The sequence below is a fragment of the Amblyomma mixtum genome, chromosome 6 (genome assembly GCF_055824585.1).
Source record: "Amblyomma mixtum isolate Tamu chromosome 6, ASM5582458v1, whole genome shotgun sequence".
In the NCBI taxonomy this organism is placed as follows: domain Eukaryota; kingdom Metazoa; phylum Arthropoda; class Arachnida; order Ixodida; family Ixodidae; genus Amblyomma; species Amblyomma mixtum.
Window position 1 is genome coordinate 16793817 of NC_143017.1, and position 144179 is coordinate 16937995.

The following is a 144179-nucleotide window of genomic DNA, read 5'->3' on the forward strand; positions in this document are numbered from 1 at the left end:
TAAGAAGCTTTTCACAAAATCAGCTGGTAGCGCTCTTCGCTGTTTTACAGCTTGGGAGAAGGAAAAGAACTGCAGTACATCAATGTTAGACCGGTATTTTGTGATATGTATAGTATAGTTGAATCTTGTGGGTCTAGTATTAGACGGGAACAGATACCATATACTGAGTTTCACACTTAGCAGGCTGCGGTGAGAAGCTAGACAACTAGTGCTTGTCTTCGCCGCATATCACTCCGCCTCATATCAGTCGTGCAATTTTGAGATCCCTGGTGAGGGTTTTGGGGAAAACGTTTAGCGGTATAAAACGATCTGCTTAGTTTGCAAAACATGGACGAGGCAGTTAGACGCTCAGATATTAAACCGCTGATTGAAATTTCCACCTTTTGGGAGTGGATGGAGTGAGAATAACTGGGCCGACCATGTCAGTGTTCGTCCTCCAGACTTCTTCAGGGTCTGGACGAAGACACGGTAAGAAGTGAAAGGAAGTTCGAGACATTGCCACTTGCTGAATTTGAGCTTTGTCGTAATGAAATATGCTTGTGGGCACTTTGAATGCATGTTGAACTACTCTTTGTTCGAAGAAGAAGCTAGCGCGAGGAGGAGCGTAAGCGTTGGCAGCGCTGCGACATATGTTTGTTATAACGGAGCGCAGCGGCATGCACTCCAAAAGTATCGCTCAACCAAAGAAAATAAAATCAAGATGCTAGAATTTGTCTCTGTTGCTCATTGTTCGGAGATCAGCTTCATCAGGAGCTTTGGCGGTGAGTCACAACCACTGCTCTAAATGTGAAGAAACATCGACGCCTTTCGTAGAACACTTTCTAATTTAGCATGGCTTTTCTTTTTACAGGGGAACCTTGCAATAATACCGTACTCTAGCTCTAAACGCGCGAGTGCTGTGTATGCAAACAGTTTCATCTGTGAGGAAGTAAACTTGAGGGTGCGTATAGGTGTGAAAAGTGCAGATAATGCCTTAGATGTAATATATATCACGTATTTATGCCCTTTAAGTCGCATGACAGAATCATGCCGAGATATTTGAACTCGTACACGTTTAGTCCGGCATGCAATATCTTATACGGGAAGATGACTGGTTCTTTCCTCCTGGTTAGAGTAATGCAAACAGTTTTTTCAAGGCTCAGCACCATCTCCCATGCTTCGCACTATTATGGTATTTATGTGCGTGCCTTTGCAAGCCCGGTTTGTTCACCATGGCGATTAGACGTGTGAATTGCTTGTGGCACCGGACCAAAATAAAGCCTTAAAACCGACAAAAGCTATGGATACTAAGGCAAAAGCAATACTTTATGCATATTTTCTAGAACATGGCCTTTCTTCGAGATTTTATGTCTCATATATTTCTTTTCGCATTATAATCTTCGGTACTTCGCCTCTGTTGAAAAAAATATTACTTGTATGTATCCCACGATGCCAAAGAAATGTGATGATAGCGATGAGTTTATTTTGAACCAGTGCGAAATGGCTCACAATACTGAGCGAGTCTAGCTGTTTAAGAAACAACGCTACTTTCGCATTATATGCGAGACGTGCTCCTTAACAGGAGCCGTGGACGAGGCGTGCATTTTTTCTGAAACTCAATGTTTCCGGAGAGGTGATTTTGTTTTAGTAAATCTAGAAGTGAGCTGCAAGTACGCTTCTATACCCAGGACAGCACAGAAACAGCGCTTAATATAGGCTGCCCCCATACCCGAAGCCTGATAGTGCCTATTTATTTCCAGGGGTCACTGCGGACGAGACATGTGACCTTAAGCGGGAGAGCTCATTTTCCGAAGTATGATTCACTGATTCTCATATGTATGTACCGTCATTGTCAAAAGTAACCAGGCTGCATGGTTTGCTTCTAGCTTGTATAGTGGAGCCCTTGTGGCTTTCCTAAAGATCAAATGGTGTTGGAAGGTAAGAAGACCCCCTGTCCTTACATTTAACGACCATTTCAGCTTCAGGGAAGCTATAAGGGCTTCACTGTACGAGCTAGAAGCAAACCATGCAGCCTGGTTACTTTTGACAAAGACTGTACAACTGTCACCAACTGTGCTATTCAGCAGACGTGAGGTTATTAGAGAAAGACATCGAACTAGCTAGCTTTGCCACATTTTCATAGTTCTGTATTTCTTTTGGTTTCCCCTAGCTTTCAAAACAATCAGACTTTATTTTTTGGCCCATTTTGTTCAGATTGGACGGCGGACACTTCAGCACGGCTTCATTTTCTACTATTTTGGCTGTTAGTACAACTGCTTTGAAACATTCTGCAGTTTTTGGTATCTCTTTCAACATTCTTGCAGACGGCCTTAGCACTCCACCGTGTTTTTTTAAACGGTGCAAGGCGGGACTTACGATCACTGCATACATATCACAACGGCAGAGTGGACGCTGAAAATATCGTCAGGGTCTCCTGCAGTAGTAGTGCTTCAGAACTACATCAGCACTTCAGTCGTTTCCTTCCTTCCTTCCTTCCTTCCTTCCTTCCTTCCTTCCTTCCTTCCTTCCTTCCTTCCTTCCTTCCTTCCTTCCTTCCTTCCTTCCTTCCTTCCTTCCTTCCTTCCTTGATTTCTGGTCTCTTATTTTAATTTCTCGTTAGGCCCTTAACTTTAATTTCCTCCTTAATTATTCCTTTCTCTTTTTTCCCGCTTTCTATCTGCCTTTGCTTCTTTCTTTCCTTTTCTTTATTTCTCTCTAACTTTGATTTTGATTTTTTGGTCACCTTATTTATTCCTCTTTCCTTTTAGTGCTCTAGCATCCACAGTGGCCATTCCTCGCGTTTAGCCGTTGCGTGTTTGTTTGCAACCGGTTTTGTGGCAGGCTGCTCACCTGCGCAGCGGGTGGTGGGCAACCTCAGCGGGTTGCCCACCATATATATATATATATATATATATATATATATATATATATATATATATATATCACGTAGTGCTGACTGCAATACGGGGAACAGGAAACCAGCGAGAACGTCTTCGAAACGAAAATTTATTTGGGCTGACTTGCGCCCGCAAAGAACTGAATCACTCGGCGGCGGCGTAGCAACAAGCGTGCTCGGCAGTCGTCGAACAGAATGCCCGCCGCTATCGGCCGTGCTCTTTTTAAAGCTGATAGCGAACCTTCGAGATAAAACGTGGAAGTTACTAGAACATTCTGGCACAAACTAGAGTCGGCTCCGCCTGGATGCGATCAATCGAGATAATTCTAGGCGCGTCTTGCGTCACAAACGAAGCGATAAAGCGGCGTGCTGGCAGCCTTGAAGCATGAACAAATAAACACAACAAACAAACGCTACAAAGATTCGCGGCATTACTCCCCTCTCAAAGAAGCATCGACTCGATGCTTTAGAACATAATGCGGCTAACAACAATCAAAAACGGATTGTGCAAAAATAAACAGCGAATGTGGAAACACGGCGTCCTTTAGCGTGCATGATAGGGCTTTAGTTTGGTTTATTGGTTTATTGGGGTTTAACGTCCCAAAGCGACTAAGGCTATGAGAGACGCCGTAGTGAAGGGCTCCGGAAATTTCGACCACCTGGGGTTCTTTAACGTGCACTGACATCGCACAGCACACGGGCCTCTAGAATTTCGCCTTCATCGAAATTCAGCCGCCGCAGCCGGGATCGAACCCGCGTCTTTCGGGTCAGCAGCCGAGCGCCGTAACCACTGAGCCACCGCGGCGGGGTGATAGGGCTTTAGGCGTACGACATGGACTACTTCTGGTCGTACGCGGCGTCGCTGGGATGCAGTCATTTGGTCAGGGACGACTTCATAGTCCAATTCACCTAGCCGACCAAGAACCTTGTACGGGCCGAAATAGCGGCTCAAAAGCTTTTCACTCAAACCTCGGCGACGAATCGGCGTCCAAACCCAGACTCGGTCTCCTGGCTTGTATTCCGCGTGGCGTCTTCGTGGGTTGTAGCGTGTGGCGTCGGTCCGCTGCTGGTCTTTGATCGTTAATCGGGCAAGTCATCGGGCTTCTTCTGCGCGTTGTAGGTAGGCGGCGACGTCGACGTTATCTTCCTCGGTAACGTTCGGCAGTATGGCGTCCAGCGTGGTCGTCGCCTCTCTGCCATGGACGAGCCTAAAAGGCGTCATCTGGGTGGTCTCCTGCACTGCGGTGTTGTAGGCGAAGACTACGTAAGCCAAGATGACGTCCCCGGTTGTGTTCGGCATCGACATACATGGCGAGCATATCGGCTATGGTTTTGTTGAGGCGCTCGGTCAGTCCGTTGGTCTGCGGATGGTATGCAGTTGTTCTCCGGTGGCTGGTAAGGTTCGCGGCAATATATATATATATATATATATATATATATATATATACACACACACACTCTGATGTGCGCCGATCCGCGGCCGAAACGTTGAAACATTGTTGTGTTTAGCACTAAGGAAGCCCTGACCAAGATCTCTGTCTCTTTGCGCAAAGAGACCATAATTTTTCCCTCTCTTCCTTTCTTTTCTTCTTTTTTATATATTTATACCTTTATTTCTGTACTTGTTGCTTATACGCAATCTAAGAGGATGTCTAAGCTGAAGGTGGCAAAGCATTCGACAAGGGCCCAACACCCTTGTCGGATGTGCGTAAAACGAAAGTAGCATTACTAAAAGTTACGCAAAGGAGTCCTTGTAGGCCCATCCTATCGCTTATTCCTTCTATACATTTATCCTTAAATAATTGATTCCTAATTCATATCAATGCACGATAGTATAAGGCTTTGATGCTCGATGAGTCTGAGCCGAGGCGAACAGTTGCTAAAATGCAAAAGGATAAGTGAAGAATCGTTATAAAACCGTGTCTTCTGCACCTGCTCGAGCAGTATTCCCTAAAAATGAGCTAATTGCGCTTCTAACGTAACCTCAAATAATCATCGGAGCCATGGTTCTCACGGAACTAATCTAGTGATCCTGCGAGCTAGAAAGGTAGTTCAAAAGCGTGGCTGTTTGGGCTTGTTGGTGCATGATTACAGCGAGAGAATAGAGCGCAGAGTAGGACAGGACACAAGAAGACACGAACAAGAGCGCTAAGTGTTGTTCGTGTCTCCTTGTGTCCTGTCCTACTCTGCGCTATATTATCTCGCTATGATCTCGCTGCGTGCAACGCTGCGGCTACTGCAACACTGGACTTGATGTTGAAATTTACATATGATATGTATGTTATTCTCTAAACTTTGCGTTTATATACTTTAGTACTGTCTAAAGTAAGATAAGCTTAAGGTGTATTTTGCCTCCATCTGTGCTTTTAGGAGTAACAAGTTGCATTTGAACTGCTCTGGGCTTTTTGTTAAGCTAAATGAGTTGTCAAGAGCTACGTGAAACTGTCTGGCGTAGATTTTAGCCCACGTGTTCAGGAAATTTACTGTGAAGTAACGGTGAACAAGGCAGTTGGTCGACTTATTTACTCAATTATATTTATTGTCTGTAGAGTTCATTTCAATAACATTCACTGAGCTCCACTGTTTGAAATTCAATTTGATACGTTGTAATTGAAAATCGTTTCACTTTTTTTGCGCAAGATTTCAGTTTCCATTTTCAACAGATTTGTACTCTTGTTACTCCTTCCGTCTATGAAACTGACCAGCCTACTGCAGCGTCGCTGAGTAGTGAGGCATACGCGTCGCAATTTAAATAATGAACGCAATTACAGGGCAACTCGTTGCCTTTCACGTAATGCAACAAAAGAGGGGAGCCATACCTTTAGTTTTGTACCATGGCTAACGTAGTTTGAAGTTCTAGGCGCCTGTCTAGGCGCTTCAAAATTCAATGCCATTTCACTCTCAATCTTGAAGGCGTTCTTTTCTGACAGAACAGGCTCCTTCTTGAGTTCTTATGATCAGTGCAAGCTGGGACCAACAGACGTCTTCCTTCCAACGCGCTAGCGAGCTCAAGCAATGCTGTGGATACTTACGTTCTGTGAAACCTTGCTGAATATTGATTGGCGCTGGGCAAAATTCGGAAATGTCAGCAAGAACGTGCGGGAAACAGGCTCCTCAGAACATAAAGGCTTTTAGAAGCCTGTATCTTTGATTAAAACGAAAAGTGAACGAGTTTCAATCATTTCATGTTCGGATGCATGAAAAAACAAGTATGGCGAGCCTAGGAAATTCTTTTGTTGGAGGATTTGTTTTGCTCGAGAGCGCATGTCATTGTTTCAAGGACCAGCGATGCGCGCTCCCAGTTTGTCCGACGTCGTGACAGCATCACCAAATTATCTCATCTAATCTCCTTAGACCGTGTGCCGCTTTCAAACGCCCAGCCATGCTGAAGACGCACACGGAGCCCTTGAGGGTAATGGAATCGCAGTGGCCAACCTTCTTGGCATGGCGCCCAGTGGCCGCAGGCAACTCACGGCGGAGAGCGCAGCATGATCGATCAGCGCAACTTCTGGACACTTGAGAACAAGCTTATGTTCCTGTGAGGTGATTGGCTCAAGAAACTTCCCACGGCGCCTGCTTCGACACCCTTGTCGGATGCTTTGCCACCTTCAGCTTAGACATCCTCTTAGATTGCGTATAAGCAACAAGTACAGAAAGAAAGGTATAAATATATAAAAAAGAAGAAAAGAAAGGAAGAGAGGGAAAAATTATGGTCTCTTTGCGCAAAGAGACAGAGATCTTGGTCAGGGCTTCCTTAGTGCTAAACACAACAATGTTTCACCTTGCGCTTGAAATGTCTGCATTTTTTTGTAGTCTTTCTGCCTCTTTTCCCCCGGAGCGGTGATAAATTTAATGGCTGCCTAAAAGGGGAAGCTGCCGGAGCCAACGTCATAGGCAGGCGGCGGGTATCCACCGGCCGACGCGCACCAATGACTATCTTGTACGGAGGGCACCGCGGTTTTAGAACTTGCAAGCGTGGACAGTTGGGAAGAGAACACGGCTGGCAGTATTCGAGGATGTATTAACAGTAATTATATTGGCGTACGAAAGAGTATGGGAGGGGCTTGTAAAAGCGAAAATGGCGACCGCTGTCTCCAAGTAGCCAGTGAAACGATGGATGCAAGCTGCCTACCGTGCTACGAACCTACATACTACATAGTCGAATCTTAACAAACTTTATAACAAAATTTACTGCGTCAGCGTCGAATATAGCGAACTTTTGGCTGCTTACGCATTCAAACGGTTCATGGAGGATCGCCTAGTAGATGCGACACAAAAGAAAAGAGACGCGACAAGCGTTTGTCGCATCTCTTCTCGTTTCGTTGCGTCTACACTTGTTGCGCTCTCGTTAATAAGGAATATTCACCAACTTTCCCAACTGCCAGCATTAATAAAATTTTTTTATGGACTAATCTGTGGTTCATATTAAGGAAGGTAAATGCACCAGCGCCAGTCCTGTTGATTGTGTCTCTCTTGTGTCCCCGTTTTTTTTTGGGCTGCTTTTACCTTCCTTAAGATGTCAGTATTGATGCGAGTGCCTTCCTAGAGCGGTCGGTGAGAAAGAGACTCAGAGGCTTGCCTGACCTCTCCGCCTGATGCAGCCGAACTGCGTGGCTTCCCGTGGGCACAGTTCGAGAGCAGGATGACGTTGCGGAGAGCTGGCCATGCCCGACCAACCTTCATGGACGTCCTTGGTTGCAGAATGTTGCGCCTCTATAGACGCTTACTTCGGAATAAGTTTCGTGTAAGTATCTATCCCAGCAGAAACGTCTCATCCTAAATCACGCCCAGTGGGAAAGAAATGGGGGGAGGGGGGGACTTTTAACTTGCCGGAATAGTGGCATGCGGCAGCATTGCCAGTACCGTTGGTGCAACATGTTTATGCATGTCTATGTGTCAGTTCCTCCGCTATATACGCAATGTTGTCACTACCGTCGTATGTTTATTGGCACACACAGAGTCATGAACTTAGTGAGTCCGCCAAGAACCTTTTGCAATCTGCCTGTACCACCTTTTCCTGATTGCGGGCTCCTGCCCTGTTTTTAGGTTGAATTTGCGCGTCGTCTTCACGTGACCATCTTACGTCATTGCCCTCTCGACCAATTGGCGACTTGGTGACAAGCAATACCCGAAATCACACGATATGAGGTCTAGTGATGTCGCACTAAAATGTGAAGAACAGCTGGGCTATCTTAGGACAGCATAGTATTGGGCTGCGAACGAAAAGCCAAAATGATGAGGTTTTAAACTGCAGAGAATCTGTACAGTTATTTCCTCTCTCTGCAAAAAGTACAATTCAAGGAAGAAGTAGACCAATTTATTATTCCTTGTAGAGAACAATTCAGAGTATTTGTTCAGCCTATTTCAATTACACATCTGAATTTCTTTCAATTATTTCCTAATTATTATTATTATCATTGTTACCATATTTTTTCCCTCATTTATTTACTTGTTTATCATTCTGAGTACCTATCAGTTGTCGCCTGTGTCTTGGCCAATTCCCCGCCTTGGCAATCACGCGCCATTATTTTGAGGACACCAACAACAACAACAAGAGCTCGTAAGTTTTATCCATGTTGGTCGTTTAATGCACGACCGCACCGGAACTATGATAATGTAGGCTGCCCGCCATGTGAAATGTCGTTATATGCAAGGAGAATAGCAACCTTTACCTCCCGATTCTTGGCCGATCCCCCAGTGTGGTTATGTGCCATCTTTTCAAAGGCTAACAACAACAACAACAACAACAAAAGAACTAGCCATCTTCACCCACATTTATTAAGGCGGAAACTTGGGCTAGTTGGAAAGCATTTGGATTCATATTTGCTAGCGCTTAGTGAACACACGGGACAAGAACACAAATACACAGGACAGACGCTAGTCTTCAACTGCCGTTTATTCGAAAAACAATCAATATATGACATCTCAAAACAGCTGAACTCACACATGCGCAGCAGCAACGCCACGCCTCAGGAACATCATTTCATTTTTCGACAGATTAACAGACGGCGTGCTGACGTATTTGGAACCTGAAGCTGTGTGCATTGATAGTGAAGGTTCCAAATGCGTCAGCACGCCGTCTGTTAATCTGTCGAAAAAGAAATGATGTTCCTGAGGCGTGGCGTTGCTGCTGCGCATGTGTGAGTTCAGCTGTTTTGAGATGTCATATATTGATTGTTTTTCGAATAAACGGCAGTTGAAGACTAGCGTCTGTCCTGTGTATTTGTGTTCTTGTCCCGTGTGTTCACTAAGCGCTAGCAAATATGAATCCAAATGCTTCACCCACATGTGCGGGTGGCGCAAATATCAAATGAAACGCGCAATAGGCGCAGTCAATAAGTATGCTTAAAACATAGTGACTGGCTAGCTGGTTCTGCAGACTGGAACATTGCAGCGCAGCAGTAACAAGGACGAGACGAGAAGGACGCAAACACAGCGCTTGTGTTTGCGTCCTTCTTGTCTCGTCCTTGTTACTGCTGCGCTGCAATTTTCCAGTCAATAAGTATTCTGTAAGTTTTAACTACAAAGGAAGTTCTCTTTTTTAAAATGTTTTCTGTTGCACCAATAACACCAAAAAATACGTCAGATTCTTTCTTTTTAGATGAGGCAATCACAACACTGCTTGTCTTGGGGCAAACTGAATCTCCTTTCCATGCACCTTTGCCCGTACCGCCCCACGGAGTAATATCGCCAAAAATGTTGAGTCCCTCTCGCAATCTGCCTTGGAAAAATTGTTTGCACAGAATAGCTACCGTGGAATGAAAACTACATTCCCCAACAACTCGTCAGTCGTAACCTCTTTTGCCTCCCTAAATTAATTGCGCTTGAAGTCACTAATTGCTCTGTGCAAGCATTGCGTGCAAAGCGGGCGTATACTGGGAAAGGAGTGTTTTTCTCTTAATACTCCGTAAATAGCGTCTGTGAAATTTGCAACCATTCTAATACGCGGTGGGACCGTTTCCATATCCCCTACTCCCAGTTGCGTCGCTGCAGTCGCAAAGGCCTACGCGAGCGCACCGTTTTGACATCCAACAATGTCGCTGTCTTTTCGGCTATTGTCAGCTCTGGCCGCATCTGGTCGCGCTCAGTGGGACCGTTCCTGGCTGGCCGTGGGACCTGCACGTACCGTGGCCGATTTAAAGGTCCAGAGGAGGCCCATTCACGGCCGCTCAATAGGCGCCTTCTGGCCCCGCCATCATTGTCTTGGGCCTCCGGGCCAATCGAACTGATCTTGCCCTAAACCGGACTGTCCGGTGGCCGTACAATGGCGGCTTCAGCCTTTTCTCCGCGGCGTAGGTTTATAGCCAGGAACCGTGGGAGCGACATTGATGACCGTGCCGAATCCGCCGACGACAGAAGCGGTCGGATAAGAGCCACGTCTTTTGTTTTGTGTCCAGTGGGTGCTGGAGACTCCTTTTCCATTCCCGCTTCCGGGAATCGCGACGTGCGCGCGGTTCCTGGCGAGAGACGAAGTCGTGTTTCACTAAGATGGAGCTTCCTCGCAGCAACGACTATTAATATTGAACTCTTTGGAAAAACACGCTTAGATTTTCCATTGTTGAGTGCCAGCTTTACGAAAAATGGGACGTTGCAAAGACTACGAACAGCCGTCTTCGTTAGTTTTTCTGTCAAAGTTAGCCCTGTGCAATACAATAAGAAGTACAAGCTAGTCGCACTGATCGGTCTTTTGTGGCTGAAATTACATGTGTGCAACAATAATGGTGACACAACGGGGGCTTCCAAGGGGCACTATTTCCCGGTATATTACGTACAGTGAGCTACCTGCAGCTTGAACCTACACCTGACGAAAGCAATTGTCACAAGTGTACCGGAAAGCATGAATTTTCAGGAAGCCTTTCTTGTTACACGCTGGGTTTTGTTAAGACAAATCGCTGACCGTTTACTTACACCATGCCGTTTAAAGCATACGCATCACCTTCTGTTTTTCTGCAAGCTCTCTCAGGAAAATGGTGCTTTCGGCAGGTACACACCTGAATGAGTCGCGAAGGATTACATAACAACGCCTCCCGCTTCCTCAGTGGCTGAAGAAAGGTTGTATGGCTGCCAAAGTAGCTCTTCGAGAAGAAAGGGGTGCTCAAAGAACACGGCGGGGGCCAAACCGGAACGCATGGTGAGAGCAGTCATTGTAGCTGCCACGCACAAAGAGATCTTTCTTCCGCACCCGAGGGGCGCTGCTTTGTGGGGTCCCCTTGTATCTGCGGCTGGTTGTCGAGGTGGGCGAACCCCACACTTTTCAGGTTGGCGTCTTGTAGCTGCGATCAGGAAAGCGGCACACCCTGCCCGGTCACGCACCGCTACTTGATCAGGTGGAGCGTACCGTACGCCCAAGAATAGAATAGCTGGGTATTCACCTAGACCTGCCGCCAACTCGACGGCAGCTCCTACGGTTAGTTCTGAAAAGATCAATTCCCATTGATTTGCAATGTTCATATAAACAATTCAGCTGATGCGTGGGCGATCCTAAGTGGCATATTGCATGCACCAAAATTTTGTTATTTACTGCTAGACATTCGTTGTGTTTATTTATAATGCTTTCAAAACATACTCAGGGTTATTACATTAGAGGAAGGTATGGGCAATCGGTACACTCGCAAAGAGCACAGAACACAAAATGTCTGTTCGAGTCAAAAAGAAGAGAAATGGTAAAGTCCATATCCTGTATCTGTACATAGTCTACATTGCCGCCCTACCCCTATCCTTTCCTACTATCGCTCCTCCCTTTCATTCCCTGCCCCTGTCCTCTTCCTGTCCTTTTACTCCCGCTAGCCACAGCTGAGGTGCTTGAGGTTTCTAAGGCAGATGCTGCAGATAGCAACATGCGTTCCTCCCATTTTTATTTTTATCACGAATAAATAGCTACTGACAACAACAACAAACAGTCAAGTTCGAAGGAGCACCGAATTGAAGATATATGTATTCGCTGCTGAAGTCTGTGAAGGGTCATGGTGATTCGGAGCTCTGCAATACTGTCGCCTGTGTAGTTGCTTTATGTGCAATTAATCACCAGATCCTGTAATGCTTCGAGCAGCAAAGCTAAAAAGCCGGATCCGAGTTCCTAAACATAGAGGTATATGAATTAGGCCCTCTATTAAAAGCATTTATGGCTACCACAGCTAAGTATGATTGCGTTTTCTAACGCAGTTCAGACGTTCGATCTAGGAGATCAAATGGTACGAGTCTGATGGCTCATATCCCGAAACATTACAACCATTGCCGGAGAAACACGTGTTTTGCGCTTTTATTTCGCGCAAACGTTTGAAAAATTACGTTAAATGTACAGTTTCAATGAGAAAACAACACTCGATCTAAATGCTACAGCCCAGGAGCTGGCAGGAGCTGGCAGGAGCTGCCATGCATGAAGCATTTAAAAGAATTGGATTGAGACTGTGACCTAGCAACGGGTGCGGGGCAATTTCATTACGTAAAATAATAAAGCAGGAAATCGATTTAACTTCGCTAGTAACTATTCCTTTCACTGCCAATCCGCAGAGAACAGACTCGAAAGAGGCGCTCGTTAAGACATACATGATAGCTGACAACAGTCGCCAAAACCAAGGAACACAGGAAATATATATATTTTTTAATTGGTAGTTTTTATCAATGGCAGATTGATATAAGCAGAAGAAAACATGCCACATTACGCCGGTAGGATCCGAACCCACGATCTCCAAACTTCGCGTCCGGTGCTCTACCTACTCAGCTACGGCCACTGCTGCCCAGTCTTCTGCTTTCGCGGGTATTTATGTGTAGTGTAGTAATAGAACCTTGAGAGTGTTCACTAGAGCCACCCTCGTTCATAGCGGCAGACGTAGTACGCACTGTATTACCGCTAGTGCCACGTAGGAACGTGGCACTAGCGGAAGAGAAAGCTCTGATGCTACCAATGGCATCAAGAGTGCCAGATTCTAGGCCCACGTTAAACTGTTAGGAGACAAAGGTATGAATGACGAGCTCTTTATATCATACATGGTTGTTTTTCTTCTGCTTTTATTATCTTGCATTGATGAAAACCACAAATTAAAAAGACACCCCCTCTGCTCCTTGGTTTCACTGAATATTCACTGCCATCGTGACTTTCATTGCGAAAATTTTGAAAACATATACCTTTATTATCTGGATATAAACTGATTTTCAAACAATTTCTGCGTCTTCTATATGATGTAAAAATTTCTGGTCAATATAAGCGCCTATGCGTAATGAATAATATATATTTGACAAGAGAAATAAAGCACCTGAGGGAGGCACACAAACTTCTCTAAGTAAGTTGCTGGGCGAGTTGGTTCCAGTATTCCATGACTACAGTGCAACGAACGGGACAAGAAGAAGGACACAGGTAGGGACTGTGTCCTTCTTGTCCCGTTCGTTCCGCTGTAGCCATGGAACAAACTTCTCAATATCTTCAACACCTTTAGAACAGGCGCTTGGAGTAATTGTAGGTGGACATGAACCTTTTTCGGCCTATTTATTCAATGCCATGGCTTGATTTTGACTCGATAGCAAGAACACGTTTTAAAGGCCAGTGCCAAGAGATAGGCGTAACCGAACTGGAAGCGCTGCCACAGCTAATAGTGCTCGGCTTTAATTGTGCCGTGCCTCCCGTACGCATGGTGCACCGTTAAAAGCAATACTTATTTCAATCTTCCAAAGCTTCAAAGGAGCAGCATTTCTTGTGGGACACGTTATTTGTGCATTGTCCGCACTTTTGTCGGACCACAGAGACCTGAAACACACATTATCATGATGTGAAGGGGAGGATACTGCACTACATAACTAGTCATTATTCTTTACGATTAGCATGACACCTCTTAATATTTGCAGCTAATTTATGAAACAAATGTTTTTAATGCATTAGAGCAAATCGAACGGTTAAGATTGTTTTGCGCAGCCACATATGTGAATCGCACCGTGAAAAGCCCTTCATATACCCGTTAATGCAAAAAAGAAATTAATAAAAAGGCCACAGATCCAGTACCGTCAAGCGGTTGAGTTACACACAAAAAGATATTTTTCCTCGCATTAAGGTTTGGAAGCGAGATTCGGTCGATGTGGAGGTAGTATATGCTCGGCTACGCTAAATTCAGTGTAGTGTCGTAATCACTGGACCAGTTGGAAACAAGCGCATGTCTGGAGGTATTTGCACGCTGAGAAGAAAACTTTATGATTGCCAGTTCCTTCGTATTTAGAAATGGAAGCTTGCTTTAGAAGCGCGCACAGCTGGAAACGAGGAAAGCAGCACTTGCGGCCACTAATAGGAACTTAGGCCGAGCGCCGGTTCGTCACTACCACACTTTTATTGAACACCACAGACTCGTGCACTGCACTCAAAAAAAAAAAATTCTAATAGGGGAGAACATATACGATGCAAGCATACCCGAATTTAAAGAAAAACACCCGCGCTAGAAAACCAGGTGCGCCTCAAAAACTGAACAAGTCTTCCTCCGAAAGTCATAAGTGGGGGGCTCATGCATGTCTTTTGACTGGCGGAAATGTGGCACGATATCTGGTGAGCAAATGCGCGACCTTTCGCAGCGAAACAAAAAACGCCTGTTTCGAAAAGATTGGATGGCAGCCAAAAGTCCTAGAGCTGGCAGGCAAGCATGATTGGCGATCGCTGGTGAGATTGTGTAGCACGTATTTACACACCTTCCTGTCTGCGCATTGCCGTATGTTACACACCCCCGCAGGAAAGAAGCTTCAGATAGAAAACCGTTTACGAGATCTAGTTCAGCAGTGCGGCTTTGAGGGCTTGATGGTGCATAGTCGATAAACGAAATGCAGCGCAGGAGCAGACGAGGACACAGAAACGAAGAACAGCACGAGAGCTACGTCTAACAAATTTAATTTTTCTCTAGATGCATATTTATACGTCAGTATATGGCGCATTATTAAAATTCCGTGAGTATCAATGCTTTAAATGCGCTAGCTCTTTATAACATGGGAATGTACACGGAGTGCTAACACATGCGCGTCCCGATCTATGCATTTTTTCAGCTCCAATTTATCTCTAGCTGCCCTATGTGATTCTTCCTTTGAGAGAATTTTTCTCAAGGAAAAGCTTAAAATTCGTTGACTCGCATGAAAGAATGTGATCTACAAGCGATCCTTCTCGGCGGTTCCTAACGCGATGAGGATGATCCCTTAGATGTTCTTTCGAATAACTTCCAGTCTGGCCGATGTACTTGTTCCTGCTTGAGCGAGGAGTTAGATATACGACGCGTTGCTCGCAAGCGACCTACGGTTGCTTGTAGCGCTCGTGCTGTTCGTCTCCTTTTCTCTGTCCTCCTGTCCTGCTGCGTTGCAGTTTGTTTATCGTTTTTTTTAGGCAAACAATAACTGTAATGGAAACCTAGCTGCCTGCAGAGTGGAAATAACTTATCTGTTCCGTAATGTTACCGTCACATTATTTTTCTCATTATCGTGGATTTCCTAAAGATCGAAAGGTGTTCGAAGGTAAGAGGATTCCCAGTCCTGACCTTTAACGACCATTTAAGCTTCAGGGAAGCTGTAAGGGCTCCACTGTAAGAGCTAGAAGCTAACCATGCACCCTGGTTTCTTTTGACAAAGACTGTACGTTTTCAGCACACATTTACGTAATTAAAACAGAATTGCAATGGGTTTTTCGGGAAAAAAGCACAAAGCAGAGCACGGCACAAAGCACACAACACATAACGGCGTTCACTGGCAGCCAGTGCTTCTAGCAGCACAACCTGAAGCACGCGCTCGCCGAGAGCAGTTCCGCTACTGCGCAGGCACTTCTACAATGGCCCCCGGGTAGAGAGGAGCCAGCCTGGCGACTCAAGGCGCAGTGCACATCACGGGTTCTTGGTAAGGCGGCTAATGCGAACGGTTTCATGGCCACGACGGCGGTGGTCAGAGGAGTGTATCAACGGTTCCATGACGTAGTTCACCGGGCAACTGAGAGACCACAGGGTAAGAGCCGTGATATTTGGCGAGGGACTTGGACCACAGGCCGGGAGTGCCAGAAGGGACCCAGAGCCAAACAAGGGAGCGGGCAGGTAGGCGGGTAAAGGATTGGCCAGAATCTCGGCGTCTTTTCTCTCGATGTTGATCGTGGCACATGAGGGATCGGGCTAGTTGGTGGCATTCTACGGCATACTGGGCGATTTCAGAAGCAGGCGAGCAGCCACTTGCGCGGCAACCACTGCCTGCTGAGGGATGAGTTGCTCAGCATCCGCAATCAGCAGGGCGTCCGCGACCTGTGCCTGGATGGTCTGCTGAAAGGACGGAGGAAGTGCTGGAGACAGAGCTGGAGCCCCATGCACGAGAGCTAGTTGACGTGCGACTTCTTCATGGATGAACCGTTTTACCCCTGCATGAACTGGGGCTCTCTTGCGACCGCGGCATCCGCGGATAGTACCTCGGCCTGTCGTATGCGGCGACAAGTGAGGACGCGTTGCTTCCGAAGCTCCTCGTAGCTCTGGCACAAGCTGGTGATGTAGGCAATGGTGTCTGGCTCCCTGGTAAGAAGCATTTAAAAGGCGTCCTCGTCGATACCTTTCATAATGTGCATGATCTTACCGTCCGCAGTCATTTGAGAATTGACGTGCTTGCACAGGTCCACCACGTCTTCCACGTAGCTGGCGAACGTCTCACCCGGCTGCTGCACCCGCTCACGCAAGCTCTGTTCAGCGCGTAGCTTGCGCACACCGGGACGGCCAAATGCCTCGGTGATTGGTCTTGAAAGCCGACCAGGCGGTGATGTCCGCTTCATGGTGGCGGAACTAGAGGCTGGCGATGTCAGCGAGGTGGAAGATGACCCTCTCGTAGGACGCCAGCCAGTCCTCGACATCATTGCCGCCGGTGCCGCTGAAGACGGCGGGGTCTCGCTGCTGCGGCATACTGGAACAGATAACCAGCGTAGGCGGCGGCGGGGACGGTGGAGCGGTGTCGCTCGGCGTATGGGATGGTACGGTGCCGCTTCTCACCTCCAGGACGGGATCAGAGTCAACTTCCACCACTTGCAATAGGTTTTTCGGGCACAAAGCACGAAGCACAGCACGACACAAAGCACACAGCACAGAATGGCGTTCACTGGCAGTCAGCGGTTCTAGCAGCACCAACCTGAAACACGCACTCGCCGAGAGCAGACCCGCTGCTGCGCGGGTACTTCTTCGTCGTTATAGAATCAAGTTACCCATGAACAAATCTCTGAAGAATTTATGTGAAAATTTTTAGAATTTAGGGACTGCAGTTGAATTCATCCGGCATTTTTAATGCGAAAAAAATTCTCATGCAATCATAGAAGAAATTACTTTCTTTGTGGATAAAATATTTTGCCTTTAAGGACTCAGTAGTTCACAGGGCTTAAAATTTACTTCGAGAAATTCTGAATCCTGCTGATGGTTGCAATCCGTGACAGCTTGTGGGGCTTTATTTCAAATTTTTGTGAAGGCGTTTGTTGTGTATATACTTCACATTAGTTTTGTTCTTCACTCACAAATGACTGTATTGTGCTGGCAGATAGCCTAGTTGAGTATTTTGTTTAACAATACGGACTTAATATGAATCCCAAATAGTGTAAAGCAAACGTAGGAAATTCGAGCCAGTTTAAGTTCCTGTAAGAGTAAACAGATTTTTACCAGGGTCTGTACCACTGAATGCATCTGACGGATATCCTCGCAAAGGTATCGAACTGAAAAGGCTTTGATGAACACCTAGGCGTTTATTTAGCCTGTGGTCTCAATGAGCACCGTGATTATTACTAGTATATACCGCAATATCAACCATGTTTCGCTTCCCGGCATTTAAGACGAATCACTTTTGGACCGAGGCTTTTACATTAAAACGTTACATCCGTCTCAATAGCACACCTTGCTGTGAGAATCAAGGAACTTAAACTTTATAAATCGGCTTCAAAAGGCTTAGAATGTGGTACTCGAGCTACATGTACCAATTAAATGAGGGACGTAAGTGAATCTAAAGCACAGAACAGTATTGGTTGCTCGTTATTCCAGAAACCGTTGTATGGTTGGTTGGTTGGTTTATGGGGTTTAACGTCCCAAAGCGACTAAGGCTATGAGAGACGCCGTAGTGGAGGGCTCCGGAAATTTCGACCACCTGGGGTTCTTTAACGTGCACTGACATCGCACAGTACACGGGCCTCTAGAATTTCTCCTCGAAAGAAATTCCAGCCGCCGCGGCCGGGATCGAACCCGCGTCTTTTGGGTCAGCAGCCGAGCACCATAGCCACTGAGCCACCGCGGCGGCCGTTGTATAACTTGAGGTTAAAAATATTTTCGACTGTAGGATTCATCATTATTATGCTATGAATCACCCGTTGTACTTCTTCCCTGAGCTATGTTTTATAGCCGCCGGGTCACTGGCACACAGTGAGGAAAATTCATTCAGTTATAGAACTGCAGGTCGTCTTTGCATTTTGATAATCCCGGACTTTTGTTCCCTTCTTTAATTCCGTGGCAATTCCAGGCGCCTTCCTGTTTTTCATTTCTTTTTGCGCTAGTACTACATAAAGCTATGTAGGATATACTGCCGTGCTCTACCGCTTTGGTTCGGTGATCACTGTGAGTGGCGCGTGCGATCGCAGTGGTTTGGATAGTGAAGATACGCGCCAAAAAGTGACAATATTATCCTATTCTACGATGTGCTAACATTAGAAAAGGGTCCGAAGATGAAAGATTTCTGGACTGCCTTTCTCTGAGAAGATTTGAAAGCGCAGGCGCATAAAAATAAATGCTCTATCTAATATTTATGCGTAACGAAGGTCCTCGAGCCTAATATCGACAGGCCAGTCCTTGGAATTACATAGAAACAGACGTTTTTTTGCATGCTAAGGGCTTCGAAAGCCTCCTGTGATGTTGAGGCACCAAATGGAGGCAGACGTTACCGGCGTCTGAATATCGAAGCTGGCTTGAACAACCAATACTGAACCCCAGCAAGGACTTCCTTCTAGTGTATCTCCGGTCGTCATTTTCCACTTCCTAACCTTGAAGCGTGTCTGACATAATACACTTCCCTGCTGCTGTTGCATTGGCACCGCTGGATCTAATTCCTTGGCACTTTCACGGTTTTTGACGCAATCGTAGCAATTAAAAAGTTGTAATTTTGATGAATTTGCTCCCCTTGCGGTAGAAACCCTCGCAGTATACAGGAGCGAATTACGAAAAAATCAATAATCATTTAACGGCGTTTTTTCCAAACTTTGATACAGGTTTCGATGATCGATCAATTGAGGAAAGCTGGCTTATTTTTGAAACTAAAATTATAGAACTTACAGCGAAGTTTATTCCCACCATCACATTTCGTGCCAATCCCAACAAACCATGGTTCACAAAGCATTTGAAAACACTTGAAAACAAAAAGAAGAGATTTTTCCGTGCAGCTAAACGCAACCCGAGTGCATGCGCATGGAACAAATATTACGCAGCCGAGTCAACATACCTGCAGTCCATCCGTGATGCCAAGCGCACATTTTTCCAAACTGACCTCCCCAAGATCCTAACAAATAACGCGAGGAAATTCTGGAAAGTATTAAACCCTGAATAGGCGCCGGTCATCACACTTGCTAACCCACTTGGCGAGATGATCAGTGGTATTGAATGTGCTAATATTTTTAACGCCGCTTTTTCATCCGTTTCCACACATGAAACGGATATGCCACTTTGTACCGTAACTGACAACCTAAGTTCGCATATGCCTTCAAACATCTTTTCTGTACACGGCATTATATCTATCATTGAAAATATCAAGATGTCACCTTCTGCGGGTGCTGATTATATTACCCCCAAGTTCCTAAAAAATACTTGCCATACTTCCGCACTGTATCTGTCAAAACTGTTTGCACAATCACTTTCCACAGGTAGCATACCCAGTGATTGGAAGGTGGGGAAGGTTGTTCCGGTGTTCAAATCAGGTAACAAAGAATCACCCCTTAATTTCCGCTCCATCTCTTTAACAAGTGTGCCATGCACAATCATGGAACATGTCATTTATACTCATGTAATGAACTTTCTTGACTCTATAAATTTTTTTCATCCTGCTCAACACGGTTTCCGTAAGAACCTATCGTGCGATACACAGGTGGCTATTTTCATCCATGACCTGCATGTGAACCTTGACTGTAACCTACAAACTGACGCAATATTCCTGGACTTCGCGAAAGCATTTGACAAAGTACCCCACAAACGCTTACTACTAAAACTGTCCAGGTTAAACCTTCATCCTAACATATTACAGTGGATAAGCGAATTCCTGGCTAACGGCTCCCAGTTTGTTAACGTTAATAATCAAGCCTCTAGCTCTGTTCCGGTAACATCAGGTGTCCCGCAAGGATCAGTCCTTGGTCCGCTATTATTTTCAATATACATTAATGACCTTCCAACGCATGTCTCTTGTAACGTCCGTATTTTTGCCGATGAATGTGTCATCTATCGCACTATCAACAACGCCTCTGATCAGTTCGCCCTCCAGAATGACTTAATCAGCGTACAGGGCTGGTGTAACAACTGGATCATGGAACTAAACCCCAAGAAATGCAAACTCGTGTCATTTCACCGAAAACGTAATCCTGTCCTCTTCTCCTAAAAAATCTCGCACGTCATGGTAGAATTAGCTCAGACTTACAAATACCTCGGAGTAGCATTGTCCAATGATCTAACCTGGAACGCGCATGTCACTAAAATCATATCATCCGCTAACAGAAGCCTTGGATTCTTAAAACAACATCTACGTCATGCGCCACAAAACCTAAAATTACTTGCCTACAAATCACTTGTCCGTTCTAAATTAGAATATGCCTCTGCTATTTAGAGCCCTAACCAAAATTATCTAATAAATTCTCTAGAATCAGTACAAAATCGAGCCACAAGATTCATACATTCGTGCTATTCATATAATTACAGTATATCAGCACTAAAAGCAGAGGCAGGCTTAACATCCCTGGCTTGTAGGCGTCGCATTACTAGTATGTGCTTGTTTCACAAATTTTATTTCAGCTCACTTCGTCGTCCCCCCTACATCAATCCGCCGGCACGCATTTCCCTCCGCATTGGTCATCCCCTTCAAGTAGCCCGGCCATGTACGCGTACAACTACATTTGCATCGTCATTCTTTCCACGCTCAGCCAAGGACTGGAACAGCCTTCCACACGGTATCGCCGCAATCACCTGCCCATCAACATTTGCGAACTGTTTAGCTTCTACCTTTAACAGCGAATAATATTTGTATATTACGTTTTTTCTTTGTTTATTCAATCTGATTTTTCAATGTAACCCACCCCTTATGTAATACCCCCAATCCTGGGGGCCTTTAAGGTAATAAAGTGAAGTGAAGTGAAGTGAAGTATACTTATGATATCAGAGGAAAGAGCGGTGAATCCTTTCTCGCTTGTATTCACAATTGCTACAGTGGCTGACTAGACTGTGAAATACCCTCAAAGCAGGAGCTGAAGTTTGTTTCATGTTCGCCACGGTTACGTTCTTCATGGATGCTCTGTAGTGTGAAAATACGGTTCTTTAAATACTTGACAATGTTTGGCGCCGTTCAGGTTCAGAATAATGGTGAATGACAAAAGAGAATCAGCAGTGCGAAATCTTGCAGAGATTTGGATTTGAAATTGACTGCCGATAAAAAAGGAATCCTTGCGTTCTGCTGCAACTAGAAGGTGTGGTAATAATCTAAATTCAAAGTAAACATAGGTTTATGGTAACCTGTAAAAAAACAAACATTTCAGAAGATTGGAGCCTAGAAATACAATGGTATATTAGCAGAAACATATTTCTGAGGTACTCAGTCATGACGACCTCCCGGATGCGGTAATGCAATGAATTGCAGGTACTTAATTGCTTTGCGACAAGAGCCATTACAAAAATTGTATACACGCACCGCACAGCAGATACATCAAGCAGGACCCCTCATCATGAGCTGCGTGTCACACGCAGTGGAACTGCACATCGCACATCGATCTCCCTGCGTGTGTTTAGTAGGTGCTTTCAGTTTCCAGCTCTATATGTTGCCGCCAAACCACAGGCCTAAGCATACCATCTGCACTCGCACTCGTCGTGCTTGAGCTCTCATTTAACTTCCCCATTTATTTTCTCTTTCCTCCCTTCACTCATGAATTCGAGCTGCCGTTGTGTTCTTCCTTTAGAGCTTAACAGTTAAACTTCATTTCTGCTCATTTTGTTTTCCACATTAGAAGCCATCGCGCTTAAAACGACAGAGTCAGCCAATAAAGCCATGCTGCTGCGACGCAGCTCCGAAGTTTCCATTGCGTGTATGAATTGCTCAATAATATGTGGTATCTCTTCTAGCTAAGAATACTTGGTTTTTGAAAACTTCAACCCGTACACAAAAGCAAGGCATCACAAAAACCTATGCCTCTACTGGCTGATCAGGCATCAAATTTTTATTGTCTGATATTGCTCATGTGCAAATTAAAAAAGAAAAACAAGTGTGCTTCCTTTCAGGTTATCTAAAACGCTGTTGAGCTCAAAATATTGGAGACTCTTACTCCGCATTAATCGTCATTGTGAGGAAGTCAATTTCTTATTCGCTAACCAAGTAACGTGAAAAACGCAGTTGTGTTTTGTCGCTGTACCTCGTTTTTGAAAATATACTTCTATTAACTTAAAGGGATTCCTCTTTCATTTTTGTGGCCATGCTTGTGCAGTACCTTAAATTTATGAGGCTCACGGAGGAAGGTTTACAAACAAAACTTCCATTCGAGCAAACGTTAACCTAAATGGCTTTGCAGACAAAACACATTTACGCATATCTAAGAATTTAGAAATACTGTTTTGTTTTTGTTGTGTGATAAAAAATATCAAGCTTTGGAAGTGGAATTCTCGAAGTGGTATTCTCGTGTGAAGGTTGCATTATTAACATGAAAAGTTTCGTAGCTGTGAAGGCAGAAAATTGGAAATTCTACCTTGACGCTGGCACCAAACTGCGCTATTGAAAAGATGCGTCTTATTTGGTTATGAATATACGCCGTGTACGAGTATATTTTTGATTCTTTGGCTCTCTTTTGGTCCGCACCATGCCCAAACGGCGTGCAACCAGGGAGGGGTGTTTCGCCATACAAGTTGTATGATGCATACAAGTTGCACCGACTCTGAGCAAACAACAGGAGTGAAGGGTGTGAAGGGACAGCAGGTTATGTCCTCCTGCTGTCCAACAGAAGACCTTTTCGGTCATCTGTTGGGCATCGCCCGACAGATGAAAAAGTGTGCATTCGTTCCGTTGTTGGGCATAGCCCGACAAAGCGTTTCTCTTGCTATTTCTGCAGGAAAAATTGCCCGCCATCTGGTCGAAATTATGGTAGCCTGCAAGTTGATTAATTGGCTTTCCTCCCGAGGTTAGCAGCGCCATTGTGACGCAAAAATATTTGTCAATCATGTGGTCTTGAAATTGCAATTGGTGGCAAAAAAAATCGCGTCTTGGCTTCCAATCCAGCAGGCGTGCGTTATGGAGAATTGTCTAATGACTTTGCCGAAATCGAAGACAATTTTAATGACGAAGACAACTATGTGCCCCCTTGGACAAGCATTGCGTGCCATTTGCAGCGAAAGCGATAAAAGGCGGCAGAAGGAAGACATACTTCTTTTGCAAGACATGCGAGAAGAAGCCTTGCTTCCACTCAGAAGAGTGCTTAGAGAGGTGCCACACTCTAAAGAAGTTCCGCTGAAGCTCTAGCGAAGCTGAAAAGCAATTGTATATTAAGTATTAAATACTTATAATCAAATCATGACGAAGCACTCTCTTTCTCTGCAAGAGGCTAGAAGGCCTGGACGAACGCTGGCTTGTGTACCAACCAATAAGGAAAATATACCTGGCCAGAAAGGGTTGATGATATTTAGTGCAGATAGTGTATCTAAGAAAAAAAAAAGCATATCAGTGCGCAGAAGAAGCAAACAAAAATCACTATCAGACATGGTCATCTTGCCCTGAATGTAATTGCAGGAGACAAAGAGTGCTTCGCGTTTTCTGAGTGGTCAGTTCCGAACTGCGAACCAGAACTTCATCATAAAGTTAAGCATTCAGAATGCATCACCAGATCTCTTTGGCATACGGATATCACAGGCTTAATTTGTAAATACTACAAGGACGTGCATTCGTGACGATTCGCTTCTAGCCTGCCGACCAGTTGTTCTGCTAGCAGTTGCCTGTGTGCTTATTTAATGCCAGTGACCCGCAGGAAGAACAACGAAATCCGGAAGGAAGCAACACCACAAGAAGCAAACGTGAACAAAAACAGCAAATCATACATACTTAATCTATTTTGCGTTTGTTATTCTAGCTGAGATTGTAGTTTACCAAAAAGTACGAGTATATTACCCGAATATACCTAGACATGAAGAACGCTAGTAGATCCTAAGAAAGTTCCTATGTTTCTGAACGAACGCTGGCTTTTGAAACTCACAGCTGATTTGATGCAAGGCTGATGCAAATTAGAAAGCTTTCACAACATCACCGCGCATGTAAGCGCCATCCCTGTTTCCTGTTTATTCGTTTGGCGTACTCGCAGAATGAAACTTAGAAAGCATTACTAAGAAACAAAGAAAAACCCATAGATTCTCCCCGCGAGTAAACGAGAGCAGTTGGTCAGCCGCATTCCGAACTACAGCAACGACCGATAGCAATAAAACCTGATATTGTTATCTGAGTAGAATCTTGGCTAGAGCCTGACATAGCGTATTGTAAAATGTTTCCTGCTGAGTACATAGCTTATCGGAAAGACCGTAATCGGCACGGATCAGGCATGTTCCTTCTTGCGCATGACGGAGTTGGAAGTGCGCGCTTGTACTGTGGAGACGATTCTTCAGAATATATTTGTTGCAGAATAATTATTTTTACAGAATAATTATTTTACAGTTTTACAGGCCACCATCCTCAACGAGCGTAGAAGCATTTCGTAGCCTTTCACGATCACGCTGTCTTATTGTAGGACGCTATTACACTTGTGGGTGATTTTAACATGCCCGAAATTGTACGGCAAGACCGCTATCCTTTATCAGCTAGCAGCTCAACATTTTACTAAGCCTTCTGTGAGGTCATACGAAAAATGAACTTGTTTAGTTTGTTAATTTTCCTACGTGTTATGGCTCAGCTGGAGGCAATACGCTAGAATTGTGATTTAGTAATAGCAAAAATTTCGTAGAAGCTTTTCATCAACCCCAGGAATCAGTGATCTTGAAGTCGTAAATGCAACAATAGTATGCAAGAAAGTACCGATTATCAAGAATTCTCCGAGAAAGGTTTTTGCATGTCAACAACGAAATCAAAGTGTCATAAATGAGCACTTAGGGTTAGTCCTGCCAGTATGGTTGGAAAACAGTAGCGAATGCAACGTAGAAAACTTGAGGAAAATGTTCCGAGACGAGCTTCTCTCTTAGGCAGCTAAATATATTTCCACGAAGGTTTCATCAGCAAGACATAAAAAGGATAGAACTTGGATTAAGAAAACACCTCGTTAATCAATAAGAAAGAACGCAGGGGTCTACAAGGCATTCAAAGAAACACTGGATCAGAACACTATCACTAAAAACCTGAAATTGGTATGGAAGATGGCAAAAAGAACACTCATGTCATCCCTAGCTGAAAAAGTGCCATCTAACGAAAAAGAAGTGTGGCGATATATGAAAAGCAACAAAATAGACAGCGTTGGTGCTCCGCCTCTTTGCAAAGATGGTGATACGTTAACTGATGATACCGCAAAAGCTGATTACTTCAATGTACATTTTCACTCTGTATTCACAGCTTGTTGTCGAGTACCGGTACGTTGAATTTTACGAAATGGTACCTGAAATGCACATCATTTTAAATGAAGCTCTAGTAAAGGCGCTCTTGTCTAACCTTAATGTTCACTCTGCTCACGTTCCACATGGGATATATCAAATCACGTCTTGAAGTGCCATACTTGAAATATTGCACCTATTTTAGTGGAATTGTTTACCAAATCATTCAATTCTCCAAAATTAATTAACGACTGGAAAACAGCGAATGTAACTCCAGTTTTTAAAAGCGGCCCTCATGATCTGGTAGGCAGATATATACCGGTTTCGTTGACGTCTTTTTGCTGCAAAGCACTGAAACACGTTATTTTTCTTGTCCAAATAACCATCTTCATGACAATGATTTTGTCATTCCGACCCAGCATATTTTTCGCTTGGGGTTATCCTGTACCACTCAACTTACCTAATTCACAATGTTGCCCACCCAGTCAACAATAGTACCCAAATAGTTGCTCTGCTGATTGATTTCCAAGTTGCTTTTCATGTAGTCTCGCGCCGCCGCGGTGGCTCAGCGGTTATGGTGCTCGGCTGCGGACCCAAAAGACGCGGGTTCGATCCCGGCCGCGGCGGCTAGAATTTCTTTGGAGGAGAAATTCTAGAGGCCCGTGTATTGTGCGATGTCAGTGCACGTTAAAGAACCCCAGGTGGTCGAAATTTCCGGAGCCCTCCACTACGGCGTCTCTCATAGCCTTAGTCGCTTTGGGACGTTAAACCCCATAAACCAAACCAAACCATGTAGTCTCGCATATTTTATCTTTGTACAAACTACCATTTCTTGGTCTTCGCGATTCACTTCGCGGTTAGCTTAAAGGTTATCTCTAAGAACATAGGAAAAAAGTTGTTTTGAAAGGAGTAACGTATTGAATGGTTCAAGTTTTGTCATGCGTACCGCAAGGATCGGTCCTTTGGCCGCTCCTGTTCCTCATTTATATGAGTGATTTAACTGAAGGCATTGATTCGACTGTGGGATTCTACGCGGAAAATTGCGTTGTATATCACCTTCTGTCATGTTCCGGAGATATGAACATGTTACAGCTCGGTCTTGAGAAAATATGGTCTGGGTGTGTCAAATCAAAGATGAATTTGAACGCTGCAAATTCTCATTATATACAATCCACGAACAAAAAGAAAAAAGTCTCTACTTCACTCTTTTTAAAGGCTCTATTGCAGCGTGTTAACGAGGTCAAATAACTAGGCGTCACATTCGCTGGGACATTGAACTGGACATCCCACATCGCGTTAACAAGTGCTGTAGCGTATCGCGTTCTGCACTTTTTCCAGAGAAATTTCTAGTCGGCACCCAAAGGTTTTAAGGAAACTTTGTACCTTACAAATATTAGGCCCGTGTTAGAATACGCTTGGGTAGCGTGGGAACCGTTCACAGATGTTCTAGAAGACAAGCTAGGGGCTTTCAACAAACGGCTTGAAGATTCGTTACAGGCGTCTGCAACTACGCAAATCACAGAACGTCTTGAGTGGAAGCTGGTGTCCGCACACAGAAAGATGTTCAGATTAAAGCTTTTAAATAATGTGAACAGTGATAGCACAGGAATCGAGAAAGACATATATTTAAAACAACCTGATCATGAATCCAAGAGACGAGAGAATGGAAAAAAAGTCAGGCCATATCAAAGTCGCATGAATGTATTTAAGCAAGAATGTAATCTATCAGAGCGAAATCCGCTCCCGGGTGGGATAGCATCGGTACCCAATTTTTCATCTGCCATAGAGAGCATCACATAAATCTGATTTCACACTTCCAGTGTTCTGCATTTTGAATTGTGTAACATCCTTTGTAATTGGATACTTGCGTCCTGTCATATGTGTTGTCCGCTTTTAGTTAATAGTTGTTTGTATTTCTGTTTTATAACTGATTAGTTGCTTTTGGTCGTGATCTTCCTATTGTCTTTGTTTTCGCAAGAAACCCCATACCATAACAACCAGCGGGTGCTCTAGGTATTTTTTATATATAAAATGACAGCAATCATCCGAACTTCCTCTCAAAGAATTAAGACGCCAGTTGATGAGCATAAATTTGAATATTTTTTGCCAATACCTCACAAAGTGAAGAAATTAGACGCAGATTTGAACAAGCAGTGGAAATCACAGCAACAAAATGACTTGCCAAGTGCGACGCCGAAAATCGGTGGTACATGCATCCAACTTGCCTTTATGTCTCGACATGCTGCGGCCAGACAAAGGTCGCCACGCAGGTAGCATATTGAATGACATGCGCTTTAAAAACAAACTTGGGACCTAGTTTCACAAAGTGTTGAATGAAGGTGCATGGCGGTGTTTTCGGGCGCATTCAGACGGATGGAAAACAAGCTACCTAGATGTCGAGAAAAGTCATTTGCGTGGAATCTAGGTAAAGAGAAAACGCACAATGGATATGCCTTTAACACTTCATAAACAAAAAATGTACTGCTAGGAAAACATACAGCCTAATCTCTTCAGTAGTACCTGTAGCTTTGCGTGTTTGCGTATATTCATGAGACACAAAGATGGCAAACTAATCAAGATGGATGATGGAACGGGACGAGCGAGGTGCAGCGCTCATCTCATTCGCTTGCTGAATCCGTCTTTTTACGTTTGCACTCCTCTTTCTTTTCTGGAAAAGCTCTTCGCTTAAACTGCAATTGTTACTAAAAGCAAGAATAAGGGCAGTGTAGATCATGTGTGCACTTACTAACTCTAGCCAGAGAGATGACTCATGCGAAATATATGCGACTAGAAAAGAAAACACAAAAGAGCTCCATGCGTGCGCCGTTAATGTATTTTACAAAACAGCATGTAATGAAGACGTACAAACTATCATGCCAGATTCAAGTAAATTGGTCAAGCAACATTAGAGGAAGATTCACAGAGAATTTTTAAATGGTGTACACGGTTTGTATCGTGGCATGGAGAAAACACGACTCGTATCAGCGGAAGAAAAATATTCATACTTTCTTCCTTAATATCCCTGTTAGATTAGTAGTCGACATGTTCGTCAATATTGCTACGGGTCAATATTGCTACATCGTAATAACGAAACCTTGTAATCTCGCGTGCATGTTATTGGCTATTATGCTCTAAGAAATATCGTTTTTACTCAAGAGAAATTCAATGTCGCCTGTGTTCATGCAAGTTCTTTGCCTACAATGAATGAGTATGCGCCTAGTTTAATACTACGGCGTTGCATGGCACCCGTGAAATAAGTAGCGGACAATGCATCCCGAAAGTCTTTAATACAGAGCCCGTCCGAAATAATTTTAGTAAATAAAGAAACGCAATTTATTCAGCAGCACAGCAACGTCTCCGTCGAATCCCGTACAAAAGTAAGTCTGGTTGCTCTTTTTCTACAACCACCTCACTGAATGCATAAAGTTTAACAGCTGTTTTCATTAGAATGAGCATTTATTAATCTGTCTCTTACCTCAAAACTGAGCAGAATGTTTGCCTTTGCATGTTTTTCAAACAAGCGATGTTGCTGAACAATTGCGGCTCGGATGCGCGTGTTGTCAGCTGTAATCGCGTCGAGCTGAAAGTGTTTGCTTGTTTTTCCCGAGAAGTCATGCATAGTTTCCGTTTCGTGCACATGTACCTTGTGCTTGTAAGCAACGAATTTACTGCTTTTGATTACTGTCGCCTTTTCCTCACTCGAGAGCTCGATGCAGTTTTCAGATTAAAATAAAAAAAAAAGTAGCGATGGGAATGCGGCCCTCTGAAAATAACTGAGAAAGGGGTAACACTAAGCCACACATTTTTTGCTTTTTCTAAGTAGCTTCCCTTGCAAGGAACTGTGTTCATCAGAATTCTGCAGCCTGTATACTAAAGAAGGAAGCTCTTTGTGTCTGTGAGCTTCCCTATTACTTATGCTTCTACTTACTCTGCTGCCACACGAACCTTTACTCTTCGAGGAAATCGGCATGAAAAAAAAACACGACATCAAGAAAAGGATGCACAGGACGAGGCTGGATTTAGTGCACATTTGATCGAGAAAAGTACGAGCGTCGTCCTTGTTTATGAAGATCCGTTGAGAATGAGTACTGTTCTTACTGTGCTTGTTCTTTTTAAAATATGCGCCTTCGGAAATAGCAAGCCACTCTACTTCAGTTCGCAGATTGCGTATATGCAGGCACTTTTAAGGCGCGGATGATGTACTCTTTTTCCGACACGCCCTCGACATGACCAGCGAATGTTGCGTGAAATGGCATATCAGTAATGAAGTTTACCAGGAACAAAAACCTTGCAAAATAAAAGTTCGGTCAGTGGCCATGTAAAAAGCATTGATTAACGTTTCGTTACTGGATCCTCTTTAAGAAGTCCGGTCAACAAGGAAGCCATAAGAGTTCTGAAATGCCAACTAACGTTTTCGACGTGATCAGTGAGCGAAGTTTCATTTTGCTGTTGTAATGCTTCACTGGACGGCCTTCCGTGAAAGGCGCGAAGAAGAATTCACATATCTGAATCTGAATAAGATATCTGAATATAACATATCTGAACAAGATAACAAATTTTTGTAAACACAGCTACTAAAAAGGAATTGTTTACCGATTTTAAAATGAAAACGACGTGAAAGAAGCTGATGCACGAATAAGTGAACAAGGCCTGCTCCACCGGACTCTAGAGAAAGAAACAGGTTGTCAGGACGCACGCGCTCCCATCGGGAGCCCCATACGAAAGTAGAGAATATTTTGTGCATCACCTGCACTCTTCGCTGAAAAATGGAGAACCGGCAGGACATGGGTAAGTTTTGCAAATAAAAAAAATTTGCAGATTCGAGCCCAAGCTCACACTGACAGTTTCCTACCCATCAAAGCCAGGGTTGGTCGCCTCATTGACATTATGTGAATCCCAGTGGGCTCGAATGTTAAGAATTTGGTGCATAGCAGTCCCTAGGTATTGAACGGCTCCGCAGTCTTTGGTTATGCCACGAAAAGGACTAGGCCTCGCACTTGAGTGATCCAACAGAAATTCTTTCGATTTATAGAAATTAAGAGCGTTACCTAATACCTCGCAAAACTGTTCAGCCAACAGTAATGCTTCAAGCACATATCTTTTTTGTCGGAGAAAAAATGGCGACACCATCAGCATACGCTAAAACCATAATTTCCCATTGAGCCAGAGAGGACCACAGGTTGTTGCGCAGTCAAGAATACGAAGGCAAATGGGTTTAATATATAGGGCAGACAACAAATGCTATAATGCGCAACCTTGGCGAATAGATTATTTCAGTCGTGTAGGATTTGTTGGCCATTGACTCCTTATAGCACAGTCTTATGCCCCTGAGCGAAACGAAAGCAATATTTGCATGCTCCAAGACCGCAAACAAGAAACCACTATGAAGTTTATCAGAGGGCTGTCTGAATAATAGCTACATAGCCGGTCACATCTCACACTGTCTCCAATGCCGAATGTGCAATAACAATACGGGTTTAGATACTGCGGAATACCGCAGATACCGCAGAACTGATAGAAACGTATTAAGCCGGCGAGAACTAGCTCTAGACGACCATTAAGAACCTTAGGAAGAGGTTTGTACCATACATTACAAAAAGAACTTAGGCGATATCCTCCAACTGTTTTCAATCAATTAGTATCTTTGCTACATTACAGAAGGAAATTAAGCGATATCCTCCAACTGCTTTCAACCAATTAGTATCTTTGCTTTTCCGAAATATAGAGTATGCCCGGAATACAAAGTGGGAGAAAGAATAGCAATATCATAAGAGGCATGTAAACCTCCATCAAACCAGGCTCAATTCAAGGGGAAAATGGTTTATAGAACTCCGTAGTATTACCGTCTGTGCCAGGAGATTTATGACCTCACAGGTCAGAAATGGCAGATTTATTTCGTCTAAAGCGATAGGCCCCTCCACTACAGCACGTTGCTTATCGTCAAGTGGCCGAAAGGCTTTCAGTAAGAAACTGTTATCAGATGCTATCACCACAGCAGATCACGTCTCGTGCTAAGCTGCAACACTCTCGCGCTGCGCATCGCACGTTATCGTCTTAACAGCTTGCACACCTGCACGTACTATAAAAAAAAAGTTACGAAAGGAAACGAAACGCGGTCTATATCGCGATTTCAGGCAGGTGACATTGGTGTCCACCTGCAAAAACGCGCATTTGCACATTATTTCGTTGTTAGCAATGCTAAAAAACCATCTTTTTTTTCGGAAACGAAGGGTCAAAATTGGGCCGCATATTTTAATTCAATTTCGGGTACAAATCGGGTTATTAAGAAAAAACTTGATAGTTCGGGTTTTTTTCTGATCAATTTTGCAAAGCGAAGAGAGTATAGTACAAACTGTCGTGTTTTTGTGCGGAACACAAAACCCCCTATTTCACAATATTTAACAAACAACATGGAAATAACAAGATGCCTATAGAAAAAGTGTTTCAAGTAGATGTTTCTCATTGAATAAAATTATATCGTCATGAGCGCTGTCCAACTACAACGCAGTACTTCGCGTGAATGTAAGATCTGCCTGCCTTGCTCACTGCGAAAACAGCCATCACGCATAGCAGTGGTTATTCAAAGGGGCAAGAGCCCTGGAGCGCGACATCGTTAGCATACGAGGGGGTACCCAAAAGAAACCGAACTTATTTTTGTTTGAACTTATTTGTTCACATTTTAAGCACAGACCTTCAATCTCCTTCAATGTATTCCCCACTTGCAACGATACGCTTGTCGAATCTTTCATTCCATTTTTCAAAACATTGTTTAAATTCATCTTTTGTGATGTTTGACAGTGCTTCCGTCGTTTTTTTCTTCACCTCAGCAACATAAGCGAAACGATTTCCATTCATCTTTCTTTTCATTCTAGGAAACAAAGAAAGTAGCACGGGGCAAGGCCGGGAGAGTATGAGGGTTGAGGAACAGGGGTCATGCCATTTTTGGTCCAAAATTGTCTTAGAGACAGGGCTGCGTGAGCAGGGGCATTGAGATGGTGGAAAAACTAGTCACCCGACTGCCACAAATCAGGCCGCTTCCACCGCACCCTGTTGCCCAATCTTTTCGAAACATCCAAGTAGAAAGCCAGGTTAACTGTCTGACCCTGCGGAACAAATTCTGAATGGACGACTCCTCTCACGTCGAAAAACAAATCAGCATTGTTTTGAGGTTTGGCTTCACCTGACGAGCTTTCTTGAGGCGAGGTGAATTTGAAGTTTTCCATTGGCATGATTGTTGCTTTGATTCAGGATTTGATTCAGAAACACTTGAGTTGTCCCCATAACATCGTCCTTGTACGTCTTTCTTAATATTTTAAGTTTCCGTTCCACTTTTTCCGAGCAAAAATCAGAATTTCCCCGGCGCACGCTGTTCACGAAAATCAGCCATTGCAAAAACGACATTCACACAAAGCACTCTTCACTCTAAAACTCTGCCCAAACTAGTCTGACCTCCTTCAGCGACGGCACTGGGCTTACTGACTCTGGAATGTTCGTTCTATGCGCTCTTAGTGGCAAAACGCGGTACCACAGAAGCTTTGCCGACCAAAAAAATTAGTTCGGATTCTTTTGGGTACCGTCTCGTAGATGTCACTTGTTACAATGGTGCCGAAGAAATGCTTCGTCAGTACCCGTGTTTTAGCCTGTCGCTTCTTAAAGTTACTTTGCCTACATAGCCTCAAATGAAGCCTCCTCAATAATAACACACGTTCAAAGAGGTTTGAGGTCACCAATTCAGCGAACACTCCTATAGATTAGGCACATGATATCCTCCAATTTTCATGCGAAGTCTTTAGCTTTCTTACAGAAAGCGTACGTTCTCTATGCTCTTTAATTTATATAAGGATATCATAAGATCTCTTTATTCCAATGCGCTTGTGGGCCCTCTAGAAGACAAATTTTCGCAGAGAAATCGGATAACTCGATATTTAAGATTGTTTTTCGGGGTGCAAGAATCCGGTAAAATCGGGATTTTCTCTAATACGAAGGCCTCCATGTATAAACCCCAAATCAATACGAAAGATTTTATCATGAATAAATGAGCAGAATGTAGCATGTTGTCTTAGTTTATTTTCATTGCTTAAGTACTCCCCCTGAATATTATGTTTGTCACTTAGGCTGCTGAGGTTTCGTAAGTACCTGTTTGCTTCAAGTTTTAGCTCTCGTTCATTTTGCACCATGAGTCTAGCAAAAGCTTGAAGGATTTGAAATTTAGGTTCAATACATAATAGATTTCTTTCCCAACACAGAGGCATAAAGCGGAAAAAGATTTCCTGTACGTTAAAAAGTTTTGCCCGTCATTTGGCGGGGCAAATATATAGTTTAATAAGCAGTTATCAAACGCTAGTATGTAAAGACCAATTATATCTTGTTTTTCCCCTCTCAGAATGATATATATAGTGAAGTTAACTCAATTAAAATTTCTATATAAAGTTTGCGAGTGCTGTGTAGAAATAAATCAGCAAAGCAAATAGGGATTCAGTCGAGAACTTATGCATGTAATGCCGCGAAGCTAAAAAAAATGTGGAGTGGAAACGAGACGAATACTAGCTCTCAGTTCTTTACCGCGCCTTAGTGGTTAACGAGTAATGTGTGCGCGGGAAGCATTTCACTGACGCGGCAAGTAGGAATATGTTGCCGCTGGAAGCCAGCACTTTCATTTGTCGAGTTCCCGCTGGCGTACTCTTCGTCTGGAGTCGCGCTAATACGTAAAAGTCACAAGTGAAACCTGCCACTTTTTGGAGCCATATGTTGAAGTAATTGTTAACAAAACTGTAGTCTGTTTGCTTGTTCATAATATCCTAACAGAATGAGGAAATCAAGCGAGTTGTTTTCCTTGCTCGTCTTAGCTATGAAACCACTTAATGAACGAACGATGGAGACTACTAGGCACGCAACCATGCTACAAGTACTGATCACCGAAAGCAGTACATGTCAAGTATACTAGTCTGATATCTCATAACTGGTTTCAGGAAGCAAAAAAGAAATCTTCAGTATTTCTCCAGTAAAGTAGCGGCAAGAACCTGAGCAACGAGGGCATAAAAAAGCCGACTTCTAAGGGCACCAAAGATTCTAGAGTAATGATACGACAGAAAAAAAAAAGAAATACTCAGCACCTCCACCAAACTGTAGAGTGCAACGCCAAAAAGAACACCAGCGCAGAGACGAAAAACCTGCGGCGGTCCCCCAGTGGTTCGAGCGCGCGCGCGAGAGCCAACTAACTTCTTCTTCTAGTGCATGCACTACTTCTGTCTCTTCGAATGCATGTATCACTATGATGAGGAAATCAATTCCCAGGGAAAAAGCGCGTTGAAAATTTAAAGAAATAATTTCGCGGCCTGTGAAGGCGAGAGATCATTTCTGAAGCGCTCCTAGTTTGTGGTCTCTGCGCATTTATTCCTGGCTAGCTCTCTGCCCTAACTGAAACTTTTATAATCAGTCTAACCGGGTACACAGAAGAACAAATACATCTCCCTTATTTCTCCAATGAATCATGTCCTATACCAGTGGCAGCCCCCTTATCTTGGCAAACATCCTCATCTCATCCGCCGAGTCATCTTCTGAAAAAAAAAAAAACGTGCTGCAGTGACCATGTGTTTAAATACAACAAGCCCGAGCAATGCCCATTTGTTCTTCTTGATTTCGGCTAGTAATTCATTAACTTGAATTTGCTCTTCTGACTCATTCTGTTTCCTGCAATTCTCTTAAAATTTCACGTTATGAGTTTGCTAAGCGCGCTCCGCTGCGCTGAGTTTACCTTTCGCCCCAAAGCGACTAAGGCTGTGAGAGACGCCGTAGTGGAGGGCTCCGGAAATTTCGACCACCTGGGGTTCTTTAACGTGCACTGACATCGCTCAGTACACGGGCCTTATATAAAACCCCGTCACCTTTCGCCCTTTGCTTTAGCCTCCAACGGAAACCTTAGTGAAACCTTATACTGGTTTGGTTTGGTTTATGGGGTTTAACGTCCCAAAGCGACCAAGGCTATGAGAGACGCTGTAGTGGAGGGCTCCGGAAATTTCGACCACCTGGGGTTCTTTAACGTGCACTGACATCGCACAGTACACGGGCCTTATATAAAACCCAGTCACTTGTGAGGTTGGCTTTCCACCAGTAAAAATATTCTTAAAGAACTATCTTTGTTTTGGTTTTTATAGTCGAGACCTAGCGTCCGCGCAGGACCCACCTGCGCATTTTTAAGACACACAGAAAGAAACGAACGCAGCGTACTTTATCTCTGTGAGTTCAGCTCGTCCAAAAGCTCGTTTTACTGAAGTGTTTAATCGTTAGATTATTTCGGGGTGCAAGAATCTTTTACCGGCATATAAATGTTTAAAGCCCATACATTCGACATGTGTAGGAAGCAGCGTATGATGGAATAGCCGAGAAAAATGTTTTTTTTTTGCACTCATATTCCGCATACTCTCCAAGTGTATAGTTATCGCCTGAGGGCTGAGCTTATAACTCAAACATGCAGGTTAGAAAAGATATCCATGCTATAAGGGCGTCATTACTCATTCACATCCACCCGAGCGCAGCCATACGGCTACAAAGGAAAGCTATACAGCTTTCTCAGAGACTTCGTAATTTAAGAAAAATTCGTCCTGGTCGGGGCTTCGAACCCGGGACCACCGTTTCACCGGAGCTCTACCAATTCAGCTAACCGGGACGGCAAGCTTATGAGTAATTGCTCGCCTATTACAAATCTACTCCACCTTTGGGGATTCACCTAAAACATTTGACCAATTGTTCATGCTGTCCGGTCTGGCACCCATCATTCAGTGAAGTAAGTATGGTGCTCGCGGCGTTCTCCTTTTTTTCCACTTTTTGGAAAACTTGCTAAAACTGCTCACCTGGCGTGTCTTTACAGGAATAGCAAACTGGTCCTTTTCATTTGTTTGTATTTTCCAGTGGTGAACTTTAGGCGCTTTAAGCGAGAGTTGAATATGTCTCACTAATTATTTTTTGGTTCACTTGTATAAATTTTTCTTTTCGTGCTGTACCTATCAACTTTAAAATGAACGTTGGAGACTCGCCAACCTGCCGTATGACAGAATTATTTTTGGCTACTCTTGCATGAGTAGCACTTCAGACAAAAGCAATATATTCTAACTGAAAAAAAAAAAACCTAAGGAAACTATCATGAATACAAAAGAAAAAGAAAGGTCATAGGACTGCTTCACGAGTCTACAGTCAGTTGGCCCTAGCGCGATCAAAACGCCCGCACCGAAGCCCATACGAGGCATTTAACGTGCCGCGGGAAAGCCTCAACTGCATGCCTAGTAGAACACGCTGTGGGGCAAGCCGGTGCATAGCTGGAAGAAGACAACGCTCCAAAAGGTGGTGCATACGCATGAAATACAGACAAGGCGGCACAGAGGGGAGACACACTGAGTAGTTGCAGACGCTTATAATCTAACAAGACAAATGAATGGAGATGGGTAAGCAATGCATCTCTGATAATACATAGAGATGAATGCGCCTTCTTAGATCTGTTTAAGAGTATATCGATGCCGTATGTGCAACATAGCTCATCTGTACGCAACGCCCTCGCACCTGAGCGTGCCCTTACCCTTCCCTTCTTCATTATAGGTATAAGGACCCATATCGTTTCTGAACATGCAGTTGCGTGTAGCGTATTTCTTCTCGTTTCTTGTCTGCGCGAGCGCTTTTCTTTCTTGCCATACTCCACTACACAGAAGAAATGCGCAAGGTGAAGAGGGGTGGTTTTCGTGTTCCACCAGTCAGCATGCGAACGAGGATGTGGAAGATATCGCGGCCCCTTACCTTGGCAGCGTAGTCGCTGGAGCACTCACATATCGAGTGAGGCGCCCATCGACTCGCACGTGGGGGTTTGCTTTTCGCTGCGGTCGCACCACGCCCCCGTTCACAGCGAACCTCTCTCTTGATCGTCATTCGTCGACAAGGCCCCCTTTTTCACGCACGTTTCGAAAATAGCGGAGCCTCGATCTCCTTTGGGCTCGTATCGTGGGATCGCGATCACCGGAGAGGGCTGCTCGCGAGAGAAAGGGACCGCTTTCACGCCAGCTGCGCAAAATGCAGCGCAAAAACTGGTTTCTCCCTTGGCAGGGTTTACTTCCCTCGACAGTTTCGAGCTGAGGCGAGGTCCTTTGCGGGCAAAGTGCATCGCGTCGTCGATGCAGAACGGTCGCATTGTAGAAAGGCTAGCCGTTCATGGGCGCCTCATTTCATGGAAACAATGGGAGCGCAGCGTTTGCCGTCTGATGAAATGATCAGTCCGCATGGAAGTACGCCGAAATCTAGGAGGAAAATGAGTTGTAAGAGCTGAGTAAAAAAATCTCCTACGTTGGGCCCCCTCAGGTGTAGCATGTGCCGCACCTCCCCTCTCTTTCCTCGAATATATAAGATTGCCAGCTAGCTAGGAGAGGACGGTGCCACGGAACTGCGAGAACTCCGGTGGCAGAAAGCTAAGTGCTGCCACCATAAAAACGTAAAATCAGACCGTAAAGCATACGGTCGACCGTGAAATCTCGGCCGTGGCTACACCTGCTAAAGAGCTATATAATCGTCTGTGATTAGATGGTCGTATCAGCCGCTGCGCGAGCTGCATATCAGTGGACGGTGGTTGAGATCAATGGGGGCGATTAGAGCGATTATTTCGAGACAAGGGAAGCTGCAAGAAAATTTTGATATTTTTCACGCTAATATAAACAATAAAGACAAATGCATTACGCATAGAAAATCAAAAGAAAACAAAAGCCAGTTTGCACACACTAGAACGAGGCATCAAAAACTGATACCAAATCCAGAATCTGCGCTAGATGCAACCAGTGCTCTTGTAATCTGATCTACGATAGCTGCTAGCCTCCCAAGTGCTTTCAAAGGTATGCATGTGTTAAGTTTGGAAGTCGAGTCTTTTATGTGTGTGGGTCATGGTGCTGTGTGGAACTGGCTGGATTGGGAGAATGTGATACGAATAAACTCTGAAGAAACGAACACAGGGAGAGAGAGAGAGAGAGAAAGTAAGTTAGTGAAATGAAAGGAGGAGAGGTCAGCCGGTGATAAGGTGACCCTGGCCTGCTGCTTCAAAGTGGGGGAATGGGAAAGGGAATGTAGAAAGGGAATTGACGCGCTGTTAAAGCTGTGCAATATAAAACAGCCTCAATAATCTGGCAACGTCTATTGCTTTCGTTCACGTTTCTTTATCATGGAGGGCGTTCATGGGACTGTACGCATGCTTTTTGCACATTCGCTTCAGCGTAGGCACTGCAAGCTGGTGAAGAAAAGAATCACCTCTATAGCAATGTCGTCATGCAGCAAATCGACGTACGGCGGCGTGTGACATACAGCTGACACATCTGGAAAATAGGTTATTTATTTTACTTATTTAATACCTGCTGCGCCCGTAGGCATTGTGGCAGGGGGGGGGGGGGGGGGGTTGAGGATACATAACAAAAGACTAGGCCAGGAAAAAGGAAAAAAAGGAAGGAAAAGCAATACAACAAGGCACGACACCGCAAGTACAAAAAGAATGAATATGAAGAAACGACAAGGCACGACAAAAAAGTACAAAAAAAGAAGCCAACTGCGCACCCATACATCTCATAGCAACGCGCGGAAAATAGATTCAGAACGGCACTCAACAATTTCATGGGGCAGGCGATTCCATTCATGAATGGTAGATTGAAAAAATGCGTTTTGATAAGTATTAGTTTCGCATTTAATTTCTTTAATCTTCCATCCATGATCAAGTCTGTTTGGCCTGAAATGCGGTAGAAGCAAATAATTATCTTTATCTATTTTTATGTTTCGGTTAAAGATTTTATACAACATTTCTAACCTAAAGTTCGTACGGCGTTTCCATAACAGCTCGCATCCCAGCGTTAGTCTAATGTTAGTAACACTGCTGTTAAAATCGTAATTACTTGAGACAAACCGAGCGGGAAAGTTCTGAATACGTTCAAGCATCTGAACCATACATGTTCAAGCATAGATGTTATCAAGGGAACGTATGTAGAATAGGATGCTGAAGATAAACCTTGTACAGTACATCGGATTCAGGGACAAAAACAAAAATTGAGAGGAAGGGTTTTACTGCGTAACGTGAGATTCAGAGACAAATGTTTGCGATTGTGAATATAATGCTAATTATTAATCATTTCTTGTTTTCCTTTTTGGAAGCGTGCTGATGATGTTACCATAATTCATCTTCTAAAGCGGGTACTCTGCTAACAAATAAGGAACACAGAAAATGTACCCGCTTTACAAGATGAACTTCGACTACTAGCACAACTTGCCACTCTACTATAGGCGCCACCATGGTGGCTCAGTTGTAATGGCGCTGGGCTGCTGACCCGAAAGGCGCGGCCTCGATCCCGGCAGCGGCGGTAGAATTTCGATGGCGCTAAAATTCTAGAGGCCCGTGTACTGTGCGATGTCAGTGCACGTTAGAGAACCCGAGGTGGTCGGAATTTCCGGAGCCCTTCACTACGACGTCCCTCATAGCCTGAGTAGCTTTGGGACGTTAAACCCAGATAAACCATTAACCATAAACCACTCTATTACATGATGTCACCTTGCAGTGAGTAGTGGCGCCCCTCTTTCGGACTACTCAGCGTGATGCGTTTCTCTAACGGCATGCGTGAGGTCACTGCACGCCAACCAACCGAAGAGCGGAGGAAGGGTGCTCTCAACAGTCATCGCTTGTAGCGCAATTGACGGGAGCGCATTTCCGCAGCTGTTGCATTTGTTTTTACTTTCCAATAAACAAAGGAAAGCGAGTGCGGCTGATGTTCGGCGCAGTATTTGAATAACGTACAAGAAAAAGCCCAGCTATGTGTGAATGAAACTGACAAATTCAGCATGTTGCCTGAAGCAGTTCGACCCTCGGCTTTCGCAGGCAATTTTATTCTATTGCCGCCACGCATCTGGTAAGTTCTAAATTCATGCTCATTGTTGAAACGGCAAAAGTTGGTCGTTTCACGCGGCCGCCAGTCCAACTTCCTTTCTGTCTATTCTAGTGTGCCGCTATGAAAGAACCACTGACATCCGTGATAATGAGAGCATGAGGTTAATGGCTGCAGGCTATTCCAGGCTATTTCTTTTACTAATTGTCGAGTCGAAGTTAACACCAGCCCTATTGGTTTTTCATACTTCTCCGATCATTGGAAATGACACTTAATCGTGAGAAAACCGCGTTATGAGTATCACTAGGACAAAATCTTTCCTTAACAGCTCGTTATTTATGCAATAAGATGTACCAAACCCATGGTTTCCGTTGATTGCCTTAACCATTACTAACTTTAATTAAGCTTGCGATCCCAACAAAATTGTACTGATTCATGGCTGAACAGCACAAAAGGCACTCGTATCCTTCGTAATATGCCTTCCCGCGTGGTTAAACCATAAACAGCACTAACTACTTCAGGTCGCCGACACCCATAGCATTTGTACATCGAAACGTCGCAAGATAAACCACATGAGACAGAGACTTAAGCCACGGAGTCTTATTGCAAAATTATTTTTTATAGACACCAATCAAAGTTCAGCTGGAGTGGACATGAGATTTTTACGATCCGCCTTTTAAGAAATATGTTAAGAAGCTGGATCAAATGCAAAACAAGCAGTTCATTTTATAAGTAACCACTACGTGTGACCAAAGAAAGGGCGACATGTTGCTGTTCACTGCGGCTTCTCTGCGCTCTGGAGGGCTTCGAGCTGTCACTGCGGTGCTTGCACCCACAACGATTAGATATCGGCTAAAGAAGAGCATTAACGCCAACCTAGGCGGGCGTGGCAAGGGCATGACGCTCCGGATGGGAGCTGCCGAGACTATATCGCGGCTGTAAGGCCTACTGGAGCCTAACATGGAGGCGCAATTCTGGGGGCCTGTGTACTGTGCGATGTCTTGTTCCTGATACGGGAAACTTCCCAGACAAAACACGGGCATGTGACCACTGATCTCGTTCAAGATTACATGAGCCGAACAACATTCTTATTTATGCTTGTGACATATATGTCAAGGGATGAGGAGGGGTTAACAGTCACCCTAGTTTGCAGGGTTGTCACATTGCTACATGCCTACTGGTGAACAACGTCTTGAAGTGCGTTGGCGTGTAAGTTACCAGACATTATATATATATCCCCAACAATTATAAACGGCGCACTCAAGAGCTAAACAACAGAGTGGATTTTCAAGAAACGTCATCAATTTAGATAAGCAGCCACGCGGTGGCCTGTACACGGCGCACACAGTGGTATTGCGTACTTGCAGCTATTAGGTTTCAATATTTGGATTCATGCTCTACACGGTGCCCAAATATCTCATGGGTACACAATGAAATGTCTATGGCGCCACAACATTTGTTTTTTGTATTTATACTTTCATATGGAAACAAAGAGGTCCATTTTCCATCGTCAACCAAGTTTCTGTAAGTATTATGACAATAAAGTTTAGGCAAACAAACTGTCCGAACGTTTCAAGTATTGTCCCCTACTTTTAAGACCTCATATTTAAGTTGATTGCTGAAAACCTTCCATAAACTTTCTTTTATTTTTCATTGAATGGATCACATTCATAACCGCTGCATTCGTGTCATATGTCTTCCATCATAGCTGTTCTGAGCCGCCTTCACAATGTTAGTGCTTTTGTCGTTCAATGTGAGCAACGCTCCCGATTTTGTTGTTGGTAGCTTGTTCTTTCTTGTGGGAGAAAATTTTGGTTTGGTATAGGTTTCGTTTAGTGGGGTTTAACGTCCCAAAGCGACTACTCAGGCTATGAGGGACGTCTTAGTGAAGGGCTCCGGAAACTTCGACGAGCTGGGGTTCTTTAACGTGCACAAACATCACGCATTTCAGGGACCTCTAGAATTTCGCCTCTGTTTAAATTCGAACCCGCGTCTTTCCGGTCAGCATCTCAGCGCTTTAACTGCTGCGCTTCCGCGGAGTCCAAAAATATCTTGTCTCAAGTGACCTCAAGACAAACTACACGCCATAGCCATCGTTCAATTGATTAAATCTAAACAGCATCAAGAAAACAAATTCAGTTCTAAATATTTTGGTGGTAGCAGTGAATATAGCATTGTCAGTCTTGTATATTAATGTCCAACACATCATTTGAAACAAGAGCACACGCTATCAAAAATTTGGTGTCAACGATCATTTAGGCCTAACGTAATGAGATTCAAACAGTTCCGGACCTTGCACCAAGGGGTCCAAGAAGACACCGCTTCATATCTGAGCTCAGGTACAGCAGTAACCCATGAAGTCGGGGCGGATAAAGAGGCGGGAAGGAGAGATGATTGCGTACTCGAAGCTATCAACAGGAAGAAAAAAATCTATTGCCGAAACCGGTGCGGCTTTTGCAACGAACTACGTTGAAATCGCCAAGCAGTGGGCCGAGCTGCCACAGCGACTTGACTGACCAGACAGGCCACTCGTGCAGCTCCTTCAAGAAACCCGAACCGGACATACGATTCTTCAATACTTCAATTCTCATACGTCTTCACCCACCGTACAAGTAGCCGGGGAAACGCCATTCACAAGAACCCATTGGATACAAGCCCTGGACGGGAAGCAGGCTTTGTTGGCAAGCGGCTAGCACAAACGCAAGTGAACAAATCTTAACGAAGCTAGAGGAGTACTCGCGCTCGCGAGTTTGTTGTAGGACTGAGTATAACCTTTGTTTTAGTACCTTTTCACCCGCAAATAGAATAGCAAGTGACACAGCTGACGGGTCCAATATTCCTACGTCTATGCATGCCTTGCGACTGGAGTTCCTCAATGAAGGTGAGGCTCCAGCCTGAGAAGTGAGCACCGAAGAGAACTTGACAATGACACAATATCAGTTTTAAAATGGGTGTACACGTAACTCAAGTTATACTAGGTGGTCACCTCAGGCCCAACGGGGGTAGATCATTTTCCATGGCGGTCCCATTTTAAGCTCTGAAATAAAACAGCCTCGCATGACGGTGAAATTTATTAGCTCGAACGCCTTTCTGAGTGCGCTGCAGAACATTAGGAAACCAAATAACTTAAGTCGAATCATTACTTCGGCAATGCCTGCAGCAACAACGAAGCAAGGAACATCCGGTCCAGGCCTTTACTTGCTGAATCTTTTGGCGAAGCAGCTCAAGGCCGCAGGGCGTTGGAATAAAGGCAAGGAAACGTCACTACTGTGCACGCTCCAACCTTGTATCCAACCGATCGGCTTGATTGGTGCTATTGGCACTGCACATTGTTTAATAATAAGACGGGACGATTCATAGCGTGTAGAACTTTCCGTTCCATGCTGCGAACAGGTAAGACCACAACAGCTGTTCAGAATTTAGAGTGAACGCTTCCAAGTGTCATCTCGCAAAGCAAGGCAGCCAACAACTCTTCCCGCAAAGAGCATCTGTGAGACCCACTCAGGCACAGCGTTAGCCACCTCTACCACATGCGTCATTGCCTAATGCTGTGGATAGGGCAAGTTAAGACGACGCTCAGCTCTACCAAGAGTATTAGGGCTCCAAGCTCTGGCGGCGTTACATACTCAGCTTGGTAAAACCTCTTAGAAAACAGCAAGCAAGATCTCTTTGACGGGGTCAACACTATAATGGAGTCGTCGAATAATCGCGATGAGTGGCAACAATCTATAATGCTGTCGATATCGCAGAGAGGCAGGCATCTCCCCGAGATGGCAAAAATTCAATTTTATTTGAAAACGTAAGTTGTTGGGCGAGTTGGTTCCGATATTCAATGACTACAGCGCAACGAACGGGACAAGAAGAAGGTTGTGTCCTTGCCTGTGTCCTTCTTGTCCCGTTCGTTGCGCTGCAGTCATGGAATATCAATTTTGTTAATGTCAAATATCTGCGAACCGAAAAAAGTTGGTTGTGTTTATCTAGTAGAACCTGAAAACAACCAACAAGCTGGGCGCGCTCGAAACAAGGCTTCCGATCACGGCAGCACTCAAGATAGCTCATCTATACTGCACTGCGAGCGTCTCGATCAAGCGCCGAACTCCTGCGCTGCACAAATACTTTGACAACTGACATCAAGAAGGCTTTTGACACTGTTCCCCATGACAAGACCCCGAAAAAGCTCGCAGTTCCCAAAGGGTCTCTCTATCGTCAGCCTTCTTTAATTTGACAATAGCTAACCTTGCACCGTGGTTAGTGAAATCGAAGGCTTGGGTTATACAATCTAAGCTGGCGATATGTCTCTCTGAACGAAAGAATGATTTGTCACACACGAAGAGCAAACGTTACAAGATGATCCTGAACCAGTAACCCTGTATTTGAAGAAACGCACATAAGTCAAAGTCATGAGAAGATGGTTCATGTAGTCGTTGCAAACGGAGAAATCCGAAAAACTAAAGTGAAGAGTTTGTCGACCTCTGCATAAGTCGACTAGAAGAAAACGCCGTTAGCCCTATTCCAGCTCGCATATGGCTGGGAGACCACGTCCACTCCCGGCCCGATGCTGTCGGATCTCACAGAGGGAGACAACTCCGAAGTTGCCGCCTACCTGCAGCGCGGAGAATTCTGGCGACTGGCCTGGCTACGCAGAACAAATTCCATCAGCACACCAATGCGCGACATTATAATCTACTTTAACGCCACAACAGTTTACAAACGGGAGAGTGCGGGTGGTTATGAACGCCCATTCGCCGCCATGCAGTGGGTGAAAAAGTTTTGTGCCGATATTTAAGGCCGTACAAGATCCTTCGTCGACTAGCTGAAGTGGACTATGAAGTCGTTCCTGATGCATCGACAGCATTCCAGTGACGCCGCGCACGACCACAAGTAGCGAACGGCTGCCGCAATATTATGCACGCGAATGGGCGCTTTGCGTCTGATTTCCAGTGCTTATTTTTTCCTACCAGTATTTTGGTCGTAAAGTATCGGATCGATACTTCTCTAAAAGGGCAATAATGCCACATAGCATTGCAATGTTTGTGCACTCTGGAAGGCACGGCACGCGTCTCGATCACTTATTTTTTTGTGATGCGAGTTGCGACGAGATCTATCTTAGATGACTGCAGCCGTGCTCAGCTGGCGCTACGTGCCTTATCTCGAAGATTCTTCGCCAGCATTAAATTGAACGTACCCGAGAGCGAGCGCACTGCTGTCATCGCGCGCCTTCACCGAATCGTGGAGTTCATAGTGGGCGCAAGTGAGGCCGATAAACTGTCTGAATTATATTCCAGTCTTGTACTCATCCTTTCTGTCAAAACAAGAAAATGAAAATATACGATACGTGCTCCTTCTCGTCGCAGGGAATGAGCATGAGATAATTCACTGCTGTGTTGCTCTTCTCGCTTATGGGCGACCTCTGCATTTAGGACTCATTAATTTGCAGATACATGAATGCCTGGTATATATAACGTTCAATGCATGATGACCCCATTGAACATGTCGATTTATACTGCAGCATGCCATTTACCTTCTAGTGTTTTTCTACTTATGCTTGGTGCGTGAAAAATTTGGGAAAAAATATAGCATGAACGCTGACCAAAGGTTGTTTTTATAAAGGTTAAGACGTTTCGGCTTCCATAGAAAAGCCTTGTTCATTCATTTTTGTTTGGCATGAATTTCATTGCGACCAGAATAAGTGCCGTCAAACTCTAGATTTCACCTGGGAAGCTTTTGTTTGGGAATCAAGAAAATAAAAAACTTGCCTGGAGATCTTGTTCTTCATTTCACCAATGTCTGTAGCCTTAAAAGAACGTCACAAACACTTCGCAATAAATGATACCTGATGCCGATCATAACGTTGATGCCATGTTGACATCATTCAATACTAGTAGAAAAAAAAGGTTCACTCAGGTTCTCGGATGTTTCTCACCTGCCTCTCGTATCGACTTGCGGCTGGAAACAGAGACGGCAGTTTCCAGCAGTTGCTTTCATATGTGGATTGCGAGAGAATGCAGTTGACTTACTGATAACTCTGACTTTGCTACCTTCAGAATAATTAGACAAGCAAAAAAAAAGCACAGCAATGCCAAGGCATTCTAATTCGCCGACGCTTCTTGTTCCACAAAACGCGGACAGACCACCGTTGGAAAACAAATTCTATAGACTTTGACAGCAGGTTCTGCATATTCTAGTTCCACGTGTAACGATGAAAATGGCTGTCTAAATTTTTGTTTTTCTTGTCAAGGTCGAAAATGCCCAAGCGTAACGACTAAAACTGCAACGAATATTTTTGACGGTGGGCCAATGTAGCTTTCTTAGGTTCTGAATTCGAGGAGAATAGTTTTCGGATATTGACATTTTTGTACCCGGGAGTTTCTTCGCATTCCTGAGAAGATTAACTTTTTTATTGAAGTCAGAGAATAGCATCATCACAGACCGGGTCTAATTCACTGATTTCCTGCTCGACGAATGCGTTCAATGCTTCCTGCTTTAATTCTCAGGTTTCCTTCGAACACCTCATTCGAAACAGCACTCTATTCGGTGTTTCCTCGTCTTGTTCCTTGACCCTGTAGACAACCAAGTTATTACAAGCACTACAATTCGCTACATCATCAATCTTACTCGATAGCGTCGCAATAACATTCCTGCATCTCCAAGATACAGCTCTTGCAGTCTTCTACCAGTTTCACTGCTCGCTCGAAAGATTCAGTCTTTTGCTCAATAGAAGGCAACCTTTGGTTTGATTCTACGATATGACTGCCTAACCTACCCCGGATACATTTCAAATCAAGGGAGGATACTTTCTGGTTTGCAATAATAAGTACAAGCTGTTCATCCATACTGGTTCCTGGGTTAGTTTTGATGTCCCCACTCAGCATGAGCACAAGAAGGCAGAACGATTCAAAACATGACACAATCGCACAGCCCTTCTAGGGAAGGGAGCACAAAAAAGCACAAGAAATTGCTTTTGAATTCAAAAGTGTGGTGTTTTCTACTGAACTGCACAAAAAAAAAGACGAGCCACTTTAGCCGCGTCTGCATTCTACAGGTGCTCCCTTGCCCACTGACGAAGAACGCCCGGGGGTGGTGTGTGATGAATCCTACGATGTTGATGTCACTCGGTTGTAGCCGGGAAGGGCAGGAAATGGTTTGCAGAAACAGGCGCCAAAGGAATTTCGCACAGGAAATTTGCAGTAGGGAAATTTGGCACACGGGAAATCCAGGGTGAAGACAGCTTCGCCGAACAAAGGACCATCGCATGCAACAAAGGCCTGCACAAAAAAGACGAACCACTTTAGCCGCGTCTGCATCCTACAGGTGCTCCCTTCCCCACAGGAACAGCAGTCACTACCTGCCCTAAGTAGACTTATTCCCTTATCAGTTCCAGCACTTCGCTATCAATTGTGGACTGCTGTTCCCTTGCTAGACTGCTGAAAATTACTTTGGTTTTCTGCATGTTAATTTTCCGACCCACCGTTCTGCTTTGCCAGTCTAATTGATTGATGATGTTTTGCATTGGTATTACTCATTGGCATTTCTTTAATTACGCACGAAGTTTCTGAGGAAGCTGCATAGCTTTCTTTGCAGCCGTATGGCTGCGCTTGGACGGATGCCAATGAGTGGTTTCTCCCTAATTAGAAATATTCTCCCCCATGGAGGATTCAAATAAATATTTGATGTCAGTGCACGTTAAAGAACCCTGGGTGGTCGAAATTACCGGGGCCTTTCAGTACGGCGTCCCTCATAGCCTTTGGGCTTTGGGACGTCAAATCAAATGAACCAAACTTTATATGTCACCATCACTGTTCCCACCTAGAGTTTTTTTATTATTTTGCTGTCTCCCTGCCATAAATTGCCGTCCAGGTTAGCTCGGTTGGTAGAGCGACTGCTTCGATGAAACGGAGGTCCCGAGTTCGAACCCTGGATCAGGACAAATCTTATTTACCTGCGCAGTTTCTGAGAAAGTCATTTAAACCACACAGGTTCGCAGTGAATGAAAACATTCAAGAGAACCTTGTCACTACGGCCATAAAACATACTGGTATCGTGGAAAGCTACGAGTACTTTCTGCTATCGTTTCGCACGACTGCATTGATGTGTAATACTAATGATTTTTCACATCTTAGTACATTTTATTTCGTTGACATAAGAGGACATTGTGGCTTCCATTGCGCCTTTGCCCGCCATAATTTAACGCGTGTCGTTGGCACAGTAACCTGCGCAATTATGTGGCGAGGCGAGGAATGGACGCCCAATGTGTGTCAAGAATATTTAGGCGAAAAATGTGCAGTGCTGCGCTTACACACTGCTTATGTCTTCCGTGTTTGTTTAAATTGAGCTCAATTACTCCATTCAGCTCATTCGTAGGTAGAAAAATAGACAGCGACACGGGCCCTCACGAAAACGATTGCACTTTGTTTAATAATCCAAAACTGAAGTAGCGCTAAAATTATCGTCCTTCTGCGCAAAACCTTGCGCTCTTAGGAGACCGTTTTTCCGGTTTCCATTCCTTCCGCTTGTCATCCGGCCAGAGCCGGTCAGAGGAGCTGTCCTCTTCATGAAAGGGGAACCTGTCTCTCACACCGCAGCCACGGGTCGCCCGAGCGCCAAAGTGGACCGCTGAATAGGGGCAGAGACAATGGGGGCCGGCGCAAAAGTTGCCTCAGAGAAAAGCTAGCGCCCACCTTTTCCCCTTTCAAACCCGGATCCTCTGGATTTGTGCGACGGGTGCTTTTCTCTTGGGATCTTGGCAAAGCTTTCCTGCGATAGCTACCCAAAGATTGGAAAATACGATTCGGTTGGACTCAATAGGTCCGACTCATCCCAGGGTCGCCGTGTGAACAGAAACAGACGTTGAGCGAGACAAGGGTGGCAGTTTTTTTGGGCGATACATTTCTGTGTAGTGGCAGAAAGCACTCACCAGGAGGGAAGAAAAGAGAGCAGGGATTTGACGGAGAGCCGCAGAGCCAAGCGGACTTTTAGGGAAAAAGAGCTATCGTGCGCGACCAGTTGACGCATGGCGCAGAGTGGCGACATGTTGCAACATTGGAAGGAAGCCAGCAACCATCGAAAGTAAGTCAAGTTTGGTCAATATGCTATTTTTCGTTTAGCGTGTTCATGGATGAGAAATTAGTATTGTAAGCATTTTTATTTCAAAGATAATTCATTATTAAGAAGAAGAAAAAGCAGCTGCATGACGCCATCGTGATCTGACATGACGTCCGTAATTCGCGGTACGGTGCTCAATATTGTAAAAACTCCAGAGCTAGCAAACAGGACGAGGAGCCAATTATGAAGTTAGTTTACTTTAAGGCAAAAAATAAAATGCCGCTCGGCTGATGGCCCGAAAGACACGGGTTCGATCCCGACCGCGGCGGTCGAATTTCGATGAAGGCGGAATTCTAGAGGCCCGTGTACTGTGCGATATCAGTGCACGTTAAAGAACCCATGTGGTCGAATTTTCTGGAGCCCTTCACTACGGCGTCCCTCATAGCCTTAGTTGTTTTGGGACGTTAAAGCCCAGTAAACCAAACCAATTGAAGCAGAGTCAGAAGAGCCCTACGAAACGAACTGGCAGCGATGTGATAACAAGCTCGAAATCCAGCTAATTATATTTAGTATTTCATTAGACTTAGTAAGAAGTTTAGAATGCAGTACGGTGTCAAATGCCTTTGAGATGTCAATAAAAAGCGCATCATCCTGTTTACCAAGATCACGGTTAATAATTTGTGATGCCTAAATTCAGCCAACTGCGTTACTGCACTAAAACTACTCCTAAGTCCTTGCAGAATGTTGGGCAATAAAACATTAGATTCTGAGAAAAGCATGATGCGCTTATGAATGATCGTTTCCAGCATTTTGCTTGACTGTGATAGTTACATCGACCTGGTGGGGGTGAAAATATTTTAATGAAATAGTTAAGGAGGTTGTAGGGGTGGTTGGAGCTCTCAGTCCAAAACCCCATTGGCGTAGGCTGCTGTCCGGGGTCTTTCGATGAGTTGTTTTTGACTCGTTTCGTCCAAGCTGGTCAGAGGTGCGTCCTACCCCTTCTGTGTTGGCTGGTTATTAACAGTGATCGCCTGATTTCGTTGGCAGGCCCATATCATATTGTACAGGTCCGCCTTCTCCCGCGAGTCAAATGACTCCGCGTCTATTGCGCGTAGTCTTCGTGAGTCGTTGTAAGTGTTGGTCTATAGATTTTGGAGGTGTTGTTGCTCCCCTTTGTCTAGTGTCTCAGCCGGCGGAGGGTAGACCCGACTGGATAATCTTAAGTCCTGAAGTATGTCGGTGTAAGTTAGTAGTTGGGTAGGAGGTTCCACGGCATCCGCAATGGGTGCCCGGGAGAGAAATACTCGGGCTGAGGCATGTGCGCGCTCGTTCCCTGAGATGACCTGGTGACCTGGTACCCATATTAAGTGTTTTTGTGGGGTTGGTGCATGAAACTGCCTTGGCTGGTGGCTGCTCAAAAGGAGTTGCCGATGAGGTTTGAGACACCCAAGTTGTTCTTTTTTTTTGTGGGGTTGGTAGCCACGGGTGTAGCTGTCTTGCATGATTTTAGCTGCTAGCAGTGCGACCCTGCCCCTGAGGTAATTACGATAAGCTGTCTGTGAATCTGTAAGAATATATTCCGAGCTAGTGTGTGTTGCAGCTAGACTAATCACCACTTCTTCGGCAGCCAATATGTCGTGTCTAGCCAGTACTAGTCCGTCCATTGCTTTATTTTGGTGCACTACCGCGACGGCCGTCATTCCCTGCGCGGGACCCGCAGCATCGACATAGAACACGCCCTCGGGCTTACCGTTAGTGCCTTTTCATGGCTTCGGCTCGTGCTTGTCGTAATGACTGGTAAATATCGGGTTACATATTCCTGGGTAGTGGAGCTGCCTTGAATTGTCCTCTCCATGAGGCTGGGATGTCGGTTTTGGTGTACAGCAGTCGGGGGCTATTGATGTTTAAATCACTGAGGACTTGTCGGCCAGTCCGAGTAGTGGAGAGCCGTACCACCTGGGCCGTGAGGTGTGCCTCTATCAGCTCATCTATCATGTTGTGCACACCCAATCGTAAGAGCCGGCCCGTCGATGTCGCAAGAGGGAGGCCCTGGGCCTTCTTGTCGGCTATTTTGGTCATGACGTCGCGGTTTTCGATGTCATGATTTTTGAGGTGGTGGTAGGGCGCTGCGTAGACGACGCGGTTTACGACGAAACCCTGCACCAGTCGCAGAGTATCTTCTTCTCGCATCTCTAATTTCCGTGTCCTGCAGTTCGACAAATGAAGTTTATCACCATATTTATAAAGAGGATACACTTTGGCTAAATTCCATGAAGAGGGAAGGCAACAGCCAGAGAAACCAAGGAGAGAGAGAGAGAAACTTAATTGTAAGAGGAATTCGGGGCACGCCCCAGGGTCCCCCAAGGATCATAGTGGATGTTTTTGAAGCGAAAGCTTCACTACGGGACCTCGTGCTTCGATCTCCGTGTGCTTAGTTTTCACCTTCAAATGACCTTGAGCTTCCAAAGCAACGGAAAGGCGCAAACAGACCCCCTGAGTCACTGGACATCTTAGTGGCGCTTTAAGCTACAAAACCAATGGAGCGGCAGTTTGGAAAGCAAAGGAAAGTACACATGACTGCTCCTTGGAACAGTGGACACCTCAGTCGTTCTTTAGGCTACGTGGCTGTAGTGACGGATGTGCGCTGCATGCGTTGGCATGACAACGCTGTGCCAGAAACGCGGCGCTGAAGCCATAGGCCGTCGGCGTTCATTGTGTTCATTGGCGTTGGCGTTGACAACATTTACACTTCGATGGTTTTAAGGAAAGGAAGTGCGCATAACTGGCTCGTTGTGGCAGACATGCGGCACTGCTCCAATAGGCCGCAGCGTTCATTGGGTGAGCAAACTCTCGTGGTCAACCATAAACTGCAACCTGCCAGGGTGATTGCGCTGCCTATCGAGTGTCCGGAAACCACTGAATGTTAGAGACGCCAAGCCGCTTTAGTTTCTCGATACGCCATAGCTTTCGCTCTCTAACCATGGTTCAGCAGTAGTGGAACCACAGATAACTTTTTCTTTTTTTTTTCATTGGTGGGATATGAATAGGGTAGTTATTACTTTGATAACAACTGATTAGAATGCAGAATAAAAAACACAATCACATGCCGCTGTGGGATCCGAGCTCACGATCTCCGAATTTCACGTCCGGTGCTCTACCAACTACTGGCTGCGTTGAGGCGACGGGGAACGAGAGTGTGCATCGGTGTCCTTGTGTTTTTATGCGAAGCATATTGCTAGAGCTACCACTCACGCCGTCGTCGTGGGACCCCCACGTGACACCTGACGTCATACCACGTGACATCGGATGAAAGAGCCGGCCTCCACCTCGCGCCGTCGCCGTGGGACCCCTAGCCGTCACGCCACCTGACACCGTGACGTCACACTACGTGACATCGGATGAGAGAGCCGGCCTCCACCTCGCGCCGTCGCCGTGGGACCCCTAGCCGTCACACCCGCGCATTCCCGCGCATTTCGAACGCGCGTTCACACTCGGTGTAGGTGAAACGCTCGCTCCACCGGGCAGGCAGACGCGGCTTCCGTGGCAATCCAGGCGCTCACCCAACGCGCGTCTCGGGGTTAGTCGGCGTTCCGCTGTAGCCATGCCGTTGTCTTCCCCCACGACGAAGGCTTCTAGTGGTTGTATTAAAATGACCAAGTATTCAACCAAGGAAAGCCATGTATTACCAAGCCTAACCACTAATATGCTTCGCATTCCCCAGGCTTAGCTAAGCTGAGCCTCAGCAATTTTTTTTTTCTGATTTGTACGTGACGGCAAAGCCATACTCCTGGAAGCGGAGAATCCAGCGTCCGAGGCACCAGGACAAGTTCTTCTGTGACGACAAGCAGCACATGACAGGATGGTCAGTGAAGGCAGTAAATTGGAGGCCGTTACCCTCCCCCTCATCCATTACTCACGGTGCCGGAGTCTCGCCTTCTTCGGCACATTCAGATGAATGCAGTTATCACCCCGTCCCGCCTCTTCCTCTATCGCTATCGATCGGACCCTTCCTGTCCCAACTGCCCCTGTATCTATGCGGACCTGGCCCATTGCCTATTCTATTGCCCGGCTGCTCAGCAGTCGGGTTCCTTCCCCCCACCCTCTCTATCCATCACCACCTGGCTCGACTGGCTTGGCGCTGAAGGGGAAGAAGAACAGCGGCTTCTGGTCGCCCAGGCGGTCGAAATGCTCGGCCTGTAAATTATGGTCGATTAAAAGTCCTTTACTACTACTACTGGAGGCCGTGCAATTATCGGAGAAATTTCTGAGCGGCCGATACAACAACGAGACACTCTTGTTCAGTGATCGTGCAGTGCTGTTCCGCTGCAATGAGGGTACGACTTGCGTAGACAATCACTTGCTCGCTCGAAGAGTGCTGGCGCTGCAAAAGAACGGCATCAGTGCTTGGCGTTCATGTGCAAAATGGTTGGGGCATTGTCATGAAAATGGGACATTATCGGATCAGATGTTAGAGCCTGCTTTAAAGTCGTAAATGCAGCGTCAGCGGCTTCAGACCAAACGAAAGGCGGTCTGGCGCCAGGAAGTGTATGCAAAGGGGCCGCGATGGAGACGAAACTGCGGATGAAGCAACGAAAGTATGACGTTAGTCCCACAAAACTGCGCAGGTCTTTAACGCGCGTCGGGCGGGGAAATGTAGAAATGCAGCAACATTGTCAGGATAAGGCTTTACACTCGTCTGACTAGTAACGTGGCGGAGGACTTTGATGAAAGTAGAAAAACCGAGATTTCAGCGTGTTTAACTGAACGCCGGCCTAAGAATAGACAACACTTAAGTAGTGCGGCTTCGTGGGGCTTATTGGTTCATAGTCTTCAAAAGCACTGTAGCGCAGCAGAAGGCGGAAAGACAAAGAACAGAAACGAAGACTATGGGCGCTAACTTCCAGTAACTTTTATTTTTCGCGAGCGGCATATTTATGTCAGAAAGAAGACATGTAATCATTTCAGCGAACAATGTTGATTGCTGAGGCATGAAAGTTCTTTATCGCAGAGGAATAAGGAAGGTGGGCTTACAAACGTCCAACCTGAACCATTTATTTTTTCTGCTTGGATGATCTCACCCGTTATCCTTTTTCTGCTCTTTCCGATAGCAACAGAATTTTCAAAAAGAGGCTTGCCATTTTTTGACGAACATGAGAGAATGTGATCGACTAGTATTCCTCCTCTTCCATTTCTCTATGAGGCGCTCATTTAAGCAACTTCCCTTCAGGCCGATATATTTGTTCCCACATGACAAAGGAATCTGATAGATGACAGCTTTCTCATACCTGATGTACGGGTGCTGATGCTTAGCTCTGCATCCAGGCGCTTTACTTCTAGTTTTTCCTATTTGCATAACGTAGCAAGTTTCTTTGGAGCAGAGAACACGACAGTTGTAAAATGGCTAAAAGTTCAAAAATCTTATCACTGTTATACCCGCCCAGTTCTGGAACGCCACACACCAGAATTCATCAATGTACTCCTCTATACAGCACAGAACAGAACGAGTAATAAAGATCTTTGATATCCACTGAAAATCCAGAAATACTTTCGCCAGATTGCGTTCGTATTGCGTTAAAATTTAATTGAGGTGCGCAACTGGTGCAAAAAAATTCAGGGGGCACTTTGGTTGTCTAAAGTGCGTAGAGGCGAAAGCGTTTTCCGAACCACTTTGACTGCTTCTGTGGCACTGGTGGCGTCACATGTATTTGAGTACTAATTACTAAGTGACGACAAATCACTAATTAATGGTTAATTACAGATTTGTGCCTGAATACTAACTAACTGCTAATTAATGACGCTTAAGCTTCGCCTTTAGGATTGGAACGCGACAGCGTGTTGTAGCGCTGCCAGGGAGGCCACGGAACGCCACCGCCCGTTCGGCGCGATGCCTTGCCCTTTCAACGCTTTTTGAGGAAAGGAAATGGCGCAGTGATTCTCCGTCATCTCGGTGGACACCTGAACCGCACCGTAGAGGAAGGGGGGAAGTGGGAGTGGAAGAAGAAAGACAAAGGTGGCCCGTAATGAAGAAAATGAAAATTGTATTTGAGGAAAGGAAATTACGCAGTAACTGTCGCACACATCTCGGTGAACACCCGTCAAAATTCAGGGGGGCACTTTTTTGACCTAAAGTGCGGTCACTGATGTGTGGTTGAGATGTTAAGCTTCGCCTCTAAGAGTGGAACGCGACAGCGTCTTGCAACGCTTCCAGGAGTCCATAGAACGCCATCGCCCATTCGGCTCTATGCCTCGCTCGTCGGTAAATTGGTTTTTGAGGAAAGGAAATGTACCTGTCTCTCATATCTCGGTGGACACCTAAACCTCGCCGGAAGGGAAGGGAGGAGGATGAGAGTGAGCGAAGACACCGTATTCACTAGACGCACCTTTGTTCTTCCCAAACCATCGAGCTGGCATGGCGGAGTGGATAGCATGCTCGTATCACACTCCGAAGACCGGGGTCGATTCCCGAGCTCGACGAATTTCTTACTCGGTTTTATTTATTTATATGGCCTGACTAGAAAAGCTAATTAGGCTTATTGAATAATTAAGCAATTAGCTAAGCTCAGTCCCACTTACTTGGAGCATCACTATACGATCCCTTCAATTGGTTGCCTGGGTACCAGGCAAAGTACAATTGGCCCCGTTTGAAATTCGCGCACTGTGACGTCACGACCGTTTCGACCAACTGAAAAGCGTGACATTTCTGTCGACAACTGCTGCTTACAACGATGAGACATTAAAGGCTTTCGCTTTAAAATTCGAGGAGAAAATGACTAAGTCGGCCACATAGCAGATACAAGTTTAGTATTTCAAGCCACAGAGAACAGTGCCAATCATGCGTTCTAACATCGCGGGAGCATTGCACACGCCGAATGGCATAAAACTGAATTGTATAAGCCAACGACTGTGGCGACAGTGTGTTTCTTTGTCACCCTCATGCATCGGTATTTGCAGTATCCTGATCTTAGGTCGAGACTTAGGGGGCCGGGCTTTGTCAAGCCGCAGTTATGCGGCTTTTACCCGTCACCCCCTTTTCTCCTTGAGAGAGAAATAAAGACGATTTGATTTGATTTGATTTACACTAGAGAAAAAATTCATGGGGGCGCTTTGTTGACCTAAAGCGCGGAGAGGCGAAAGCCTTAAGCGCGGTGTGGCTGCTAGTGTCACTGATGTGTGGTTACGATGTTAAGCTTCGGTTCTGAGTGCGGAACGCGAGAGCGTCTTGCAACGCTGCCAGGGAGTCCGCAGAACGCCATCGCCCGTTCGGCTCTTCGTCTTGCTTGTCGGTAAATTAGTTTTTGAGAAAAGGAAATGTATCTGTCTCACATATGTCAGTGGACACCTGAACCTCGTCTTAAGGGAAGGGAGGAAGATGGGAGTGAACTAAGACGACGCATTCACTAGACGCGCCTTTGTTCATTCCAAACCGTCGAGCTGGCATGGCGGAGCGGTTACCGTGCTCGTCTCGCTCTCCGGAGACCGGGGTGCGATTCCCGAACTCTACAAATTCGTTCTCGGTTTTATTTATTTATCTGGTCTGGCTAGAAAGTTTAATTAGGCTAATTGGTTAATTAAGCAATGAACTAAACTCAGTCCCACTATGTTTGAGCATCACTAAACGATCCCTTTACTTGGTTGCATGGTTAATAGCCAAAGTACAATTTGCCCCGTTTGAAATTCGCGCACTGTGACGTCACGACCATTTCGACCAATTGAAAAGCGTGACATTTCTGTCGACAGCTCCTGCTTACAACGATGAGGCATTAAAGGCTTCCGCCTTAAAATTGAGCACCGTGGAGACAGTCGAGGGCATCTTCAATCTGAGGCAGTGGATAAACATCTTCCGAGTGATCTTATTCGGATCCAGATTGTCGACACAAAAGCATACTGAACCATCCTTCCTTCGAATCAACACAGCAAGCTGAAGACCAAGGACTGGACTGGCTACATAATTTTGTATAATTTTGCGCTCACTAGAAGACACACGACACGGGCGACGGCGAATGATGCTCAAACCTTCTGTGTGGTTGCGATGCGTAGCTGCTGAGGTTTCGCCCACAACTGTTGACTGGGTATCGAAGAAAGCGTCATGCTTGGTCAAGACGGCAAAGAATTATTTTTTCTGAGCCAGTGTGAAATAATCGCTGATTGTAGCTGAAATAGAGGCAGGGAGAGAAGCATAGGTCGAAATCGCGAAGATTGGTGGGGAAGAGGTAAGAAGGTGACAGGTTGAGCGGCAGCCACAGAAACGATTGACGTGGCTTTGCGCAGAAGTTTGGACTCCGACGTAGTGTTGAAGGCAGTGAGAAGTCTCATGTACTATGCGATGCCAGTGCACGTTAAAAAACCCCAGGTGGTCGAAATTTCCAGAGCCCTTCACCACGGCGTCTCTCATAGCCTGAGTCGCTTTGGGGTGTTAAAACCCATAAACCAATCAACCAACATTGGTTAAGGGAAGCAGGTACGCACGAGAAAGATACCCCTATAGAAGAAGGGGGCTTGGTGTGACGAAAATGCCCCAGCGTTGACGTGGGCGGAAGCAACAGAGAGGATATCATCACAGCCAAGATAAAGTACTTGGTGTGTGGTGGTAACCAAGTGATGAGAAGGTAGGAGAGGAACGTCAGAAAGGGTAGAGTAGTAACTTGCAGAGGAGTAGGAAAACATGTAGTTACACCTTGCGCAGTGGGGACGAAATCCCAGCCTATGATGAAGCGGTGAGCTCAGGCGGGAAGCACAACGAACTCGATGTGGTGGAAGATGCCGTCGATAGTGACCCGTGCGGTACATTGACTGGATGGATACATCATTTTTTCATTAGGAGCACAGAGAGAAGGACCGCAAAAAAAGGACTCGCCGCAGATTGCGAAGATAAGAACACAAAGCAGAACTAATGACGGAGATAGCGGTGCCTGTATCAATCAAAGCTTGTACAATAGTGCCTTCAGTATCAGCATGTAACACGTTCGACGGTGGTGGAGGCAGAAATGAAAGGTTGGCTGGTTGTTCTGTTTTGCCTCCGGAAACTGCAGAATTTAGTTCTTAGTGGGGCCAGGGTTCTGCGAGGGCGGACGAACAGGCAATGAGGAGTGGCGGAAAGGTGACAGGGAGCGGCGGCGCGACCACCAGACCTTTGCCGAGCGGTCAGGACTGGTCGACAGTTAGTGCCGTCGTGGCAGAAGCCACCTTATCAGGAGCGACGAGGACCATTGGTGGGAAACGTCGGGCGCTAAGCACATGAGTACGTAGCATCGTGGCGGAAGCCACCATACTATTCACTCTAGTTGGGCTGGCGCCTACGACAAACACGGCCAGCATGGCCACGAGTTCCAGAGTGCTAAAACACCGAACAAGGCAGAGGCGGGCGCCAAATAGGACACACCGTGGGTCTCGGGAATAAGGATGCGAGGCTCTTCTGGACAGGCTGCGGATGGGTAAGGGGATGCGGAGGCTAGTCAAACAATTGGTTTGTGCGTTACGAAGGCTACAAAATATATAGCATGAAAGTGCCAAACAGATGTGCAAAATGTTAACACAAAATAAAAACGGAGAAAATGCTCCCAGCAAAGATTATTTCACCATTATTGCGCGTTACGCGAGCTCACTTTTTGTCAGATCGAACGAGGGACCACTCACGCAACTGTCGCCATGAGAAATCCAGGATATTGCTCAGCAAGAAAAAGCGTGTTGTTCTGTCACATGCTGATTGTTTTTTTGCGTGAGTGTCGCAATATCGCTAATTGGTATGACGTTGGCAAGGTGTTCGGTCTCATGGAAATGCGCAGGTTGTGCCGATTAGTGCGCAAGGAAGCCGATGCTTGAAATGTGCAGACCCCTGTAACATTACCAGGCAGACCTCACCTGTATTGAGTACAGTCTCTCTCCTCCTCCTCCTCCCCTGTAGCATTACTAACAATGTAGGTTTGTTCTAGGCAGGACAAACCTGCCTAGAACAAGGCACAAACCTGCCTAGAACAAGACACCACATTCTTGTGAAAATATTGTGTCAGCAAGGCTGGCTGTTGCATCAATGTCCATTTCTTTGAAGACAGAAATTCTTTGTCGCCCACGGTGCTTTATCGTTTACGTAAACACTTTGCAAAATGCAAATGTCCTCCGTTTTTTCGTGAAATGGTCACGCTCGGCAAGGAGCGTGACCAGTGCACAACACAATTTATGGAAGCTTACTTCGTAAACAAAGGTGGTCACTGGAATTCGTTTTTAGCGGAGAAAGACGCCACAGGGAGGAACGAAGTTAACAGGACAGAGCGCTCTGTCCTGAGGAGTATTTGCTTTCTCTGGTGCCTTTCTGCAGCAACTAGCCTGCAAGAACATTCTCGAAAGGTGGTCAGCTGCGTCGGCGACCACCCCTCTATCCCAATTTTATTTATTTTATTTAGCAAATACTGCCGGCCTGTGTTACAGGCCTTAGGCAGGTGTGGGGTACAAACAAATTGATAAAAATGACAAGTACATTGCAAAAGAAGCAGATAGCGAACAGAGCAAAAACCAGAACATACAACATAAAATCGATTACAAAGGCAGAGAACATGTGATGACATCGAACCTGGCAGCAAACGAAGGCATCGGAGTTGACCATAAAAGACTTGACCACAAAAGACTTGACGGACATGACCATTGAATACTTGACCACAAAAGAGCTTTCTTACCTCGAACACCGGGAAAATAACCTATCGCGGAAGCATGGTTGAGCGTTCTTGCTTTTGTTATAATCTTTTTACATGTATTTTGCGCTCACTTTTCCTTTTAATGTTTCTAATGTACTTTTACGGTATATATTTTGTGCGTTCTCAGCTAACTATCCAGTTGTGCGAAAGCGCTCGTGTGCACTTCTTTTTTCTCGTTTTCGTCTGTTCATGCTGCTGAATTCCAAGTGTGAAGTCATTTACGACAGTAGATGCGTAGGCCAGTTGGTGAGACATGTATAGCCATGTATAGACATGTTGGTAGAAACATGTATAGATACATGCGGTGAATAGCCTCCTGTGAAGTCATGTTTCTTGCCGAGCTTCCTGGTTGCGTTTTGTTTATTGCTTGCATGTAAGGCGCAGATGAAACAACGCTGTCCTTGTAGCACCTTTCTTGTGCTTGGCAACGGACGCCGGTGGTAGGCAGTCACTGAGATGTGTAGCTTATCTTTTTACCACGGTAGGGTTGGAACGAACGTTCGGAGGACAAGCAGAGCGTGTTATCAGGCTAGTTCAGGTTCGGTCGAGAAGTTTGTGACGTCGCACGTTGAGCTGTTGAATGAAAATGAGTAAAACATAATTTAACTTGTAAAGATGAGATTGTAGATCATTATGACACATAATCATGTAAAGTAAATTAGTTTATTTGGAAAGAAAATTGGGGTAAATAGTTGGGAATGAAAGCACGATCCTTGGGTGACCAGTCAGACACGTCACTCTTGAGCCGCTGAGATTGACTAAAGGAAACACTTTCATGTCGTATGGGGCATCACGGGGTCTAGTCTTCCTGCTGATGTGGGCTAATTAATGCGTGTGATTAAAAAAGGGTTGTATTACGAAATAAAGAACCAAATAACCATTAACATTGTCCCGCATGCCCTTAGGCGCAGCATTCGTGTAGCCCTAAACTATGTTTTTAATTTAATTGAGACTTGCCTTCAAGGCGTCTTGAGGTTTTTTTGAAGAAAGGATTCACAGCCACCAGCCACCACGTTTCGTGGGCATTTAGTTTGACGGATGAAATTCACCTACATATGAAAGCTGCTTCAAAGCTCAAGCTCGCAGGTGTTTCCCCAAAAGGGTTCCCATATGAGGTTCCCTACGGCTTCCACTCTGGCAAGCATCTCATCGCTCTTATCACTAGGGGATAGCTCTTAAGAAGAGCTAGCGTCGCATGTTTCAGCGGCCATTATGCCGGTTGTTCGCGTGCATATCTTCCGTCTATCTTGCGCTGCTTCACTCCGCTACCTACATATAGCCCACAAGCCGAGTTCGAATCTTTCTTTATTTAACGTTAGCGCTTTTATCCATGGTTTCGACGCTAGCTGTCATTGTAAAAGCCATGTAGGTTACCCAGCTATCAATAACCGCTAACCAGGGTTTTCATCAAATGACAACACCTGTAATGGAAGCCATCTCTGTCATGTTCTGACCACTGCCCCGAGAGAGCAGAGTAAATTAATATCAAGGTTCTTCAACTCTACTGATTTAATCTTAACTGCGATCTATAATCTTTTACACTTGCTTCCGCGGTTTTCTGATTGAATTCGGAGACGACGATCGTTACAAACTTGTCACTTTGCGCGGCTTCATCTAAAGCAGTGTTACTGGTCGTCTTCTGAAAGAAACTGCCACCAGTCTGGGCATGCCGCACCATCCAGTGCTATATCATAGCACATACGATGGCTGTTGTCCTGAAGAGCCCAGACAGCATTTTAAGCACAAGAGCGGCACTGTAAACCTACGTTGTGACAAATGTCTTAGACACAATACTTTTGTAATAGTCATCGTTCGGCCTTTGTTTTAATTGCATTTGTTTTGCAAAACAGAGTTGTTATAGCAGCGCTTGCCTCACCACGGTAAATACTTCAAATATATTGTTTCTCATACAAACTTAAATAAAAACACAAAATGCAATGTTGACCCATGAAGTAGAAATTGGACTTTGTACATAGTGATGGGGTTTACCGTTGTTGGAAACTTTACCAGAACCGCCGGTTCCACTGCGTTGAAGGTAAAGGAAGCATAACAATTTTTTAATGGTCCTCTTTTGACAAATATGTATCACCTCCGGTGCCTCTAGCAGAGGGTCTGCTTATGACATGTAATTTCTGGGTTGAGCTACAAACGCCCGTGTCGCGACTGCTGTTTCAATCAGGGGCGCACCGGTCGATTACGCTTCTGAGAGGAAGGCTATCTTTTTAGTTACGCCGCGGTGGATATCAGTAGCGGGAGCTCGAGAAGGCGTATGTTTGGTCTGGTCTAGAATAAGTATTCTGGGGAGAACGGAGCAGGAAAAAAATTCGCGGCACAAAAAGTTTCAACAGGTGCTTGATATAATGAACGCTGCTGGTGCTGAGATGCAGTGTGGCAACAACTCTCATCGGATTCCAGGATGTTTCATACTCCGAGTTCTGGCTAAAGCGGCGTTGTTGAGCTATCTGCCTTTCTTGTGTGCTATAGAAAGCAAGGCTCCGATAGGAAGACAGAGTAGATAAAAGCAAACGAAATTGAAGAATGATGAGATTGTTTTACATGTTTCTCTTTGTGTGGGACGATGATATTAATAAACGGTTTGGTGCAGTACCCTGAGAGAAGCTTTACTGCTTTCTGGGCAAAGGCCTACCTCTTTTGTATTTAAATGGAATGGCTATAAGTGCAGCTGAAACACTCCATTTTGATACACTCTATAAGAAGGCATGCGGCAGCCAGTCAATCTGAAAAGCGCGGGAAATTGTATTTTTCCTTTTTCGCTGCAACCGCTCTCGTAGGATCGGCGCACGCTGTTGCTGTGTCAAGCGTCTGTTCCTCTCCCCCATTCGTTCCATGTTAATTTCCGTCTGCTGTTAATTTTGCACGTGGCAGTGACAGTGGCCTACATGGTGTCAGTAAACAGGCTCGTTCACTGTTCTCGTCTACTCTCATACAGCCACTAGCACCACTCAGAAGTGCAGAAAGCGGCGAAGGAATGAGTGAAAACAAAATAGGCAAGTATTTCCGTGCTGTGGTGACCAAAAATGCCCTTTTGCATTGAAATAACAGCTACGACCTCCCTCAGGTTTTCGTTCGAAGTGCTCAGTAACATCCACCATTTAAGCGTGGCCTACAGCCACGTTTATACAGATGCACCCGCATGTGGGACCTGTTTGTCGTAGAATCATTTCTCCGGTTTCGTCTTCACGTGCAGTGACCGGCTGGAGTCACTTGAATATCGAAGGCAAAAATCCAGAATAAAGCTTTTCTTTCAAATAATTCAAGGGCACTTTAAGATAAAAACAGATATATATATGTTCAGTCCACGGGAAGACAAAGCGCGAGAACAAACCACACTAGATCAGTCAAGCCTTACAACTCGCGTGTTGATGTTTTTCGTTACTCTTTTTTTTTCCTTATGTGATCCAAAATTTGGAATGCTTTGCCTGTTGAAGTTGTCGAGCAATCGGACGTGCAAAAGTTCGAACGTTCACTCGATATTTTGTGTCGAGGGCGTCCAACTTGACGTTATGAGATATGAATTTTGTCTGTTGTACACTGCATTGTATACCCTCTCTGTAACGGCCCTCAAGTGAGGGCCAACAGTATCAATAAATAAAATAGATAAATAAATACCAGAAGGGGAACAGGAGTGTTCCGGACTGCCCAGCGTCAGTGTATATGGCACCCAAGTCAATGCGTTCTTGTCAGCTGTCAACGGTTAGCGTCTGCCAGCTTGTCTTCTGATGCCTAGTGATTGCTTATCTCTGGTCGGCGCTTCCTTCTTTTCAGCTTACGTTATCTCAGAAGGGGGAGGGGCGGAACAAAAAGACGGACAGGTACCTGCTTAAAGGAATAAAATGCACAATGAAAAAAAAAAGAAAGCATTCAACCAGGAATTCTTAATGTAGGCGATGAAACGGTGTTGCCTGAATATGGATTCAACTACCAACGCCAGTTGCAGACGTCGCCTTTTCATTTCGGTTTCGGTGCAGGGCCTCTCTCTGTGGTTGTTATACACTTGCGGGAATGAATGTTATTTTCGAGCAGAGCTTACATCGGTGCCTCTGAGCCAAGCGCTGAATATAGTCCATACTTAAAGGCGCTGCGTGCAGCATGGCTGACGCCAAGAGTGGGCAAAAGCGCTTCAAGCGGCATCAAAAAGGTCGAATTCTTGGCAGGGGTTCCTGATGATCCGCAAACTCTCCTACTTGGAAGGCACCGGAGCACAAGGAAAAGGCACGGGCGATCTGAAACAAAGAATAGAATATGCGATCCTTGGCAGGCATCATGATCATTGTGCGCCGTCAAAGACAACCTTGTGGAGACTGACAAAGTAAGAACTCGCGGAAAAGCGGTTTTAGTGCAGCATCAACTACAAAGCTGATTGCATTGGCACCAGAAGATAGCTAAAGGGAAGAACTACCACGAAAATTAAATGACTGATAATAACAAGGATATTTTTTTGGAATCTATCGCTTGTTAAGACCTTTTAATAGACATGTTGGTAAACTTAAGTTATGCATTCTTTTCAGTTTTTTTTTCTTGCACAAAAATTGCATGCATGCACTTGTACTGTAATACATTGTTTTTCTTTTCTTTGCTTTTTTTCTCACTTGTTTTGAAAAGGTCATGTCCGATACCCAACTACTTCGCAATAAGATGTGTAGCCGGACTCTTTTCCCAGGTGCGGAAGTATCCGCGCGAAAGGCCGTAGGCTCCTGGGAGAGGGACGGGAACCAGAAGAAGACAAAATGGCGGGTTGGGAGGAAAGAAAACCAGCAGAGAATGATCACTACACGAATATGAATTTCAGCAGAGGTGTCGCTGCTGCAGTTCCTGCGGTTCGGCAACGCAGGGCTAGCTCCCCAAGCCACGCAATCTCATTGCTCTGGAGTGTTCTCGTGCTATGCGCGCAAAGGTTTATGAATACAGCTGCAGGTGCGAACACAAGGCCAGCTTCACTGTGAGCATCGGCTGGCCCTGTCACAAAACCCGGCTTAAATGTTTTACCTCTGCGAGGTCAAAGCTTTCTCCGATTCTTAACATGCGAGAGTTTCAGCAGAGAAGGAAGAAGCCTCTGCAGAGGCTGCACAAAGAAGGCTTCAGCTCAGATACGCGCATATATCTTCGCGTGTTAGGTGCTTCTTACGCCTTCAGAAGTCTTACCTGGCAAATAGACACAAAACAAGCATGCGTCGTTGGAGATAGTGTAGTTTTGGTATTGTGAAGCGAATTCGGTTTAAATCATTTTGCATGTCTTCTGCCTTTTTTTTTCTGGAAAGACGGAATGCAGTGGTACAAATGTGTATATTCGGTACTTCAAAAATAGAGCGAACTGAATGTGGCGCGGAGTTAAAGCCTGTAGTAAAGAAAGTTCATAAGCAGTACTGATTGTTAGGTTTCCTTCGTATTTTATAATTGGAGTGGTGGGTTCGTGGAAAAACTGCTATGTCTAGATGTATATTCGCTATATTCGCGTGTTTTACGGCAGAACGTTACTGTCGAGACGCATAGCAACTATCGCAGCAGGGCTGGCACAAGAAACCAGTGCGCCCTCGGGAGTGAACGTGAACGGGCGTTGCCCCGAACTGGCCTAACCCAACCGGTCATTCTTTACAGAGATGACCGGGAAGCACGTCACAAAGCCTTTCCATCTCTTCTACTGTTCGAAGCGCTCACAGGAGCATGTTTTTTTAAATGCAACTTTTAGGACCATTCATTGCGGGCAAACGATATCTGGCAGCTCCTTTCCTCCATTTTTGGTCGCTGTTTATAGGCGGCGCATGAAATTAGAATGGAAAAGTGCACATCCGAGCTGTGCGTGCAGTAAAGACGCGGGGTCTCGAAAAAGAGGCTTCGCCAGCACACGGAGTGCGCCCGCTTCGTTGAAAGGGGGAAGGGAAAGCGTGTGCGCTTCCGCGCCCGATTCCTACTCAGTTGCCAGGGGAAACCGGAAACAGAGCTGCCATTGGTCAAGCGGACTCATTCTCGGAAACTCCACCCCCTGTATTTTCGCGGCGCTTGTACACATCCAAGCTGGCCAATCAGATCACAGGTGACGGAAGCTAGGGTGACCTTAATTTTTTCCAGTTCTTCTAGGTTCCGAGAGGCAACGCCCCTTTCTTCAGGACAGCTGTCTGCGGTGGATGTAGGCGCACGCACATTACAGCGGGATCCTCGCTCACAGTTGATCTCGAGGTACCCAGCAAACGTGCTCCACATCGGAAGCCCTCCTGCGCGAATGCCGAACTCGCTTGTTCCAGGCACGAACTATCGAGGTCTTCGACGTCTGCGCGGCGGAGCAGTGAGTGAGCCCGCTGCCTGACGGGCACTTTCCGCAGCATTGACGTCGCGTGCGTTCAACTCGAATAATAAACCGAAGCACATTGAACGCAGCCGCTTTTGTGCCTTCGGCAAAATGCGAATGCTCCTGTTTACGCTAGGCACTGAGTAATCCAGAGGATACCACTCGATATGGGACTGACGCTGAGGACGCAGAAGCGTGAATATGAAACAACGGGCTTGTGACCAAGCTCACTCATGCTTATTATCATGTCAATGAAATAAAAGCTATCCAGGTAACTGGAATGTCAACTTGAAGAGGCGGTGCATTACACGGTTGCTGAAACTACTGAACTGGCCGATCGCTTCGAGGTGCACACCACGTCGTGATAAAGGTAACCGCGAATGTTTATGCATGTTGTCACATGTCCCGCAGCTGCACGTCTAGAATGAGAGCCACCGTTGAGAAGATGCCCTGATCAATTTCGAACTCGAGGAGAGTTTGAACACGCATGAGCACACTGGCGTTTCTCGCATTTTTCTTCCATAGAAATACGGCGTACATTTTCAGGATTCTAACCCATGAGATCATGCTCTGTAGCCGAACACCGCAGAAAATCAGAGACTGCGGCGGCTGCCCTAGACGTATTTTTGCTTTCATTTCCAGCTTGGCGCTTTGTTACGAATGCAGTTGTCAGATGCACTGAGGCGCCAAATTGTCAGACGATTCCATGTTTGGTCCTGGTGTGTGACGAGTAAAGGGTAGCGCACTGGTGCGCTTCTTAGAAGTATGAATAGTAAGGAAAGACATATACACCTCACCACATTCGACCACAATCATGAATGAATGTTAGTCGCGATGGTCGCCTCAAGAACAGAAATCCGTACGTCACATGGGTTATTCCCGAATGGCGTGACTTACAAAAAAAGAAATAAAAACGAAGAGAAAAGTAATTTTCCAGTTTTAGAATAACATACAGGGTAGGAAAAGCGTAAAGCTTCGAAGCCATGAGTTCGGAAAACTGGCCCGCAAGCATTGAACACGTTTTGTCGGACACGCTCGCAGAACTACGGTGTCGCCGATCATCGCCAAGAGCTCCATTTGTTTTTAGATTTGTGAAAGCAAAGAGGCACCGACGAAGCCGCCTTGCAGTGCAGTCTTCCTCCGGAACGTTCGAATACTTTGGCGTTCTAGCCGTTCCTCACAGCGTGGCCGAACTGAATAACTTTGAAAAGCAATATCCACACTGCGAGGACGGGGTACGTTGCGTGGTCTGCAGGCTTAACGAACACAGTTTGTCTACTTTAGGAGCTGTTTGGTAGAGCGGCACTACCTATTCCCCAAGGGGGGCGAATACCAGGCGCCAACTAAAGGAGATGTTTACAAGTTTAATCACCAGAAGCATTGCGAAGAAATATGCGCTTTCTTTCACCCATGAGAAATTCATTTTTTCATGAAGCTCTAGAGCTCGATCTTCCCGAAGACCTAAGAAGAAAAAGAGCAGGATGCGCGCTGTCTCGCAACTGGCTTATTGAAAATGGAATCGAAAATTTGTTACGAACTTCGACAACAGCAAAAACGACATAAGTGACAACACAACGTATGGAACTGATGATGGCAGTGTTCATTCTCAGAAAGAAAAAAAAATGTTGGCTGCAAGGTAATTGAGGGTGTGTGTTGTCACTAGGGTTGCTTTCGTTGTTTTCGCAAGGGTATAAATTTTTCTGTATCTTTCGTAATGTACAAGTTGCGAGACATGGCACGTGCTGTCTCTGCTTTTCTTCTTTTTTGAAGTTTCGGTCTTACACTAATAACAGGAACAACTTTCAACTCGCCCAGCTTGCTGTTTTGCAGTGAATTCTTTTCCTAACACTTATAAGCTTAAATGGGGCATTAAAAATGGCACTCACTCGTATCCTTTGACTTTTGTTCCTCGGCCTGGGCGAGATGCGATATAAAGACTAGCAGCCAAGCGAGCAGATACTGATCCTTATTTTTTCTTCTTTCAAGCGTCTTGATCCACATCAGATCCAAGATGCAATTTTCAGCCACAGACTTGAGAGTGAGTGAACAAGATAATGTTTAATGCATAGCGGAAACTGCAGTTTATCTAGGTGGGGGCTCGCAGGCATGGGAGCATGAAAAATTTCAGTGCTGCTTCATGGAAGATAGCACTGCGCCCCCGCAAGAGCTTCAGCGTACTTAAAGACAGAGGGCAGGATGCATTTCCTACCAGGGGTTGTATAGAACCGCCCGGTAACGCGGTGGGTAATACCTCACGACATCGAGCTTGCCGAAACCATGAAAAAGTAATAAATGATATTATTGCACCAGAAAGAGCCTTCAAAGATTTTGCAAAATTATAGCCCCACGAGATTGGCCGTTGGTCACAATGTAATTGCTAATGCAATCACAAATGCAATAAACCCGATCTTAGACTTCGTTGAGCCGATGAAGTAAGCTGGATAACACAAAGGGTATTTCAGAACAGTTCATGTCAATACTGTAAACTGGGTCGTAGAGAAATGCGCTTAATATATCCGGAGCTTCGAGATAAAAAGGCATGAGTTGATGGAAGTCTGAAAACTTATACAAGATATAGAAGAACTTTCACAGCTAGTCAGTAAGCGTGGCGTTGCAGCTCAGGAGGGGGGGGGGGGGCGTTGCGTAAAGAAAAATGATGATGTATCTGTGGCCAAAGAACGCCATTTCACAAAGGTTTTTCGATACGGTTGTTTTTATTACTGAAGGTTGGGTCAAGGACCCATCTTCTAAGCATTTCACCCAAGATAAGCTGAGCAACAGACCAGGAGAAAGCTTGTACTTGTATAACTTGTGGGTACCCCGTGGCACTTGGGATCGAACAGCGCATCTTCCGCATTCGAGGCAGATGCTGAAGCACTTAGCCGCCGCTGCGGTGGTAAAGCAAAATGATTGCGTGAGGTAAGGAGAAAGGACGATAGCACCGTGGTTAGGATTTGGAGAAAAAGTATGTTACATGTGACAGATAAGTTCAGGACAAGTAATGTGAAGTAGGCCAGACATGTAATGGAAATGAACAATGACCCTTTAGGGCAGCGGAGCCGAATCCTAGACAGCGTAGACGTGACAGGAAGCTGTAGAAAATCAAGGAGGGAATGAAATTACTAAGTGAGAGTAGATACGGTGGGCCCAGCTTTGCAAGTTGTGATTGAACGCACGAAAATGTGTGTCACTACGTGCCATTAAGCAGAATTTTCCTTCAGGCATTCCTTATCTTCCTAGTAATACCATCCCATGTGTGTGCGTTGGCAACACGCAAGGATAGCCGAATCATCTGGTACGTACGCTGTCAAGAATACAGTCCAGGAGCCCTTGAAACTCCAGTGTGCGCTATCATTATAACGCCGCCGCGGTGGCCCAGTGGTTATGGTGCTCAGCTGCTGACCCGAAAGACGCGGGTCCGATCCCGGCCGCGGCGGCTAGAATTTCTTTGGAGGAGAAATTCTAGAGGCCCGTGTACTGTGCGATGTCAGTGCACGTTAAAGAACCCCAGGTGGTCGAAATTACCGGAGCCCTCTGCTACGGCGTCTCTCATAGCCTTAGTCGCTTTGGGACGTTAAACCCCATAAACCAAGCCAAACCAAAGCTATCATTATTGAATGAATCTGTAGTTTTATGACACGATTAGTGATTCAGCTATATATGCGACAGAAATTCGCAGTGAAGAATAAATCGTGTGAATTTTGTCTTATGATCCCTTGCCAGCTGGCATACGCCTTGTTTGTTATTGCGAAGTTTGTTCTGTAATTTAAATATGAGCAGTAAAGACTGCTGAAAATCGGTACCGAACGCGCTCTTGTGAGCACCGCCTGCCTAACTGAAGGATATTTCCAGGCATATGGTTAGTAAAGCGTAAACCCTCATATAGAGGACTGTGCCACATAAGTCATACTAGCTTGAGAACAAGATCTACTAAATTCAATATCTCACTCATTTCGTTTTAACAACGTCATTCTGATTTCTATTCTGGAAGTGTGCTTGAGCATAGCTAATACCCGTCAGAATGGTCTTTTCTTGGGCTAGTTGGTTTTTCATGCTCTAGGTGTCAGCAGGGCACACGAAACAAGGACGGACAGAAAAGGGAACGAAACACAGCGCTGTGTTTCGTTCCCTTTTCTGCCCGCCCTTGTTTCGTGTGCCCTGCTAGCACCTACAGCATAGCTAATAATAGGTCTGTTGTGATCATTTTCGTTTCATAAAAGTGCCGCCTCCGATGTATCAGGCTGTATGCCTGTAGCGCCTCTATGTTGAGGCGTGTATAAGTTGTTGTAGAGGTAGGTAGTCGAAAGAGCAATGTCTCGCAGGAGAGGCCGCACTAGCGTATATTGCCGCATATTGTGACTGATATATTTCATAATATACGAGGATAACATATGTTCAAGCAGCTTCAAAAGAACAGCAGATCAAAATGAACATCGACATTTTACACTTCATTCGAGTCGTGTGCTTTAAATATAAGCACAAGGTTCCAGTACGGTATTGTACAATTGAGGAATCGCTGAAAGAAGACGCCCAACAAGAACCATGAATGCTGCTCAGTGGTTTTTAGCTTTAAGCCTGAACGTTGAGGACCAAGGCTCGAATATGACGGTAGGACTTTGATTGCACCCGTGACGCTGCCGATGTATTTACCTATAACAGGCGCCTAATCCATGAGACGGTTCGCTTTCACGGCGGCAGTCGCACGCTATTGCGCGCAATTGGTCGCGTGTCGTCACCGTCGGCGTGACGACATCTCGCAGAGGTGGACACCTCGGGTTTTGTACACGCCACATGAGCTGTCAATAAAGTGAAAGCGAACCAGTGAGCCGGCCGTCCATGGAACCGGCACTCTGGCGTTCGCTTCAATATAGACATGGTGGTTCCTCCTTTGCCTCCTTGACGTGCACGCCGTTGAGCGATCGCTATCGGCGGCCGAACGTAAGTGAGGATCTCTTCGACATGCCGCATAATGCTTTTAGGCGTTTCGAAGGGATAAGTACGCTGGCCGTCCGCCAAACTACAGGACCAACTGGGATCGTGATGACGAGAGAGAAATGTCATTTGCGCGCTTCGTTTCTTTGCGACCCTAGGCTTCCGAGTGGACATTAGCAATGGGACATTGGGTACTGCTCGGTGTGAGCCTACTGACGGCCGCCTTCTTGTGATACGAGCAGAAAATGGCGAAGAAGGCGCTGTTGAGAATTTGCCGGTGCCCCTCCGAGTGTCGCCACGCGTGCTTGATGAGAGAAGAACAGATAAGAAAGCGCTGTCATTAAGCTTTGTATCATCACGAATGCCTCGTCGTGGCACATGTTATAGGTTTTCTTCTTCAAGAAATTTCGCTGTTTCGCTGCGGTGGTCGCAGAAGAGTCCACAGCATTCCACATATAGGTGGTCTCTTGCCTGAGCTGCACCTCCTTGGTCAGCGAAATCAAGCCTTTACCATGTACCGCTGCCGCTTTTCACTGAGCTATACACCCTTCCATTGCAAGTTAACCACGAGACAAGGTAGACGCGCCGCGTTTGCGCGGTTGTAAACGAGGTGCTTCGTAAACGAGGTGCGCGGTTTTAAACGAGGTCTCGTTTTCGTGCAGTAAACTTTAGCTGGGTGAGTTTTGTTCACATTCGTCTCAGGAGTGTGTAAAAAAAGAGATGCCGCACGCTTCCGAATAAACCTAGCATTTTGCCCTACCATAAGGATAAGTTTTACTCGCGAGCTTATGGCATACACCATGAGAGAAAGCCGCAAGAGATGCTTGGTTTCTTTATGGTATTTAACATCCCAAAAAGACTCAGGCTATGAGGGACGTAGTAGTGGAGGGGTCCGGATAATTTTGACCACCTGGGGTTCTTTAACGGGCACTGATATCGCAAAGTATGCGGGTCTCTATCATTTCGCCTCCATGAGAATGCAAACGCCGCGGCCTGGATCGAACCCGCGTATTTCTTAGCAGCGGTGGGTTAGTGGCGGATGTGGCAGCCAGCCATAAGTAGTGGACAGCAAGGTGCGATTCGTGGATGCTAAATGCACTGTAACGGCTCGTTACATGAGTGCTCTCTACAGCTCGTCTGTTTTCTTTTTTTTCATTAGGCGCAGTGTAAACATTCTGGGATATGATTATTTAGTCCACGCGCGGCTTCGCCCGCATCTGTATACGAGCACAGTTTTTTTCTGCATTGCATGTTCACCAACTAGTCCTACAAATGGGAGGCCACACTTAGGCAGCGAGTTGTGCGCAAAAAGACGGAAGGAAATGCATGCTGGCACTGCCGCCCATCACAAAAAAGCGACAGCACCGAAAGTTCTGCTAAGCGATAAGCTTCCCGTGGAAGTTCTAAAATGAGCGGTGACCTCTCGCGAACGCAAAAAGAAAGTTCGCATATACGCTGATTGGCTGCTGTCCCCCCTTGTCCGGCCGCAGGATTCGCCCCGCCCATGTATACGTCAAAATGACGTGACGGCAAAGTCAACTGGTTCTAAAGCTAACTTTTTCGTAGATTCCGCCCAGGCCCTAGTCGCCGCAGGGATTCTGATATTTTGATATTATTAAGTAAGTGCGGCTTGGCTAGAGTGGTATGGCTTGAGGTGTTTTTTAATTGATACTAACTGGTATGTAGCTTTATCACATGTGGCCTGTACGTAATTATTTCTTTGCTTTCGAACTTCGTCCTGAAGAGCCGTTTGCATTATCCTGATAACTGTTAAATGCAAAAAAAATACATTTGCAAATGCACTCCCTGAGCGCCCGATAAGTGGTCTTTTATGAAGCGTTCAGAAATAATATATCTCTTACAAGGAAATCAAACTCAATCTTTTGACTATGTCGTAAAGGGGCGTGTAATTTTTTGCTTGCTATGTCGGTCTATCATCCCATCATTCTAACGGAAAGTCTATCATTCCATCTAGAACATCGCGGTGAATGCGAGTTGTGCAAAATATACGACAGATGTGAATGCGAGAACTATCCTACGCTTACATACAGCTACTTCTTTGAATATGTCGCGTTGTTCAGTTGCACACTTGCGTATTTTTGGCCTTAATGTGTGCAGTTCGTTCTATTTTTTGTGTGTTCCATTCCAATTGTTAATATCTGGTTTGTGGTCATGGCCGGAGCCTTATGCACATCAATACAGCCCCGCTGGACAGCTCGGAAAGCGATTATATGATATATCGCTATATCATATTTCGGATATATTATATATGACCTGTTTTCCAACATACTGTAATTTTCATTGATGAAGTGCGCAAGCATAAAGCATATCAGAAGAGGCTTAATGAGACGCGCGTTGAGAGTACAGGAATGTTACCGCGCTTAGGGCGCTTCTGTAAATGAGAGCGGTTGGCATCTTGTTCTCTATTGCTATCTCTCGCAAACATAACGCTGCAATGTTGTGCACAAAATACGGTTGTGTATGTTCAGGGTTTTTTTTTTGCAGATAACTGGGAACTCTAAGCCGCACTTGAGACTGAAGAACACTTGCGGGCCTCAGTGTAAAACTCGGTGCGCTGATCCTTTGGCTCCAAATGCAAGAATTGTTGTTTTATGGTTGAGTCTCAATGACTCCATGAAAGAGTAGGAACAGTGGAAAAAATTTTTGAGTATGTGCGCTTTCAGTTGTTGCATTCTAAAACTAATTTTATAGCCATTTGAAATTATCAGCCTAAAAACTTTGCAATGCTTTCTGCAAACGTTTCTCATTACCCTGAAACCATCCAGAATTCATTTCACAAAAGAGCTAGCGCCGTTCATCCCACTGGTTTTATTCTTTTCTAGTGACTCTTGATGAAGTGCACCTGCCTCTTAATTCATAACTATAAGCACAGGTTTCCACGGTATTTGTTTGCGCCAGAACAAGTTAGCTGCCGACATCGAACTCGATACTATTAACTTTCCAAAGTAAGCTGACATTTACAGCTAATATTTTCCCTGGCATTTGTAAACAGGTAAGATCACTGCTGTCCTTATAAAGGCCTATAAATAACTTCAGCAGTAGCAGGGGGCTGCTCCAAATGTTCGAACTGCAACTGCATTTCGCTGATTTTTAAGGATTTTCGACGATTGTTCTTACCCGCTTCACAACCTCCGGGACGCTATAAAGATTTCCGGAGTACCACGGAGCTTCTAGTCGGCTGATGTGTTGACGTATGGTCATAGTATAACAAGAACGTGGGGGGCGATATCGGCCTTCGCACGCAGCAGAAGCACCAGCGGATGGTTCTCAGTTCAGTAACTGCAATAGCGTATCGTGAATTTTGAAGTTTGGCAACCTTGAAGTTAAATCTTCGCTAACTTCGCTATTTTCGCGGCTCCTCTTATTGCACTCACTTATTTTCAATCAGGACCAAAAGTTTGTCATGCCTTGAAGCGATACCTAGTGTTTATGTCCATTACAGGTGCGGCGTGCGATGCTTTTATTTTATTCGTGAATTTCCTGGAACAAGTTCCACAAAGTATTACAATAAATAAGGCTCGGGAAAGAAAATCTGCAACTGTAAGAGATGTAACACCCCCAAGAAAAAGAGCGACTTCATATCAAAGGTGTTGGTGAGTACTAGCCTTCAATCCAAACTCACTGACATAAACGAGATACTTTCGTTCCTTCTTGAAGTGGTGGAAAATGGTGAGGCCTTTTCAGGACAGATAACAAATATATAGTGAATTTAAGCCGCAATCGAACTTGTTTCTGAGAAGTACAAAAATGCTAAAGACCTAGCAATCAGAACAGGAATATTGCCGCCTGCCTTCGCGCCTGTGCCTCTCACATATGACGAAGCTGTCGCATGACCATCACGGCCGCAGGCCTGTGCATGCGTTCCGACTGCGGCGCTTGCGCCTGTTGCTTCCGTACTCCGCTCTTCACCGGCTTCATACCACCCTTGGCGCACAGCTGACAAACGGCTGATTTACTACACTTGCGGTCCTCCAGACGTCACCGTACCCTGCCTGCGTCTGTGCTCTCTTTACCGGAGTACTCCGATCCGTGCCGCCCCTTTCGTCCACCTGTGGTGTAGCGCGTGTGGTGTCTTCTAACCTATCGTCCCCGTTTTTTAGCGCTACTACTATGTCCTCTCAATACAAACACCAACTAGCCCAGCTTTCTTCCTTAAGTACACCTTCAGGGCCACCTCGAGAGACTCTCCTGACCGCGCATTTGGCTGCCAGCCGTTTTCCTTTCATCGCGTCACCTTCTCTTCGCTGCCGCTCGGTGACTCCCATGCAGCGTCGCAGCGTCCCCGTAGATTCAGAAAACTGGCAGCCGCAGTTCGTGGGGAACGAAGTGCGCACACTTCGTACACCTCAAGTCCTTGCCTTTCTTCGCCAAATGGCGTCGAAGTCTTTGTCGACGGCGCTTAAGCAGTTGCGCGAGTAAATACTAGTACTACCGTCCACCGTTTGTCATTAACGAAAACTGCCGTCCGCTCCGTAAAGCTACCACCCACCTTCTGGACAACCCCTTCGTACTACTAGCGCCGAGCCCGTTCATCGTTCTGCCGCTTGCACAGTACTAGTCGTGATAGCGGACGATTTATACGTTATGGATTTTTAGTGACCCGTTCAAACATCATTTGTCCTTGGGTGAGATTTTTTATCCTACCGCAGTGCCACCACTGACTGCGCCCGTGCTCGCGCCAATCGACGACCCAACGTTTCGCCGTGATGCCAAGCTTGTTGCCGCCGAGGACACTGACATTCCCTCGACAGTGCTGGGCTAGTCTGTGTGCGTCGCCTTTCGTTTTGACGCCGTCGAACTTCTCTCGCTTTCTAATGCATTTGCCTGTCCCTTTTCTTGTGCGTTCGCCTTGCTTCCTGAAGAGTGCTTAGCACATTCTAAAACAGTTTCTCTGAAGATGAAGTGGCTTCCTATGGTGCCTAAGTCGCCGCACTCAGTTTCGGGCCTTCTACTCGAATCATTCAATCTTCTCGGAAAGTGTACAGCACTCCGTTGACCATGACCTCGACCCGCTCATTGCGCGCAGTTCCTTCGTGCTCAACTAGTTTCCTCTTCATTTGATCAACGCAGAAATTCCTTGGGCCGTGTGACCACTGTCGTACACGCATCGAAAGCGTTACCCTTGGTCCTCTTCACTAGCACCCCAACCGTATGTCGCCTCCATAGCGCTGCGTCATCACTGATCAAGATGACGACATGCTACAACGGTGCATTATTTGAACCACCTGCTAGTCCGTGGTTCTCTCCAGTCATGTTGGTGAAAAAGCAGAATGGCTCAATTCGACTTCGCGTGGACTAACGTCGGCTTAACCAAATTAAGTGCAAGGACTCTGCCCGGTACAAAGCATCGACGGCACCCTTGACTGCTTAAAAGGCAGTGAGTTCTTTCTTTTCCTCTCTAGATCTGCGTTCCAGCTATTGGCAAGTCCCGACAGCCGAATCCGACCGCCATATAACTAGTTGAATCCTCTCTGCCGGCTTCTATGAATTCAACGTGGTGCCATTCGACCTCTGCATCGCTCCCGCCACGTTTAACGAATGATGGACGTCTAGCGCGATTTCAGGTGGAACTTTTGTCGGTGCTATTTAGATGATGTTTTTGTGTTTTCGTCCCATTTTGAGCTAGATATTGAACTGCCTCACACGTGCTGGCCTTCAGCTTAATCTCAAGAAATACCGCTTTGGCGCCCGGAAGCTGACAATATTCGGCCATCTCGTCTCCAAAGACGGCTTTATACGAGATGCTGACAAACGTCATGCTCTGCCTGACTTCTTTGCGCAGCCTTCTTCAAAAGAGCTGCGCCACTTTGTGCGTCTGAGGTCATACTTTCGCCCCTTTGTCCGCAATTTCGCCTCTATCTTCGCACCACTTGCAAAACTTCTGAATGGTCCTACCGTCCCGTCTGTGTGAGACTCGGCTGCGAAGGCGCTTTTGCTACGCTCTGTCATCTTCTAACCTCACCGCCCGTACTTCGTCATTACGACCCAAGTGCCGCTATTGATGTGCACACGACGCACAGCGCAAGCCCGGGTTTTCTGGATACGTAGTTGCGTGGGCCAGCCGCGCTCTCACCATGACGGAAAAACTACAGAGAATGTTTACTACATTCGAATCAGTGCGAAAGCAGAGATTTGTGCTAAGTAGAAGACGACCATGAGTGGGCAGTGCCGCGGGCCGGAGCACTCGTCGCAATCTTCAGCCTTCACCATTTAGTCCTGCGTTACAGCGTTCCTCAGAAGCTTGTGGCAGATTTCGGACTTCTTATCTGAAGTTGTTCACTAGTTCCTGGATACGTGCCACACATTTCGCCGCACTACTACCTCTTCTTCATCATCATCATCATCAGCCTGACTACGCCCACTGCAGGGCAAAGGCCTCTCCCATGTGTCTCCAATTAACCCGGTCCTGCGCCAGTTGCGGCCTCCATATTCCAGCAAACTACTTAATCTCATCCACCAACCTAACTTTCTTCCCGTGTCATTGTTTTTCCCCGAAAAACAATGACACGAAGGACATCAAAGATAAGAAGGCAGCATGCAAGCCATTATTCAGCGAAACAACCACAGTAAAAAAATTGAAAGACAAGAAAGCAAGAGAAATAATCGAAGCCTTCGCGGTGGTGAGAATAAAAGAAAAAAATGTGAGCAGTGCGTCCGTCAAACTCGCCAGAAAAAATACGCCTATGTGGCATCAAAACAATCATGACTGTGAGTGACAACTCCCCCCCCCCCTTTCCTTTTAAAGCCTTTCCCGTCTTTATAATCAAACATTTGAAAGTTTAGCGCTCGCTCTCTTCGTCGTCTCTCTTTCCTTGTCCCAAGTGATTTCATCAAAGTTAGCGCTACCCACTGCAATAAATGTTATACCAACTAGCCCCGGCCGTCCGTTTACTGTCGGTGATTTCAAGTACATCAGGCTTTTACTTTCCTAACCTTCCCCCTCTTCAAAAGCTGTTCCTTTATCAATACTATTGCAGAAGAAAGGTTCCAGACCCAAGCCCTTACTTACGCGCTAAATCAGAGTCTGCCGTCACCAATCCTCACAGCCAAGCTAAGAAAGATGACGCCGTCAGAGAAGAGATCCAGACATCTCTGAAAAATTTTTAGATCTGAAAGATGGCATGAAGTTGGGCTGTGCCAAAGACACATTAAAGCCATCTGCGGAACCAACTGCGACAGGGACTCTTCGCGGATGATGACAAGGTATGTCTTCAAAGTTGCGGAGACTCTTAGTGCGGAATTATGGAGAAGGAATTTCGCGTTCCTTCCGCGAAAGACAAGGAACACAGGCAGACTCAAGGGATGATCAACCTAAAACCGGAAAGTATCCCTCGAAATGTAACAAAAACCTTGAATCAAGACACCGAATTCGCGTCCCAAGGAAGCTGCAACCCGTTGAAATACTAAGACTGATTCACAAGATTCGAGACAGACTGGCAGAAAGTGAAAAGTATGCTTGCATTTCTGGGGCTGTAGATGCGGCCAAAGGTTACTCGGAACCACAACGAAGATAATGAGCTAACGGCATAACCGTTAAATGTGTGAGGGGAAATAGCCTTGTCTTGATAAGTTGGGCTAAAACCGAAATTTTCGGGATTCTAGACCTTCACCAGTACCTAGAGAAAGCCATAGAAGCTTTGGACAAATCCTTCGCACCAGCCAAGCCAAACAAAAGGATGCTGAACGGACTTAGAACCCACGCTGCAAAGGTATGCAAGGACTTCTGTAACGAGAGGCTGAAAAAAGCAGTGGCAGATTCCAAACGACTTAAGCTCAGGTCATTCTTTACCATCAAGACCCACAAAGAGTCAACGCTATTCAGTGTGATAGTAGAGTTTAAGGAAACGTGGCAGGGACGCCTTGCCAAATTTCTGCAAAAACACCTCACAGCCCTATCATTACTGGATCGGTTCCTAAACATTGGGATCAGAAAGCATCACTGTATTCCTCAAAATAACGTCGCCCGTGAGATGCCTCTCAATACACATATGTAAAAGACCTATTACAGCATCCCGCAAAGTTCTGCGCTGCAGTATGTTGAAGAGTGCGTTGAACAGTACGGCAAGATACAGTTCCGGAACCTTTGCAGCATTAATGCCTCGGGGTTTCTCAGCCTGCTTGCTTCATACCTTAAATCTTTCTACATTGAATATGAAGGAGAAGTATACCTCCTGAAAGAAGGCGTCAGCATTGGGTCCTGTCTTGCTCCGGTTCTGTCCGATTTGTTCATGGACAGGGGCAATCGAAAACTTGCACGAATGCAAAAGGCCTAAACCTTAAGGCTTGCTTCGCATACATCGATGACTATCTCATCATTCTGCCTCTAGAGAAACGACGAAGCTTCAGCAATGACAATACCTTGGAAATATGGCGCAATGCTTTCCAAGGTCTAGAATTCACCTGCGAAGTACCCGACAACTCTTGCCTGTAAATTCTTGATATCTGGATAGAGATAAATGAGACATATACATGTTGGATGCACAAGGCAAGAAGTGAAAAAAGACGTTATGAAGTTTCATTCCGGGCGCTCCAAGGTTATTAAAAGAGGTGTCGCAATGTCTTGCCTGAAACAGTGAGTGAAGAAATCCTGTCCGCACCAAGTTGTACAAAGAGCCGCCGCGGTGGCTCAGTGGCTATGGTGCTCGGCTGGTGGCCCGAAAGACGCGGGTTCGATCCCGGCCGCGGCGGCTGAATTTCTTTGGAGGAGAAATTGTAGAGGCCCGTGTACTGTGCGATGTCAGTGCACGTTAAAGAACCCCAGGTGGTCGGAATTTCCGGAGCCCTCCACTACGGCGTCTCTCAAAGCCTGAGTCGCTTTGGGACGTTAAACTCCATAAACCAATCAACCAAGTTGTACAAAGCCTCAAAATTGAAGCACAAAGATCACAAAGCAGCGGATATACAGCCCAGTTCATCTCAGGAGTAGCAGAAAGCCTTCTCAAAGAAATTAGAGCAGGAAACAGCAGCTACAACAAGAAAAGGGAAGAAAAACGACAATGCCCGTCCAGTTGTGGTGCCGTACGTGCACAATCTTTCGCATGGAATGAAAAAGATTGGGGAGGAGCCCAAAATTCCTTTTGGGCTGTCGGCACCCATCAAGATGAAAGGGCTGTGCAAGATTGTGAATTCACGTGACGACTTGAACGAAAAGAAAAGCACGTGCGGCGTCAAGCACAAGAACCCATATGTTGAATGCGTGCAAGGCGTTATGTACAATATTCTTCTTACTTGCAAGAAAGTATACGTGGGAAAGACGGGCTGATGCCTGAATAAGAACCTGAATGAGCATAAGCGAGAATGCAACGCCGTGATGCATCCAGGCAAGCTGGCAACGCACATCCCAAATCGCCCCCGAAAAATAAACAGACGAAGGAAATCAAAGATAAGAAGGAAGTATGCAAACTGTTATTCAGCGAAAGAAACACAACAGAAAAATCGAAACACAAGAAAGTGTGAGAAATAATCGAATCATTCACGATGATGAGAATGAAAGAAGACTATGTGAGCAGCCCGTCCGTCAAACTCGCTAGAAAAATTGGTTTAGGTTTACGGGGGTTTAACGTCCCAAAGCGACTCAGGCTATGAGGGACGCCGTAGTGAAGGGCTACGGATATTTCGACCGTCTGGGGTTCTTTACGTGCACTGACATTGCACAGTACACGGGCCTCTAGAATTTCGCCTCCATCGAAATTCAGCCGCCGCGGCCGGCATCGAACCTGCGTCTTTCGGGCCAGCAGCCGAGCACCGTAACCACTGAGCCACCGCGGCGGGGTTCGCCAGGAAAGAATACGCCTATGTGGCATCAAAACAACCATGACTGTGTGTGACAACCCCTCCTCATTTCCTCTTAAAGCCTTTTCCGTCTGAACCATAAAAACAGTTGAAAGTTTAGGGCGCGTTCTGTTTCTCGTCTCTCTGTCCCTGTCCCAAGTCGTTCGTCAAAGTTAGCGCTATCCAAAGCAAACAATGTTATACCAGCTGGCCCAAGTAGTCGGTTTACTGTCGATTAACCCATCAGGTGTTTGCTGCAGGAATTGTATTTGATAAAGTGAAGGTAGCAGAAGTCTCTGTTTAATACAAAAAGGGTGCTGTGAACGATGTAATTATAGACCAATATGAATCTTAGCCTTGTTTTGAAAAATGCAACTGGAGGACACGAACAAAAGATTAAGTAATTACATAAAAAATAAACGTTTGTATCTGTCAACCAATCTGGGCTTTAAAAATGCAAGTAGAATAAGTTAGCATCGCTATAAGGCAAATTACCAAAACTATGCACTATTGGTTGCTTGTAATCCGTCATGAAGCATTTTAATCTATAAAACATGATATAATATTCGCCAGAGTACCTTAAAATGTAATAAGAAGCCTTGGCCTGAAAGTGTTATGGAGTTATTTATGGCGTCGTCAGCAGTATTTCGCACCTAATACCACGGTCTGAAAACACAATCTAAGTTTTTGCGCCCCACAAGGGTACGTTCTTGGTCCCAAAAAATTCTTGTATATACAAACCACATTATAACATTCTCAATAACACAACACATTGTACTCTACGCTGATGACCTGAATGTTTTCTTCGAACGACTCACTACACCTATTTGTACGGAAAATTTAATGCTCCAAAATGCAGGCACGTGCTTTATCGCTAATTAAAGAGGTTTAAACGCTTATGGAACAATATATATTGCATATACTTGAACCAGGTAACCTTGCGTGCACAATTCTATTTAAGATACCGACTTTTGGCAGAGCAACCGGCCATTAGTTGTTAGGATTCAACATTCACGAATAACTTTGATGGAAATAACCTTCAACACCCAGTCACGTATCTGTGTGAAAGTAATCATCATCATCATCAGCCTAACTATGTACACCGCTGGGCAAACGCCTTTCTCATGTCTCTCAAATCGACCCTGGTCTTTGCCATCCCCGCAAACTTCTTAATCTCATCAGCCCACCTAACTTTCTGTCGCCCCTGCTACTCCCGCCTTCCCTTGGAATCTACACCGTTACCCTTAAGGACCAGTAGTTATTTACAATTTACATTTCTTGTTTGAACGTAAATAGCCACACCCCCACCGTGTTTATTAGATCGATTCAAAAAGAAGTTATCGTAAACAGGAAGGTGTAGCCAACTGCTTGTATTGTGATACCAAGTTTCTGTTAGCATAAGAACATTAAATTTAAAAGAGAACTGGTTTTAAATGTAACTTACGACATCATCCTTGTTTATTTATTTTATTTATTCAATACTGCCAGCCGCCTTTTGGTGGCCAAGACAGGAGTGGGGATACAATTGCACAGTGCTTTGCCAAGAGCAAACAACCAAAAAAAAAGGGGAAAAAAGAAGGCCTGCAAGTAGGCAACAAAATTTCTGCCGAACAACTCAGATAACAGATGAGTAACACTTCACATTAAAATACAAAACAATGCGCGACAAGGGCAACACTCCAGAATCGAACCAGATACCCTAACTTGACCGGCTGGGTTTGACTGCAGATAAAAATGTTTCGGCTGACGATAAGGTGACCAGTTCGCGAGGTAATGCATTCCAATCAGCTATCGTTCTTGGAAAGAACGACAGCTTGTATGCAGTGGTTCTCCATTTGGGAACTACAAATGTTTTATCGTCTTTGTGCTGAGCTTGTCGTGTTTTGTTATACTGCATATAAGTGTGAAAGTCTTTTGTGGTGTGATTATTGACGATGTCGAATAACATTTTCAAGCAATGCATTTTGAGACCAGATTCCAATGTGGGCAAACCGGAACGGCCAAGAAGATCAGATATTGATACATGTCTTCCGTAGGCGTTGAAAATGAAGCGTAGTGCTCTTCTTTGGACACGCTCTAAACCTTTGGCATCCGTTTTCGTATGCGGGTCCCGTACTACGTCAGCATATTGGAGTAGTGGACGCACTAGGGAAGTATACGCCACAAGCTTTGTTTTAGTGGAAGCATGTTTTAGCCGGTATCTTATTAGCCATAGTCTTTTAGATGCCACTAAGGTTATATTATTAATGTGCGGGCTCCAACTTAGATTCGAACTGATTGCTACGCCAAGGTACTTAAATTCATCTACCCGTTCAAGAGGGACGCTGTTAATTTTGTAAGAGTACAGCAATGGAACTTTTTTCCTGGTTATGGTTATTTGTTTGCACTTACTAACATTTAACGCATTTTGCAGTTGATGCACCAATTATTAGCAGCAACTAAATAGTTATCTATAATTAGCTGTAGCTATAGATCGCTTTCGGATAGAATTGTGTGGTAAATTACGCAGTCGTCGGCCAAAAAAACGAGCCTGCACGGGAGAATCGAACTTGAGGTCACTTAAATATATAAGAAAAAGAAGTGGCCCGAGGACAGAGCCCTGCGGCACTCCTGAAAACACTGGAGTGATCGACGAACTTTAACCAGAGATCTGCACGTACTGCTGCCGGTGGGTTAGGTATGAATCAAGCCATTGTAGAATTTGTTTATTTTGTAAGATCTGCCTAAGTTTAAGTAAAAGTTTGCAGTGGATTGCTCGGTCGAACGCTTTTTCAAAATCCAGAAAAATGGCATCAATTTGTCCTGCTGTATGAAGAGTTGAGAGGAAATCGTTGGTAGAGTGTAATAACTGTGTCGTAGTCGATAACGCACGGCGAAAACCATGTTGAGACTCAGATAATAAGTTGTTTTCCTTCGAGAACTTTGGGATGTGTTTAGAAATGAAGTGTTCCATTACTTTACGTTTAGTGGACAGCAAGCTTATTGGCCTGTAATTTGTGACGCGGAGCCTATTACCAGATTTGTGGACTGCGACAACTTTAGCTAGTTTCTAGTCACTGGGGACCTCACCTTTACGCAGACTAGCGTTGAAAATAATAAAAAGGTATTTCGCGCACCATTCCGTGTACCTGTAAAGAAACGTATTGGGAATATCATCTGGCCCAGATTATTTCTTTATATTTAGGTGAAGAAGAGTGGATAAAATGACTGCTTCACTTATAACAAGGTCGGGAATATGAAGATTGCTTGACCTAAATCAGTTATCCGGTCACCACCCACCAGAAACACGGAAGAGAAATAGTCATTAAATGTTGTCGCTATTTTTTGGTTATCAGTAACGTCGACATCATTTATTGTCAATTTGTTAACGGCGTCTTTTTTTTCTGTAAGATGAGTCCAGAATTTTCGCGGATCGTTAACGAGAAATTTGTGTAGTTTAACATTAAAGTATTGAAATTTTGATACTTTTATTTTGTTTCTTAAGCCTCTGCGAAGTGATGCCAGAGTACTGTGTCCAACTTTCGGCATATTGTGAGAAAGGCGTTTTATACGGCGACTGAAACGAAGTATTTCAAGTTTAATCCAAGGACTCTGGCTCTATGGACTTTTTTATTCCTCAGCTGGACGTACCGATGCATACACCTGTGCACTGCATTTTTAAAACACAACCACAAGTCATTCGGACTCATGTCGCTGTCAATTATTACCCGCAGCACATCACTAGATATCTTCACTCAGTCAGTAGAAAATTATCTTCACTCGTAAACACACTTGAATTCTGAACCTTTGTTGACAACTTCCTTTTTGCCTTGCTATTTTTCTTACCAGTGCTTGTTCGTTTCTAATGTCATATATATCCCATGTGTTGATTATGTTATCTTGTCTTGAACTAACTGTACAATCCGATGATCCTATTGCTGTACCCGTGACTTTTATGTATTGAACCTTAATTAAGTGCGACACTGTAGTCGTTTATATTGCCCTTCAATCCTTCTTCTTGTTCACTCTTTGTGTCCATTATTCATGACGTTGTTGTAGTTTTTACTTTGATGTGCCTTGTTCCAGCGCCCTTCCTGTTAAAATCCCCAGTGGATTGACAGTATCTTTAAATAAATAAATAAATAATGTAAGTAGCAGAAAATTTGTCGTAGTCTTGTTCAAGAAGATCTAAAATACTTTCATCCTCAGTGTTATTGAAGTCATAAAATTATTTCATTGTTCTGCGTGTTATTAGACGTGCCAGTTTGGTTTTGAAGAGCACTAGACCGTGGTCGGATATACCAGGCATAATATCTACCGTAAACCCTAGCCGTAAACTACAGCCTGGCTGCCAACGGTAGACCGTCCGACCCCCGTACCGCTGCATCGCATCCGTCCTCCTGACTACATGCCAGCAGCAAAGCCCCGTCAGTGCCCGGCAACACCCGTTCAAGAACAAGCTCCGAGATGATCGCTGCCACTGTAAGCATCAGCGATAGCTAACCACCGGAAATCAACCTCCTCGCCGCATCACCCCTTTATAAGCCCAGCATCACCCCGCGTCGCCTTCAATGGGCTTGGCAGCACCGCAGCTATGTCGACTACAACTCACCTGCGACGTTTGTTCGTCCTGCAGGTAAACACTTCATGTTCCCTATTTGCACGCCGCACCCGCTATGCGGCTTTAGTGGTGCTTCCAAGCCCAATGTGTTGTATTGGTATTGCCTGTGAATGCTATCATGTTATCATGCGCTTTCTAATTTTATCAGGCGACGTAGAACTCAACCCTGGTCCCACCACTCGCCACGGCGATAGTCAGCCACCTAACGATATACTTCAGGCCCTGAATGAAATCCAATCCAGTCAAGCCACGCTCCTAACCGAAATGAAATCCATCCGCCTTAAGCTCTCCGAAAATGACCAAACGTTTGCAGAAATCACGAATCGACTTACAAAAATTGAAACCGACTGCTCATCACTATTAGCAATAAAAGAACAGGTAGACGACATCCAGGCGCTGTCTGAGCAAAAAGCGAATGACATTGCCACTATCATAGCTAGACTTGATATCTCAGAAAATCGGTCCCGAAGGTCAAACATACTTTTCTTTGGCCACGAAGATAACGAGCAGGAAACATGGGCCCAGTCAGAGGTCACTATTATCGAACACTGCAGCTCAAAATTAAAGACGACTATTAATCCTGTGGACATTGAAAGAGCCCACAGATTAGGAAAGTTTAGGGCGAACAGGAATAGGCCGATCATTGTTAAATTTGCACATTTTAAAGTGAAGGAAAAGGTTCTTTCATGCACCAGAATGTTGAAAGGTATAGAGTTTAGCATATCTGAGGACTACTGCCCAAACACCGTCAAGGCCAGGAAGCATCTTGTTAAATTCTGCAAAGCACAAGACGAAAAAAAATTCAAACTTCGACAAGACAAGCTAATCACCGGGAAGAAAACATACACGTTTGATCACAGTACTCAGAAGGTAGTGCCACACGCTTTAAACTCGTAGAAGCCAATCGTCCCCGCTCTAGCCCTTCCAACACTTCCTTTTTATACACTAATGTTAGAAGCCTCCAGCCTAAACTTGATGCTCTTCGTAATCTGATTCACACCACAGAGTCTAACCTCATTATTCTTACAGAAACATGGTTAAACTCTTCAATTGCCGACTCGGATATCCTTTCTCTCTCTTCCGATTTAAATGGTTTTCGCCGTGACAGAACTAACAAAAGGGGAGGTGGCGTTCTAACTGCTGCCCAGAGAAGCCTTCAATGCATCGAAATTAAAACTTCATCCGCACTGGAAATAATATTCGTTCTCAGCAACTCCTGTTATCCCCCCTTAGTAATCGGCGCTTGTTATCGTCCCCCAGACGCAAGTAGTTCTTTTGTCGCTGAATTTCACGAGGTGCTTTTTTCTGTTACCGCAACCTATAATCAATAGCCCATTATGATTTTCGGTGACTTTAACTTCCCTTCCATTAACTGGTCAAACACCGCCTCAACCCTATCCAAAAACAATGCTGAAAGCGACTTCTTAAACACATGCGTTAACTTTGGACTAACACAAGTAGTTTCACAGCCGACGCGGTCTGGCATAAATTCATCCAATACGTTAGACCTGATACTTACAACTCAATCTGACAAGCTTTCCCCAATCACATACTTGCCTGGTCTTAGCGATCATTCTGTTGTTCATGGTTCCTTATACTTTAATTTACTGCATCCATCGAAAATAACAAAAACAATAACACTTTAAGAGAAAGGCAATTATTCTGCAATTAACAAAGCACTCGAAGAATTTTCCATCTGGCTTCTTCGTGACTTTTCGATACGCTCCGTAGAAACTAACTGGTTGCTGTTCAAGAATAAAATACGTGACCTGGTACTAACATACATACCCAGTATCACTGTAACAGAAAAACAGCCATCACCATGGTTCAAGCATGCGCTCAAACTCCTCAATAATCAAAAGAAAAGACTTTTTCGCTCTGCTAAACGAACTAACACGCAGTGCACCTAGCAAAAGTATTACGCTGCAGAAAAGGATTTCGAATGACAAGCTAGCAAAACAAAGCGCCATTTTTATTCTGAAATTCTTCTGAACATGATAAAAACTAATCCTAAAAAATTCTGGAATGCGATTAACCCAAAGCGCTCTCAGCCATTAAAACTGTACGACAGCCAGAATTGTCCGATTCCAGACAGTCAAGCAGCCGAAGAACTTAACACCGCATTTTGCTCTGTTTTCACAATAGAACGTGATCATAATTTGCCAGATTTTCCCGAGTGCCACCATTCATTCATGTCCGACATAACTTTTAATGCCTCCGGTATAGCCAAATTAATTGAATCACTAAAGGTAACATCCTCATCCGGAGTTGATGGTATCAACACTAAAGTACTAAAAAACACAAAAACTGTTGTAAGTCTGATCCTATGCAATGTTTTTCAGCAGTCATTGCCATCACGAGTGGTGCCGGAAGACTGGAACGTGGGCAAAATAGTTCTAGTCCCGAAAAAAGGTCCTTCACATTTATGTTCCAGTTATCGTCCCATTTCACTAACAAGTGTTTGTTCCAAGGTAATGGAACACGTCCTCTACTCTCACATAGTAAAATTTTTAATATCTGCTAATTTTTTCAATCCTAGACAACATGGCTTTCGCAAGGGCCTCTCATGTGATACACAGTTAGCTTCATTCATAAATGACATAAACTCTAACCTAGACCTGAACAATATACCTGTAAACGCGCTGTTCTTAGATTTCGAAAAGGCCTTCGATAAAGTTCCCCATCAGAGACTACTACTTAAACTCTCAAGATTGTGCATTAATCCCTTGTATTAGATTGGATTTCTAATTTCCTTACGAACCGAAAGCAATTTGTGTACGCTAACAACCGCTCCTCGTCTTTTTCTCCAGTCCTCACCGGAGTCTCCCAAGGTACAGTACCCGGAACATTGCTGTTTCTAATTTATATTAATGACCTGCCCAGTAACATATCCTCTAACATCCGCCTTTTTGCAGACGACTGCGTACTTTATCGCCCCGTCCACACCACCTCTGACTGCAGAATTTTACAGGATGACCTTAAACGAATTGAAACTTGGTGCGACAAATGTTTAATGTGCCTAAACACTAAGAAAACGTCTTTGCTTTCCTTTCACGGTCGGAAAGACTATCAGGCATCAAGTTACACCATTTGTGGCTCGGTAATCTCATCTGTCCACTCTTACAAATACCTTGGCGTCACCCTTTCAGATACACTAACCTGGTCAGAGAATATAATGAACATTACTAACGAAGCCAATCGCACTCTTGGTTGCCTCCGTCGAAACTTGCGCCTAGCCTCTGCATCCGTGAAAACACTTACTTATCTTACATTTATCAGGCCTAAAATAGAATACGCATGCTCAGTCTGGGATCCCCATCAAGCTAATCTTTCTAACACCCTCGAAGCTCTACAAAATCGCGCTGCAAGGTTTATTTTCTCAGACTACTCCTATCATTCGAGTGTCACTGCACTCAAATCACGGGCTAATCTTACTAATCTTGAAAAGCGACGCTGCATCTTCAGGCTGTGCCTTTTTCACAAGTTCTACCATACGCCACTGAATGTTTCAGCAATCTTACCACTTCATCGACAGTCAAGCCGCACCAGCCATCCTAAAACCGTCTATCCACCCCCAGCACAGACCACAGCCCATCTTCGTTCGTTTTTTGTTCAGACCGCTCGGGAGTGGAACAAACTGCCTGTCGACGCTGTGCACCACTCCGACCCACATTCCTTCAAGACTGCCATCGAACCACTCTTCACTTGAACATTATGCCCATCCCTCATGTAATACCCCACACCATGGGGCATTTGAGGTACTAATAATAAAATAATAAATAAATAAATAAAAACAGCAGATACAAACACAAGGTCTAAAAGAGAACTCATGGTCGCAGTCACCCGCGATGGTTCAACCACAACCTGCTTCAAATTAAATGAAAAAAAATGACTGTGGCTTAGCCTGGTTAAGCCCGGTAATTGCGAAAGCAATATCCGTAGCTACGCCATGGTTCAGCTGGCAGTGTAGCTGGTGGTGGTGCTTGTGGTTAGACTTGTGATGATGCATCCGTCATACAATCCAATCCAATCTTATCTAATCCAATCCAATGCAATCCAATCCGCGCCGCGCGCGGCGGGCGCAGGAGTTAGGCAGCAGCCACCACGCGCGGCCTCGTCTCGCGACGGCACAAGTTGGAGCCCTGCTCTTGCAGCTGTGACGTCACACCGCTAGGCACGCCGCGCGCGGCGAGCGCAGGAGTTAGGCAGCAGCCACCACGCGCGGCCACGCCTCGCGACGGCACAAGTTGGAGCCCTGTTCTTGCAGCTGTGACGTCACACCGCTAGGCGCGCCGCTCAAGGTCTATGGTAGCTACCGTGGACTCGCCACGCAAGGAGCTGAAAGTGAAAGTAGTATTACTTCGCAACAAAAGCAATATCAAGTAGCAAATCAGAATGCCGGCATGCAGACGAAACACTCAACGATTCCCAGTTTAACTTTGGCAAGTTAAAATCAGCGCACAAAATGTTATGGGCGTATCGCTTTTTGTGTTCATGCAGAAAATCATACAGTGTCTCAAGTGCACTCAAATTTGAATTTGGTGGCCTGTAAGCGGCGCCAATAAGAATGCTGTGTTTGGAAGTATGAAACAGAATCCAGACCCTTTCTGCGCTAGTGTCATGTGGTAGAAGCGTATAATCTGTTGATTTCTTTATCACAATGGCTACGCCATACCCTCTGGAGCTGCGGTCGTGGCGGACAATTTCACGCCAATCAGGTACCACGTCTTTACAGGTTTCAGTGAGCACTGCAACGTCCGGCTCATACGCTAAAAGAACACTTTCTAGTTCCTCAGTTTTATTCAGAATATGGCGAGCATTCATATTCAGAACACGAAATTACTGTTTAACTGCCTCTGTGCGGCTTGGTTCTCGATTTACACGACCGTCTTTCCTTTTGATGTTGTATTGAGGCTGTCGTCTTGAACCAAGTGGAACTAATTTATCTTGCGCTTCATCCCACCGGAACAGCTTACCATTTATTTTAATTTTATCGAACGATAGCATGACTTTGTCTCCTTGGTTCTGTTTTTAGCAGTAGCAGCCCAGAGTTTTTTTCGGATTGACTGTACCCGCTGGGAGAAGTCCTCCAATATACTATATTCTGTGCCCTTCAGCTTCTTGTAATTCATGAGAATGTAAGCCTTGTTTCTGCCTTCCACAAGTTTAAAAATGACAGGTCGGCACTTCTCTTCAGCCGGACGACCGATTCTATGAATACGCTCAATAGCCACATTTGGAAACTTCAGTGTGTCGGCCAGAATGGTTTCGCAAACGATCTTCTCAAGGCTCTGATGGTTTTCTTCTATCTCTTATTTTATGCCATACACAATCAGCTTGTTTCTTCTACTCCTATTCTCGAAGTCATCTACCTTCAAAGCAAGTTTCTCGACAGTTGACTGAAGTTCATCTACTTTACTTGTGTAATCAGTTACCGTGGTCGAAATCTCATCAATCTTTTGATTAATTGAAGACAGCTTATAACACGCATCGATCAGTTTGCTGTTAGTGCCTTTCAAATTTTGTTTGAGTTCCCGAACATCCTCAATTAGAGTTGAAAGCATCTCCTCAGTACACGGTCCCGGATTCATCTCTACATCACCGCAAGAAGGCAGCAGGTTCACAAAGCAATGGTAAATCATCGTAAGCACATCACTCAAAGACCGTGGGCACGGCAGAAGCAAAAGGCAGGCATTCTTACTGCGATAGGCGTACGCAAGACGATCATCTTTAACCTGGACGAAAAATAGGAAAGGATTCGTGAGCGTTATTGTCGCTATCCCTACGCCGCGCCCACTGGCCGGGATCCGTGAAGTGGTCGCTCTTTCACGCTGCCAGAACGGTGACGTAACCGACGACGGCAAAGAAAGTCTAGCAGGTGGTGACGCCGAAGTGCGCATGCTCAGGAACATGTCACTGATGTCGCATCTTTGAGGACTGGTAGGCTTGACCATGCAGTAATCCCTCTCCGCTGTCGCAGAAAAGCTGCAGCGTACCTCGGCGGTTGAGGGTATCGAGCAGGTGAAAAGCACGGCCTGGACGAAAAACAGGAAAGGATTCGTGAGTGGCATTGTCGCTATGCCTCCGCCGTGCCCACTGCCGATCTTGCATTAATGTGCAGAACTGGCGTCTTTGATTGTTCGCTAAGGTTTGTACAGTGCGGGAGAGCCTTTGCCATTATTCGGAAGTCGGTGAGACAGTGGAGGTGGTCTTGGGAAGGTCCCTTTCGCTGCGAATAAATACAACTTCACAGTTATCAGACTGCCTAGCACAGATTTCGCCATTGCTTGCCCACACAGATTTCCATTTATGTTCGTGTTTCCATGTCACTGCAATTCCGAGAAGTTTCCTCAAATCTGGACAAAGCTAATCATCGATGTAGATTAGAGTCGTATCTTCAAAACGTACATCCTTGTTTGTGAGCCTTATTTTCCTGGCTTTGCTCAATGTGGCACCGCGTTTACCTCTTGATTTAAACTGGAGAACCATGCTGATCTCCTAAGTGTTTCGAGTGAGTGCACGGTGACAGGTCTCTATGTCGCTTTAATAAACAACGCACTCATCCGCAACCGCAGCGATGCGCTGGTCGCTGGACTGACAGACTTCCTCAACAAACATTGGGAAGCTGAAACTGTCCCCGAGGAGTGAAAACATGCCGAAGTGGTGATGATACCCAAACCAGGCAAGAAACTGCAGATACCAAACCTCAGGCCGATCTCGCTTACGTCATGCCTGGGAAAACTATACGAGCGAGTGGTAACGCAGAGACTTCAAAACTACATGGAAGACAACGAACTGATCTCTCACAGCATGTTCGGCTTTAGAGCAAAATTATCAGCCCAAGATGTACTCCTCCAATTATATGAAGGTGTACTTCGGAACGTTCCTAGGGACGGAGAAAACGCGATAATGGCCCTAGACATCAAAGGGGCTTTTGACAATGTGCGCCACGAAGCAATCCTTACGGGCCTGGACAACCTGAACTGCGGGCGCAGGACTCACAGCTTCGTCAAAGCATTTCTATCAAACAGAACTGCAACCATCCGTACAGGAGAACTTCGGTCCGAGAAGTTTCGAACGCCTAATAAGGGAACACCTCAAGGGTCGGTCATTTCACCCACGTTATTCAACGTGGCCATGATCGGACTGGCGAAGCAACTAAAAGAAATCGACGACATCCACCATGCCATTTATGCCGACGACATCACAATATGGACTAACAATGGCTCACTCGGCGAGAAAGAGGATAGGCTACAAGAAGCGGCCACCTGCGTTGAAAACTACGCCAAAGCAAGAGGGCTAGCATGCTCGACCGAAAAATCTGAGCTGTTACGGGTTTGGAGAGAAAAAAAGAGCCGAACAGACCCTACCAGTAAAGAACTTCGACTACAAGTTTACCTCGGAGGAAAACCAATACCAGAGAAGACACTCATACGGGTACTAGGGATGTGGATACAGTCAAATCAACGCTGTACTCATACCCTTGCGCTATTAAAGGCATCTACACTCCAAGTGGCCCGCATGATTACGCGCATCTCACATAGACGTCATGGCATGCGAGAAGAAGACACACTCAAGCTGGTCAGGAGCCTAGTGGTCAGCCGGGCGACATACAGTCTCCCGTACTAGAATCATATCAAAAGTAAAAAAACAACAGGTGGACGCGATTTTACGCAAAGCGTATAAAACCGCGCTTCGACTACCCCATAACACCTCAACTGAAAAGCTCTTAGCCTTGGGACTGCACAACACGTTCGTGGAATTACGGGAAGCGCAGCATGTTGCCCAAATGCGCAGACTACAGCAGACCTCCACAGGCAGAGTTCCTTTAAAGAAACTGGGCTACACCGTACAAATTCGAGAAATATTGAGAACTGAAACGATTCCCCGTTGAGTACCGCCGCACGCTCAGGGTGGCACCAATACCAAGAAACATGGACCCTAACCTCCACAAAGACCGAAGAGAGGCAAGGGCCGATCGCTTAGAGAAAACACACGCATCCCAGGATACAACAGTGTATGTGGACGCTGCCACATCTGCCATGACAAGGGGACAAGGCACCAACAACGCAGTGGCAACTGTAGTCAACTCGGAATTACACGAGATTACCAGCGCCTCACTGCAAGATTGCACGATAGCTGAGGCTGAAGAAGCGGCCGTCGCTCTAGGGGCAGCGGAGGGCTATCGGACTGGGCGGCCACTGGCAATTCTTACTGATTCACAAGCAGCCTGCCGCAACTATCTTTGCGGCAGAGTCGGTCACAGAGCGCTCCGCATACTCCGCTCTGTAGACTGCAAGACGCTACCAACACATACAAAAAAACACAAGCCTATCAAACATAAGATCATCTGGGTACCGGGGCACACGGGGGTGGCAGGAAACCAAGAGGCGGACAGGATAGCTCGAGTATATACTAACTACCGAGCATCCAACGTCAACGACCTTTAGGAATCCTTGCCAGTACCTCAGGACTACACGGCCATACTCAACAACTACAAAGGCAGCAGGATGCGGTACCCACCACCGCACAAATATTTAAACAAAGAAGAGGCTGTCACATGGAGACAACTTCAAACGGGGTCATATCCAAATCTAAACACACTAAGTAAAATTCACTCCACACTTTAAGCACACAATTGTCCGTGGTGCCATGAAAAACCTACACTGTATCACATCACATGGGCATGTCAAAAAGTCGACATCGTCCTAGTTATACAGAATAGAGCTGTGCACGGGCCGCAAATTTCAGCCCGCGCCCGGCCCGAGCCCTACACTACTGACGGAGGCCCGGCCCGACCTGCAAAACTGAAATTGAAGTGAGGATGAAACAGAAAGAGATAATTTAAGGAAAATCAGTTTATTTCAATGTTTTTAAAATGCTCGGCTCTCATGGTCTAGATGAAAATTAGTGAGTATATGCAAATACGGCGCATGTAGAGAGTTATCACTCAAAGTTATTATGTAAAAACAACAAATCGTCCATTGATGACGGCTTGAGGCAAGTGCGGCGCTCCTGCATAATGAACCCGGCAGCGCTGAAATTTCTCTCGCTGCTTGAACTGGTAGCCGGAATGGCTAACACTTTCTTGGCAAGAAGAGAAAGCTTTGGGTACGTCGCTGCCTTGCTTCTCCAAAACTGTGATAGCTCAAACTCTGAGCAAGGGGTCGACTCTGTGGCCAAGTACTCGCTCAGCTCGTCTCTTTCGGCACTCTGATTGCTGATTTCGTCGCTCCACTCGCTGAACAAATCTATGCACGGTGTTTTCGCAGGAGGTTGTTCTTGCATAGTTTCCGGCAACTCCTGTGGTGTCGACGCGACGAGCTCTCGTATGCGCCCGTACACTTCATCGCGCTCCTCGGCGGAAAGCATCCTAAGGTGCCGAAATTTTGGGCAGAACATCGTTGCTATCTTGTGCTCCATGGTCAGGATAACCTTTTTCTTCAGGAAATGTTGGGTGCGTTGTTGAATTTTCGCCATTCCTGTGGCATTTGATAGATGGATTTGGTCATGAAGAATTCTTTCAAGTTTGGCAAAGTGCAGTAAGGCCAAAGGCAACGTTGGTGTTTTTTCCGCCTCCAGGGCTCTTGTTGCTTCTGAAAACAGCTCCAGAAATGCGATTAGTTCCTTGAGAACCGTCTTGTCCAAGTTGTCCATGATGGAAGAGTTCCTCACTGCAAGAAGAGCTTCAATTTCTGCAATTTGGCCGAATATAGATTTCAGCATAGAAAGTTTAGAATTCCACCTTGTCGGAACTTCCTGGCGAACGGTTTGATTGAGTTGGCTGGCTAGGCCACTTTGTTTAAGAAATTTCACAACTGATTTGACATTTTCCAGTGTCTCACTAACACATGGGGCTTCAGCTTGAATGAAATCTTCAGAGAATGTGTTCCGAAGAACGGTATTGAGAAGATGCGAGCTGCAGTTCATTCTGTTGTAGGACTGGAGAGCACACATGATGTTCGCACCCTGGTCAGTCACGAACGTAGCCTTCTGCAGAGCATCCCTGTCAATCCCCAGTTTAGAAAAACAGCGTTGCAACTCTTTCCGAATGTTTTCCCCAGTCTTGCGTTCCTCAGAAAAATTACAAGTAAAAAGAACGTGGGCGTGCAGACACCACTCGCTGTCAATGTAATGTGCCGTAGCCGTCGTGTACGCCACTTTGCGAAAATCGTCTGTCCACATGTCCGTAGTGATCGCACAGCGACCCTCGATCATAGCTGTGGCAACATTCGGCATTAAGTTGCCTCGAATTTGCGTTGATAGGTCGGCTACTTTTCTGGAGACAGTAGTGTGATGAGGAAGGACATCACGGACATCGACATTGCCATGGCGAGGACCAATGCTGATTAACTCTTGTGCTACTTTTGCAAAGCCACTGCCACTGACCACGTCAAATGGACGCATATATTTAGCACAGAAGTGTGCTAAAGCTGCAGTCAACTTTTCCTTCGCCGATGCTGGAAGCTGTGAGCTTGACGGTTTCAGAAACGAAGTTATTGTACTTGCGTTGGCTGAGCTGTTTTTACACCGGTGCCTCTGCAGACGCGATGTTCCAGTTTTAGAAGACTCGTAGGCGAAGAACGTTTTGCACATCTTGCACTGTACATGACCCACGGGAGAATTCGTTGCACACTCACTGACGACGAGAAACTTGTCCCATACAGCGCTCTTAGCATCTGGTTTGGGATTAAGCTTAAAGCGTCCGCTGGAAATTCCGCTTCTAAGGTATTCGGCGCTGAACTTCTCCATGGTACACGCCTGAATGCTTCAAGCTCATAACGTGTACGAAATGAACGAACTGTTCTTAAGTACGAAACGGAATGACAGAGGCGTGGTCTCGTAAGCCTTAGATGCCGTGCCGCGACTGGCCGCTGTTTGTGTTGTCAAAGGATAAGCCAGCCAATAATTAAGCTGCAGCATGGCTTTTTCCTGGAAACGGCGACGTTGCGGCTATGTTCTTGCTTCTGCTGTTCACAGGAAGGAAGGGGCTGTGTTTACTTCGCTGGCAAGCAAATACGGGGAAACACCACAACCAAGCCTCTGTCGGAAGTAGAAGAGAGAATGCAATCCCTGCCGCGGTGCTTTAGGTGCGTTTCGAATCGTCTTCCCGAGAAAAGCGCGAAACGTCCCAGGTCTTCCCGAGAATTGGACAAAACGTCCCATCTTTCCCTTCGCTTGATACCGACAACGGCGAGTCAAAGAAGTCAATCCTTTCCCCGGACGCTGCTGCTGCAAAAAAAAGGACCTCTCTTGCGCTGGCAGTGACGTTCCGTTTGACAACCTCCCGTCAACAGCCAGTGCCGCAGTTCATTAGAAAATCTTCCCTTGCCACCAATGCTTGGCTAAACTGTATGCGTTGCAAGGGCGACCCCACGTGCGCCGTACGCAGCCTCACCTTCGCTTCATACTACCCTTCATACTGCAAGGCTCCTAGAACTAGTGGCTTCCAGCATTGGTACCTGCTAGAAACGAAAATGCGTTTCGAGCCCCACCTAGCTTTTGTTTGCTTTTTGTTAGCATTTGTACTTTCTACCCTCCTAGTACATTCCTTACTTGATGGTGCTAACACAAAGCACTTCCTGCTGTGCCTGCAAAGCCCCAGCGCACCGTGGCTAAATTCACACTTTTCGCAGAAGGTAGTAGGAACAGCTTTTGTCCAAAGTTTAGAGCCTAGGGGGTTTGGTTCTGAGTCACACGGTGTGGCTCGTGATGCATTCCTAGAGTTCCAAGCCTGGAGGTCAAATTCCTAGTTCTGCCCCCTTAAGTGAATATGACTTCCATGAATACTACAGGAACCTTACTACCCGGAAACCCGCAGAGCTCTACACTTTTGACTAAAGGCTAATTCACTCTGGAGACTCGCGGAGCCACTCGCATCGTCACGGAGGGGGCGACCCCAATGAGTCGCCAGCGACATGTTTGGTGCCCGATTTCGCTGTCCTCCGTGACTAATCGAGTCGCGCGACCTCCGTGCATTCACGTGACGACAACTAAACTTTGCGCCTACGCAGGTAGCCATGGCGAGCAAGAAGATAATGGTCACAACACGTCGTTGTTGCCGCACGAGCGAGAATCCTGTTGTCCCGTACATGTGATAATGACCCCCCCCCCCACCCCTCCCACCCTGCCCCCCCCACCCCTCCCACCCTGCCCCCGTCAACGCGTGGCGGAGGGTACTTTTGCGAGTGCCTTCGGTTCGACACACAACACCTTCCTTTGTGCAGTGTCATTTGGGCTCGTGAGACCACTCATGTGGAGATTAGTTTCGAACCTTGCAACAGTAGGGCGGCTGGAGCCACGCGGGACCAATCGCGATCGCGAAGCCCGGCCGGCCCGTCCGAGACAAATATACCGTGGCCCGAGCCCGGCCCGGGCCCGGGTGAATAGACTTCCGCAAGGCCCGAGCCCGGCCCGCGGGCCGGGCCGGGTACGGGCTTTCGGGCCGGCCCGAGCCCGTGCACAGCTCTAATACAGAACCCAAGTGTGGAGCAATGGGAGGGTCTGCTCTCCAGCGACTGCCGCGATGACCAGATGGGTTTGATACGGCGAGCTAAGCTGACGGCAGCATCCATCGGAGCCCTGGAATAAAGGCAACCGACCGTTGCGGATGAACTCATCTAACCACATAAAAAACACTTGTGCTAGAGCCAAATAAAGTTATCCTATCCTATCCTATCCTATCCTATCCGCAATCGGTTCTTTGATAGGCTCTCCGAGCGAAGACATTAAGCCAGCCACACTTTCGCCCTCTTCTTTGACGACACATGGAATTTCTAAATTTGTATTTCGTGAGGACTGCTGTGGAAGAACTAGCCGCTATTCCAAGTTTACATTTTTGGTTTCTGGCTCTACGGACATAGCCTGGAGCAGGGCATTTTCTTTTTTTTTTTTTTGGTGACCATTCACGGACTCTACAGCTTAAAGTTTTTGTTTAGATCCCCAATGGATACCAGAGAAAATGCGATACTTTGGATCGTAGCATGCTGCTCATTCTTTAACTCAGAGGTCTCATTCCGCAGGTCTTGTTCTATCGCATGTCTAAAAGCTGTCATCTCCACCTTGAACTCGGCCCTCAGCTCTTCCTTTAGCTTTGCAATCTCCTTGGACATAGCCAACAGCGAGCAGGTTTTTTTATAAAAAAAGATTTAGATTCTAGGAATGAAAGAGAACAGATACAACGCGACAGGTCAATGCAGAAAGAAATGCCGTAGGGAAGTGACATAAGAATACCGCTGCTTGGCAGAAGCGACGACAGCACACAACTATTTGAAGTGAAGCAGGCGGACAGGTAACCTGCAGTAGGAAAACAGCACCGCTTAACCAATGCCGATAAAGCGTCGTCGCCATTGGCAAGTGAGGTGGTCGGCTGATGCTGTCCTCCTTTATACCTTCCCAGGCGTCCCGTGATTCCTCAGGATCGCGGATGGCAGTTGGGCCTCTGACCTGGAGCACCTCTGAACGGCGCTGGCCTAGGATGGTTGATCACTGATTTGCGTGGACTCGGCGGCGAAAACCGGCCTTCGCAGACACCTGCTTGATACCAGCTGACTACGAAGTACAGCCGCACGATAGACGGCGATCTGCATTAGGAAAACAGCAGCGTTTAACCGATGTCTATGAGGCGTTGTCGCCCCTACCGAGTTCTACGTGGATAAAACGAAAAATCATATGGATAACCAACCGCGGCAGTAAAGGCAACGTTAAAAAGTTTGTTTTAAATTATGAGTAATAAACGCTTTTCACAGCTTTGTGCAGCTGCCTCGACTTCTGTATGCGGGTAATCTGGACTATAATGCTCTCTTAGACCCGAATTAAAGTGGTTTGCAATACTTATTCGTCAAACAACTTTTAAGTGGAAAAAAGAAAACGATATAGCTAACCCAGCGCCGCAGTAGAGGTAACCTTTAAAATATTGGCTTAAGTTAGGATGTAGACATGTTAGGCACTGAAAAGTCTTTTTTGGGATGTAGACAAGTGGCGGCAGTGGCTATACTCAGATAATTGAGACCTAAATTAACGATGTTCACTACATAACTTTATCCTCTGTTCATTGGTTCTAATTGGAAAGAAACAAAAACGATGTGGTTTAAAGGCTGCTTCCTCTGCCGCGGAAGGCTTACCCTTCGCGGCAGAGGAGACAACTTTTAAAATTTTGATTTAAATCAGAACCTAGACATGTCATGAACCTCTCTGAACGTTTAAAAAGTGCCGGTGGCGGCTATATTGAAATAATTTGAGAATATTTGCTGGTCTCTTTGGACCCCAATTAACAGAGGAGGTTTACGGTGCTTATTTTATTAATTGCTTACTCGTTCTATGTGAATGAAAAGGAAAATGATATCGCTAACGCACAGCGGCAGAAGAGGGAACTTTTAAAATTTTGTTTTAAATAAGGAGCTATATGCGTTGTGAGCTAGAAAGATTTTTCGGAAACTTTGCAGAAGTGCCATGGGCGGCTATTCTCGGATAATTCGAGAATTTTTGGTGCTGTTTACAGACCCGAAATAACGCGGTTTACTGTGGTTAATTCATCCTACGTATACTAGATTTAAGTGCATAAAATGAAAAGCTGTATGACTAACCCACAGGGACAGTAGAGGAAGTCTCAAAAATTTTTGATTTAATTTAGGAGCTAGAGTTGTCATGATATAGAAAGACTTTTGCTGAGTATTGAGCTGTGGCGGCGGCGGCTCTATTCGGATCACTCGGCCAATTTTGCTGCTGTCTTCAGACCTGCTTAACGAGGTTTACTGCGCTGTACTGTAATGATTTCATAATGTGTTTATGAGTTCTGACTGGATAAAATGAAAAGCGAGGTAGCTAATTCACCTGCGGCAGTGAAGGCAACCTCTGACAGTTTGGTTGAAAATAGGAGCTCTGTATGTCATGAGCCAGAGAGACTTTTCACGTCATTGCACACGTTGCTGCGACTTCTATATCCGGATAATCTGGGCTCAAAAGAAAAATAATATTGCTAAACCAGCGCCGCAGTACAGGCAACGTTGAAAAGTTTTGCTTCACTTAGGGGCTAGACATGCTAAAGACATTACTGAGTTTTGAATCAGTGGCGGCTGCGGTTACATTCCGATGATTCGCGCATATTTACTGCTCTTTTCAGACACAAATCGCAAGGTTAACTGTGCTTACTTCATCCTGTGTTTAATAGTTATAATGGATAAAAAGAAAAACGATGCTGCAGCATGGAATATTCGACGTGGCGGCCACCTGTGGGCAGCCACCGCTGTCGGGAGCTCCTTGCTGCGCCCCTGGCTAGCCTTGCGGCTGGTCAGAGGCTATGCTTCTGGCCTCCAGCAAGCCCTTGAGCAACCCCTCTTCCTAAGTTAAGGCTCTTGCTGCGGTTGACCTGCTGCCTGCTGATCGCAGAAAACCAGCTCCCTCCCACAAGTCCTTGATTACGAGAAGCGTAGTGACGACTTGCCCTGCCTCTGGACCCCAAGAGTAATCCCACGAATTGGGCAACAAACCGCGTCCAGTGTCCCTCCGCAAATTATCCCATAGGTTATACCAGCCCTTTTTTGGAACAGCGCGAGCCCCCACCCCGCTAGGCGCTATTTTTTCTTGGTGATTTTACCTATACTAACCTTCTCTAGCCTTTTTCTATTCGCACCTAGCTGCACGCAGCGCTGCGTATCCTCCCTTCCTCTCCGAAAAAACCAATGTGCCTATTCCCTTGTCTCCTCATCTCCCCGACACTTGCTCAGCTGGTATGGCACAGCGCCGAATAGCCACACAACCAGAACGCCGAGGAAGCATGCACGCTCAAGCTGACGCCTTTCGCAGTCGGCGCATGCGAAAATCCAAACATGATACGTTTTGAGAGCTATGACGTAATTCAGCAGCCTGGCTTGCATGATTCTCTTTGACAATGCCTTCGGAAAAAGTGCATTCGGAAATGCATATGGTTCTTGGAGTAATTGCTGCTTTGACTAAGCGCCGGCCTTTTTTTTTTCTCAGGTAGGAAAGGGAAAAGCGACAAACCACTGGGACCACTTCTGTGCGCCAACTCTCATTGCAAAATATCTAGTTTGGACTGACTCACTTTATTTTTCGTCTTTGACTGGCCGCGGCAATCGTCGGGGATGAAGGTCTCCATGGCGCTACTGGGCTTCTGCGTATTTGTGGCCTGCACGATAGGCGGTGACTTCAACGACCGCCGACTTTTCATAGTCACAAATTTTCTGGTACTCTCCTTTCTATTTCATTTTTTTATTCCTTCACCCTTTTTACCACGTGTAGGGTAGCATACCGATTATTCTTCCGGTTAGGCGTAGAGCTTCGGGCTCTCTGTGCCTACGTGGGAGCTGCCCTCCACACCCTGCGCCTAGCCGAGTGTCCTTCAGGGCCCCTACTATGGGAAATAAAGTTTTACCACCACCACCAAGCTGCCTGCCTTTCCCCTTATTAAGGCGAAAGCCTCATACTGTCGTTAGCAGCCGTATCGGCAGCCGTGTCGACACATGAGTCCGCGTTTTGACGGGTGTCCACCGAGATATGCGAGACAGTTACGGCTTAAGTTCCTTTCCTCAAATACAATTTTCAGTTTCTTCATTACAGGCCACTCTTTCTCTTTCTCCTTTCACTCCCACTTCCTGCCTTCCTGTACGGTGCGGTTCGGGTTTCCACCGAGATGACAGAGAATTAGTGCTCCATTTCCTTTCCTCAAAAAGCGTTGCGTTGAAAGGGCAAGGCGTCGCGCCGTACAAGTGGTGGCGTTCCTTCTTCCTGTTCAGTGTGGTTCGGGTGTCTAACGAGATGACAGATAATTACTGCTCCATTTCCTTTCTTCAAAAAGCGTTGCTTTCAAAGGGCAAGGCATCGCGCCGAACGGGTGGTGGCGTTCCTCCCTTCCTGTACGGTGCGGTTCGGGTGTCCACCGAGAGGACAGAAAATTACTGCGCCATTTCCTTTCCTCAAAAAGCGTTGCGTTCAAAGAGCAAGGCATCACGCCGAACGGATGGCGTTCCTTCCTTACTGTACGGTGCGGTTCGGGTGTCCACCGAGATGACAGAGAATTACTGCTCCATTACTTTTCCTCAAAAAGCGTTGCCTTCAAAGGGCAAGGCATCGCGCCGAACGGGTGTTGTCGTTCCTCCCTTCCTGTATGGTGCGGTTCGGGTGTCCACCGAGATGACAGAGAATTACTGCGCCAATTCCTCTCCTCAAAAAGCGTTGCGTTCAAAGGACACGGCCTGCCAGCGCTACAACACGCGGTCGCGTTCTCTAAACGCATACGCCCGACACTGTGGACTTGCATGCTCCCCTTAAAAATCCGAGGTGATCAGAGTCTACAGACAAGGGTATGATCTACAAAACTCATAGGGGATAAGAAGGTTCCGGAAGTATTGAAAGTTAGGATCCTCGGCATGTGGATCCAAAGCAACCGTCGTATTGATCACATGATCAGACAGCTAGCAAATACCACAGCACAGACCACCAGGATGATTGCAAGAATTTCCAACAGAAGAAAAGGTATGAAGGAGGAAGCCACATGTAGGCTAGTGCAGGCCCTCGTGGTAAGTAGGATCTTATACGGCGTCCCCTACCAAACAGCGCTAGAGCAAGAAAAGGAGCAGTTAGAGGCAATTCTTAGAAAAGCATAAAAATGCGCTCTCGGAGTGCCGGTCAACACTTCGACGGAAAAATTCCTTAAACAAGGGTCGGTCATTTCACCCACGCTATTCAACGTGGCCATGATCGGACTGGCGAAGCAACTAAAAGAAATTGACGACATCCACCATGCCATTTATGCCGACGACATCACAATATGGACTAACACTGGCTCACTCGGCGAGAAAGAGGATAGGCTACAAGAAGCGGCCACCTGCGTTGAAAACTATGTCAAAGCAAGAGGGCTAGCATGCTCGACCGAAAAATCTGCAGCTCGTACGGGTTTGGAGAGGAAAATGGAACCGAACAGTCCCTACCAGTAAAGAACTTCGACTACAAGTTTACCTCGAAGGAGAACCAATACCCGAGAAGACACTCATACGGGTACTAGGGATGTGGATACAGTCAAATCAACGCTGTACTCACACCCTTGCGCTATTAAAGGCATCTACACTCCAAGTGGCCCGCATGATTACGCGCATCTCACATAGACGTCATGGCATGCGAGAAGAAGACACACTGAAGCTGGTCAGGAGCCTAGTGGTCAGCCGGGCGACATACAGTCTCCCGTACTACAATCATATCAAAAGTGAAATACAACAGGCGGACGCGATTTTACGCAAAGCGTATAAAACCGCGCTTCGACTACCCCATAACACCTCAACTGAAAAGCTCTTAGCCTTGGGACTGCACAACACGTTCGAGGAATTACGGGAAGCGCAGCATGTTGCCCAAATGCGCAGACTACAGCAGACCCCCATAGGCAGAGCTCTTTTAAAGAAACTGGGCTACACCGAACAAATTCGAGAAATATTGAGAACTAAAACGATCCTCGATGAGTACCGCAGCACGCTCAGGGTGGCACCAATACCAAGAAATATGGACCCGAACCTCCACAAGGACCGAAGAGAGGCAAGGGCCGACCGCTTACAGAAAACACACGCATCCCAGGATACAACAGTGTATGTCGACGCTGCCACATATGTCATGACTAGGGGACAAGACATCAACAACGCAGTGGCAGCTGTAGTCAACTCGGAATTACACGAGATTACCAGCGCCTCCCTGCAAGACTGCACGATAGCTGAGGCTGAAGAAGCGGCCGTCGCTCTAGGGGCAGCGGAGGGCTGTCGGACTGGGCGGCCACTGGCAATTCTTACTGATTCACAAGCAGCCTGCCGCAACTATCTTTGCGGCAGAGTCGGTCACAGAGCGCTCCGCATACTCCGCTCTGTAGACTGCAAGACGCAACAAACACATGCAAAACCACACAAGCCGATGAAACATAAGATCATCCGGGTACCGGGGCACACGGGGGTGGCAGGAAACCAAGAGGCAGACAGGATAGCTCGAGGATATACTAACTACCGAGCATCCAACGTCAACGACCTTGAGGAATCCCTGCCAGTACCTAAGGAATACTCGGCCATACTCAACAACTACAAAGGCAGCAGGATGCGGTACGCACCACCGCACAAATCTTTAAACAAAGAAGAGCCTGTCACATGGAAACAACTTCTAACGGGGTCATATCCAAATCTAAACACACTAATTAAAATTCACCCCAAACTTTACGCACACAATTGTCCGTGGTGCCATGAAAACCTACACTGTATCACATCACATGGGCATGTCAAAAAGTCGACATCGTCCCAGTTATACAAAACCCAAGTGTGGAGCAATGGGAGGGTCTGCTCTCCAGCGACTGCCGCGATGACCAGATCGGTTTGATACGGCGAGCTCAGCTGACGGCAGCATCCAGCGGAGCCCTGGAATAGGGGCAACCGACCGTTGCGGATGGACTCATCTGACCACATAAAAAAACCTTGGGCTAGAGCCGAATAAAGTTATCCTACCTACCTAAACTGGGCATAAATAACACAGTACAAGAACATATCGAGGCCCACCTTCTCGCGCAGAAAACAACACTGATGCTGTCCGCAACAGGCAGAAACACGCTGCGGTTGCTGGAACTAATTATTAATTTGTCATTACTTCGTCATCAATTATGTGTGACGTCATCCAGTGGTGACAGTCACCAGTGTCACATAGGCAAAGTAGAGCGGAAAACGCTTTCTTCTCTACGCACTTTAGACAGTCAAAGTACCCTCTGAGTTTTTCCTCCTCCTCCTTGGTGAAATATATTTCCTGAACGTTTCCCCCGTTTCAGACAGCGTGGTGATGTGTCGTGTGACCGAACTCACGCGGCGTTCAAGAAGACAGAGCTTGTCTATCTTTTGCGTAAGCCGATAATCCGAAGCGCTCTTTCTTCCACTGCAGAAGGCCTGTCAGGGTTTGAGATATTCCCGTACTGTTTCACTTTGGCTTGGCCACTTGCAGGCGTACCTGAAAATGCGGAATTCATGGCTCCAGAGCATTTTACCGCAGGTTGTTCTGAGTTATTAACCTACTGACTATCAGAAGAGTGCTTCCGTATGGTTGTCAAGTCAGAGTTTTATCTCCTATGATGAAACTCTTCATAGGTATTTAATCATCGCAAACTCCTTTTTTTTTCAAAACAAGGACGGCCTTAGTTTCCTGCGCTCAGCGTATTTCGCAAAGCTGTGCGAGCTGTCTTTGCATGGAATATTCTATTCCACATAGAAAAACCAATTTTCAAAGTTGTATTGACGTCTATGGGGAGGAGATGCTAGCACCTGGGCCATATCTGTGCTTGATTAAAAAGGTAAGAAACCACCCCGAAATTTAAAGCGTATTTGCGGTATTAAATCTAAAAATACCATCGCTTGTATTAAATTCTATATTTATTTCCTTTCGTGACTTTAACCAATCTTGCCAAGATATCAGGAATACTGTGGAGGTTTCGATATATTTTACCACTGAAGTTTAAGTTATTAATATGTTACGCGTTGTTGTATGCCCAACTAAATTACTGCGGACTTGTATGGGCCACAACATCAAAAGAAAGCATAAATAAGATTTTTTCTCTGCAGAATAAAGCCCTTCGTCACGTAGCCAACGTTACAAATGAAAGCCCATTACACAATACCCTTTCCAACATTATAAGACTGTAATCTGTCGATGCGATATAAACATACATGTAGCTTAAAAACTAATAACAATGCGTTTTGTCCTTATGTAGTTTAAAAAGCCTTAATGATAGGAGGTATGTATTTAGGAATAAAGGTACATGGCACGTGCCATTCACCAGGCTAACACACGGGCTAGATGGCGCCGAAAATCGCCTTCCAAGATTATAGAACAAATTATTAATACAGCAAATCGACATGCGGACAGCCACTAAAAGTAATATCAAACTTCATTTCATCAACCAGTTTCATGGCGTTTAAAAGCGTCAGTTATCTTCAGAATCAAAACCAGAGCTTTTGTAATACCTCATTTCATCCCAGAGTACAGTAGTTGCGTCCATTTGTCTTTGCTATTTATTTTCCCCACAAATTGAGGCGAGTTTGTTTATTACCGTTGTCATTTTTCAGGTCCGTGATAATGCTGTCACGCGAGTGTTTGTTGCATTTTGTTGTATTTTTCATATTGTAACAAGATTGTATTTGCAGCATTATTCACCTCCTGCGCAAAAATGGCATGTTCTGTAGGTTGTTCACTTTTACACATTCCACATTTCATGCATAACTGCTGCACAAACTGCCATGCAAAGGGGGTGGGAACCCAGTCAAGCTTGCCTCAGAGCAGCTTTTTGTCCCCAATCCCTGCATTTTGATCTGTGTTAAAAATGCAAACTAAAGATTGATTGGTTGATTTCAGGTTGTGACATAGCAAATAAAGATTACAACTAACTAAGCGATTACAAATAAGGCAAATTTGATAAATTCGAGTTCATATTTTGCAATAAAGTGCCCGATGTTAATAAGCATTATTTAAAAGATATTCAGAAAAACTGTTTTGCATCTTGCCGCACACTGTAGGCCAGAAATTTCGCTTAGTTATTGGTGTGATTCAATATTTTTTATCCCTTTTCTGCGATGGTCGTGCTTACGCTGGTGATGACATCCTGCGTCTCTTTGCAGCTTCGACGTACAGTGAGTTCATAGTGGAAAAAGGTTGGCGAGGAATCTGTTTGAAAGCTGTACCATAGTTCTGTTACAATAGGAATGCATTGATTAGTGCCGATGTAACTCATCAGTTTAGTGGCTCCAGGCGCCGTCAATCTTGCGAAGTATTGGCCGCGTAGATGCAATAAATCTTGTACCTTGGATCCTTTATTTCCTTCTCTTTTGCAAGTCCCCTGGCTGCTCATATGTAAATGGTTTTTCCATAATTTTCCTTCCTTGCCTGCCCATGGTGTACAACCGTATCCGCACTTAGGCTTCTTCTGATCTTTCGTTCAGACCTGTGGCATATCAGTAGTCGTCGAACTCCTGAACCCGTTCTGGTCACTCCGATGTCTGAAGTTGAACTTCCCCGGCGCAGGAATTGCCAGCGTGGTGGCCGGACCACCCGGTGTTGACGTTGGCGTGTCCACTGCAGAATTCGATGTCAGTCAAGCGCCGCGGCACCGACACTACAAACTCGACCACACTTCTGACACCACGTCGTGTCAAGGGAACGGCGCGGCTCAGGAGCACACACACAAGCCAGTTTACAGATGAGGGGCTAAGAACCCTCGGCTTTATTTCCCGCTCCTTCTATAACGGCACGCGATGACAAGCATTCAACGTGCTCCGCCTTATCAGGGTTGTGCATGGCCATTTGCGCACAAGTCAGGGTGACACCACACACTTGGTTTCTACAACAGTTTAGAACCAATCATAAACTGCAATCCTTCGCTCGTAATCTACTTTTTTTTCTGAACAATATAAAGAGACTACTGGATACACTCCAAAGCAGTTGAGAAGTTACTCTGCGGAAATTTAATATGTATCTCTTGATCTGTAATTACGTAGAAGCCCTCTCGTGCCTCAGCCACTGAATGTAAGTTAAAAATGGCTGAGGCTTAGCTAAGGCATTCTGGTCACGAAACTCCCGCCTCAGTTTCATATAGGGTCGGCGCTGGCCGCTAGAGGCGCCGCTGGGCACTGGAGGGCACCGAGCAGCGGCGCAGCCGCCTGCCCGCCCCAGCCGGCTTTGCATCACGCGAGGTATTTTCACCCGATTACTCGAAAATTTCAGCGACAGTCGGTTTAGCTTTCCTTCCAATCTAGTCTAACGAGAATATGACGAACTTTAATCAGGGAGGAAATGGGAAATGGGAAGGAAATGATGACGTAGCGACATACAGATACTTCTCTGAAGCAGACGATTTGTGTAGAAATGCGCAGCTACTTGTTTATTCTCAAAATGGCCCTGTTACATTTTTGAACGTGATGCAGCACACTAACGCCCTGTAGACGCGATAAAAAGCTAACGATATTGCCAGAAGAAAGCGATACGCGCTACAAAGACAGTTGCTTGTCTCCTGCCTTCGCATCGCTGTTTTCGATCTCAAATCTTGCAGCGCGTAACCGCTAGCTTGCAGTTGGCGAAATACGAGCAGAAACATGACCGCAGTCCCCATTGAACACCTCCCAACTCTGGTCTGACAGCTCAAGCGTGAGTCCGCTTTCAAGACGCGTATACATAGCCGGTGCTTTTGAATTTATAAGGCAGCTTTCTTGTGAGAACTGGGGCCGCGCGATGCCCGTCCGGGCTCGAAAGTAAGCATATGATGGCTTGCTCAACGGGCTTCTTATTTTGCCCCTTTTTGTCGCAGTTTTAAGAGTAGCAAGCATGGCCGTGATGGCTTGATCAACGAAAGACCCCGTGCTCACGGCTGCATATATGTGACACATAAGGAAGGCTTGATCAACGAAAGACCCCGTGCTCACGGCTGCATATATGTGACACATAAGGAACGCGCGCTAAGTTTCATCGTGTGATTTTTGCTTTAATTCAGCTTACGCGTATGAAAGGGCTCTGTCATTTTTGGCTGTCGTGTATCTCAATCACTAAATCAGCATTCGTGGTCGTTGCAAACATGCGAGCCAATGAGTTTCAGCGCATTTGTTTCTTAATTCACGACAATTTTTTTTAACTTAATTCTTCTTGAACCGATTACAGCTGACACTGTTGTCAGCTTGTCATTAGGAGCCTTGTTATTAGGAGAAACATGAGAACTGCAGCCTTAAAAATATATGCTCCTGTCACTAAATTCGGGACCCCCGCGGTATCCCCTCTGTTTTTCTGGCGCCGGTCGTCGGAATGGGTAGACGGCCTCACCGCGTCCTTCAGCGCTTGCGTCTCCTAAATGCCAAGGACGCAGTCACGCGGGGAATGACCGAATGCGGCTTATAAGGCGGTGTGAAAGTAATTTTGTGGACGGTGCACGTGAGGGTAAAAGATACGGCGGCAGTGTAAGCGCAGGGCCGGACAGAGCATTTGGGCTAGTCGATGCGTGCAGACGGGAGCGTGCATCAGGCAAGGACGTGATCGGCTAGCGATCGGGACTACGATCAGAACCTACCACGTCAACCCTCGTTACCCCGAGGCCCCATGATAAGCCAACATCAGGCTCTGGTCCTCCAACGTCCTCGCCACTGAATCAGCCCCGCAACGACCTACCCTCCTTCGAATAGGAGATTGCCATCCCTGCAGATAAGCACTCGTTTCCCCTCTATATTAACCTCTCCTTTTTTCCCCTCCCTACATACCTCACTTTCAATTGTTTTACGAGCTAACGTCTTCAAGTCCTTATTGTAGTTGTCACTAGTTCTGTAGGCATTATTCTGATGTCTTATACTTCGAACCCTTACGTTTAACTCGTCTGTATTAAGCATGAAATGCTTTTAGCCCCCGTTGTCGGCAGTGTGGTGACGTCACGCTGAGACCTAGAGCCATCATCCGGGCACTGAAACCCACTCATCCGGGCACTGAAATCCACTCATCCGGGCACTGAATTCCCGTCATCCGGGCACTGAATTCCCGTCATCCGGGCACTGAATTCCCGTCATCCGGGCACTGAATTCCACTCATCCGGGCACTGAAATCCACTCATCCGGGCACTGAATTCCAGTCATCCGGGCTCTGAAACGAGAACATCCGGGCACCGTACGAGACTTAACGAGATTTAACGAGACTCTCTAAGCCCTCCTACGCGACCGGCATGCAAGCACCGGTTGGTCTCCAAACGAGACAAAAAATAACTGCTGCCAGTGCCTTCTCAATGTTTATCAAGATATCAGTGGAGCTGTGGGTTTGATAATGCACGGAATTATAATTTCCGATTTCTAATAAGGCGTGCAAAAAGCACATAAATGCCACGTTACACTTCGTTGTCATACGTGATCCGGGGGAGAAGCGCTGCGTTCAAAGGGCAAGGCATCGCGCCGAACGGGTGGTGGCGTTCCTCCCTTCCATTACGGCGCGGTTCGGGTGTCCACCGAGATGGCAGAGAATTACTGCGCCATTTCCTTTCCTCAAAAAGCGTTGCGTTCAAAGGGCAAGGCATCGCGCCGAACGGGTGGTGGCGTTCTGTGGACTCTCTGGCAGCGCTACAACGCGCTGTCGCGTTCCACTCCTAAAGCCGAAGCTTGAGCGTCATTAATTAGCAGTTAATTAGTGTTCAGACATTAATCAGTAATTAACAATTAATTAGTGATTTGCCATCACTTAGTAATTATATGTGATGCCACCAGTGCCACAGAAACAGCGAAGGTGGTGCGGAAAACGCTTCCGCCTCTACCCACTTTAGAGAGTCAAAGTGCCCCCTGAACTTTTTAACAGAGTGCATGTATGTTCTGATGACATTCTCTGTTATGGTCTTTAATGAACGTAGTTATCAATACGAAAGATGGCGTTTTACACTGAAAGAAGATACATTTCCCTAGCTCGACTGAAATCTTACAGGTCGCAGATTAATAGATTACAGATTACGCATATTATTCCTCCTATGACCAAATAGTAATACAGTCTAGTAAAAAGCAGGAGACTCCCTCGGTATTTAACGCGCAATGCACATTTGACACTTACCGCACAGCTCTCGCAGACTTTGCGTTTGCCTTCATCACGCTCTGATGAAATACCAGCCTTCCGCGCTCCGAGAGCTTGCCAACGTTCTGGTGAAGCGTCTGGAGCTTTTTAGCCTCAACTTTCAACGTCGCCACCTTTTTCTGGCTGTGCTCAAGCTGCTGCTTTGCGGCACGAAGCTGGCGCTTCAATGACTGCACTTCAACGCAAGTTATACAGCCGACGACCTGATCCGTTTGGCAGGCCGCGTCCGTGGTCCGGTCCCGACCGCTGTCGCTCGTCGAAAGTGCTAGCGCTGCAAAAAGATTAAAATACTGCTTAAAACTAATCCTCCCGAACTCGTGCCAGGAAGCCACTGATTTTTAGAAACAATAAGCGAAAAAAAAACAAGGCTAAGAAGCAATGCTTACCGTCAATGCAGTCAACCGCGGGTGCAGGATCAGTCACAGACGAGGCTTCGGCGGCATCTTGAGACGGCAGGCTGGAACACGATAGCTCGCGACGTCGTTTCACCTGTTTCCGAGCTACTGGCGACCGCCTACGTCGTTTACAGTTTGTAAAATAGCCTGGAAGGCCTTCAAAAATACTTGGGATAGCGTCAGGGCGGAGCGCCGGCCTCCCTCGCTGCAAAGATACCGCGTCGCCATTCACAGCGAATTCCTCTACACGAATGATGTCCGCAGCGTGAAAGTGCTTTTCGCAAACACGCACATATTTCGAATCAAAACTGAAGTCACCAGTCTCTTCCCGAGGAATAGCACGCTTCCACTTTTCCGACAGCCCCTTGTCAGCAGGGAAGCGAAACAACGAGAGCTTCTCTGTCACGCCTTTGTAGCCGGACCGGCACCCTGGTGCGCAACAAGTGTTCGGCATGGTGTCACGCACACGACTTACATTATGTCAACACACAACACAGCAGCAGGCGGTGAAATTCGCACTCTGATAACGAGCGGCGACGCTTTCTGACCGGTCGCGACAGCGCTGAGCTCGCCGAATGATGCCCTTCAGTGCCCCGTGGCGCCGCGCCGCGGCAGGCGCGGGCGGTATATGAACCTCTCCCATAGAGTTACGGAGGAGAAGGACTATGGCTAAGGTTAAGCCTAGTCAGATGTGAAGCATATTGATGGCTAGGCTTGGTAATACATGGCTTTCCTTGGTTGACGTTCATCCCGCTCTTCATCGGTCTCTGTGGCACGCTGAAGCTTTCGCTTCTCGTTCAAATCAGCCCTGCTTCTAGGCGGCATCCCAACACCTGGCCGCCTCGTAAGTGCCCGGAGAGCGAGGCAAGCTCAGCTCTATACCGCTGATGTAGCGTCACGTGGTCAGCTGCAGCGCCTCTGATGTGGAGCCTCCACCGCCGCGGCCGACCGCGCGAGCCGGCAGCCCATCTCTCCTCTGCTGTGACGTCATGTTGTCACGTGGTGTCACGTGGTCACGCTAAAGGTCAATGGTAGCTCCACCGCCGCGCTCGACGGGCTGCAGTGTAGCTCTAGTAATATGCTTCGCATAAAAATTCAGGGGGACGCTTTGTTGATCTAATGTGCGTTGAGGCGAAAGCCTTAAACGCAGTGTTGCTCCTTGTGTCACTGGTGTGTGGTTAAGATGTTAAGTTTCGCCTCCAAGAGTGGAACGTGACAGCGTCTTGTAACGCTGCCAGGGAGTCCACAGAACGCCATCGCTCATTCGGCTCTAGGCCTTGCTCGATGGTAAATTGGTTTTTTAGGAAAGGAAATGTATCCCTCTCGCATATCCCGCTGGACACCAAAACCTCGTCGTAAGGGAAGGGAGGTGGTGGTGGTGTAAAACATTTATTTATACTATATACAGAGGTATTGCTTGGACCGTGCCTGAAGGGCCCGGCCCTCACAATCACTAGGAGGGATCCCTAGTCCGGGACCCCTGTGGCCTCCGCGGTGGCCCGGGCTCTTGTCACCAGGGCTCGTTGGTCCTGGAGAGTTGAGCAGCCGAGCAGGGCAGCCTCCCAGTCCTCTCGGGTGGGGTGGGGGTGGGGTGGGAAAGCAGGATTGGCAGGGCATGCCCACACCATGTGATACGTGTCCGCAAACACTTCCCCACAGTGTGGACACTCGCCCGAAAAGGCCGAATTGAAATGTTTGAGCACTGCCGGGCACAGTACCGTGTAGGTGTAGAGGCTAAGTAGCCAACGCTCCTTCTTGAGGCCTTTACAGGGGGGTGGGTATCGGCCGTGAGCGTTTTGATACAGGAGAGAAATCTCCCGAAAAGTAATAGCCGGTTTAAAATCCGTAGCCGGATCAGGCGGCGAGAGAGGCGATGCCCGGCGGTTAAGCGCGCGGGCGGTAGTGTCCGCTACCTTATTTCCCTCTATCCCCGCATGTGCTGGGGCCTAAATGATGGTGCGCCGGTTTGGTAAATCCCGGTACTCACATCTGCGTAAAGTTTGCAAAGCACGACCTGGAATTTGGCCCTGTTCAAAATTTCGGCAAGCTTCCCTTGAGTCGGTGATAATGACTCGGGACTCTGGATCCGCAGCTGCAAGTACTATAGCAACTTCCTCCGCGATTGTAATGTTGGGGGCACGGAAGGTGAGGCCCTGAACTGGGTTGTTTTGATGGACAACGGCAGCCGTGTACCAAACCCCATGGTGTGGACCTGCCGCGTCCGTGTAAAATACCCCTGGTCGAGCACCATACTGCTTGGAAATGGCCTCCGCTCGCGCGAGGCGGCGGCCATCATGGGCATCTTCTGTCATGTTATTGGGGAGGGGGCGAACCTTTAGTGCGAAGCGCCAGGCCTCGGGCATGGATACCCGCTTCTCCTCTTGGGTTGTGTAATTGATGTGGAGGCGGGTCAGTAGGCGGCTACCCACACGTGTTTTCCTTAACCGCAAGTATTGATTGCTGAGATGAGCCTCGCGCAGCTCCCCAAAGGTGTTCGTCATCCCCAGGCCGAGGAGACGTTGGTTGGATGTTGCAACTGGGAGGTCGAGAGTTCTCTTATAGATTTTTCGGAGAATTACTTCGAAAGCGTTCTCATCGCACTTGCGTAGGTGGAGGTACGGTGCCGAGCACTGGATTCGACTGGTTACGAATGCATTGGACAGGCGCTGGGCGTCTTTGCATCGCAACCCCCCTCGTTTGTTTGATACCCGGCGGACCATACGGCCCACCTGATCCCTCACCTTGCGGAGTTTCATCAGCGTGGTGTCAATCTTGCGGTTCTTTTGTATGTAGAGTCCCAATACTCTGATTTCATCGTGTTCAGGTATCGGGCCACTAAGCAGGGAGAGGGCAATTTTGGTTGTGCACCTTGGATTGGGACGTATGTGCACGAATTCCGATTCGCTCGGGGAGCACTCAAGGCCGCAGCGGTGTGCATAATCGTCCACAATAGCCGCCGCTTGCTGCAGGTTGGCCTCGATTTCTCCAACCGAACCGTGTGTTGCCCAGAGGGTGATGTCGTCCGCGTAGAGGGCATGCTGCACACCCGGGACCTCACCCGGCAGGGTAGGGAGCTTCATCATGGCCAGATTGAAGAGAAGAGGCGAGAGGACTGCTTCCTGTGGAGTTCGTCGCGTACCAAGTTGGTACGGGCCATGTTCACAGTCTTGGAGTCGGATATATGACTGCCGATTTGTGAGGAATTGCTTAATGTATTGGAATGTGTTGTACCCACAGCTCACTTGGGACAGGTGGGAGAGGATGCTATCATGCGTAACATTGTCGAAAGCCCCCCGCAAGTCCAATGCGAGGACCACCTTGTCATCGCTAGGGTGCTGGACGGGACCAAGAATCTCTCTATGAAGTTGCAGCAGCACATCTTGTGCGGACCGGTGTGGGTGGAACCCGTACATGGTGTCTGCAAAGGAGTTGTGCGTTTCTAGGTAGGTGGATAGTCTGTCACGGACCATGGTCTCCATCAACTTCCCCACACAAGAAGTGAGAGATATGGGCCGGAGGTTGTCAGTGTTGAGAGGTTTGCCTGGTTTGGGTATGAATGTGACAAGAGCCGTCTTCCAATCCACTGGGAGAGACGTACCTCCCGTCCAGATGGCATTGAAGTATTCAAGCAGCCGTTCGTAGGCCGGTACGGGTAGGATAGCGAGAAATTTCACAGTTACCTTGTCCCTGCCCGGGGCTGTCCGTCGTTTCATTTTGGCCAGGGCCGCTTTGAGGTCGTGAAGCTGGAACGTTCGATCCACTCTGCGTTCTCAGAACCTGCATACGAGTACGGCGGACCACACGAATCCTAGTATGTGTACAGATATTTGTCTCAGAGCACGTCAGCCAGTTTGGCTGTGTCTCCGTTGAAGGTGTAAATTGCTCGTTGAAGATGTTTTTGTGTTTCGGTGCGGGTTTGGGTCGGATCAATGAGGGCGCGGAAAAGGCGCCACGTGCTCCGGCTCGACATTTGCCGAGCAGCGGTGTTGCATCGGTCTACCCAGTTCGAGTCGGCGAGTTGGGCCGCATACTCTGCCGCTTGTTGGGTGAGTTCCGCGATGTGGATTTTGAGTTGCCGATTGTGCTTCTGCCGGCGCCATCGGCAGACGAGGCTGTGCCGGGCCTCCCAGAGGTGAATGAGGTGGTTGTCCACCGCCGGGTTCGCCTCTGAAAGCTGGACGTGGTGTTAGGCATCTTTGAGTTGGCAGATGAGGTGTTGTGACCAGGTAGTGTAACCTTGATCCGCTATAGGGGTAGGGTTAGTGTAGTTGGATCTGAATTTGGTCCAGTCTGGAAGGGTTGCTTAGTGTGAGGTCTTTTAAGGGGTTTGGTGCTGATTGTGGTCGCAAGAATGCAGTGGTTGGTACCCAGGGTTTCCTCGGTGTTGTGCCATTCTGCTTATCTAATATTTTTGGTAAAGGTGAGATCTGGGCACGTGTCGCGTTCCACGGAGTTCCCATTGCGAGTGGGTGGGAGTGAACGAGGCCGCCGTATTAGCTAGACGCGCCTTTGTTCGTTCCAAACCGTCGAGCTGGCATGGCGGAGTGGTTAGCGTGCTCATCTCGCACTCCGGAGACCCTGGTGCGATTCCCCAACTCGACCAATTTCCTACTCGGTGTTATTTATTTTTATCGTCTGACCAGAAAAAACTAATTAGGCTAATTGGCTTTCGCCATTGTCCTAATGCCATGCATCATGTCCTGTCACTCACCTGTCAAGTGATGGAACTCTCTGGAATGTTCGACACAATGTCTATGAAACGTCTAGAAAAGTCTAAGTAGTAATGATGGCTAATGATAGTTAAGCATGGCTCGAACATTTCGTGATACTAGTTAATGTATGGTTAGCGATAGTTAACGTGAGCTTAACTAGTACACGGATTAATTAGTGTTAGTTAAGGTACAGGCGCAGTGCACATTCGCACTTGCCACTTCTTAACTACTACTAATATTGCACAGTACACGGGCCTCTAGAATTTCGCCTTCATCGAAATTCGGCCGCCGTGTTCGATCCCGGCCGCGGCGGCCGAATTTCGATGAAGTGAAATTCTAGAGGCCCGTGTACTGTGCGATGTCAGTGCACGTTAAAGAACCCCAGGTGGTCGAAATTTCCGGAGCCCTTCACTACGGCGTCCCTCCCCATTTAAAAATTCCACCAGGCCGTATGTGGTGTTAGCACCATGGTGGAAATTCAGACACGGTTCTGGTGTTTCCGGGCTGGTGCTTTTGGGGCTCAGAAACCCACCAGGTTGTGCCTGGTGTTAGCACCAGAAGACACGGTTTGGTGTCTCCAGGCTGGTGTTTCCGAGCTGATGTTTATGGGCATAAAAATTCACCAGGCCGTGTCTGATCTTAACACCAGACGACGCTTCCATGCATGCCGGCATACAGGCTCGTACCACGAGCCTGGCATGTGCCCTGCTGCCTCTATGCTGTTGCCAGATGCATTCGGTATGTATTGTGAGACGTAATGGTGCATTATGTGGAGAAAGTTGCATAGGAAAAAATCTCATGCCACTTCTCGGATAAAAAACATGCAATTTTTTAAGCTCACGCAAGATGCTATTTATTTTGGGGGCCTCTGTCGCCGCAGCTCACACGCTTTTTGCGACAGCCACATACGAATATTCTTTGAGGCGTTCACGACGTCCTCCTCTGTGCATTCCTTTTGCGATGCATAGTGCGTGAAAAACACTGCGTAGAAAAGAAAATGCACCATGAGTGTTAGAATGACGCACATGTGGATCTCCGCACTAGTTAATTTAGCTGCGCTACATTAGAATGCAGCTGTAAACAAAGAAAAAAAATGAGCGGGCATTTAAGCTCTGCGGCTTACAGTTTTCTTTATTTAACAGCCGCCTCTCGCAACCAATCATTAACTGCCGCCTGCCGTGATGGCCAGTTTGCTTACAATCCAGTGAGCACATTGTGATGATGCCACAGCATGTGGTCCTTTGTTCCACTAGCCGTAAAATTATCTGCTATCAAAATTCCTCAATTGCTTTCCCACCGTGAACAATAAACCTTTCAGGCAATATTTTCTTTTAAAAACACTTAAATATTTAATTTCATGGCTGAAGGTGGAAGCACAATATCAGTCACACAGAACGTGTAACACCAACAGCCATCAATTTTTGCAGACAAAGAGCGCATTGAGTGAAAAATTTAGACTGCTTACTAATAAATTTGTGAGTTGAACTGCAGTTAAATCACAGAACAGAGAACAAGATGACTGTGTTGAAGATTTGCGGGGTCGCAGCGGACCACCAGAGCATGATGACCAGTGTGGCAGGCTTCTAGTTCCGAACAGCCCATGCCAGGCGTGCGCTCCGAGCACGCGCTGTACATCTTTATTTTCCTCTAGCGCGCGCTGGTACCGCCGATCTCAGCGCCTGCGCTTTATAGCGTCGCCGGGCGCTATAGGGCCCCGCGCCTAGACGGAACGTCGAAATGTACGCGCCGACGGGGCAGAGATGGAGTAGCCACGGCAGGCAAGCAGGCAGCTAGAGGAACAGTGTCCCCACGGGGTCGCTACAAGGTCCGGTAAGTTCATGTCAGGGGCCGGGAAGAGCTGTCGGGTGGAGTGCGCGGGCTCAGGTGGACGAGCCTGGCTGCTGCGCAACGGGCGAATGATGCAGGGTGCCGAGCTGACAATGGACATGAGGGCAGGGGAGGCCATGGTCGGGCCTACACTGACTGTAGTGCTGCCCGCGGACACAAGTGTCGTCAGTGTTGGAACATTGCAGCTGATGTCGATGGGGATCTGCGCACCGTGTACGCGGTCACAAACACAGGAGCGGATGAAACGGCTCCATGAACTGACAGCAGATGTGGTGGGACCGTCGACACAACGGTGACAGCTGTGGCGATGCTAGAGCAAGTTGCTGGGCTCAATCCCAGGTTCTTGGGTGAAACGGGAGTGACAGTCCGGAGCACCTCGCCAGTGTCGATGCTCGTGTGGGCATGGTCGGCTGTGGGTGTCTGCAAGAAGTTGTGGCAGTGACAGGCCGTGTAGTTGAGACTGCTACATCAGACGGCTGGCGGACAGCAAGAGACACAGCTGGTGGATGGAGAGTTGCCACACTACTCGGTGGGTGTAGCTCTACTATTCGTTGCCGAAGGTGGCTCAAGTCAGGCACCAAAGACGCTTGCTGCGGCAGTGTCGAGCTACCAGGGTCAGACTCTGAGAAGTGGTTGACAGTACTAAGGGCTTGGGGTGGGGCTTCTTGGGCAGGTGATGCGGCCGCCAGGGTAGTGGGGCTGGTATGTGGCATATACTGTGCTGTGGTGGCGGCAATCTCACTTCGCCTTTAGCACGATCGCTCAGGTCAGTGACTCACGGCTTTAGCGGAATGAGCGATGAGGCGGCAGGTGAGCGTTCGGCTGGCAGCGATGCTACGCAGTAGGGTACAGATGTTGGCGGAATGGGGCACTGCTCGTGGAAGAGCTCGACGGACGGCGGCACTATTGCAGATGAGAGACGTTGCTCACCGGGCTGCGCCGTAGACGCTGTATCGTCCTTATGGGAGGCAGTATGGCCGGAGGCGCTGAACACGGTGGCGCGAGGCGCATCTGTCGCTGAGTTCACTGACGTGGCAAAACGTGTTGAGCCAGGCACCTCACCGAGCTGCAGAGGGAGTGAGTGAGTGAAGAAACTTTATTTCCGCCAGAAGAAGACCCGTGCCCCTCCGGGTCCGCACGCAGGCGTCCGGGGAGGGGCAGCGTCGCAGCTGGAAGACTAGCAACGGTATAGTCGCGCAGCTTCTGCTGCCAAGCGGGTAGCGTATCGTTGTATGCTAAGGTCGGCACTTCTGAGTATGGTCTCCCATTCCTCTGCATTATTGATTCTGCCATATCCTGGGGCACTGGGGCATCTCCATAGTATGTGTTCGAGTGTAGCGGTATGCCCGCAGAACTCGCACACCTCCGCATCCTCCCTCGTGTCACCTCCTGTCCAGCTCCTCCAGAGCGGGGATGCGAAGTTTCTAGCTTGCAGTCTTCTCCAGTCATAGGCCTCAGCCGAGCTAAGCGATCTATCCGGAGGAGGATAGATCCTTTTGTTCTTTTTCTGAATGTCTGTGATGCTATGAAAGGTATTGGTTTCCTCTTTAGTGCTGAATTCGTATGAGGTGTCCACGGCTCCCCGGGGTAAAGAGGAGCGGGCGAGCCTGTGGGCGGCCTAGTTTCCAACCAGACCCGAGTGGGCTGGGGTCCAGATATTTAGAATATGGTGGGCTGGGATAAAGTCTTTTAGATATTTCGCCGCCATTTCGTGGATTTTGCGTCCATTTTTGCGTCCCTTGCTGTAATTTCTAATTGCGGCTTTGCAGTCGCTTCCTACGAATGACTGCGGACTTGGGGCCGTGGAGTCGTCGCACAGTGTTGTTAGCGTAACCGGGGTAGCAGGATGCGATGCGGTAGCGTCTGGTGCGGTCGGTGCTAAAGAAGCCGGGCCGGAGACGCTGGACTGGAGTGGCGGCGAGGCGGCGAGGGGCTGCTGAGGCGGGCCGGGTTCTGATGAAGGCTGCGTGGGCGCGAGCGAGGCCGGTGCAGGGCCAGAGGCTGGCGGCGGCGAAAACGGGTCCGCTGCGTCGTAGAGCGGCGGTGGAGCATAGCAGGTGCCAAAGGCAGCCACGACGGCCGCACGCATCTCATTGTATGGCCGGCAGCCGAAGGCAGAGTTGGTGAGCCGACGCAGGAGGTCGGGCGGGAGGATGTCGCAAAGGACTGCGTGTTTAAACGGCTGGATGGTAATACCGTTTAGGTACATCGCAGCCTCCAGTTGGGCGAACCACCCGCCGACGCCTGCAGGCCGGAACGCTGGGAGCGGCGGGTCGAAACTTGGGTACTGCCAGTACGCCATGCTAGGACGCCGCTGGGATAGAAGGCACGGTTCGCCTGGTCACCACTGTTGAAGATTTGCGGGTGTGGTGGTGGAAGGAGGAGGAGGATAAACTTTATTTCCGTCGACAAATGTATCTGACGGTGTGGGGTTACAGCCCCATCAAGTGGCCATGAGCCCGTGGCGTTCGGCGAATTCTAGGGCTCTTGTCACAACCCGGATCTGTGTGTCCGAGTCGGTACTGAGCAATGCGGCCTCCCACTGGTCTGGATTCGAGAGCTGCAAGCCTCGAGGGGGGAGTCCCGAGGGCAAGCCCAGAGTATGTGAAATAGAGTGGCATGTTGGCCACACAGTTGACAGGAAGGGGAGCGAATGCCCGCGGGGTTGGGGAAGGTATTCGTTTGGAGTTGCCTCCACGCAACTTCTTGGGGTTTGGTGAGAGAACTATGCGCGGGTGGATATAGAAGTCTACCTAAGCGGTAGTGCATGGTTATGTCATTAAATGTAACCATACGATTCCTCGCCGTCCGCAGGACGGGCGACACCACATCCCGGTCGACGAATCCTCGGGCATAATTGTGGGCCGCCTCGTTCCCTGGATGCGATGAGTGCGCAGGGACCCAGATCAATTGGATCGGGCGGAGTTGAAGTTTGGTGGAGTGGAGGAGAGAGAGGGTAACAGGGGAGACCCGGCCTTTGGCGAAATTACGAATCGCATATTTAGAGTCGCTGAAGATGGTCTCTGCAGAGGTGGAGACCATCGCCAAGGCTATGGCCGCCTCCTCGGCCTCCTCAGGCGATCTGACGGGAATGGAGCACGCAACTAGCGGCCGTCCGCAGTGGTTTACAACCGCGAGCGAAAAAGCTTCGCGGTCGGGGTATTCGGCGGCGTCGACATAGACTGCTGTCCGATCTGTTAAATACTTTTTGTGAAGAGACTTAGCCCTGTGCTTGCGGCGAGCGACATGATACTCTGGGTGCATATTTTTAGGAAGAGGGGTAACGATAAGGTTACTGCGGATATGGTGTGGAAGCTGGACCCTGTCGGGTGCGGTTGTTTCGAAGCGTATTCCAAGCTTGTCGAGTATGTGACGTCCCGTGGAGGTGTGAGTGAGACGCTCGTACTGAGGAGTGAGATGAGCTTCCGAGAGCTCCGCCACAGTGTTGTAGACCCCTAATGCCAGTAGTTTATACGTGGGGGTCCGGTGGGGGAGATGAAGAGCCGCCTTGTGTGCCTGTCGAATAAGGCAGTCAACGCGGTCCTGTTCCTGGCAGCTAAGGTAGAGGTAAGGGAGGGTATATGTGAGGCGACTGATAACAAACGCCTGAACAAGACGTCGGAGGTCAGCCTCTCGCATACCTCTATGTTTATTAGCAGTGCGACGAATTAGACGAATGGTCTGCGATACAGAGACTGTAAGTTTAGCTAGAGTGTCGGTGTTTTTCCGATTGCTCTGGATGAGGAGCCCCAATACCCTAATGGTGGATACTTCGCGTATGGGCTGACCACTAGCAGTAATGCAGATGGGAGGATGGCCGTGGAGGCCGGGTTGACCTCGGATGAGCAGCAGCTCGGACTTCTGAGGGGAGCACGAGAGGTCGGCTGCGGCTACATGGCGCTCTATGACATCGACCGCTTGTTGAAGTGTGGATTCAACCTCAGCATCGTTGCCTGTTGAAACCCAGAGGGTAATGTCGTCTGCGTATAAGGTATGGGATAGCCGGGTTATAGCGTCTAATTTAGAAGGTAACGTGAGCAAGGCGACATTGAAAAGAAAGGGGGAGAGCGGATCCCTGGGGGGTGCCATTGCTACCGAGGTTTATAGGGTCTGAGAAAAGAGAGCCAAAGCTAAGTTCAGCTGTACGACCAGAGAGGAAAGTACGTATATACTGGTAGGTACGGTGACCAGGATTTAGTAGGGAGAGGTTAGTGAGAATAGCTCCGTGCGAGACGCTGTCAAATGCTTTAGTTAAATCAAGCCCTAGAATAGCCTTTGTGCCCGCTCTGGCTGAGGGGCACAGTATCTCTCGTGAGAGCTGGAGCATAATGTCTTGCGTAGAGAGATTTGAGCGGAAGCCAATCATGGTGCGAGGTAGGAGATGGTTATCTTCAACGTAATTATTGAGACGGTTGAGAAGGACGTGCTCCATCAATTTCCCAGCACAGGAAGTGAGGGAGATGGGGCGGAGGTTTTCGAGAGCTAGTTGTTTGCCTGGCTTCGGTATGAAAGTCACGCGTGCATGTTTCCATGCTGTGGCGATTTTACCCTCTCTCCAGCAATCATTCATAAAGGCAGTCAGGGCCTCAATGGACGGGTCATCTAAATTACGGAGAGTTTTGTTGGATATGCCGTCCGGTCCCGGGGCAGAGTTAGTACGGAGCTGAGTGAGAGCGAATCTTACCTCAGCATCCGAAATCTCCTGATCGAGGGCAGGGTTGGCACCGCCCATGTAGGGGGGGAGAGGGTCCGGGGAAGTAGTATTGAGATAGCGTACACGAAGTTCATCGAGAAGATCCTGGTCTGAGCCGGGGTGTTGATGGACTATGCGGGAAATGCTGTCTCGTTGGGATGTTTTGTATCCGTCTGGGTCTAAAAGGTAACGGATAAGGTGCCAGGTGCGAGTTAGCCCGAGCTGTCCACGCATGTTGTCACAAGCTTGACCCAATTGCTGGGTAGTCAGTGCGATAGTGTGAGCCTCAATCTGTTTGTCTATCTGAGCTACTCTACGCCGAAGCGTTCTATTGTGGCGCTGTTTTTTCCAACGGTGTTGCAGGCTTTCGCGGGCCTGCCATAGGTGGAGGAGACGGCTGTCTGTATTGGATTCATCAGCCATGATAGGTGATTCTTGAGTAGTAGCAGAGACATCTGCCTGCAGTTTAGAGATCCACTCGTCCAGGTTATTAATCCGGGTATGGCGTTCTGACCACGTAAGGAACGAAACTTGTCCCAATCCGTGATTAGGGTCGGGCGACCCTCCGGTGGAACGGGGACATGCTGAGGGTGGTCGCGAGGAGATAGTGGTCGCTGCCGAGGGTATTCCCAGTGTTGAGCCACTGATCGAACCGTACGTTTTTGCAGAATGTCAGATCAGGTGAAGTGTCAACAGACACGCTGTTTCCTACGCGGGTGGGAGTGTGAGGGTCAGTAACCAGAGTGAAGCCCAGTTCCTGTGCTTGCAACGACAGAGTGTTACCCTTTCGGTTGGCGGTGCGGTAACCCCAAGCGGGGTGGTGGGCATTGAAATCTCCTACAATGAGGAGACCGGAATGGTGCGAGAGCCTGTTGAGCCGGGAAAGAAGGGTGGTGAAGTCGCGTCTTCTGTCTTTTGGATAGCTATAAAGGTTAAGAATGAAGAGGCTTTGGTCGCCCCTTTTACGAGGGAGGAGTTCGAGCAAGACGCCGTCTACGCCAACGTCGTCTAAGGAGTGTTGGACGGCCGTCAGGTTGCGTTGAACCAAAATAGCGGTGTCGGGAGTGGTGACATCTAGGGTGGAGTATGGTTTATAGCCAGGTAGTTTCACTGGGGCCATGAGTTTCCTGAAGGGCGATGATATCAGGGGGGAGTCGGAATTTTGGACATACAGCTGCAGGTTGCCTCGCTTGCGGCGAAACCCCCTGCAGTTCCATTGCCACACATTAAGTAGGTGGCGGGGCGCCATGGTGAAGTGTGTGTGAAGCTAAGATGGGTTGGGTGGCGGGAGCGTGCGGCAAGCGACCGTAGGGTTTAACGCACGTCGTGTGGAGGGCGGCCGCTGCGTCTCCCCTAGCTTCAAGGCCTTTGATGCGTGTTTGGATATGTTGCATGAGGGTGTTAAGTTGTTGTTGGATTTGCTGCTGCATTTGTTGTTGGAACTGGAGCATTTGCTGTTGGATTTGTTGGGAGAACTCAGCAAATTTCGCTTCGAGCTTAGCATCAATTTTAGCCTGTAATTTTTCCTCTAGGCGAGCCTCAAATTCCTCTAGGTCGGCAAAATTAACGTAGCGTTCTGAGCGGGAGGTAGCTTTCCGCTTAGAGGGAGGACTAGAGGTAGTATCTTTGGGTTGCGGGGGAGTAGATGATGGCGCCTGTGGTGAGATGGTAGGAACAGGTTGAAGTGGTAGAGTGGCATTTGTTTGAGGTGGTCGATCGGGTGCCAAGGATGGACGCTTTAAAGAAGCGTTTTCTTGTTGGAGTCTATGATTGCTAGCTTTAAGGGCTGTTATCTCGTCGCGCAGGGCTTGCAGCTCTGAATCACGAGACTGAGATTGCTGAGAGTGAGAAACCAGCTCACCTGGTTTTTCGTGGAGGGCTCTCGGTGAGGAGACGACTTGGAGTCCAGGGGTGGGAAGGACCGGGAGCGATTCCGGCTGGAGCGCCGGTAAGAGGAGGAGGAGCGGTTGGAGTCCATTTTGGTCGAGGTGTTCTCAGCCCCTTGGCGACGGGTCCGGGATCGGGAACGATGGGAGGTGGAAGCACTGTCTGAGTCAGCTTGTAGCTGGCGTTTCAGTACAGCAGCAGGCATTTTGTAGCGGCGTTTACACTTGGAGGAACCAGTCTGGTGAGGACCAGAACAAACTACACAAGTGAGGGTGCATTCATGGGCCTCGTCAGGGTCGCAAACTCCGCAGTGAGGACACTTGGAGAGCTTGGAAGACGGGCAAACGTCCTCTCGGTGTCCCGTTTTGCGACAGTTAAGGCAGGCTTCCACTTTGTTCTTCAAGATGTAGCAGCGCACTGCACTGCCTGCGTAGGAGACTTGGCGGGGGACCTTTGTCCCTGCGAAAGTGATGACAATAGATTGGGTCTTGCCTAAACGGCGGGCGTAGAGAATGCACTGTTCTGGATTCTGGGGTATCAAGTACTCCATGATTTCCTCCTGGGTCTCATCCACGTATTGGTGGTGAATGATACCTCGGACGTATGCGCCTGGTGGGGCCAAACAGGTGGCAACTGGGTGGCTTGTCGGACCCAGCATGATTTCCTGTAGCTTCGTGTAAGTGATGGCGTGGTCCCGGTTCGGGGTGCTAAAGGTGAGGGTGTTGTGAACGAAATTCACCCGAAGGCGGTCCTCTGCGGTATCGGAGTAAGTCAAACGAAGGCTTGAGGTGATTGCTCTGCGAAGAGCGTTCTCGCCCCAGGCACGCAGATTGAGGCCCCCGCGAGTACGAATGATGACTTTAAAGTCTTCAAGAGGGAGACGTGGCAGCGACGGAGCATGTCGAGGTAGCTTACGTGACGTGGAGGGAGGTAGCTGCTGGGACGCGGTATGCTGGGCGGACGCGGAAGAGGACTCCGTCAGCGGTAGCTTGGGAGTGCGTTTCGACGCAGAAGCGGTGGAGCCGCGTTCGTAGCAGCGGGCTACGTAGGTCCAGTCCGTGGGTACATAATCTTGAGGGGCTAGATCCTCCCTCTCCACGGTGACGACATCCATGCTTGGCGAAGCACTGGGCACGGCTGCGAAGCAGAGCCTATCGCCAGAGGCGGTAGGCTTAGCGAGGCTGGCGCTGGGCTCGGTGGAAACAAGTGTCCATGCAGGTCACAAAAACGGAGTGCCGGTCCCGAAATTGGGCTGGGCAGGTGCCGCGCACCTTCTTGAACTTCGGGAGACACAATAAAATTCGGCGGAAGGTCAAAAGTCGGTCAAAACAGGAGAAATGGCCGGAGCCCATACGCACACGCGCCTGCACACCAGGTCAGGAACGCCGACTCCTGGTGGTGGAAAACATTTATTTACACATGCACTACTGGAGGTATTGCATGAGCTGACCCAGAGGGGGCCAGCCCTTACAAGTACTAGGTGGAGGTCCCTAGTTCGGGACTCCAGTGGTGTCGGCCGCCGCCCGGGCTCGCGCGACCAGGGCCCGTTGAGCCTGCAGGTCAGAGCAGCCGGACAGGGTCGCCTCCCAGTCCTCCCGGGTTGGGTTGGGGTGAGGGGGGATAGCAGGGTTGGAGGGGCTGGCCCACACCATGTTGTAAATGTCAGAAGACTTCTCCGCACAGTGCGGACAGCTGCCCTAGAAAGAAGGGTCGAAGTGTTTGAGAGCTGCCGGGCACAGCAAAGGGTTGGTATGCAGGCGAAGCAGAAGCCGCTCCTCCGCCTTTCAGAGACCTTTACACGGGCGGGGATAAAGACCATGGCCAGATTGATAATGTAGAACAATGTCTTTAAAGGAGTAAGCGGGAGTGAATTCGAGTTCCTGTTCGTCGGGGTCGGAGGGGAATGTCCGGTGAGAGAGCGCGCGGGCGGTGGCGTCAGCTGCCTCATTTCCCTCAAGGCCCATGTGAGCAGGAGCCCAAACGATACGCCGGTGCGCGGGGTCCCCGGTGTAGACGCTGTTCTGGAGTATGCGGTAGGCTAGATATGGTACCCAGCCCTGCTCGACGTTCCGACATGCCCCTCGCGAGTCGGAAATAATTGTTTTTGAATTGGAATCAAATGCAGCCAACGCAATGGCGACCTCCTCCGCGTGTGTTATGTCACGGGCTCGGAAAGTAAGGCGGTTCACTGTTGTGGATTGGTGGACGACTGGTCGCAGCGGAGCACCAGAGCAAGATGACCAGCGTGGCAGGCTTCTAGTTCCGAACAGCCCGTGCCGGGCGTGCGCTCCGAGCACGCGCCGCTTACCATCTTTATTATTGCGAAAGCAATATTGCTAGCACTTTTCTGCCGTCGGCGGAGGTCGTTCCTTCGCTGTCACGTGGCACGACCACGTGACAGCGTGACGTCGAGACCAGAGGAGAGCAGGGGCCCGGCCTTCGCCAATCTAGTGCCCGATTGTGTTTTTGAGCTATCAGGGTCCAGGAGATGTCGCAGCAGGTCTCACGTCTTGAAAAGGCTCATATTGCCTTCCATTTCATCACATCTACTACACCAGTTTTGCACAGAAAGTTTTTCGAACTCTGTGTGCTGAGACGCTTTTCCATGCCTCGTTTAGCTTCCCACATGTGCAAGAGTTTGCTGTCGGCGGTCGCTGGTGCGTCTTCCTCCTGTAGGGTCGTGGTAGCGGCCTTAACTTGGCGCATGAGGGCTTCCACCCATTCGTCGGTATGCTGGATGTTCTGCTCTACGTCGGAGCTTTCTCTGAGTTGTCTGAATTTATCCCATTGAGTTACACTGGGTTTTCTGCTGCTTCTTACTTTGGCTCAGGGGACGGACGCGGAGCTCATGGCAAAATTAGTGAACACCTACATCGGCGACACAGAATCCCTCCCACTTCCGCAGTACAAGGGCCCTCCTAACGAGACTCTCGATGCGCCCATAACAGAGGCGGAGGTTAGGGCCGAAATCTTGACTTTAAAGACGCGATCGGTCCCCGGCCCAGACGGGATTACGAACAAATTATTAAGGAATCTGGACAACATGTCCATAAGGGCGCTCACGAAATACATGCAGGAGGTATGGAGTGGCGGCCGTCTCCCTCCGCATTGGAAAACTGCAAACGTGGTGCTAATCCCTAAGCCGGGTAAACCGCCCGGATTAGAAAATCTGAGACCAATTTCCCTAACTGCGTGCGTAGGAAATCCTATGGAACGCGTCATCCAGACTAGACTGACACGCTTCATGGAGCAGAACGACCTGTGGCCGCACGAGATGGTCGGATTCCGGCCGGGCTTGTGTACGCAGGACGTGATGCTTCGCTTGCAACATGACATCATAAATTCGAGATCCAAAGACGCGAAGGTGATTTTAGGTTTAGATCTAACCAAAGCCTTCGACAATGTTACGCATGCGGCCATCCTTGCGGGGCTTCAGGATATAGGTGTCGGCGAAAGGACGTATAAATACATCAAGGATTTCCTGTCACACAGAACGCTAAAACTAAAATTTCAGGACTAAGAATCCCCCAAGGTTTACCTGGGAAGTAAGGGAACGCCGCAGGGATCGGTGCCCTCCCCCTTCCTTTTTAACGTGGCAATGAGGGGCCTTCCCGCCGCACTCAGGAATATAGATGGCATAAAATTTAGCTTGTACGCAGATGACATCAACATATGGTTGAACAGTGGTAGTGACGGTAGCATAGAAGAGCGGCTGCAGGCAGCGGCAGACACTGTAGTGTCCTACGCGGCCGAAAGGGGCCTTGTATGTTCGGCGCAGAAATCGGAACTTTTTGTTTACAATCCGAAAGCGCTCCGGTGCAAGCGCGACTGGAATTTTGAAATTAAGGTAGAGGGCAAAGCTGTACCGAAAGTTAATCACATCAGGATCCTCGGACTTTTTATCCAAGAGGACGGTTATAATGAAGGAACTATCAAGAAGCTAAGCAACTACGCTGCGCAAGTAACAGGGATCTTCAGGAGGGTCGCGCTGAAGGGCAGGGGCCTCAAAGAAAGTAGCCTCTTGAAACTGACGCAGGCTTATATTTCAACAGAATGGAAAGCTGGGCTAGTTGTAGGTTGTTCATGATGAAAATTTCTGGGCGCGAACAAACAAAGGACAGCGAAGAAACCACAGGACGAGCGCCTTTATCACAACCTCTCGTCACAAGGCGCTCGTCCTGTGGTTTCTTCGCTGTCCTTTGTTTGTTCGCGCCCAGAAATTTTCATCATGAGCAGGCTTATATGGTTATCCGAATATGCTATGCGACGCCATTCCTCGATATAAGGGTGAACGAGAAAGAGAAGATCGACGCAATTATTCGTCGTTGCGTCAAAAGGGCGCTGGGCCTACCTATCTCCACCTCTACAGACCGCCTGTTGGAAATGGGGGTGCATAATACTTGGATTGAACTCGCCGAGGCGGTGCGAATCGCCCAGCTCGAAAGACTGAGTACAACGAATACGGGCCGGACCATCTTAGAGTGGGTCGGCCGAAATGTAGATAGGGGCATATGTGACAAGGTCGCCCTACCGCCACAATGTCGCGAGAATATCATCGTTCCTCCCCTCCCCCGCAACATGCACCCAGAACATCACAGGGAAAGACGGGAGAAGAGGGCGGAGGCGTTGGTTAAAAGGGCCGGGAATTTCAGGGCATATGAGGTTGCCTACGTGGACGCAGCGAGTGGCAGGTCGGGGGCGGCGGTCGTCTCAGTGGTCGACGGCCGAGGTGCACCAGTCGCCGCAGCCTCCATTAGGAGTAGAAACAGATACGGCCGAGGAGGTCGCAATAGCGCTTGCTTGCGCCGGAACCAAGGCTAGTTTTATTCTTAGTGACAGCAAAACAGCAATCTGCAACATCTGAAAGAGCAGGGTCTCGCCAGAAACGGCTTGAAATCTGTCCGCAGCCAAAATTGATCGCAATATCACCTTAATTTGGGTCCCAGCACACACATCCGTCCCCGGTAACGAGGCGGCCCACGTGTTAGCCCGAGATCTGTACTTCCGGGTAAATGTAGAGCCACCCGACCCCCAGGGGATGGACGAACGTTTGCAAACGTACGCGGAAATCGCCGTGCACTACAGGTTAGGCAGGCGTCTAATGCCACCACCAGATCCAAACTTAACCAATACAGAGGCCATCGCCTGGCGACGATTACAGGCCGGAAATTTCGTTAACCCCGTCTGGTTATTTCAAACCACGTTGACGATAAAAAATATGACAAATGTAAGACCTGCGGAGCGAGGGGGACCCTTGATCATATAATTTGGCAATGCCCCGGATCCCCGGGTGCTGCGGACAATGTTAAGAGCAGAGAAGCCTGGGACGCCCTTCTGCGAAGCGAGGTCCCCGCCGACCAGAAACGGGCTGTCCGCCTGGCGGCTGAAGCCGCGAAGAGGCAATGTATCTTCGCCAGTCTTTAGTCGCGGAGGTCCCGTCCCCCGTCCCCTAGGTCTGCGTGCCATTGACGGGGAGTAGGGGGCCTCCTACATCGGTAAAATAAAAGTTGTTATCATCATCATCATCAGAGCAGGGGCCCCAATTCGTCTTTTCGGCCGTAGTCGTTCCTTCGCTCGGCGCGGCGGCTACCACGTGAAGGCCTCCTCGGCCCGCCGCGTGAGGCCGCTCGCTAGGAGAGGATACACGGGGCGCCGCAGGCGCGCTCCGCTTAGTCATGTCTGAGGAGTTGTACAAGGCGTCGCTGAAGCGACGTGCTGCGCGCAAACGCCAGCACCGTGCCTAGGAGACAGATGCAGAAAGAGAAAGGCAAGAGCGGTTGGTTAAGCAACGCGCCTAGCCGCAGAATGGCGAGCCCGGCGGCGTTCTACAAGTTCTCTTTCTTTCAGTCTCAACAACAAGGCATCGCGCCGAACAGGTGGTGGCGTTCCTCCCTTCCTTTACGGTGCGGTTAGGGTGTCCACCGAGGTGACAGAGAATTACTGCGCCATTTCCTTTCCTCAAAAAGCCGGTAGCCACGCGTGACCTGTAGACCCGGCGCACTGCGTTCCTTCAGTTGGAGGCGCTGCGCGCTTTCGCAACCTGCCAGGTTTAACCAAAGCTAAGCCCCCGCCAATTTTTTCTTCTATCGCGGGAACGCCGATCTCAGCGCCTGCGCTTTATAGCGTCGCCGGGCGCTATAACGGCATTCACCTTTCAGTGCATCAACTTTATGGGGTGTGAGGGGCTGTTGAGGCGGCTTCTCTCCGCCTTGGGCCACAAAGCGGTTGGACAATGTGCCGGTCGTACTTCGCTTGGTGAGCACTTCCGTCGACCAGATGGCAGTGGCGGCTCGCTTCACGAAGTGAGAGTCCTTCGGGACTGCCAGCAACTGGTCGGAGACCCCTTTGGCCAAATAGACCCCATTGGCAAGGTGAACCTGCATGAAATCAAACCAAACTACTTTGAACACCACTTCATAATGTGAAAATAACTGCATGGAACTCTTCGAATAAAAAGTGCCATGAGCCACTCAGTAAAGAAAAAAAGCCATACAGCCCATACAAACAGCTGCTGCAACGCAATCTGTGTTCAGTGCAGGTTGGAATATAGCAGTTAATGCAGCACAAAAAAAGGTTACGTCACTTTCGTATCTGCCCTCAGCTCATGACAATATTGCTGCCCCTGGCCAAGTAATAAAATAACAAAACAAAAAGGTAGGCACTTCCAAGCAATTACAGTTATAAAAATTGGCCATGTTACGTCCACTGCAACACAAATGCCTCTCCCACTGATTTTAAATAACAAACCCGAGGAATTCACAGCCCCAAATATATTCAGAATGTGTCCTCTCACAAGCTGTTGAAGCTTTCACACTCGCAGACAACCAGCTATATATCACATATCTTGCCTAAATCAATACCCAGGTCCCATGCGAGTCTATTGTGAAGCTCGAATATTCCGAAAGAAGAGTTGTTCTTCATTCCACACTGCTCTTGTCGCACCCGAGTGCGCCTGACCACCATCTGGGTGGATTTTTGTTTGACTTCAGTGGTTTCCGGCCTCTTTCAAAGAATGCCCTCCCACAAAAGTTTTCTATATTGACCAATTAGTATTGGAGATATAGCTATCACAATCAAGAAACTTCGTTGCCTTCTGTTTTGGTTCCAGGAACTGAAAAGTGCAGTATTATCAAAGCACGCACACATACACTGCAGTGCATGAGAAGATGAAAGTACAGGTGTGTTTTTTTGCATTCCTACACTATCATTTAGAGGAACACACAATATAAATTTGAGTTGGCATGTATCACGTTATATTCTCAGAGACCACTCTCATTCCAAATGTGAGCTTTTATCAGCTAGTAAACACCAAAAAACGATGTACAGACGTTGCCACTAGCAGCCCAATTTATCCAGAGTACTTGTTTGTTTGTAATCTCTGAACATGGTCAGGTGACGTTTAATGTTATCTCTGTCACTGAAGGAATGAAGCTGCCTAAATAGTAATTGCCCGGCACATTTCTTGCTTATGAATGTACTCTGCTTCTGCCACCTTGCCAGTGCCTGTGGCCCAAGACAAGAGTTTCATTGTCTTGCCTTAGCTATTATGTGAAACAACTAAGTATTAACGTTACTAATAATATTAAATATTATTAAGCTGAATCTTTAAACATACCCTCCCATCCTCTGCTAATGTGCACACTTGTGTGCTTTCCCTGGTGGGGCCTTCCTCCTGGCTGCCCAAACCACACTCTGCGATGTCCACACGAGCCAGGGCTCCAGAAATGCGGCTTGGTGGAGGCTCAGAGGTGGCTGCAGGCGGATAGGAGGGAGCTGAGAACACCTCGGCCAAAGGGGCATCTATTGCAGGTGCTCATGTAGCAGCTGCGGATGTAGCAGCCATCGATGAAGTTGCTGATGCCGCAGGTGCCGGTGCCGCAGGTGCCAATGCCGCAGGTGCCAATCCCGCAGATGCAACAGAAGCAGATGCCGCAGGTGCAGATGCAGCACGGGCAGATGCAGCCCTGGCAGATGCAGCCGCCACGGCCGCGGAAGGTGTAGACGCAGCAGGCAGGCAGTGCAAAGGGTGGCGCAGATGTAGGCCAATGAAAAAAAAACTTCACCAACGATCATGGTTTTTTGTAATGTGAAATTTGAGCACAGCTTAATTTTTTTCTATATTGAGGCAGAAAACGGACAATACTTAAGCTACCCTCAAGAGTACAATGTGAAGCACTCCCGCTTTATCCAGTGCAAGGACTCTAAACTACCACACTGAAAGAGCGCTCCTCAGCGGTCCAGAGTGGAGGAGTACAACCCTTGCCTGGCTGCAGCGTCCTCTCTTGTGTTTACTGCTCTTTGGAAGAATGCATTGCAAGTTGGTCGCCTCGGTGCTTCAAAAAGAACTGTTGAAGCTACTGAGGACGAGTCTGTTAGAAGTGGGCCGCGAGGCACATGTCCCGTATATTCATAATATTGTGTGCCTGTTCCCATAGTAAACGCCTCGCACTCCATAGACAGCCCTCATACACGGTCATGCATGTGCTGGTTTACAGTTCAACTGCAGATTCATGCCCGACTCAGCCGAGATGCAGTTTTGTGGTAGATGCTACACTGATTCCAACATAATCAGCCATGCACCTGTGCGAAAAGTGCCTGCAAAATAAGCTCCACTACAAACCCCATAAACCAAACCAAACCAAACCAACCTTATCCCCCGTTATTCCTTCCCATAGCTGGGAATTTTTTGCGGCATGGCTCACTGCTGTGCCAAAAAATCTATCAGTTCATGTCCCACAAGAAACTGCATGTTTAGACGGCTTTGTCAGGAACTGATTATTTTTCTTTCCAACACCTGAACTAATGAATTTTAAGATCTGACATTAATGGAAAGCTTGGTCTTATTGAACAAGCCAGCATGACTGAGGGAACTACCAGCGTGTTGACTTTGTGAACAAATAAAGAATTGTGATTTACGGCTTAGCCACAATTTACAATTAATCCATGTCCCAAAGCGACACAGGCTATGAGGGACACCGCAGTAGAGGGCTTCGGAATAACTTGGACCACATGGGGTTTTTAATATGCGGACGTTGCACAGTACGCATACCCTTTTTTGTCTTCTGCCTCCTTCAAAACGCCGCCACCACGGCCAGGATTGAACACAGGTTTTCTGGCTAAGCAGCCGAGTGCCCTGGCCCCTCAGCCACCGAAGCAGGTACAACAATTATTCGTATAGTGTTTTAAATCAAGGGAAGCGAGTAAAAGAGTAACACAAAAAGATTTGTCGGCAGTCATGTAGTAGTAGTATAGTAGTAGTATGTTTATTTGGCCATATTATATACAATATGCCCTCGAGGTGAGGCTAAAGGAGGTAGACCAAGCATGCCTCCTGACAAGGCCTACACCCCGATCACACATCATGGAAACGGGGGCCGAATGGACAAAAGATAAAAAAATGAGCAAACATGATCACAATAGAAAATAGTTAATGATAGACAATAATAAATATCAATTAACAATAAACAAAACATTTCGTAATATGCACATTAAAAAAAGCAGAACACAAACACACATTCAAAAAAAAACTAAGTATACAGAATTAGCTAAATTAACCGGGGGGGGGGAGGGAAAGAATCGTCAGTTTTTTCTTGAATACAGACACACTATAACTTTCTAAAGCAATCTGAATAAGAAACTGGTAGGCATTACACAATGTTATAATTTGATAATCGGTTGTTTGTTTATTATAATTTGTTCTGGGTCTTGCAGTAGATAGGGCAACGGAACGTAGACCATACACGTTTCTTGAATTATAAGTATTAGAAAAAGAGCTAAAGTCATGCTTGACTTTATAAAAAATGTGAAGAGCCAAACTAAAATTGTATGAATGAAAGAAATTGCGAACATGAAATGTTTCGAAAAGATTGCTTCAACAGATGAACTTGAAAGCTCTTTTCTGGAGCTTTTTAGGTTAAATCCTTCAAAGTGAGAGCAAGTTGCTCTTCAGTCCGCAGATTCCAATATGCACCGTAAGCTATTCCCCCCTTCCCACCCCAACACACACACACTTCCTTCTTAAACCACCCAAATTTTTTTCACAGGTTATGTGACCTGAGAACATTTAATCAATAAGCTTGCACTGCAGGAAATATAGAAAAACAAACTCATTATAAAGAGTGTACCATTACCTGAGAGGAAGCGCGAGAGCTGTTGCTGCAGCTTCATGTTAAGCTGGCGCAGCTCCTCGTTTTCTTTCTTTCTCAGCTGCGGTTTCCGTGCCACTGGCCATAAGGTCGTCCGTTGCGGCCTGTCGTGTGAGCATCCGTCACTTTTTGATGTTTCGAACCTGCAGTAGTTAACACAGTGTCAAAACACATATTCACCCATGTTGTCTTTTACATGATAAAAAAAAATTTATTTCTTTGGATGCAAACTGCAGAAATGCTTGCATGTGACACAACGTTACTGAAAACCTATTAAACATCACATTTAATTACAAGGTTGGGGTTTCAATTGCGCATACATACTTTATCCCATGCCAGGCCTGTTGGACGTTTTGGGAGGCGCACGACTACTCCACGATGTCTGTGGTGGTGGTGAAAATATTTTAATGAAATGGTTTAGGAGGTTGTAGCGGCGGTTGGAGCTCCCAGTCCGGAACCCCATTGGCGTAGGCTGCTGTCCGGGCTCTTTCGATGAGTTGATTTTGACTCTTTTCGTCCGAGCTGGACAGAGCTGCCTCCCACCCCTCCTGCGTTGGATGGTTATTAACAGTGATCGCCTGATTTCATTGGCAGGCCCATACCATATGGTACAGGTCCGCCTTCTCCCCGCAGAATTTGCATTGTGAGTCAAATGACCCCGGGTCTATGGCATGTAGTCTTCGTGGGTTGTTGTGAGTGTTGGTCTCTAGCTTTCGGAGGTGTTCTTCCTAGGGTAGACCCGACGGGGTAATCTTAGGTGCTTAAGTATTTCATTGTAAGTTAGTACTGGGGTAGGAGGTTCCACGGCATCCGCACTGTGTGCCCGAGGGAGAAGTGTTCGGGCTGAGGCATGTGCGCTCTCGTTCCCTGGGGTGCCCTGGTGACCTGGTACCCATATTAAGTGTTTGTGTGTGGGTTGGTAGCCACGGATGTAGCTATCTTGCAGGATTTTAGCCCGCGATGTCTGTGACCTGAGATATATTCATCCATTTCATCTTCAGATTCTGGGAAGAAAAGAAATCTCTTTTAGGAGTGTGTTCGCACAATTTTCCATACATTGATTTTAATGATAAAATGCAAGATAATGTTTTCTGCACCAAGCCCTTTGCAGCAGCTTCTATTCCAAATTATTTAATTGACAGTGCCGATTTGGCCATCAGCCAGAATTCCCCCAACACTCACCAGAGACTGGCTGCTCAAATGAGTAATCTGTCCTCTTTTTTTCTTTTTTTTAGAATAAATCATTTTCGCAACTGTTCAGCAGTAGTAACAAACATTGCTATATGAAACTGCAGCCCCAGGTTTTTGGTTTGTGTGGGTTCAACGTCCCAAATGGACTCAGGCTATGAGGAATACCGTAGTGAAGGGCTCCAGAAATTTCGACCTCCTGGGGTTCTTTATTGTGCACTGACCACACAGTACACGAGGCCTCTAGAATTTCGCATTCATGTCAAGTTTTCAAGAAACAATGCAGACTCGACACTTCCTACCTGGTGTGGCGTGAGAACCTCTTCCACATTTGGCAGCTTTCTCAGCTACAGAGGCCTTCACAGTTTAATATTCAATACACGTATCTAGGACATGATCATCAACTGAGCTGTAACCGAGAGCAGTGAAGTATACATTTTACGCTTCCGAACTAGTCCCAAGTGATACACACAACACCCCCACCCCAAAAGCAACGGCTTTACCCTGGGAAGACCAGCCACTCAACACTTGTACATAAGAAAGTTCATTTCTACAACTGAAGGGTGCCTAGAGGGGAGCCAGTGGAAAAAAGAAAAGAAAAACGTATTCACGGGGCCCAGTTGATGGAGGTGCCGGGAGAGTTTCAGCCGGGCGACTCTACCACCTACCGGACACTGCCAGATTAACTTCGTTACATCCATCAACATACAACATGCTGCAAAGAGGACGGAATTCACAAGCCTGCAAGTTGAACGTGAGAACTGCAAAACAGCGGTGCGCGTTACGAAAGGCAGAAATGCTCAAGAACACATTCCTATAGCCCTGACAAGAAAATTCGGGTGCTGCACCGCCGTCAGCACGCTTAAAGGGCCCCTGCCCACCCCATGGTCCCAAACACTCTCTACCTCACTTTGAGCGAGCCTCCTCTCCTTCCATTCCCTCCTCGAAATTTTAGAGCGCAGCTCTTTGGCGTCCGTTCCTGGGTTTCGCGTCGTCGTCGGCGTCGGCCTCGTAACCAGCTCCGCCCCCCTTTCATCCCCCCAGCGCTATCGGCGTCAGCGGCATCAGTCAGTCGCTGCTATCTCTTCTCTCCTCCCTTTATCGTGTTGTCCGCTTGCTGCGCGCGCTTCTGCCCCCATCGTTTGCCGCTGGGTGTACACGCCGCCCCCCTCCCCCCTCTTCCTGCGAGTCTCCGGTTGTCAAAGCGCCGGCTCGAACTTAATTCCTTTCTTCGCTCCTCCTCCAATGCAACCCCTGTGCGGTGGCAATCAGAAAGCCAGATCGGTGGCGGCGGATCTGTATATGTGCACCGCCCGAGCCGAAATTGCAAATACGTGTGAAAAATAAAAAAAAAAATTCTGTGATAGCGCATACATGTGTTGCTCGATTTCTTTGCCTCAATCTATCGAAAAGGTGAAACAGCTTATTTGCTGCGCTCAAATTTCGCATTAGGAAGTAACGTAATCGTCGGTAATTTTTCTCTCCCGCTCCTCGTCGAGTAGGCTCGGCAAGGCAAAATCACCCCTTCCTTCTCCGGTGTAAGCCGGAGGCGTGGTGTCTGTGGAGTGCGTCACAGAGCGACGTCATGGCCCCGCCTTCAATAGAATTCTTTTCTTGGTTTTTGCATTTTCTCCGCACACTGAACGATTGAGAGGCGCGATCGGCTCGACCACCTAGACTTGTTAGCGAGCGCATCCTTTCATACATCTGTTTGTCATTCCCAGTTAACGAGCCACCTTTTCATTTTCTTTTAGGCCTCCCCACCGTTTCACGAGCGGAGGGGCGGAAGTCGGTTGTGTTCGAAACACACGGCGAAGCGCGGACCCGGCAACCGCCCGTTTGCTTTTCTCCATGCGTGTTTGTGTTCTGTGTGTTTGTGTCATTTCTCCGCTCCAAAGCATATGTCATTCATTGGAGTCAAGGCGTACGCAAGATGCACGAAAGATAAGCGGTGTGTATGCGGAGCGGTCAAGTGGGCAAGCGAGGGAAAGGCTCTGCTGCACTAGTAATTAAAACCTTGTTTTGGGGGGCTTGCATAGAAGAAAAAAATCTGAGAAGGGAGCGCGTACGCAGAGCGTCTCGTGAGGTGATCACGGCGGGGGGAGAGGGGGGGGGGCGAACCAACTCCCTCAGTTTTACTATTTTTTACTTTTTATGGCAAGGGTTCAAGGCTGTCGCCGCACGCTCCCTCCGCAGTTTTTTTTTTTTTGTTCCTTCATACGGGTTTGTAGGCATGAGCCAGAACAGAAGGCGCTGCGGAAAGCGTTGTGCAGACGACGCGACGCCAAGGCTACGCCCAATCTTCTCCCGTCAGTCAGAACGATGCACCAATGGAGTGCCTTCAGCGAAAGTAACCCCCCATGACGTCAACGGGGATCAGAGTAGTGGGCCGGGCCCGTTTTTGTTGAAGGAAAGAACGAGTGGGCTTTGATTTGAATTTTCGCAGCTTTTCGGGGCGCGCGTGGCTCTAGTATTTTGCAGAGGTTATCTTCGATGCCTCATCTATGCAGTGGGCTTCTTTTTCAAAAATGTCCGGACCCTTGGCAGTGGCCCTTTAACAGGAACGCGTCCTGCACTGAAATTATAGCCTCTGAGCGCTGGGCGCAGAGTCCAAGACCATGCTGCTCGGTATGTTTGTGGACGTTGGAGACAGCTCGTGCCCTGCTTCCACTTTAATTTTGTCTCAGATACAGCGGCCGACGCCCAGCGGCACTAACGTCAGTGAAAGACAATCGCTCGAGCGTTCGTGTCAAGCGTGCTCACGGCGGTACATACATAGAGGCTGAATGATGTTTCAATATCAATCAACACCCTACGTGTACGTTAAAGGCACTGGAAAAACACGGGTAGGTATAGCTGCCGCAAAGTTGAAATTACAGAAGTACTCAGACAGTAATAGAGATGTTCTTACCTGTCATCTGAAGGATTTCTGCGTCGCAATACACGCCCTTTGTTTTTTCGTCCTCCTCCCAATACACATGGTAGATATGTCCCTCCGCAAAATCATTCGTGCTCTCTGGGTGAAAACCTTTTACGAGAACAGACGAAGTCACTTTTTTGACGTTGTCCAGCAGAAACTTTACGTAAACGTGAAAAACCATTGCACTGCTGATGCACACTCGGGAGCAAGGCAAGCGTCACCAACTTGTTGTTGTTGTTGTTGTCCTCTAAATAATGGCACGTACCCACTGCGGGGGATACGTCGCGCAGTAAGAACAAACTCTCTACACGATGTTTTGACAACGTAATGGTGTGTGTGGCGCTGAATTCTCGTAAAAAAAAATTGCATGCTGGTGAGACTGCACACAGCTTTAGCGCGTTGCTCTGAAACAGATTAAGTTATTATCTGTATTGTATGTTGCAAATGTAGTAGTTAACTTTGTAAGCGCCACTCTCTTTTTGGCTAGATTGTAGCGTTTGCCTTGCTGGGAGAGGCGGGCATGCATTGAGGCACGCTATAAAAAAAAAAGGAGAGGTGGACGCGCGGAATTTCCCGCGCAGTCTGTAGTCGCCTCCTTGGTTGTGCGTTCCATTTGTCTTCAGTGGGCTGGTTCTTGCACCTTATACAAGCCAACGCCTCATCTACTTGTACAAGCCTGCTACAAGCGTGCAAAGGAGGTGTTCCAACATGCCTCCCATAGAGTGCTACCGTGCCTATTTGGAGCCAAATGCGCTATCACCGAAAATTCCGCGACAGACGACATGGAGCCGGCTGCAAAACAAATCCGCTGGAACGTCTCAAGCACCGCAGGTAATTCACCGACGTCTTTACGACATATGCTAGGGCCCATTGACTTTCTGCGTCGAAAAGTTTTACATTCCATGAACTGATAAAGAATCCGCAAGTGTGCTTTTTTTTTTTTTCCGAGCTGTGCAATGTTGCAAAAGCGACATTTGCCATTAGGCTTGCGAGTTGCGAGAAGAAGCCCGCTTTTCAGTGATTTTTGAAGCAAAACGCGGGGCGAGCAAGTGCATATTTGTGGGTGTGGGTGCAGAAAGAAGGTACGGGTCGTTGCGAAATAAAAGGCACTGCAGAAGTTGTGCGAAGTAGGGACAGCAAAGAAGGGCAAATGGGTGCTGGAGCTGGACAGCTCGAAACACCGAGCACCGGCGGCACGGATCATGACGGCGCGGCTGCTGCTGCGTGATGTGCGTGCATTACCGTAATGGAGGATTTGCTTCGCTAAACTTGCTTCATCATGCCCAGAGGCTCTCACTGACATCACAGATGGTCTGCACTACAAGAAAGTTCGCAGCGACCACAAAATGAAGTGGAGCGACCTAACTTTGATGATTAATACTGATGATGCACCGGTATTTAAGTCAAGGGGGCCGGGGCCCCTGTCAAGCTGTTTTTACAGCTTTTAGTCCCGGCTCCTACCTTTTCGAAAGGAAAGGAAATAAAGAGAGAAAGTAAAGGTTCTGTGTGGCCACTACAAGTTGTCCTCAAAAAGCTTCCCGTTCCTCTTCGATGGAAGAATATTTTTGTTGAAGCAGTTTGGTTCGGCAAGCAGCATCCACCTGCACATCTCTTCATGAAAACCTTTGTGGACAAGTTCCAAGAGGTTGGCAGCGTGATGTGGACCTTTGCTGATCAAGTTGTGGAGTCTGCAGTCAGAATTGTGTGCTGCTGTGTGGACTCACCGGTCAGAGCTGCTTTGCTCAATGCAAAGCAGTACAACGGGTACTATGGCTGCATTTGGTGTCTTAACAAGGGAACTTTAGTTGACGGTGAGACTCCTGCTTTCATTCAGCCTTATGAAGGACGCAGATATACAGCATATTTTTTTAAATATCAGATTGGTTGCCAGTGGTAAAAGTAAGGAATAACAGCCTACTTGGCTAGTTGGATGTTTTATACTTTGCCAGTGTTATTTTGATGTTTTTGATTATTTCCGTTTGTTCTTTACTACTGTTTTAATCTGTGTGGCATGAAGAGACTTTTGATTTTAATGATTTGTGGTGTTTTTGTTGTAGCTACAGTAAAGTACACGTTTGAAGGCGGTGCCATGGTTGAAAGGTCCCATGACACTGTGCTGTCAGCCATGACTTTTGCAGTTACAAGAAAGAGCTCTGTTGATGGTATGAAGGGGCCTTCTCCAGTTACGAAGCTAGGAGCATTGGACTTGGTCTGGGGCTTCCTTCCTGATTATATGCATTGTGTCCTGGAGGTTGTGACTGCACAAATGACAGAGCTTTGGCTGTCTGCAACTGGGAAGCCTTGGTATGTAGGAAAAAGAATTACCGAGCTAAATCAGCGTATATTGAAAGCACGGCCACCAATAAGCTTCTCGAGACTGCCAAGGCTAATTTCAGAGAGGGCATTCTGGAAACCCAAAGAATGGAAGTATTGGTTGCTATATTACAGTGTGCCATGCCTTCAAAACATTCTGCCAGATAGATATATTAGGCATTTTTCATTTCTGGTAGAAGGCATTTGTACGCTGCTTAAAGTGTTGAACACAATGACACTTTTGTTGCAGAAAGGTTGCTGAAACAGTTTGTGGAGGGAGTGAAAATATTTTATGATGAAAGTGCGCAAACATTCAATGTTCATCAACTTCTACATCTGACAAAATCTGTTAGGATGACAGGTCTGCTGTTGGCCACGTCAACCTTCCCATTTGAAGGGGGCAACGGGGACATCTTGAAGCTTGTTTCTGCTGCGAAAGAGGTTGCTCGGCAAATATCAGAAAGATTCATTATGAATGGAGTTCTAAATTCTTTGAAACGTCTGGTACCTCTTCCTCTATTTTTGAAAAAGCAGCAGGAGCAAATTTCAGGTAAAATTTATGAACAGCGCAAATCTAGTGTCTTAGGTGCAGCTTTGCCACCTTGTGTCTATGAAGAACCCATCCAAATACTGTTGAGGCAAAACATTGATTCCAAGGCATGTGTAAGTGAGTACTTTAGAGCTCGTTTCAAGGGGTTCACTGTACACAGCGGTCATTATCAACAAGCAGAAAGAACATGTTCATGCTACCTGGAAGCAAGTAACGGCAAACTTGTTAAAATTATCAAGGTGTTTGCTGCTGACAGTAAAATCTTACTGTTGTGTCAAGAATTGATTACTGAAGATTGAGCTGCCCTTTTTGTTCAGAATCGAGCACCCTCCATTTGGTATCGCTGTCTGCGTGCTTTGTGAAGAAAGTGTTCTTTCATCTTGTGTGCTTGTGGAACAAGAGAGCACATTCTTAGGGAAGATGCTTAATCTTCATGAAAATGATTAGTCATTTTCAGTACCATGAGGGACCAGCATGAAAATATTCTTGAGTAAGACACTTGTATCCGACTTGTTTCAAATGCTGTCAAATGGGAAAATGCTGCCCCTATGCCCCATATTTTTGCATGCTGGATACTACCGAGCTATGAAACAAACCATTAAGGATATTTTTAACTTTTAGGCCTCCTTGGTGTTATGTTTTTACAAGCACGGGTGTACAGTTCGATATGGCCCACATTTGCAGGGGAAAAAAAGTTTAAACTTCTTCAGCTTTTGAGCTTTTTTTAATCGGTGAACTGCGTCATAATACTTCTTGAAGCAAGTTTCAGTGTACATGCAAGCTGTCTTATACATCGAAAATACTGTGGCATGGATATTTACCATATTTGAGGTCTTTTTATGAAGTGATTGCTACCGCTCTGTTCCTCTTTTTTCTACAAAACCAGTAGTCAAAACTGCTTCTAAGCGATGTCATTCTGAGCACAGTTTTACCATTTGTATGCAGCATGTGAGACACGGATACAGCTTTGTGAAAAATGCAAAAATGATGATGCTGATCATTTCGACAAAGACAAAATACCCTTTGCCTAGTCTGTTGCATATGTTCCTCATAGCAGTTTCACTCATCCACTTTTTCACTGATCTCCATTTATGATTGCGGCCAACTTGCTATTGCGTTATACAAAATTCAAAATGTCATGAAACTTGGCAGTGCATTGCAAGGTATCTTGTTAGTGTTGTTTGAGCTTGCAGCGTGTTGCATTATTATCAACACACTGTCCTGTTTGTTGTGCATGTTCACTGCCACATGGCGGTGGCATCCAGTACACTGTATTGTTCATGTGCACGGTGCTCTACCGTTGAGCTACTACGACGGCTGTCTAATCTTCTGCTTTCGGGGGAAGCATAAGAGGGTCCTCACACAGCTTCCGCCCTCGCCGTTCGATGACGTTCTACGTCACATCAGCGGTAACTCAGGACGTGCTTCGTCTGCCGCTTAAGAACGTGGGTAGTGCTGATGAACACTCTCAGGGTTAGGTTATTTGTAAACATAAATACCTCCGAAAGCTGAAGATTTGACATCCGTCGCCGTAGCTCAGCCATAGAGCATCGTACGCGTAATTCGGAGGTCGTGGGTTCGGATCTCACCGGCGGCATGTGGTTGTTTTTTCTTCTGCTTTTCTAATGAATTAGCTTTAAGCGATAACGCATTTAGTAATATTCTAAATCGAACAGCACAAAATAAATAAACAAATTAAAAAGTCCTCTGTCCTTTGGTTTCTGTGGCTGTTGGCTTCTCTCATATTTATAACGAGCCCCTCATTTCCCTTCCCTTGTTTGCTTTATATGTATATATATATATATATATATATATATACATACACTCTAGCCTTACACATCCATCAGATAAAGAGCATGGAACAGTACTGCACACGAGGCTATAGCATGGACAGACTGAGAGTTTATCTTACGATCTTGAGTGCAACCTCGGCTTCTCCCTTATATAGTCCTACTCAAGGGTGTCCGGACCTGCTCAAGTTGTGGCCGGCCGATCAGCAAAGTTATGTCAGTTATTACTATTAATATTTATTTATTTTATGTCTAGTAGAAGTAATCAAGTTCGCATGCAACGATCTATTT

The 144179-nt window shown here is 46.9% G+C and overlaps 1 protein-coding gene across 1 annotated transcript; it reads right to left on the minus strand.

The window, feature by feature from the left end:
• Positions 1-11077: 11077 nt before the first annotated feature.
• Positions 11078-112490, minus strand: LOC149338295 (uncharacterized). The gene is made up of 3 exons (XM_089550303.1): positions 111834-112490; positions 111427-111718; positions 11078-11148 (listed from the first exon to the last, which is right to left on the minus strand). Exons 1-3 carry the CDS (start codon positions 112294-112296, stop codon positions 11130-11132), a joined length of 774 nt encoding a protein of 257 aa, XP_089406429.1. The 5' UTR covers positions 112297-112490; the 3' UTR covers positions 11078-11129.
• Positions 112491-144179: the final 31689 nt, after the last annotated feature.

What these genes read in the sequence shown, in the direction of transcription:
- LOC149338295 (XM_089550303.1), bottom strand. Translation starts at nt 112,296, where the DNA reads ATGCCGAACACTTGTTGCGCACCAGGGTGCCGGTCCGGCTACAAAGGC. An exon ending in CGCGGTTGACTGCATTGACG is followed by an intron (nt 111,719 to 111,833) that starts GTAAGCATTGCT and finishes ATCTTTTTGCAG; the next exon opens with CGCTAGCACTTTCGACGAGC.